This window comes from Schistocerca americana, chromosome 9 (genome assembly GCF_021461395.2).
Source record: "Schistocerca americana isolate TAMUIC-IGC-003095 chromosome 9, iqSchAmer2.1, whole genome shotgun sequence".
Classification (NCBI taxonomy): domain Eukaryota; kingdom Metazoa; phylum Arthropoda; class Insecta; order Orthoptera; family Acrididae; genus Schistocerca; species Schistocerca americana.
In genome coordinates, this window is record NC_060127.1 from 173575000 (window position 1) to 173719178 (window position 144179).

The 144179-nt window shown below is 41.6% G+C and overlaps 1 protein-coding gene across 1 annotated transcript; it reads left to right on the forward strand.

Annotated features, from left to right (window-relative positions):
• The first annotated feature begins 3608 nt into the window (after positions 1 to 3608).
• On the forward strand, positions 3609 to 100507 carry LOC124551325 (NPC intracellular cholesterol transporter 2 homolog a-like). Its single transcript, XM_047126336.1, has 4 exons — positions 3609 to 3736; positions 33075 to 33188; positions 64002 to 64177; positions 100275 to 100507. The coding sequence occupies exons 1-4, from the start codon at positions 3655 to 3657 to the stop codon at positions 100356 to 100358; spliced, it is 456 nt and encodes a 151-aa protein (XP_046982292.1). The 5' UTR covers positions 3609 to 3654; the 3' UTR covers positions 100359 to 100507.
• The last annotated feature ends 43672 nt before the right edge of the window (positions 100508 to 144179 follow it).

Sequence of the window (144179 nt, forward strand, 5' to 3'; positions counted from 1 at the left end):
ATGATGTCTCCAAGTAATGAACTACGTTTCTTGTATTACCACTACGATTTTTACCCTCCACACTTACCTCAAATACTAAATTGGTGATCGCTTCATACCTAAGAATGTGTCTTATCAACCGGTCCCTCGTTTTAGTCAAGTTGTGGCATAAATTCCTTGTCTACTCCACTCTATTTAGTAACTCCTAGTTATTTACACGGTCTACCCGTACAGTCTTCAATATTCTTCTGTAGCAAAAGATTTCAAAAGCTTCTGTTCTCGTCTTGTCTAAACTGTTTGTCGTCCATGTTTCACTTCCACACATGGCTACACTCAAGATAAATAATTTCAGAAAAAACTTTCTAACGCTTGAATCTATATTCGATGTTAGCAAATTTCTGTTCTTCAGAAACGCTTTTCTTGACATTGCCAATGCACGAAAAAGTGGTTCAAATGGCTTTGAGCACTATGGGACTTAACTTCTGAGGACATCAGTCTCCTAGAACTTAGAACTACTTAAACCTAACTAACCTAAGGACACCACACACATCCATGCCCGAGGCAGGATTCGAACCTGCAACCGTAGCGGTCGCGCGGTACCAGGTTGCAGCGCCTAGAACCGCTCGGTCACTCCGGCCGGCTGCCATGATATATTTTGAATTTTCTGTACGTCGGGCATCAGCAGTTATTTTGCTGCCCAAATAGCAAAACTCATCTACGGGGTCTTCAAAGTCTCTCCGCAGTGCCGTATGATTGTTAGCCGCGCGTGCCGTATGCTTGTTCGCCTGTCTGGGTTACTTCCCTATAAGTGGACTCTCCCAACATTCCAGCGTCAGTAGTATCTTTGGTGTGGTTCGTTACGTGTTGACGTGAATGTTTAAGTTTAGTTCCTTTGTTCGTTTGTTTCGTTTTTGTCACTGTTAAAATACTAACCATTGAAGAACGTGTTTTTAGTCGAACTAGTGTTCAAGACTGGCCGGAAATACACAGTTTCAGTTCGTCAAATATTTAATTCAGTTTTCCCGGAGACAACACTCCCACATCACGATACTGTGCCAGATCTGATTAACAAATTTCGAAGAACGGGTACAGTGACAGATGCACCGAGACGTGATCGTCCTAGCGTTTTGTCCGAGGATAAACAACTCGATATTTCCGATAAAATGTCCATGAGTCCGAACAAGTCAGTAAGAAATCGATGTTAGTGTCGGAAAGGCCCACACAGCTTTAAGGAAAAAATTTGAACTTTTCCCATAAAAGTGACAGTCGTGCAAGAGCTGAAAAATTCTGATCATGACAAGAGACTGCATTATTGTCAATGGTTCAAAAATTTCGTTCAACAAAATGGAAGGGATATTCTTAATGAGATGCTTTTCACTGATGAGGCGTGGTTTCATTTATCCGGGTACATGAACTCGCAAAATTGTCGTATGTGGATTACTGCAAATCCACTGTGTATTCATGAGGAACCTCATCAGTCTGAGAAAATAGGAGTTTGGATTGCATTTTCTAGACGTCGGATTGTGGGTCCCATATTTTTCAATGAAACAATAATCGCACAACGATACTGCAGAGATATTCTGAACCAATTCATAGGAGAACTTCTGTTAAGTGAAATACTGAACGGTTATTTTCAACAAGATGGTGAAACCGCGCATTCAGCTCGCTTCTCAATGTCATTGCTTGCTGATGTTTTTGGTGATCGCATAATTTCACAGGTACTTTGGCTTCCACGATCGCCTGACCTAACACCACCTCACGTTTTCTTCTAGGGTGCAGCGAAAGCAACTGTCTATAAAAACCGTGCAAAATCAGTCGGTGAACTGAAAACTGCAATATCCACTTTCACTGCTTCTGTTAAGAAGAAATGTTACAACTTGTGTTTGGGAACATGATTAGACGAATTCAATTGTGTATTCAACAACAGGGGCGACACTTTCTATGTTTAATGTGAAAATTTGCAAGTAAAATTGAATATTCATTAAATTAATAACTTGTATTTCACTTGTTTTATTTCGGTATATTCAGTGCGGCATAAGGCACGCGGATAACAATCATACGGCACTGCGGAGAGACTTTTTGAACACCCCGTACTGTATACACTTCTGACGTCTTCAGCATGGGGGCGATCTGTAGTATTATGTCTACTTAATAAATTTCCAGCTGCCAAGATTTATAAAATCATTTATTCATGTACCTGACCGGTTTGGAAAATTCTCTGTTACCATCTGCGAAAGATAGAACCGAAAAATGCTGGGATACAGCAACTAACATAACAGGACACACACGTAATTATGTCCAAGATTGCAATACATGGAACGGGAACATATCTATGTTTTCATCATTACACAATCTTCTTCTTCATTAAAGTGATCCTACACAAAAACAAAAAAAATATATTCATTGTTCACTCGTCTATTACTTTTCGTGTTTCGTTTCCTAATACCTCTCGTTTCCTAACGCCCGCAGCATCACCTGATTTAAATTGAATACAGTATGTTATCCTTGTTTTGCTTTTGTTGATGTTCACCTTATACCCACTGTCCATTCCGTTCAGGTGCTCTTCCAGGTCGCTTGCTGTCTGTGCCATAGTTAGAATGTAATTAGCAAACCTCAAAGTTTTTATTTATTTTCCGTGAACTTTAATTTCTTCTCCTTAATCTTCTATGGTTTCCTTTACTGCTTGCTCAATGTACGGATTGAATAAGATCGGGGCCGGCCGCAGTGGCCGTGCGGTTCTAGGCGCTACAATTTGGAACCGAGCGACCGCTACGGTCGAAGGTTCGAATCCTGCCTCGGGCATGGATGTGTGTGATGTCCTTAGGTTAGTTAGGTTTAATTAGTTCTAAGTTCTAGGGGACTGATGACCTCAGAAGTTAAGTCGCATAATGCTCAGAGCCATTTGAATCATTTTGAATAACATCGGGTATAGGCTACAACCCTGTCTCACTCCCTTCTCAATCATGCTTCCTTTCATGCCCCTCTTCTCTTATAACTGCGTCTGGTTTCTGTACAACTTATGAACACCTGTAGTCTTTCGCTACCTGTATTGTACCCTATCTACCTTCAGAATATCAGAGTCTTTCAGCAAACACTGTCAAGAGCTTTCTCTAAATCTACAAATGCCACAAACCTAAGTTTGCCGTTTTTTAAACTACCTTCTAAGAGACTTCGTAAGGCCAGTATTGCCTAGCGTGTTCCTGCATTCCTTGATCATCCCCATGTCGGCTACTCCCAGTTTTTTTCATTTTTCGGTAAAGAAATTGTGTTAGTATTTTGCAACTATGACTTATTAAACTGATGGTTTAGTAACATTCAGAGCTGTCAGCACCTGCTTTCTTTGAAACTGGAATCATTACAATCTTCAGGAAGTCTGACGGTATTGGAATTGCTATGGTTAACGAAATAAAAATATGTAAATTTTTTTTTTTTTTTTTTTTTTTCTTCTTCTTCGTGACATTTCACGGTTGGCCTGCGACTAGCGAACGCATGTGGAGAGTTTTCCAGACTTGCTGTGGCACGTCTGCCTGTCAGCATCACGCCAGAGACAATGCAGTACGTGACCTCCTTCGGAACCTGCAACGCACGCGCTACTCTCTCAGCAGACAAGTAGGCGACTAGTTAGTTCGTGCCCGCTGTCCGCTCTGCTCCGTTTAGAAGCTCCGGCGCAGCAGCATGCGGATATCCACGATTGCAGCCTTCACCGTCCACATCCTGCTCTGTGCCTCTCCTGCTCTCGCCAAGATATCCTTCTGCGGTAACTATTACCTTATCATTATCGTCATCACCTATACATTTGGTTCAATCCGAGCCTTCAGAATCACGAGTGACATTTTCAGCATTCACTCTGCTTGTGTTATGTTTATCCTTCATCTCCTATTACTCCGAAAGCCACCTTGCGGTGTGTGGCTGAGGGTACTTTGTACACCACTGTCATTTCCTCACTTTCCTGTCCCATTCGCGAGTTGTTCGCTCTCGGTTAAGTATCCGTGTCAGCTCGAACTCCTCTAGTTTTACACTCGTGGTCTTTTCGCGAGTTATACGCAGGAGGAAGCAATATATTGGCTGACTCTTCTAAGAGCGTGAGCTCTCGGAACGTTAACAGTAAGCAGCATCTGCACCTCTAGGTGGCTGAAGCTCTCCGTGATGCTTTCGCGCTCTCTAAATCAGCCTGTAACAAAACGTGCTGCTCTTCTTTGGATCTTCTCTATGCCCTCTACCGATCCTATCTGATAAGGATCCCAGACTGACGAGCAATATTCGAGTATTTTGTGAACGAGGGTTTTGTAAGCTACTTCTTCTCTGGGTGGACTATACTTCCTGAGGACTCTTCCAGTAACACTCAGTGTGGCAAATGCGATTAATTTTACGTGATCGTTCCACTTTGCGTCTTGCACTCCTAGATATTTCATGGATGTACCTGCTTCCAGTTATTGTCCTGCAATCGCATAATCTTTATATATACGCAGTACTTTCTTTATTTAGGGTTGAATAACAGACACAATCTGTTCTCTTCTACTGATTTTTGTTTATTTCAAACTAGTTTTCGGCTTATTGGGCCATCTTCAGAAAACAACTGTCTAGCGTCTGAAAGTGAGCCTAATTCTAAGTTAACTGAACATTGGAAGCGAAAATACAATCCACTTCCATAGAGTGTCGTGCATGAAACGAGGTTCTTCGCGTTGAAATTACAATTCTTTCAATGGACAATATTACGAACAATAAATAATTAAACTACACAATATTACAGATTAAATGGTTGTAATGCTAAAATCTGTGAGTTCTTGGCAGTGGTTGAGAAACTTTTAAACTGGCCACTCTTCATTTATGTCGTGCAACAAAAATGTTTTTTAACGTTCTACATTAAACTTTTGGCAACGTACAATATTATAAACATTAATTAAAATGCGCAACCTTACGTACAGTATTACATGTTGTAAGTTTTTGATGTCATGATCTGTGAGGCCGTGAAAACTCTGAGTGAGCGTTAATGACTTACGTTGTGCAACAAACATGTGTTACATTGAAAATTATATTGTATGCAGTTGTCAATATTAAACTCAGTACGTGATTAAAATACACAGTATAACAGTACTGCAAGTTATACTGTTGAAGTGTGTGGGGCAAGCGAGGTAAAGAATCGAAAACTGTACTGTATTTTAATTTTGTGCGGGAATATGTGTCATTATGGCGGTTTGAGGGGATGTGGCTGTTGACTACATCACTTGAAGCTTAAAAGTGGGGATGTGTTCAGCTGTAATTAATCATTTAAAACCAGCTGAGGATTTTTAGCTAAATGTTTATTTACCTCAAGTGCTTCAAACAGGCGTAGTTTTCTTTCTTTGTCGGCTATATGTAGTAGTTCCGTGTAGACTTAGTACCTATGTCCTTCCTTCAACAGATATTCGACGAAGGTAGAGTTTGACATGTAATGTCCAGCTGCGTTCCTGTTCATTCAGAGTAGTTGTCATAGCCCCAATATACGTGGCTGTGGTCGGTAGAGCCTATATACGAGCCGGCCGCAGTGGCCGAGCGGTTCTAGACGCTACAGTCTGGAACTGAGCGCCCGCTATGTCGCAGGTTCGAATCCTGCCTCGGGCATGGATGTGTTGATGTCCTTAGGTTAGTTAGGTTTAATTAGTTCTAAGTTCTAGGTGACTGATCACCTCAGAAGTTAAGTCGCATAGTGCTCAGAGCCATTTGAACCATTTTGAGCCTATATAAGACAACAAGTGTCTGGCGCAGTTGTTAGATCGCTTATTGCTGCTACAACGGCAGATTACCAAGATTTAAGTGAGTCTGAACGTGGTGTTATAGTCGGCGCACGAGCAATGAGACACAGCATCTCGGAGGCAGTGATGAAGTGGGGATTTTCCCGTACCACCATTTCACGAGTGTACCGTGAATATCAGGAATCCGGTAAGACATCAAATCTCGGACATCGCTGCGGCCGGAAAAAGATCCTGCAAGAGCGAAACCAACGACAACTGAAGAGAATCGTTCAACGTGACAGAAGTGCAACCCTTCCGCAAATTGCTGCATATTTCAATGCTGGGTCATCAACAAGTGTCAGCGAGAGAACAATTCAATGAAACATTATCGATATGGGCTTTCGGAGCCGAAGACCCACTCATGTACCCTTGAAGACTGCACGACACAAAGCTTTACGCCTCGCCTGGGCCCGTCAACACCGACATTGGACTGTTCAAGACTAGAAACACGTTCGCTGGTCAGACGAGTCTCGTTTCAAATTGTATCGAGCGGATGGACGTGTACGGGTATGGAGACAACCTCATGAATCCATCGAACTTCTATGTCAGCAGGGTATTGTTCAAGCTGGTGGAGGCTCTGTACTGGTTTGGGGCGTGAACAGTTGAAGTGATGTGGGACCCGTGATAAGTCTGGATACGACTCATACAGGTGACATGTACGTAAGCATCCTGTCCGGTCACTTGCATCCATTCAAGTCCATTGTGCATTCCGACGAACTTGGGCAATTCCAGCCTGACAATGCGACATCCCACACGTCCTGAATTGCTTTAGATTGGCTGCAGGAACACTCTTCTGAGTTTAAACTCTTCCGCTGGGCACGAAACTCCCCAGATATGAACATTATTGAGCATATGTGGAATGCATTGCAACGTGCTGTTCACAAGAGATCTGCATCCCCTCGCACTCCTTTGGATTTATGGACAGTCCTGCAGGATTCATAGTGTCAGTTCTCTCCAGCACTACTTCAGACATTAGTCGAGTCCACGCCACGTCGTGCTGCGGCACTTCTGAGTGCTCGCGGGGGGCCATGCACGATACTGGGCCGGTGTACCAGCTTCTTTGGCGTCACTGTTACCAAATAAATCAGTTTTGTTTTTGTTGTTGAATAGTATATGAGCTGTAGTGCAACTTACAAAAAATGAAGTTCTGTAACTGCAGGATTTGAGGGTGATGGGCAATTAGGATTTGAGGGTTATGGCAATTTGTGGTTCAAATGACTCTGAGCAATATGGCACTTAAAGTCTAAGGTCATCAGTCCCCTATAACTTAGAACTACTTAAACCTAACCAACCTAAGGACATCACACACAACCATGCCCGAGGCAGGATTCGAACCTGCTACCGTAGCGGTCGCGCGGTTCCAGACTGTAGCGCCTAGAACCGCTCGACCACCTCGGCCGGCGCAGTTTGTGGGATAGCTTTCCTAAATATGGAATAGTACACCAGTTGGTTTTATATATGACTGTTGCTGCAGAGGGGCATATACATAGGGCAACATTTTTCCATTTCCCTGTATCAATCGTCGATCCACTGCAGGTCTTCCTGCATTTCGCTATAATTTTCTTGCTTTCCCACTTCTCTGTATACCTCTACATCATACGCGAAAAGCCTCGTGCCACTGTCTACATTATCCACCAGTCTTTTATATGTATTGTGAAACTAGATGGTCCTACAGCACCTTTGTGTTACATTATGTTTGAAGATTTTTGTCCGTTGAGAATGACATGCTATGTTCCGTTTGCTAAAAACTCTTCAGTCTTATATTCCGAATGCTCGTATTTTGATCATTTAGCGGCAGTGCGGAATTGTACCGAACGACTTCTACAATCAGTTCATCATAAGAATAAACGTGATGCAAACATTGCACTATGTATTCTTCCGCGTTTGCTGGTACCTCATTGGATTTCCGTTTCACGTGGCACTGCAGCCAAGCAGTCTCGAGTACTGTCAAGTACGATAGTAAGAGTACATTTTGTATTGTGCGTTACGCTCAAATAGACTCAGCGATAATACGAGACAACAGCTTTACCGGCGCATTTAACTTGGACAGCACTGGCCGGTCAGCTGGTACAGCTAAGCAACACATTATAGATTTTAGCTAACGTACTGCTGTAATTAAAAACAAGAAGATGAAAATTCCTGACTTAACCACAGGGTAATTTTTCTGCATAAGCTGTGTGTAACGTAAGAGAGTATTGAAGGATTTCACCGTATAGTTAAATATTGAAGCCATTGAAGGTGTTACTTACTGTCAGTCGTCTGGTAATCTCTTAGCTCCTTCCTTATCCGAATCCGAGAAATACATTTCAGTTACTGGAAGTGTCACCTACTACGTTGATGGCGAGCCTATCAACAACAGAATTCAAGAAGCCAACCAGGCGCAGCATCTTCTATTTTTTTATGACGAGCCGTTGTATATCCCGCTAGCGTTAGGCAGTGACGTGTGAAAAAGCTGCGTGCGTTATTTCCAGTACGTCTGGCAGCTTTACAGCTTCTTACTTCTCGGACCAAACCCCGCAGCTCCAGATCAGTTCTGTTGGGTTCATATTGTAATGGTACAGTAGCAAACGTAAAAAAAGTAGCGTTTGTATGATGTGCCCGATGCTGTGAAAATGATTGTTTTTCATGTTTCTACGATACTCATCTACCTCTGTGGTATAAAACGATGGACATAGTCCACATAAAGAGGATATGATTTTTCATTTTTGCCTTAAACAATTAAATTGTTATGTTTTCTTAATTTAAACAATTTTTATGAACAGTCTTTCAAAAAAGATAAATAGTTAATAATTTGTATTTGAAATCAAAACAGGAATTTCGTGTCCAATATAAAATTAGAAACAAGAAGACGTGCATTATTCACAAAAAATGATGAGTTTTACAAATACGAGATATAGGTATCTGGAATTGAACGAGGAAAAAAAAAATGATACTGGGGAGATTTGAACCAACGCACGAATAACCGCACATCCAGTTACGCTACCGATTGCACTAAATGTCCAGTGTTGGTTTGTTTATCAACTGCAGTATATACACTACTGGCCATTAAAATTGCTACACCAAGAAGAAATGCAGATGATAAACGGGTATTCATTGGACAAATATATTATAGTAGAACTGACATGTGATTACATTTTCGCGCAGTCTGGGTGCATAGATCCTGAGAAATCAGTACCCAGAACAACCACCTCTGGCCGTAATAACGGCCTTGACACGCCTGGGCATTGAGTCAAACAGAGCTTGGATGGCGTGTACAGGTACAGCTACCCATGCAGCTTCAGCATGATACCACAGTTCATCAAGAGTAGTGACTAGCGTATTGTGACGAGCCAGTTCCTCGGCCACCATCGACCAGACGTTTTCAATTGGTGAGAGATCTGGAGAATGTGCTGGCCAAGGCAGCAGTGGAACATTTTCTGTATCCAGAAAGGCCCGTACAGAACCTGCAACATGCGGTCGTGCATTATCCTACTGCAATGCAGGGTTTCGCAGGGATCGAATGAAGGGTAGAGCCACGGGTCGTAACACATCTGAAATGTAACGTCCACTGTTCAAAGTGCCGTCAATGTGAACAAGAGGTGACCGAGACGTGTAACCAATGGTACGCCATACCATCATGCCCGGTAATACGCCAGTATTGCGATGACGAATACGCGCTTCCAATGTGCGTTCACCGCGAAGTCGCCAAACACGGATGTGGCCATCATGATTCTGTAAACAGAACCTGGATTCATCCAAGAAAATGACGTTTTGCCATTCGTGCACCCAGATTCTTCGTTGAGTACACCATCGCAGGCGCTCCTGTCAGTGATGCAGCGTCAAGGGTAACCGCAGCCACGGTCTCCGAGCTGATAGTCCATGCTGTAGTAAACGTCGTCGAACTGTTCGTGCAGATGGTTATTGTCTTGCAAACGTCATCAACTGTTGACTTAGGGATCGAGACGTGGCTGCACGACCCGTTACAGCCACGCGGATAAGATGCCTGTCATCTCGACTGCTAGTGATACGAGGCCGTTGGGATCCAGCACGGCGCTCCGTATTACCCTCCTGAACCCACCGATTCCATATTCTGCTAACAGTCATTGGATCTCGACCAACGCGAGCAGCAATGTCGCGATATGATTAACCGCAATCGCGATAGGCTACAATCCGACCTTTATCAAAGTCGGAAACGCGATGGTACGCATTTCTCCTCCTTACACGGGGCATCACAACAACGTTTCACGAGGCAACGCCGGTGGATTGCTATTTGTGTATGAGAAATCGATTGGAAACTTTCCTCATGTCAGCACGTTGTAGGTGTCGCCACCGGCGCCAGCCTTGTGTGAATGCTCTGAAAAGCTAATCATTTGCATGTCACAGCATCTTCTTCCTGTCGGTTAAATTTCGCGTTTGTAGCACGTCATCTTTGTGGTGTAGCAATTTTAATGGCCAGTAGTGTACAACGCTGGGAAACTTCAGAGCCGATTATCTCTGTAAATTTATGAAAAACGTTAAGAACAGCCCATTTCTCGGCACTTTTTAACCGATTAACACGTGAGTGTTTCACTGCGGAACAGAAAGCAGCCTCGGCCTTTTTCATACTGCACGTTAACAGCGCGACAATCAGAGCGCAACGCTGCAGAGTCGGTGACTGTACACGATTTTCGAAATAAAATCATTGTAGCTAAAGCGTGAATAAGAAAAACTTTGATGTCTGTTAACACCTTTGAATATCTTAAAATTTCATTTAACGTAACTTTGTAATAAGCTATCTATTACGTAAGTAGGACCTACTTCCAAGAGCGTAACACCACAAGTGTACGAGTGCTACGGCTTCTGACCAATCATCACGTTTGTGTCTGTTTACATGAGGTTTATTCTTATGATAAACAGATTACAGAAGTCAAGGAACACGGATCAACTTCGACGTCGGTATCTACCACGTTTTGGGTGTTGTGGGCGAAGAAGTGAGCTGGATTTCATTCGATCCTCGTTTTCGGAATCCATATTCTTCATCTACATCTGCGTACGTCATCTACAACCACCTTAAGGTACGTGTCTGAGGATACGCTGTACCACTACCTCGCATTTCCTTTCCTGTTCCGCTCGCAAAGAGAGAGAGGGAAAACTATTGTCTATATGCCTCCGTACAAGCTCTAATTTCTCGTATATCTCCGTGGTCCTTACGCTAAATGTAATTGTCGGTAGCAGAGTCGTTCTGCAGTCAGCTTCAAATGCCAGTTCCCTAAATTTTCTCAGTAGTGTTCCTTGAAAAGAACGTCGTTTTCCCTCCAGTGATTCCCTTTTGAGTTCTCGAAGCATCTCCTTAATACTTGTGTGCTGATCGAACCTACTGGTGGCAAATCTAGGAGCCCTCCTCTGAACCGTTCTGATGTCTTCCTTCAGTCCGATCTGGTGCTGATTCCAAAACTCGAACAGTACTCAAGAACGGGTCACACTAGTGTTATATTCGCGGTCTGCTTTACAGATGAACCGCACTTTACTAAAACTCTCCCACTAAACCGAATTCGACCATTCACCTTCCCTGCTGCACTCTTTACATCTTCATTCCACTTCATATTGTTTTGCAACGTTACGCCTCGATGCATAATCGACGTGACTGAGTAAAGCAGCACATTACAGATTTGTCTTTTCCTACTCGTCTGCATTATCCTATATTTGCCTGCTTTAGCCTCCAGGTATGTTATAATACGTGAGGATAAAACATGGTTCGTCGACCCTTAAAAACATTAACCACTTGTAACTTGACTCCACTTCCAATTGCTTGAAAAGCTTTGTTGTTACAGCGACCTGCAGTCAGCTGTTGCTTGAAAGAGAGTAATTTATTTCGTACAATCAACATATAATCTTACAGTTGTCCCACACGATCCGGTCGCCTTTCCTCTGTTATACGACTTAACATATACGCAGTAATTAATCTCTATCTATATTAGTTAGATATTTATATGTTCCATAAATCATTTGAACTATTCTTTTATATGAAATGATGGGGAGCGAGTCATTTTAAAGGACACGTAAACATGATTTGTGTTAACATTAATGAAAAAATTATTTTTTTAGTCTTACTCATACAGCGCCACTTGAAAAACCAAATTTTTCTTTACTGGCTACCAGTTTTTAACAGGAAATTCGTCCATACAATAGAAGGAGTTGTCAAGGAGAAACAATTTTGGGATAGATTCAAAATTTGCTTCCGTATCCGTCGGACATTTTATCTTATTGAGCAAATGATCAAAGATATTTGTTGCTGAATATTAACTCCTTTCTGAGCCAGTGACTGCTTTAATATGGGTAGTAAGGGTCACTTTTCCCTCTAGTGATGGATGTGTGGATCTTACTGTTATTCTCAAACTGTGACATAATTTATGACGAATTTCGTTAGAAAATATATGTATTTTGACGACACAATTAAATTGCATAGTTCCTTGAAAAAGAACACGCACGACGTCCCTGGGGTGAACGCCACATATTATTCTTTCTGCTCACTTTTGTGCAATCACGCCGGCCACAGTGGCCGAGCGGTTCTAGGCGCTTCAGTCCGGAACCGCGCTGCTACTACGGTCGCAGGTTCGAATCCTGCCTCGGGCATGGATGTGTGTGATGTCCTTAGGTTAGTTAGGTTTAAGTAGTTCTAAGTTCTAGGGGACTGATGACCTCAGCTGTTAAGTCCCATAGTGCTCAGAGCCATTTTTTGTGCAATCAATATTTTTTTCTGAGTGGTGCGTTACCCCAGAAAATTATCCCATACTGAGTTCCAAGACTAGCAATTGTACGTGGAGCAAAAGTAGCTGAACTTAATTGTTTAAGAAGATCGGTAACATGCTTCTTCCTACGCCACTTTTCGTCAACAGGTATACCTCAAAATTCGGAGCATTCTAAGCTGTTTACTGGCTCTTGCTGAGATATTGGTATGTTGAAAGGTGGCTACACTGAGTCACAGCGCCAGAGATTACGCCAAAGATTATTATTCCGCCGCCTCCACTGGGCAATAGTAGTTCAGAGGATGTCGAGGAGAGTTGTTGTCCTGTTGGGCGAGAGAGTAGACGCTGTTCGGTTGATGTAATGTATAGATGGAAGAAGTTGCAATTGTCAGAATATATTTGAGAAAGGAGATGGGCTTTTGATTTATGATGCTGGTGTAATGGAATATTTTCGTCAATATATAATGAGGAAAAAGGTATTACAGTTTTCTTTAATGACAATCCCTCTTGCTCACAGGTACAGTCAACAAAGCATCTGGCTCGTGTTCATTTATTAGACTTGTAATTCTGGTTTCTATGTGCAATTATAGTATTTCTGGTTTTTCAATTAGTTCATTGAAACGGTATTTAAAATATTTTGTCGTATTGAGAAAGAACCGAGCCAGATACATGTGCGTTGAGTCACACTACCACACACAGAACAGTTACATTTGTGCTTTGTTGTTTCGTAGCTTTTATAGTTGCAGGGGACTTAATTAATCAATTGTGTTAATGGTAATTCCTTGTCATTCTTTATTTTTATTTTATGCAGTCAGATTGTGTGCTAATACTAGTCAGGGCCAACCGGTTACGAGACTTCGTGACGAGTCACACAGCTAATTAAATTATTGCATTTATTCATTAATATTAGTCCTTTTTAATTAAGCCCCCATGCAATGTCTCTGTTTGTTGAACAGAACTGAATGTAGTACTTATCTCAAAATTAAGGGAGAATCCGTTTTCTAAGAACCGTTTGACAATTCTTTTAAAAAAACATTAGCGATTTCTTCTGGTGCTTTGTCTCTAATGGCTTTTGTTATACTACTAGTATCGTCAGCAAAAAGTATCAATTCTGCTTGTTTAATGTTAAGTCGGGTATAGGATTTCTTTTGCAATTTCTCTCAAGAGTTACTAAAATTTTTTACTCTTCCAGCATTGTTTGAATTATTCAACCATAATTTCCATTCTATTTGTTAAGAGTGATTCAAACCTGTTGTGTCTAAAGCCATTAATTCCGCTACTTGAGTTAAGAGAGAGTAGTCTGATTTACACAATACAACGTCTTGCAAAGATTACAAAAATACCACTCACGATTTTTTATTATTTAAAAACTGTAGTATTCATCTTGTTATAAATCCAGTAATCGTTCGCAATAATTTTTTCACCTGATAATTAATGTCGGTCAGCTTTGATCATCTTCAGACCTAAAAATTAACATACAAAGGTAGTTTGATGTTCAATGTAGACAAATTAAATAATACACAAAATCAGAAATTGTTACTAGCAAACATGAGAGCATTTCCGTACCTTAGTGAAGCCAGTGCATTATACAAGTCGTGTCATTGTGTATACAGATGGTATAGTCGCGTTAATCAACCATACAAGCTTCGTCATAAAATCTAATCATTTTTCTATGTACCATGAATAGTACTGCGTCAGACATGTTGACACGAAGCACAGCGCCGCGCAGCGACGAAAGACGTGTTTGCACTAAAGCAAACCTATCATACAGAATGTAGCGCAAATAAATCTCAAAGAGCAGATTAATGTGTTTCTATGACACAGAATAAAAGAATCTGCATTACAATATTACTTAGCGTCATTATATAGTGCAATGTATCTTGAAACAAAATCTGCAGCTTGTTAATGAAGCAGACCATAAAAGCCCTTCCTCCAACCCACACACCGCACTCATGCAATCCATCTGCTAAACTTCATCCTACAAACCTTATCTCAACCGTATGTGTAGAAACGTAGTGCCATTCAGCGCTAGTGTCCCACAGGATTTACTCATGAGCTATAGTTAATACAAACTGTAAAACCGGATTTGATTGAAATAACAACACTATGTTATAAAAACCATGCAATACAGTTGTACAGTGCACACTAATCATTAAAGCAACAAATGCAGATTCTTTGAAAGACAACAAATAAAAACTATACGGGATATAGTGAAGACAGGTGAGGCCAAAAAGGAAGAGCAACAAATAGCTCTGAAAATAAATGAGACTTTGGTAACAAGTGCATGTAGTGTTGCAAACCTCTGAAACAAGTACTTCATTTCTGTTACTGACAGCTTGGGGTTATCAGGTTCGGTGAACAGTGCAAAGGAGTACCTGAGACCAGTCCTTAAAAATAACGTCAGTAAAATGGAAATAACACTCACGTCTCCCAAAGAAGTAGCATCCATCATAAAATCCTTAAACTCTAAGCATTCCAGCGGGTATGATAACATGTCAACGAAGTTAATCAAAGAGTGCTCATGCGAGTTGAGTTCTGTCTTGTCGCGAAATTGAAGTAGATGCTTCCTGTGAGTTAGCATGGGCAGAGGTCATTGTTGGCAACCGGAACTAAATAATAATAGAATCCTTTTACCGATCTCCCAGTTCAGATGATACAGTTGCTGAAAGGTTCAAAGAAAACTTCAGTTTGATTTCAAATACGTACCAGACTCATACAATAATAGTTGGTGGTGACTTTAATTTACTCTCGATATGTTCGCGAAAATACATGTTTAATTCCGGAGGTACGCATAAAATATCATCCGAAATTGTGCTAAACGCATTCTCTGAAAATTATTTCGAACCCACGCGAATAGTAAACGGTTGTGAAAACACACTTGACCTCTTAGCAACAAATAGTCCTGAGTTAATAACGAGCATCAAAACCGATACAGGGATTAGTGAACACAGGGTTGTCGAAGCGAGATTGAATATTGTAATCCCAGATCCTCGAAAAATATGCGAAAAATATACCTATTCCAAAAAGCAGATAAAAATTCACTTGGCGCCTTCCTGAGAGACAATCTACACTCATTACAAATTAATAATATAAGTGTAAACCAGATGTGGCTTAAATTCAAAGAAATAGTGTCGGCAGCAGTTGAGAGATTTATACCAAATAAATTAACAAACGACGGAGCTGATCATCCTTGATACACAAAACGGGTTAGAACACTGTTGCAGAAACAACGAAACAAACATGCCAAATTTAAACATACGCAAAATCCCCAAGATTGACGATCTTTTACAGAAGCTCGAAATTACACGCCGACTTCAATGCGAGATGCTTATAACAGTTTCCACAACGAAACGTTGTCTCGAAACCTGGTAGAAAATCGAAAGAAATTCTGGTCGTATGTGAAGTATGTCAGCGGCAAGAAACAATCAATGCCTTCTCTGCGCGATAGCAATGGAGATACTATCGCAGACAGTGCTGCCAAAGCAGAGTTACTAAACACAGCATTCCGACATGTCTTCACAAAAGAAGACGAAGTAAATATTCCACAATTCGATTCAAGAACAGCTGCCAAAATTAATAACGTAGAAGTAAATATCCTCGGAGTAGTGAAGCAACTTAAATGACTTAATAAAAGCAAATCTTCTGGTCCAGACTGTACACCAATTAGGTTCCTTTGAGAGTATGCTGATGCAATAGCTCCATATTAAAAAATCATATAAAACCGTTCGCTCGATGAAAGTTCCGTACCCAAAGATTGGCAAGTTGCACAGGTCACACCAATATTCAAGAAAGGAAGTAGGAGTAATCCACTAAATTACAGGCCCATATCTTTAACGTCAATATGCAGCAGGATTTTAGAACATATATTGTGTTCGAACCTTATGAATTACCTCGAAGAAAACGGTCTATTGACACACTGTCAACATGGGTTTAGAAAACATCGTTCCTGTGAAACACAACCAGCTCTTTATTCACATGAATTTTTGAGTGCTATTGACAAGGGATTTCAGATCGATTCCGTATTCTTGGATTTCCGGAAGGCTTTTGACACTGTACCACACAAGCGGCGTGTAGTGAAATTGCGTGCTTATGAAATATCGTCTCAGTTATGTGACTGGATTTGTGATTTCCTGTCAGAGAGGTCACAGTTCACAGTAATTGACTTAAAGTCATCGAGTAAAACAGAAGTGATTTCTGGGTTCCCCAAGGTAGTATTATAGGCCCTTTGCTGTTCCTTATCTATATAAACGATTTGGGAGACAATCTGAGCAGCCGTCTTAGGTGTTTGCAGATGACGTTGTCGTTTATCGACTAATAAAGTCATCAGAAGACCAAAACAAATTGCAAAACGATTTAGAAAAGATATCTGAATGGTACGAAAATTAGCAGTTGACCCTAAATAGCGAAAAGTGTGAGGTCATCCACATGAGTGCTAAAAGGAACTCGTTAAACTTCGGTTACACGATAAATTAGTCTAATCTAAAAGCCGTAAATTCAACTAAATACCCAGGTATTGCAATTACGAACAACTTAAATTGGAAGGAACACATAGAAAATGTTGTGGGGAAGGCTAACCAAAGACTGCATTTTATTGGCAGCACACTTAGAAAATGTAACAGACCTACTAAGGAGACTGCCTACACTACGCTTGTCCGTCGTCTTTTAGAATACTGCTGCGGGGTATGGGACATTAGAATAGATAAGACTGAAGGAGTACACCGAAAAAGTTCGAAGAAAGGCAGCACGTTTTGTATTATCGCGAAATATGGGAGAGAGTGTCACAGAAATGATACTGGATTTAGGCTGGAAATCATTAAAAGAAATGCGTTTTTCATTGCGACGGAATCTTCTCACAAAATTCCAATCACCAACTAACTCCTCCGAATGCGAAAATATTTTGTTGACATTGACCTACATAGGGAGGAACAATCATTACGATAAAATAAGGGAAATCAGAGCTCGTACGGAAAGATATAGGTGTTCATTCTTTCGCGCGCTATACGAGATTGGAATAATAGAGAATTGTGAAGCTGGTTCGATGAACCCTCTGCCAGGCACTTAAATGTGATTTACAGAGTATCCATGTAGATGTAAATCTAATGACTGCCCTTAAAATATTAGTGTTTTTTGTAGTATACAACTTATATCGGATCTCGACTTTTTCTTGCATTTATATATATTTCCGCCTCCTTCTCACTTGAGATTCTAATATCCTTAGTTATTCATGGCTTACTTGCTTTTTAAAAGATCTTCTTAATAACTTTTTAGGGAGGCAACTTACAAATACTAACAAAACATTTAGTGTGGAATAGATTCAATTCTTTCTGTGTATACCTCATCTCACACCATCTCTTTTTAACTTACTCTTAAAACATTGTACCTCATTAAGAAGGCTCGCTGTTTTGTATGACCCTGCCTTTGGGATGTAAGGTGCTATTGTTTGTTTCAATTAATTGTGTATCATGATCAGATAGTCAAATAACAATGGCGTACACATTAACTGTTCCAGTCTGAGCAGTATCTATAAAAATGTTATCAGAGTCCTTATCTTGGTACACCAGATGTGGAAACCTAAATACTGAAATTATTCTGAAACTCCCAGACAATGATTCTAGTTCATTCTTTCTGCCCGTATCTTTAAAGATATCTACACTGAAGTCTCCACAAGTTACTGTTTCTTCTTGTCTGACGGGTAGTACAATAATACACCTCCATTTCTCATAAGTAGCTGAAAGTTTCCTGGCGGGAATCTGTAGCCTGTTACAATTACCAGAGAAATGTTCTCGTAATATCTCACAAGCACATGCTTCTAGATTGTAATCAACACAAAAATTATTTCTCTCAATATTTTTGACTTCATGTTCAGCTTTTACATACGGCACAATTCTTCATGTTAACTCTACACGAAAATGATGCTACTGTGTAATCTCTCCTATTTATTTTCCCCATCTCTGTCACCAGTTAGTGTTCAGAGAGGCACACCACATCTATGGGTTCGGGTTTTTCCACATCCTGTAAGCGTAGATGAAGAATCTGTGTCTTGTTTTCAACCTCCTAATGTTCTGGTGAAGTAAATTAAGTCTACTTTTCTGAAAACTTTTACACTGGGGAAGTAGCATTAAAAGGGATTCATATCTCAAGATGTTTTGATTTAAATATCTTTGAAGCGGCCATATAAGTCGAAAAGCGTGTTTCCTTCACAATCGTATCGACGCCCAGAAGATACTGACCTTTCTTGTGATACGGTAGGAGCATTTTTCGTTCTGGTTTCCAACTATTTCTGTACCATACTTCATCATCAGTCTGCCATAGCTTGGCAACCGATACAGATTTGATTCGGGCGACGACTGATCCGTTTTTTATTGTCTTTCGGACCAAGTTGCTTATATCGTGTAAGTGGATAAAGCTTTCGCAAAACAGGACGACGATTGATTACCTTAATTTGTCTACCTTCTTAAAATAAATTTGAACCGATTCGCAGAAGTTTGAAACATGTAAATACTGCACGGGAAAAAATCACAAAAAACGTGTTTTTTGAACGTAAAATAAAAAAAACGACGTTTTAAAAAGCACGTCCTCAATTTTATCGTAGGAACGCATTTTTTCACCTATTTTAATCAGTGTAAACCGTCTCGGCGCATTCAGTTTGTGTAAGAACGAATTTTACGAATTACATTTTAGCTCGACTTTAAACAATCGTATGTAGATAATGGATAAAGATTACTGGATAAAAAATGTTTCAGTTTGAGCTTATCCATTTATCTACCATAGCGCAAAGTTTGAGGCAGTTCGTACAAATTAAAAGTACAGAAATGGCGCGCATCAGAAACCGCCCAGAAAAACGTGTTTTTAGCACGTATTTGTAACTAAAATCGGAACGGTGCATATACCAATGGATCCGTTAGCTGACCATTAATTTCAGCCCAGTTAACATCTTTTGCAAAAGGGGTTAATCAATTCGCACAATTTTCCTGGGCAGCAACTCCGGTGGTTCGTCGTTCAAACCTTGCTTAATGTACTGTAACATAGCTATAGTAAGAAAGATGTTCGGACGGCTGTGCGAATGACTACTGATCCGTGGTAAACTGAAAACTTTTCATTCCATGTCCCCAGCTCAAGTAGGAAGCACCGAGACCCTCCACACGGCGATTGGGCGCGCGGCGCAGTCAAACATTTTTCTTCACTGTTTCAGCCTTTAACGATTAGTATCAAACATGGGCCTTAACTTGAAAAAGAAGTTTCTGAGAATGCTCGTGTGCAGCACAGTTTTGTGTGGTAGTGAATCATGGATTGCAGGAAAACCGGAAAAGAAGAAATGGTTCAAATGGCTCTGAGCACTATGGGACTTAACAGCTGTGGTCATCAGTCCCCTAGAACTTAGAACTACTTAAACCTAACTAACCTAAGGACATCACACACATGCATGCCCGAAGCAGGATTCGAACCTGCGACCGTAGCGGTCTCGCAGTTCCAGACTGTAGCGCCTAGAACCGCACGGCCACTCCGACCGGCGAGTGTAATTTGGCGCTGTTCAAAACAGAAAGAGAAGCATTTCCGAGAATAGATCAAAATCAACGATTCTGCAATGCTCTTTTCGCAGGAGTATCAATGTGGAGCTCCGGATGACGCAAGGTTGGAAGTACAGAGGACTCTGAACCAGGCAAAGAAGAGGGCACGAGAGGAAAATACGTCTATTTCCAAAATCTGTTCAGAGGAGCTAGGTAGCTTGCATAATCGAGGGTACGACTTTGTGTCAGAAATGCCAGAGCAACGAACAACGAAGGGAACGTTGTACAAGCAAAGAGCAAAGTCGCAGAGAAGTCAAAGGGATCCAGAGACAAGAGAAGAGATTGAACTTGAAACAGAGCTATTAACTATGAATGATGGCAACAGTTTCCTATTAAGCGACGATAAATTCAGAGACAGGATAATAGTTTTTTGTGAAAGAGCAAGGAGAGAGGCTCTAAGAAGTAAACGAGACATTTCTATGGATGGTACGTTCAAGTGCAGCAGCAAACAGTTTTCACAGATATATACAATTCATGCAGATTTTGGAAGTAACAAAAATGAGACTAATATCTACCTAGTTGCATTTTCATTGTTACCAAATAAAAGGAAAGAGACATATCTGACTTTTCAGAAATGTGCTGGAAAATGTTCCAGAATGGAACCCTGCAAGTTTGACTGCAGATTTTGAGTCAGCAGCGATTCATGTGTTACCAACTTCCTCAGTGCATGTATCTTATTTCCACATAAGAAAGTCTCTGGAGGAAAGTACAGGATCTTGGGACACACGCGAATACAAAGAAACTGAAGAAGAGAGACAACAAATTCGCATGCGTGCTGCGCTGGCGTTTCTACGGCCTGAAGATGTATGTGATGGCTGGCTGGAGATACATTCACAGGCACCGGATGTTCCTAGACTTTCTAACTTTCTCGACTATTTTGTAGAGAGATGGTTGGAAATTGAAGCTGCTACAGACGGCTCAATCGAACAACTAACTCCGTAATAATATATTAATGATATGCTTTCCAAACCAAATCCTAAAATTAGTGATGTAATTACTTGCATGAAAACGGAAGCAGAAAATTAAACGTGCCCGTTAATGATAACAGAGCTGAGTATGGAAGGTAAAAGAAAGAAAACGGTGTACATGAAACTGGATGAAAGGCAGGAGAAAATATTGAAAAGGCAGACACAAGCGATACCAAAGGTAATGCCTGTTCGTAAGAGCCAAAAACATATTTCACTGTCAATTTCAAAATTACAGAAGACGTTGTATATGAAACATACATCAACTCGAATCGGGAGGGAGTAAGGACGGCATCAAGGATGAGAAGAAGCATCGTTATTTATGTAAGGAGCTACTGTGCTAACAAGTTTTTTTTATAAAACAATGAAATACCGATAACTTACATGCATGTACAATTGCCATTAAATGCCGTTGCTCAACGAAATTAAAATACAGGGGGGTATAAATTAGTTATGCATAACTAAACTGTAATTGTGAAAATGGTACATAACTTACAGAAATGATTGATACCGCATTGAATGCAGCGTATCTTCAAGTTTTATTCCCGCAGCACTGTTAGTTCCCGACGTTCCTGGTAGGTGGCCTGCGCGAATGAGTTACTCCGACATTCATCATGGAGTCGTATAATGGTGCAGAGCGTGCGCATGTTGTTTGTGATATCGTGCCCGCCTCGATCAGCTGATTGAACCCCAATGGACTTCTGTGTATGGGATTGCTTTAAAGACAGTGACTGTTCCTCACTTCTGGGAAACGTCGATGATCTGCGACAACGTTATAACGCAAGCAGCTGCCACAACACTTCAATACTTGCTTCGTAGGATTTGGCAGGAAATTGATTGGAGACGGGACATTTGTCATGTTGCAGGAGGTTGCCGCATTGAACAAAGTAAAACTTGATGAAATGCTGCATCCATTGCTGTATCAAACAGTCCTGTGCGTTATTTACCTTTCCACAAAGGTTAATTTTGTATATCTATTTGGTAAATACACTGTACAACATGTAAATTTCGAGATGTTTAGAAAATTATTTATAAAGAACTGAACAGTAATGGAAAAGATAATGTTTAACAAGCCTTATGGTACAAAACAACCAAGTGTAGGGAAATTTATGTGTATTTGTGCAACTTAATAAACATGCTAACATTACAAATAATATCAGGTTCAGCTGAGCTCGGAAAACCACATGACATGTCATCTACATCTGCATCATACTTTGCAAGCCACGTATGGTGTGTGGCGGAGGGTACTTTTGGTCTACTAACTGAGCCTTCCAACTCTATTCCACTCGCGAATAGCGCTGGGAACAATGATTGTCGGTAAGCCTCTCTATTGGCTCTAATTGCTCGAATTTCCTTCTCGTTGTCATTACACGAGAGGTATACGGCGGAAAGTAATATGTTGTTTGACACTTCCCGAAATTTCAATAGCAAATATATCTGTGACGCACAACGCCTCTCTTGTAACGTCTGCCGATGGAGTTTGCTGAGCATCTCTATAACGTTCTTATGCCGACTAAACGATCCCGTGACGAAACGCGCCGCTCTTCTTTGGATCTTCTCTATCTGTTCTATCAGTCCTACCTGTTAGGAATCCCAGACAGATGAAAGATACTGAAGAATGGGTCGAACGAGCGTCTTATAAGCCACTTCCTTCCTGGACGAGTTACATCCCCTTAATATTCTTCCTATGAATCTGAGTTTGGCATTAGCTTTCCCACTATATGTTTTATGTGTTCATTCGCTCCGGCTAGTTACGCCTAGATATTTTACGGCAGACTCTGTCTCCAGCAGTTTGTCATCATTAGTGTAGCTGTACAGTGATAGATTTATTTTCCTATTTATGCGCAATATGTTACATTTATTTACGTTCAGCGTCAGCTACCACAGCGTGCACCATTCATCAATTCTCTGGAGGCCATTCTGCATTTGTTATAGACAACCGCACCATCTCGAACAGGCTTAGAGAGCATCCGATGCTTTACACTACAGCATTGTAAACAATAAAGGACCTGTCAAGCTCGCTTGGGTACTCCGGAAATTACCTTTACGTCTGTCGATTTTGTTCCGTTAAGAACGACGTGTTCAGTTCTGTCTGCAAGAAGTCTTGAATCCAGTCGCAAACCTGCTCCGATACGCGATAAAGTCGTATTTTTTCACTAAATGGCAGTGCGGGACGGTGTCAAATGCTGTCCTGAAGTCAAGGAACTCGGCATCAATCTGGGCACCATCTTCTACGGCGCTGTGGATCTCATGGATCAACAGAGCGAGTCGAGTTTCGCAGGATCTCTGTTTGCGGTACCCATGTGGCTTTTTATAAAGGAGATTTTTCTTCTCCAGGAACGTCACAATTCTTGCGAATAAAATGTTTTCCATAATTCTACAACATATTGACGTCAACGACATATGTCTATAATTGTGTGCATCTGTGCACGGCCCTACTTAAAAACGGGAGTGACCTGCGTTTTCTTCCAGTCGCTAGGTACCCTTCATTGCTCAAGCAATCTACCATAAGTTTTTGTTAGAATGAGAGCAACACTGCCTCACATAATCTTTGAAGAATCTTCTAGGTATCTCATCTGGTCCTGATGATTTCATAAGTAACAGAAGAAGACCAAAGAATTGGAGGATGATTCAGCGTAACTGAATGTGTTCCAAACCACGTAGGAAGGGCAGGAACCGTGAGGACGAGCTGACCGATATCTGAACATGTACACTAAAGAGCCAAAAAAACTGGTACATCTCCCTAATATCTTGTAGGTCCCCCGCGAACACGCAGAAGTGCCGCAACATGACGTGGATGGACTCCGGTACGGTCTGAAATAGTGCTGGAGGGAACTGACACCATGAATCCTGCAGGGCTGTCCATAAATCCGTAAGCGTACGAGGAAGTAGAGATCTCTTCTGAACAGAACGTTGCAACGCATCCCAGATATGATCAATAATTTTCATGTCTGGGGAGCTTGGTCACCAGCAGAAGTCTTTAAACTCAGAAGAGTATTCCTGTAGCCACTCCGTAGTAATTATGGACGTATAGGGTGTCGCATTGTCTGCTGGAATTGTCCAAGTCCGTAGGAATGCACAATGGACATGAATGGATGCAGAGGATCAGACAAGATGGTTACGTACGTGTCGCCTGTCAGAGTAGTATCTGGATGTATCACGGGTCCCATATCACTCCAATTGCATACGCTCCACAAAATTAAAAAGCCTACACCAGCTTGAACAGTCCCCTGCTGACATGCATGATCCATGGACTCATGAGGTTGTCTCCATACCCGCTCGATACAATTTGAAGTGAGACTTCGTCCGACCGGGCAACATGTTTCCAATCGTCAACAGTCCAATTTCAGTTGTGACGCGCCCAGGCTAGGAGTAAAGCTTCGTGTCGTGCAGTCATCAAGGGTAAACGAGTGGACCTTCGGCTCCGAGAGCCCATATCGATGATGTTCCGTTGAATGGTTCACACGCTGACACTTGTTGATTGACGAGCATTGAAATCTGCAGCAATTTGAGGAAGGGTTGCTCTTCAGTCACGTTGAAGGATTCTCTTCAGTCGTCGTTGGTCCCGTTCTTGCAGATCTTTTTCCGGCTGCTGCGGTGTCGGTGATTTCGTGTTTTACCGGATTCCTGATATTCACGGTACACGCGTGAAATTGTACAGGAAAATCCCCACTTCATCGCTACCTTGGAGATGCTGTGTCCCATCGCTCGTGCGCCGACTATATCACCACGTTCAAACTCACTTAAATCCTAATAACCTGGCACTACAACAGCACTAACCGCGCCAGACACTTGTTGTCTTACTCAGGGTGTTACAAAAAGGTACGGCCAAACTTTCAGGAAAGATTTCTCACACACAAAGAAAGCAAAAATGTTAATGTGGACATGTGTCCTGAAACGCTTACTTTCCATGTTAGAGCTCATTTTATTACTTCTCTTCAAATCACATTAATCACGGAATGGAAACACACAGCAACAGAACCTACCAGCGTGACTTAAAACACTTTGTTACAGGAAATGTTCAAAATGTCCTCCGTTACCGAGGATACATGCATCCACCCTCTGTCGCATGGAATCCCTGATGCGCTGATGCAGCCCTGGAGAATGGAGTATTGTATCACAGCCGTCCACAATACGAGCACGAAGAGTCTCTACATTTGGTACCGGGGTTGCGTAGACAAGAGCTTTCAAATGCCCCCATAAATGAAAGTCAAGAGGGTTGAGGTCAGGAGAGCGTGTAGGCCATGGAATTGTTCCGCCTCTACCAATCCATCGGTCACCGAATCTGTTGTTGAGAAGCGTACGAACACTTCGACTGAAATCTGCAGGAGCTCCATCGTGCATGAACCACATGTTGTGTCGTACTTGTAAAGGCACATGTTCTAGCAGTACAGGTAGAGTATCCCGTATGAAATCATGATAACGTACTCCATTGAACGTAGGTGGAAGAACATGGGGCCCAATCAAGACATCACCAACAATGCCTGCCCAAACGTTCACACAAAATCTGTGTTGATGACGTGATTGCACAATTGCGTGCGGATTCTCGTCAGCCCACACATGTTGAGTGTGAAAATTTACAATTTGATCACGTTGGAATAAAGCCTCATCCGTGAAGAGAACATTTGCACTGAAATGAGGATTGACACATTGTTGGATGAACCATTCGCAGAAGTGTACCCGTGGAGGCCAATCAGCTGCTGATAGTGCCTGCACACGCTGTACATGGTACGGAAATAACTGGTTCTCCCGTAGCACTCTCCATACAGTGACGTGGTCAACGTTACCTTGTACAGCAGCAACTTCTCTGACGCTGACGTTAGGGTTATCGTCAACTGCACGAAGAATTGCCTCGTCCATTGCAGGTATCCTCGTCGTTCTAGGTCTTCCCCAGTCGCGAGTCATAGGCTGGAATTTTCCGTGCTCCGTTAAGAGGCCGATCAATCGCTTCGAACGTCTTCCTGTCGGGACACCCTCGTTCTGGAAATCTGTCTCGATACAAACGTACCGCGCCACGGCTATTGCCCCGTGCTAATCCATACATCAAATGCGCATCTGCCAACTCCGCATTAGTAAACATTGCACTGACTGCAAAACCACGTTCGTGATGAACTCTAACCTGTTGATGCTACGTACTGAAGTGCTTGATGCTAGTACTGTAGAACAATGAGTCGCTTGTCAACACAGGCACTGAAGTCAACATTACTTTCCTTCAATTGTGCCAACTGGCGGTGAATCGAGGAAGTACAGTACATACTGACGAAACTAAAATGAGCTCTAACATGGAAATTAAGCGTTTTCGGACACATGTCCACATAACATCTTTTCTTTATTTGTGTGTGAGGAATGTTTCCTGAAATTTTGGCCCTACCTTTTTGTAACACCCTGTATAGGCGTTGCCGACCGCAGCGCCGTATCCTGTCTGTTTACATATCTCTGTAATTGAATACACAATCCTCAAAAATGGCTCAAATGGCTCTAAGTACTATTGGACTTAACATCTGGGACTTAGAACTACTTAAACCTAACTAACCTAAGGACATCACACACATCCATGCCCGAGGCAGGATTCGAACCTGCGACCGCAGCAGCAGCAGCGCGGTTCCCGACTAAGGCGCATAGAACTGCTCGGCCACAGCGTCCGGCAAATACTATTGCCTATACCAGTTTCTTTGGCGCTTCAGTATATGTATACTATTATTTAAAATAGTTGTCACTTGACAGGCAATGGGCTACAGGGCTCCTGCCACCAATAAACCGATGGCAGCCGGCGCTGTCGGCTGCCACTGGGTTGCCACTTCGCTCTGCTGAGCTGACCAAGGCACTGTGCCAGCCAGTCCTTAGCGAGCCGTTGTAGACGTGCGGGTGAGAGATTTGAGTGACTTGTAGCTTCGCGTGTTTACGATGTCTGATGAAAGCAGTCGCAAGAGAGGGAGGCCGAGGCTGCACACTCCTCGGAAACCTCCAGAACGTGGCGGACGTGGCGTCGTTATACGCAGTCAGGCGCGTGAATACGTGTGTTCCTTAAGGGAGAGAGAGAGGGATGCAGGAGGGCCTCTCGTTCCTTTGGATGAGGTGGCGGAGCGAACTGCAGCTGCTCTGCAAGTTAACGAACGATCAGTAATAAGAATCTGCAAGGAGAAATTCACGAAAGAAGGCTCAAGTGAATCATCTAAATTGGAGACACCTGGGAAAAAGAGGCGACTAGAGAAGAGGGTCACAAAACTTGGCTCTTTTCAGGAAGATGCCATTCGTCGTCAAATATACGCATTTTATTCCAGGAAGTAGTATCCAACACTCAAAAAACTACATGCTACCCTCACAGCGGCTGACCTGTTCCAGGGTAGTAAATCGTCTTTGTTACGACCCGCGAAAATGTTAGGATTCCGCTATAAATCCCTCTCTGGCAGAAAGTTACTAATAGAACGCTAAGATATTGCAGCCTCGCGATGCCGCTTTCTTAGAGAATTAGTGGTGACAAATTTTGATGATATCGTTTGGCTTGATGAAACGTGGGTGAATGCAGTACACAGTTTAAAAAAAGGCTGGACAGACGGTAGCGGTAGTATGGCAGCTCCGATCGGCAGAGGAAAAAGTATAATTGTAGCACATGCAGTAAATTCAAAAGGTTTCATTCCAAAATTGTCTGCTCCTATTCAGTTCAAATAAGACCTGCGACTACCACGAAGAGATGAGCCACAATACTTTCGTGAAATGGTCTGAAGACTGTCTGCTCCAGAACTTAACAAAAAACTCTATCATTGTTATGGATAACGCTCCTTAACACTCAGTAATACAAGATAAATCACCCACAAAGGCAACGAGGAAAAACGACTTTGTTAGCTGGTTACAGAAACATAAGGTACAGTTCGACAGTGATTTGACAAGCGCAGAATTATTAGAACTTGTATCGCAACACAAGCCGAAGAACCCGATTTACATTGTGGATGAAGTGGCAAAAAAATACGGGCATAAAGTGCTCAGATTGCCTCCTTACCATTGCCATTTCAACGCAATAGAGCAGATTTGGGCTCAGGTTAAACGGCATATTGCTGTGAAATTCACATTAACCGAAGTGGAACGTCTTTTGAAAGAGGCAGTTGAAATTGTGACATCGGATGACTGGCAAAAGGTAGTGCATCACGTGACACAGGACGCACGGGACAATGAAGGTATCTTACAACAAAGGGTCGAAGACTTGATTATATCTGTCAATACGAGCAGCGACACGGATAGTTCCACTGAAAAATGGGTTCAAATGGCTCTGAGCACTATGGGACTCAACTTCTGAGGTCATTAGCCCCCTAGAACTTAGAACTACTTAAACCTAACTAACCTAAGGACATCACACACATCCATGCCCGAGGCAGGATTCGAACCTGCGACCGTAGCGGTCTCGCTAGTTTCACTGACTGACTGACTGAATTAAACGGTGTTTTCGCATTGTCTGATTAGTGTGTAGTGTACTTTCTGCCATTAAATATTGTGTTTGTGAATTTATTTTGATTAATTCTTATTCTTGTTTTGAGACTAACAAGGGAACCTCCCCATCGCACCCCCCTCAGATTTAGTTATAAGCTGGCACAGTGGATAGCCCTTGAAAAACTGAACACTGATCAATCGAGGAAACAGGAAGAAGTCGTGTGGAACTATGAAAAACAAGCAAAATATACAAACTGAGTAGTTGATGTGGAACATAATTAACATCAAGGACCGCGTGAGCTAAGGAGCGCAGTGGTCCCGTGGTTAGCGTGAGCAAGTGCTGAACGAAAAGTCCTTGGTTCAAGTCTTCCCTCGAGTGAAAAATTTTAATTTTTTATTTTCAGTTTATGTGACAAACTCTTAAGTTTTCATCACTTTCTTGGGAGTGATTATCACATCCACAAGAAAGCCTAAATCGGGCAAGGTAGGAGAATGTTTTTACCCATTCGCCAAGTGTACAAGTTAGGTGGGTCGACAACATATTCCTGTCACGTGACGCACATACGCACAAGCCGTCACCAGTGTCGTATGGAATATATCAGACTTGTTTTCCTGTGGAGGAATCGGTTGACCTATGACCTTGCGATCAAATGTTTTCGGTTCCCATTGGAGAGGCACGTCCTTTCGTCTACTAATCGCACGGTTTTGCGATGCAGTCGCAAAACACAGACACTAAACTTATTACAGTGAACAGAGACGTCAATGAACGAACGGACAGATCATAACTTTGCGAAAATAAAGATAGTAAACTTTTCACTCTAGAGAAGATTTGAACCAAGAACCTCTCGTTCCGCAGTTGCTCACGCTAACCATGGGACCACGGGGCTCTTGAGCTCGTACAATCCTTGATGTTGGATATCTTGCGCATGGACTACTCAGTTTGTATATTTTGCTTATTATTTCATAGTTCCACACTACTTCTTCCTGTTTTCTCGATCGATCTGTGTTCAGTTTTTCAAGGCCTATCCACTGTGCCAGCTTATAACTAAATCTGAGGGGGGTGCGATGGGGAGGTTCCCTTGTAAGAAATACTGTTTGGCCAGCTCTCGGTCATCTCCTTACGGTAAGTTAGACTGAATTTTAATTCTATTTCATTTTGTATATACACCAAGATGATATTCAATGTGTGTAATAGTTTTCGAAATTTGAAATCTAAAGAAGAAAACTTTTCCGGCCGCGAAAATTTCTCATACTGCAATAGTTAATGTAACAGCGGCCATAATTAAAATTAAGAAAACATATTTGATATGCTTATAGAAACCACTGAGACCGATACTGTTTGTAAATTTAAAAATATTTATATGATATTTACAGGAGATAGAGATTTTAAACGTCATACTTGTTTCGAGTTCAGTACTGATAAGGTTGCTTAAAAACGCTGTTTTCAGAAATTTATATACAGGAAACGTAATGCACTACGGAAACTTTTAAGGATTCTTTGCCGAGTGCATTATTTTTGTAATGAATGGAAAAAAAAATATTTTGCTGTGACAGTAATAACGTGATAAGTTAGACGCTGTTTGCGAAATCGAGAATTTAAATGGTTTCAAACGAATTAACTTAACTCTTGTCCTAATTAAAATTAAGAGCAGATATTTGACAGATTGAGAGACATTGCAGAGATATACATCATATGTGGGTTTGAAATTTTTTGCTTACTTTTTGTAGAAGATACAGGCTTTAAAACGATTTTCTATCGCCGGGGGATAGAAACAGGGAAGGATGTAAGTTACGATCCCGAGTATTGCACACTACAGTCATTCGCCCTGTTGGGCACTCGTTTGCGAGTAATTGACGAAAAAAGTCGTAATTTTGTGTAATACTGGACAGCGCTAAAAAGTTGCGATTGTGGCGTGGTGTAATAGGTAGGATAGCATCTTCGCTTGTAGGAGATTGTGGGTTCGAATTTTTTCAGGTGTAGTATGTTCTTTTATTTTTAAATGTTCGTCGAAGTGACTTCGATTATCATTTTTATTCACTTAACTGATTTGTATGTAATCTTTTAATTCCATTCTTTTCCACATAATTTTAATCGTAGTATCAACTTCTTCATTTGCTCCCATTTTCCCTCCTATCATTCTTTCTGCACTTCAAATCTTTGTTCGTGTGTTTTTAATTAATTTTATGTACTAATTTCGATTTAATTTCTTTTAGCACCGTATTTTTTCATCCACATTATTGCGTTCATTATATCTATTTCTCATTTGATTGAATTTCGCTTTACTTATAAACCCGTCTTTAATTTGAATTTTCATCTGCGTTATTTTGTCCATGGTGAAATAGGTATTTAGGGCATGTTTTAAATGTTTGTGTATCGATAATCGTGCAAAAAAATTGCACCCCTTGTAACAAAAATAACCAGTGCGCAAATATAAATATATTGTTTCACCTTATGTTTTTAACTGATAGATAGAAATTATCAAATATTTGAATATTGGAAACGAAGTCCCATGCTACTTGACAGAGCGTAGGGGAACGATGCGGGAAACCCGCACCGCCGTACCAGGCAAGGTCCTAATGGAGGTGGTTTGCCGTTGCCTTCCTCCGAGCCAGTGTGCGATTTGCAGGGGGGGATTGAGGGGATTTCCCCCCCTCCGGATCAGACCATCCCCTCCACTGGTTTTAGTTTATACATCCCAACCTGGAATGTTTATTTCCCATGCACTGGAGTAAAACTTTACATATAATTTAAATTTGTGGAGCCGAGCACTGAAAGTTTTTAATACAGTCTTACTATTAATACTATTATTATGCTCGGTTATTAATTTTGAAGAAGTGTTATGTAGTAGGTAAGCATTTCAAAACATTTAGAACTAAATGACAAGACGATGCACGCCACATTTCCGTAGCGTGCCACAATGTTTGCAAGACGTCTCTCCAGCGTAAACGAGGCTTTCTAAGCCACGTCTGTATTGTATGGTGGATGTGATGTGTTGCGTACGAAACTAAAACCTGCAATCAGATCCAAACGGACGTGGAAAACTGTGAAGAGGTGTCATCCTTTAGCAAGATAACGCTCGCCCGCATTCTGCCAAACGGACAGCCGACGCAATAAAGGAGTTGAGATTCGAGGTGCTGGAACACCTACCACACAGTCCAGACCTGGCTCCAAGCGATTTTCACATGTTTGGACCCTTAACGGAAGCACTACAGGGGAGAAGATTTGACAGTGATGAAGACGTCATTGCTGCGGTGCAAAATTGGTTACAGATGCAACCGAAAAACGTATTTTCTGACGAAATAAAAAAACTCGTAAAACGTCGGGAAAACTGCATTGAAGTCCAGGGAGGTTACGTAGAAAAATAACGCATGTTTCAGTTTTCTATCATCAGAATAAGTACAGCTTTTCACAAATGTGCCTTTACTTTTTGAATTCCCCTCGTATACCTGTATGTGGATGATTTTGTAAATAAGCTTCACTTATAATGTACTTTTAAAGATATAACAAGGGATGGCTTTTCTGATAGTGCATACGCGTGAATAGTGAGTTTCGGAATTAACATCTATTTATAAATAACTGTTTAACCATGGGTAACGCCATGGTCAAAGCTAGTAACGTATATAATTTTATTAACCCCCTAAGACATCCCCCCCCCCCCCCCCCCCCCACTGGTAAAGCACAAATCGCACACTGCTCCGAGCGCAATGGGGATGAGTGACGATGATGAAGACGAACACAACAACACCCAGTCATCTCGAGGCAGTTGAAAATCCCCGATCCCGCCGGGAACCGAACCCGAGACCCCGCGCTCGGGATAAATTTATATCTACAAAAATTCCAATTAGACAAAAAAAATAAATGAAAAATTTGTTACGGTGATTAAAACGATTAGGCAAAGGAACAGCAATAAAAATTACATTTAAGCGAATTAATTGAATAGAAATAATGATCGAAATAATTTCGATAAAGTCCGCCTCCGTAGTGTAGCGGGAGCGTTACCGCCTACCACACAAGGAGCCCGGGTTCGATTCCCAGCAAGGGACTGGGTGTTGTGTGTCTTTCATTATCATTGACTCGCAAGTCGCCGACGTGGCGTCAACTAAAAAGGACTTACAATACGGCGGCCGAACTCCCCCGAATGGGGCCTCCCAGCCAACAATGCCATACGATCATTTCCATTTTCCATTTCGATAAAGACTTAAGGACCCTGACGAGATTCGAACCCACTATCTCCTGCATTTGAAAGTGTTCTCCTATCCATTACACAAGGTAACCACGCCACGTAATCCTAATTTTTCAACAATATTGAGCACCACGCAAATTTCCAAATTCTTTATTCGTCAATTAACTCGCAAAAGAGGACCCACCAGGATGAATGGCTGCAGTGTGTGATACCTGGGATCTTAACCTATGTACATCACCGTATAGATAGTTCCAGGAAGTCAATCGGACCGCTGTGGACCTCGTCTTCAGCAGAACCAAAAATACATAAAATTAAAAGTCGCCTCCCGCGCGATATGAAGTTGCAAATTAACTAATTGCAATTTTGTTTTTTCTTTCTTTTCATCGTTGCCACACCCTAACCCAACTTTTTTTATGGGTATTTTTGTACGAATCAGCAGTGTTAACCAGTCGTTTTCTTGTTGCTTGTTCCTCGTTTACAGATTCGGAAGTTGGCAAGTGCCTGCACGCGGCTGTGGAAAACTGTGATAGCGAGGCGGACCACTGCGTGCTGAAACGGGGCTCCAAAGCGACCATCACGATCGAATTCAGCCCCGGTAAGTAGGAGGACTGTTTATATTTTAGTAAATATCGGAAATCCGATATATCGATTTTTAAAAAACTATTACTGTCACCTCATTACATCTTAAGAAGTATCGATATATCGACATGTTGGGGGAGTGAATATCGACGTACCGGCCTATAAAGATATCGGCTGCACATTGTAAATATACTGCTGGTTTTAGAGCTGTATATTTATTTAAAGTACTGATTTATAATTAGTCTGTAAATCAACCGCTCAGTCCGGAACCGCGCGACTGCTACGGTCGCAGGTTCGAATCCTGCCTCGGGCATGGATGCGTGTGATGTCCAAAGGTTTGTTAGGTATAAGTAGTTCTAAGTTCTAGGGGACTGATGACCACAGATGTTAAGTCCCATAGTGCTCAGAGCCATTTTTTTGTAAATCAACAAGCTAGCGGCATGCCTGTTCCCCTTACAGCAAGAATTGGAAGAAAAACTACGCACGTTCACGCTTGGCGATAACCACTTAGCTAACAATGGTAACTCCATGCAAGTGTCACAACAAAGGGTGTCCGAAGGGTCCGTCGTTTGCTTCAGTCACATAACGGATTTGTCCGGAACACTTCGTGTCGACTTCCCTGTTTTCTCAGTTCTGCAAACGCCAGAGACCTAGCAGCTGTAGTGGCAAAATTGCGTGGTGACGCTAAACTTTGCAGTTTCTGTTGGTAGCGCCGGGCGCCGACTACGTCGCCATTTTCCCTCACACGCGTCCGCCCATCGCAGCGACAGACGCGTTTTTAGGCTTTTGTTCATCTTTTTTAGCAACTGTTATTCAAGAATGTCGATGTAAGGATATACGAGGGTTGTTATTTAAGTAAGGGCCGTTCGCGCGTATAGTCCCGTAGTTCGCGCGGACGCCGCAACAAGCCGCCGCGCCACTTGCCGGCATCCTTCCCGTTCACACTGATGCAAGTTGCAGCTCTGTAGCTGACGTGTACGCATCGCTGTGCTACTTTATTATGTTTACGATTATTGAATCGCCCGCCGTGTATGAGATACGGTCAGTGATACGTTTTTTGACCGCGAGAAGCCTATCAACTGCAGAAATTCATCGTCAGTTAACAGAAGTTTATGGCTTGAATGCAATGAGTGAAGGTAAAGTGCGTCAATGGGTTAGAGAGTTTAAAAATGGCCGTCAAAACGTCCATGACGAAGAGCGCTCAGGCCGGCCCTCTGTGATCACTGATGATTTGGTGGCTGCAGTCGAAACAAAGATTCGTGAGGACAGAAGATTCACAATTTCCACTCTTTCTTTGGAATTTCCACAAGTTTCGAGATCGGTTTTGTACTAAATTGTGTCTGAAAACCTAAACTTTAAGAAACTGTGTTCTCGGTGGGTACCCAGACTCCTCACAGAGGACCACAAGGGGAAGAGATTTGCCACCTCATTGGACTTTTTGATTCGTTACGAGGAAGAAGGGGATGACATGTTGAGTCAAATTGTCACAGGAGATGAAACATGGGTATCCCATATCACTCCCGAAAGCAAGCCACAATCGATGGAATGGCGACACACAACCTCACCCGTCAAGGTCAAAGACAAACAGACGCTGTCAAAGCGCAAGATTATGGAAACTGTGTTCTGGGACCGGCACGGTGTTTTGCTAGTGGACTTTATGCCACGAGGAACGACAATCAACTTAGATGCCTACTGTGCAACTCTAAAGAAGCTCCGCAGAGCAATTCAAAACAAAAGGCGCGGCATGCTGACAGAAGGAGTTTTGCTCCTGCACGATAACGCTAGGCCTCACACCTCTCAAAAGACTCGAGATTTGATTGATTTTTTTGGCTGGGAAGTTTTGGACCATGCACCATACAGCCCCGACCTTGCTCCTAGCGATTTTCACCTTTTCCGGTACCTGAAACACCATCTTGGCGGGCAGCGCTTCAATGACGACGATGAAGTGAAAGCGGCCGTGAACTCTTGGCTGTTGGAGCAGGCGGCCGAATTCTTTGAAGAGGGAATTAAAAACTTAGTTGTACGGTATGACAAGTGCTTAAATAAACAAGGCAATTATGTAGAAAAATAGGTAAAAGTGTGTAGAATCAGAAAATAAGTTTTTTTTAAAAAATATTTGTATCTTTTTTTTGAAAATAAAAGCGGCCCTTACTTCAACAACCCTCGTAGCACACTACTTGCGTTATAAACTTTTTTCGTCACGCAACTGGCGTTTTGTTTCTTCCAATCGGAAATGATGTTGTTCCATTCATACCGCCACCCTCCAGTACAATAGGAGTCCTTCTTTTGCGCCACAATACTAGCTTCGCACAGTCAAAGATAAAGCTGGATGTGATGAAAGCTCACACAGTGAAAGTAAAATTATGTTCTACTGCAATTTCAAAAGAACAACTTCAAATATTTTCCGAAAATTTTGAAAAGATATAATACAAAATAAAAATATCAGCACTGGATATTGCCTTTTTTATATCGATATATCGGTGGTAAAAGTGCTGCAGGCATATATCGACACTTACTGAAAAAATATCGATGTATCTGTGGTGTCACCGCCAGACACCACACTTGCTAGGTGGTAGTGCCCCCGTGTCGCCACTGTGTGATCGCAGACCGAGCGCCACCACAAGGCAGGTCTCGAGATACGGACTAGCACTCGCCCCAGTTGTACGGACGACTTTGCTAGAGATGCACACTGACGAAGCCTCGCTCATTTGCAGAGCAGATAGTTAGAATAGCCTTCAGCAAAGTCAATGGCTACGACCTAGCAAGGCGCCATTAGTAACATTGCATGTATCTAAAGAGTCTCACTTGTATCGCCACAATCTCCAGATGTACCAAAAGGATGGATTAAAGTTAAGTACTCCAGGAGCGACGTACTTTTCTTTATAGCATTCATTACGTATCTTGTTTCAGACCTCACGCCATCCTGCTTTAGCTTAGCGCGTGCCTTTCGGCTTCCTCTCATTGTGTCTAGGCTGTCTTGTCTAGACACAACAGTATCGATATATTATGAACAGCCCCTGTGATTAGTCCGCATGCAACGCTTATCTTTGTCGAGTGAACGAGGACCACAACTACAGCAAACATGATTATATTTTAGACTTGGTTGTTTTGTCAAGAGATGCTGCCCAAAAACACTCCTTGACGTTTAATGTTATTTTAATGTGATCTTGCTGATGTTAAGGAAGGAATATATTTTTGTTTGTATTGCACTTGCAGTTCAATAAAAATCACATGGGGGGCTAAGTATCTTGCTGAAAGTGTACGAGGTGCGGCTAGAAAAAAACCGGACTGATGCTGGAAAAAACATTTATTTACAATTATTTACAATTTCATGTTATCTCCTTCAATGTACTCTCCTCCTCGGTCTCTACACCGCTCCATACGAATTTTCCACTGTTCATAGCAATGCTGCAGATCATTTTCGGTAAGTCCATACATTACTTCCGTCGCTTTTTCTTTTACTGCTTCAACAGTCTCAAATCTAGTTCCTTTCAAAGCTGACTTGACTTTAGGGAAAAGAAAAAAGTCACAGGGGGCCAAATCAGGTGAGGAGGGTGGATGATCTAAGATGGGAATGTTGTGTTTTGCCAAAAACGTCTTCACTGACAACGCACTGTGAGCTGGGGCATTGTCTTGGTGAAGGATCCATGACTTTTTTCTCCACAAATCGTTCCGTTTTCTCCGTACTCGCTCACGTAGGGTAGCCAGGACGCTAATGTAGTAATGCTGATTCACTGTTTGTCCCTCTGGTACCCAATCAATGTGCACAATCCCTTTGATGTAAAAAAAAAACAATCATCATTGCCTTGAATTTCGATTTTGACATTCGTGCTTTTTTTTGTCGTGGAGAACCAGGAGTTTTCCAATGCATCGATTGGCGTTTAGTTTCGGGATCGTAAGTAAAAAACCACGATTCATCGCAAGTAATAACATTTTGTAAGAAGGTGGGATCACTTTCAATGTTTTCCAGGATGTCAGAACAAATCATTCTTCGGCGTTCCTTCTGTTCAATTGTGAGACACTTTGGAACCATTTCTGAACACACTTTGTTCATGTTGAAACTTTCATGAAGAATCTGCCTAACACTTTCCTTGTCAACTCCTGTTAACTCAGACACTGCTCTGATTGTTAAACGGCGATCTTGTCGAACAAGTTTACCGATTTTTTCAATGTTTGCATCAGTTTTTGTTGACAATGGTCTGCCAGTGCGAGTGTCATCACTGGTGTCTTCGCGGCTATCTTTAAATCGTTTAAACCACTCAAACACTTGTGTTCGCGATAAACAATCATCGCCGTACACTTGTTGTAACATTACAAACGTTTCACTTGCAGATTTTCCTAGTTTGAAACAAAATTTGATGTTAACACGCTGTTCTTTCTGTACACTCAATATTTTCCGACGCACAGACAAAACGTCAACTACTTAAAACAGACGCCACGGGCAGACTGAGTGCAGGAGGCAGATGAAACTCGAGCAGTAGGCGGAGCGAGAGTCACGTGACAGGCCACGCGACTTTCAGCCTTATTGCATTCGTTTTATTGTTTCACCAGTACTAGTCCGGTTTTTTTCTAGCCACACCTCGTACACTATGAGAATCGACATAGTAAAACAATTTTCAGGTTTTTAATTTCGAACAGCAACCAGCCACATGTATCTTCCTGGGGACGAAACGCATAAAAAATAGAAACTTTACCTATTTTTAAATGCAAAACTTCTTGTTTATTTTATTGCACAAAACCAGTACCATCTGCAAAGCGAAGCTCTAGGAGAGTAAGGAAACCTGTAAGAGTCATCTGGAGATGGGTTTGTAATCAACAAGAAACCGCTAATGGTTTGATTTAAATAAAAATTTTTAAAATCGTACTTGTGACACGTTGCTGTAATTATAAATCACAGATGAGGTGTAGTCATAGAATTTTAATTATCACTAATATTAGTGATTAATGAAAACCACCTAAGGTGTAATATTGTAGAGTGAACCAAAAAAATTGCGACAAACTTCGAGGGAAGATACAAGACGAATTAGACAAAATTTCCAGTTGGTGTGATGAATGGCAGCTAGCCCGAAGTGATAGTTAATGCGGATGAATAGGCAGAACAAACCTGTAATGTTCGAATACAGTATTGCTGGTGTCCTGCTTGACACAGTCAGGTCGTTTGAATATCTGGGCGTAACGATGCAAAGCGATATCAGGTGGGACGAGCATGTCCGAACTGTGGTAGACATGGCAAAAGTCCGACTTCGATTTTTAGGAGAATTTTAGGAAAGAGTGGTACACCTGTAAGGGAAACCGCATATAGGACGATGGTGGGACCTATTCTTGAGTACTGCTCGAGTGTTTGGGATCCGTATGAGGTCGGATTGCAGAAAGACATCGAAGCGGTTCAGAAGCGAGCGGTTAGATATGTTACCGGTAGATTCTAACAAGACGTAAGTGTTACGGAGATGCTTCGGGAACTGAAGTGGGAATCCCTGGAGGAAAGGCGACGTTCTTTTCGAGAGACACTACTGAGAAAATTTAGAGAACCGGAATTTGAAGCTGACTGCTGAACGATTGTAGTGCTGCCAACATACATCGCGCATAAGGTCCACGATGATAAGAGAAATTAGTGCTCGTATGGAGGCGTACAGACAGTCGTTTTTCCCTCGCTCTGTTTGCGAGTGGAACAGGAAGGGAAATTACAAGTAGCGGTAGAGCGTACCCTCCGCCACGCACTGTACGCTGGCTTGCGGAGTATCCGTGTAGATGTAGATGTTGTAGAGGGCGTGTTGAGAAACAAGTTGAAGATAGGAAGCTGTGCCGTCACCCAGCGACGATACAGAACGTCGAAGCTATAGGCGCTGGAACCTACCACTACGCCATCCATTCGGCAGCAAACGTGCCTTTGTACACTGGCAGCCCATAGACGGACTGACTGACACGATCGCAAAGATGGAGCTGGCTGCTATAGAGGCAGGCCTTGTCTCTTATTAACGTGATACCTGTGCCCTTGGTGCATCTCGGTTTTAGACCTGGGTTTCCATCTGAAGTTTATTTTTCTTCTGTATACTGTAATACACTGGAGATTACAGAGCGTTCCAGGAGAAAAAATAAACTGTGAATAGAAAGAAACCTGTGTGTGAAACCAGCATCCATCAAGGAAACATCGTATCGCATTAAAAGGAGACAAGGCCTTACTATGCAGCAGATAGCTCCGTCTTCTCCATCTTCGGGCGTGGTAATCAGTCGTCATCATTTAACATACAACATTGCGAGGCCTATGAAGTCACGTTTGCTGCCTAAGGGCGGCCTAGCGGTAGGAGCAGGTGCGTATAACTTCGACGTTCTGTAGCTTCGTTGACGTTTCTGGACACGGGTTCCTATCTTCGATTTGTTTCTCAAGACACTCGTAAGTATGTCGCAAAATTTCTACGACACCCTGTATATTTATTATGTTTCGACCAGTTTCGTTCGTCATCAGGTCGCTGAGTTGCGCCATTATCATGAGATAATCGGTCTGGTAGTCGTATGTAACAATCGAGATAAAAATTACGGAAACAACAAGGCATGCTCTGTACATCCTGACAACCAGACCATTTAAAGGCTGATACTTTCTTTCACAACTTGGCAGCCTGATGATGTTCTAAGAACGGAATCAGTTGTAGCACAATAAATGTGTAATAATGCAAGTGTGATGAGGTTTGGTTCGTGGGGCGCTCAACTGCGCGGTCATCAGCGCCCATACAAAGTCCCAAGTTTTACACAGTCCAATTTTTTTCGCAGTCCAATCTATCCACTGTCGCGAATGATGATGATGATGATGATGATGATGATGATGATGGGATGATGATGATGATGATGATGATGGGATGATGGGATGATGATGATGATGATGATGAAATGAGGACAACAACACAAATATCCAGTCCCCAGGCAGAGAAAATCCCCAACCCAGCCGGGAATCGAACCCGGTACCCCGTGATCCAGAGGAAACAACGCTAGCCGCTAGACCACGAGCTGCGGGCATGGTGCAGGCGTGGTGGTTTTCATTAATCATTGATATTAGTGGCAATCAGCTATGGTGTTCAACATGATCAAGATTCCATTTGGGAAGAGATGAGGTTCTGGCGAAATACAGCTGTGGGGACAGATCGTGAGTGGTGATTTGACCTCGGTTGGTAGACCACTTGCCCGCAAAAGGCAATGGTCCTCGGTTCAAGTCCTGGTCCAGCACAAAATTTGATCTGTTAGGAAGTTTGGTGATTAATCTTAATCTTGAAAAAGTCAAGCTGCGACGCTGAAACTTAGTGAGGCAGAAGTCTGCATTTTGGCTGTTTAGGAACCGTTCCACCTCGAAAATCGCCTCGCATCTTTCTGTAATTGTCTGCCACGCAATGCTTTTATTCATCTGAGGAAAATGTTACTGTGTTGCATGTCAGGAGAATTCGGAGGGTGAGGCCAGATTTGACAGCCCAAAGAAGCACCATGTGTGATTACCTCCTAACACCCTATCCAACCGAATCAGTGCATATATCCAGTCCAGAGAGGGATATTGATAAGTCGGCCCATATTGCCAAGTTCTTTGTGAAATTACTCGATGTTGTAATCACTGAAATAACATCACATGCCTTCTCGAGCAGTGAACTTTCATTTCGTTTCCTCCTCGCATCTGAGTGGTTCGCTTTTTTTCTGTCACACACTGAAATTATAGCACTCTGCAATGCAAATGAAACGTATAGAACGCCTGATAGTGGTAAATGAGGTGTATGCCCTGGCATGTAATGTATGAATGTATATGTAGATGTGCACATCCCATCAAAGGTTTGGAATAACATAGAGTTTACTACAATAACTTCTTATAGTACACCCATTTAGATTTTTACAATGCTTTATTAACAAAATTAACATAATTCCTTCTGAAAACAAGAACGATTTTGGCTGGTTATAAAAAATCATTACAAAACAGAGTAGGCTATCTTCTAAGTGTACATCCTGAAAACAAAAAATCTTTATCTCTCGATGATGATTATGTCTTTAGTAGTCAGTATGTCCTCCCAGTACACGGCATGCTCTGGACTAGACTGTCAAGTTTATCTTGGAATGAGGTACCACTCCTCAACGGCATCTCCAGTGAGGTCCTGAAGATTATCAGTTGGATTCGGACGGCGTGCAATGGCCACCTTCAACAGGTCCCATGCATGCTCAGTTGCATTTATGGCTGTGGACTGTACTGGCCAATGCATTCGCTTGATGATGCAACTCTGAAGATGCCAAGACACTGTTAGAGTACAGTGCCGTCTCGCATTGTCATCGACTAGGATGAAATTGTCACCGACTTCACGTCTTAAAGCCTTACAATCTTTTGTAGGACCTATTGGAGGTATCAGGGACCAGTCAAATTGCCGTAGACGGGAATTAGAGGGGTCTCCTGTCCCACCATTTTTGCCGCACTGAACATTACACTTCGACCTGCAAAAGGATGGTTTTTCTCGACGTATTGGCGTTCCTGGTGCCGTCAAGCGCTTCTCAAAATCGTAACACGTCCAGTGTCCGATCGCCAAACATTCATCGTCTCGTCAGCAAACATGGCATTACTCCAATCTGTATTGGTCCAGTGTTGATGTGCAAGAGCTCAGGGCCTTCGACTGGGTCGGTTCCATTGCTTCAGTGCAGAATTTCGCATTGGTCTTCTGGAATGAAGACCACCCTGATGCAATCTTCTATGCATTGTTTGGTCTGAGATGCGAATCCCTGTTGCCCGGGAGAAATCATATCCAATATTTCTGGCACGTGATGTCGGATGTCTGCGAGCCAGTAATTGGAGGAAACGATCGTGCATTGGTGTTGTCATACGAGGTCTATCTATCTCTCCGTACTTTCTCCACATCTTAGACACTCCACTTCTTGCTATGTATGACCTGCTGAAAGTAAAGCCACTATCCTGACTCTATGAAAGTGTTGCACGCTTCCACATGACATGTTACTGCAGTGCTGAACACAAACTGAATGAAGTTGTTGTTGATACCAGGCTGTTAGCGACGTGCCACTGCGGTAGCGGTATGTTTACATGAATGGGAAACGGTCATAAAGCAAGCCAGTAGCAAACACCCTCCAGTGTATGGACTCTAACTGGATAACGCGTGAAGCGCCTAGATCAGTGAGACTTCTAGTATCGTAGACTACATTTTACGACACTATTCTAAACTTCTGATAAGCAGTGTATATGTAGATGTATATGGCAGTTCTTTGCTGGATTCCAAGAGATTAGAAAACACCGTAACGACGTCCTAATGGGAGGTGGGTAGACGAAATTACAGATCACAGATGCGTACTGCTGAAGAAAACCGGAAGAGGACTGTAACCGAAGTGGATATCAAATTTCTGAGGATGGTAATAACAAAGAAGATTAATTACGGAATGTACTGTATCGAAATAGGATCAAAAAAAAAAAAGGGCAGTGGCAAATGTCGTTTGCATGGCAAAGCAAAGTGTATTCTATTATTATCCTAGGTCCAGAAGCACGCAGCTGTGTAAGCTGATAGGGAGCCGTGGACGGTATTTGATATCGACCAGGGAGTCAGCTGCCCAAATAGAATCGGTCAACAAGACAGGTTCTAAATTCGGAGTGCGGACGTTGCTGTGTGTGCATGATATCAGGGAGAAGGTGCTCAAGGTTCATTTGGTGAAGCAATGACCTCGACACTGTTCTGGAAACAGGCATTTCTTTCTACGAGGACAGGTAGAAGTTTTTCATAAAAGTGTTAAATATTGTCGCGATGTGTGCTGCATGTAATGTTGAGTAGCAACTAGTGCCATTGGCTGACGTGCTGTGTTCCTCATATATGTTTTTTTTATTTATCATTTCTATAAGTTTCTCGATATTTCTTATGTTTTTAATGTGTGCAGATTCTGGAATATTCGATGTCTGTATTAATATCAGCACTCTCCATCCAGCAGGCAGTTCTGTTCTGCCTGTACGTTAGATCCATCATAAACGTGGTTTCGGTGCTAATCATTGCACTTCATTGGCTACCCTGCTTTCTGATTTGGACTTGATTTTGGTTCCGAAGTTACAATGTCATCGGTTTGCAGAAAGACTACATACTCGTTCTCAATATGACCTTCACTGAGTCCAATTAATTTCGCCCGGAGACATCACATCTTTCCCTCGGAAAATCAAATTGTTTCGCAACTCTGAATAGTTTGCGTTTAGGTAATAGGAAACCTTCTCATTTATCAGTGAAAGAAATGTGAGGATCTGCTAAGTGAAGCTGAGTTTGACTTTATGAAATGAAAATGGCATCAGAGAGGTGGTTATAGCGTTACCTTGATAATGGTGCCGAGGCTTCAGAGAAATCGAACACTTTCGTAGGAATTGTTGCCGTACCAAAGCGTTCGTCCGTCTAAAGTGATTTAAGATGTGCTGGACTGGGACTCGAATACGGAACCTTTGCAATTCTCGTGCACCTGTTCTACCGACTGAGTTACCGAGGTACTGCTCATGACCCGCCCACACAGTTACACTTCCACCACTCCAAAACTCGCAGAAGTTCTTCATACCTTGCGGGATGAGCACTACTTAACACTTTAAGTGAATAGACTTTAAGTGTGAAGACCATTCGTCATAAATGCTGTTATTGCTTTATTTACCGCAAACAATTGATTGTACTTGTATTAATATATTCGCAATAAGTACGGTTTTTATGTTCCTAAGCTGGTAAGCTTGAGATACCAGTGAACAAGTGAGTATTGGTATGAATGGTCACCGATACTCTTTAAGGCATTCGTCTTCAGAACTGCTTTTGTGTTCAAATAGCACTTGTGACTTATGGATTTGCGTTTCTGAAGTCTTTTGATACAAGCGACATATAAGTTCACAGTAAAATTAGCGACATTATAAAGTACAAAATCAATACTGGAGTCTCTTGTAAGCATATATGTAGGTAGTATTATTTCGCGCCGTACATGTATGCAAATAGACTGGCTGAATTCAGCTCCAGGTTATAGCCAGTCTTACTGATTGTGTGCTGTGAAATTCTTCTTGCAGGTAATATTGTTTCACAAATTATCCCTAAAATATAAGTCACTGAGATAATACAAATTTATTTTCGCTGATAATGCACATGTAGGAAGATTAATGAAAATAAGCAACATGTCAAAAACATTTGCGCAGTTTCAACAGTCAAAAGTAGGATCAGCAACCCTTTTATTTCAAGAGACGTTTATCAGAAATCTGTCACGTTTGCAGTACGTATATTTTGGTGGCTAGTTTCGAAACTACTGGTTCAGTCTCACTATACAATTCATAATCCAGCTGAAGCTGATTCTCACTTGTATAATGATCATATGTACATTGTGACATGTATCTACCGTCATTGTGTGATGCATGTATTGCAAATTTGATGGTTACCATTAAGATCAGATACTTTTACTACAGCCTTAGTAGGTCAGGTTTGACAATTAATCACTCGGTGCGAAATCACATGTACTGTAACTATGACGAATTTGCTATAAACTCTTCATGACGGAAAACAGTTTATGCACACACTTGAATGTAATAGGCATATTATTTCCTCGTTTTTGGTTGGTTTTTATAGTTGGTGGGATCATTATGAAATATTCTTTTTAGATCTGTAGCTATGACTTAATTGGAGTGGCATAGTTCATTGGCGGGTGAAGTTCTGGTTGATCGTGTAACGAACTGCTTGGAAGAGGTTACAGAGAAGCACGCAGAAGACTGAAAATTTAGAGGAGACTGTGAAGTACATGATGTAGTTACTACTTCTACAGTTCAAACACTACTATAATAATTGGTGGTGGTCTGGGTAACACACTATCAAGTTGACCAGTAGGTGGAAAATACTATAGATGCAGCGGCTAGGCATGACTGTGTGTCTGTGCATTTGATTAAAGTGTTGAAACTAATTGTTGTACTGAAGTGACTGCAAATGTTGGGCTCTGAGCGCTATGGGACTTAACATCTGAGGTCATCAGTCCCCTAGAAGTTAGAACTACTTAAACCTAACTAACCTAAGGACATCACCCACATCCATGCCCAAGGCAGTATTCGAACCTGCGACCATAGCAGCCACGCGGTTCCTGAATGAAGCGTCTAGAACCGCTCGGCCACCACTGCCGGCCTGCGAATGTTGATTTACTATATATGCGTGGTATAAAGTTGGTTGTGAACTCCGTTCTTTCGGGGAATTGTATTGTCACTTCTTTCTATATACAGAGTAGCCTGTCCAATGACACAGGCCTACCTTTAAGATCAGCCACACTTCGCCCCCAATAAATTTTAAGCTAGGATTCTTAATTACATATTCGTTCTAGTGGCTGAGTGCAAATAACGCATCTGCTATTGTATTTCAGAAGAGTTTAGGCGTATGCCACTAGCACGTGCAAAAAATGCCAGCTACTCCAAAACCAATTTACTGTGCTTGTCATCGATATTACTACACGTGGGAATTGGTGAAAAGTTATTACTCGTCAGCGCTTACGTTATCCCTGATAGCAAAGGTGAACTGACCAAACTTTGTGCCCAGTCATTTTAAAATGACATCCAAACACGACCTCTAACAGCACGCTACTAAGCAAATCAGCAATCCAGTAACTCTTACGTGAATTTTATACACGTAATGTCACGCTTACTGTGACGTTATCAATTAAAATATTTACTATTTCCACCTCTTTGAGTAACTTCACGATTCGAGATAACTACTGCTGCAGCTGGTTATTTATCTAAAAAAAATGCCATCGGTCGGTAAGATGATCTACAGCGGAGCGCGTCAAATTACTACGAAAAACTTAAGAGTACATCAACACACGTATTAAATATTTACCGTAGCTGCTATTAATCTTACTTACGTTAAGTACCGACTTAACAAAATATCTCAAACATTAAATGCCAACTTGTCAGTTTTTACGAGAGTTCCGATTGTAACAGTAACAGCTCTAATTTTATCATAAACCAGCGATAGCACGGATGTAAAAAAAAAAAAAAAAAAAAAAAAAAAAAAAAAAAAAAAAAAAAAAAAATGGAGATGGTGCAATATTGCAATATACTTACGCTGTACATTGTTTTGAAGCCAGTGTGAGCGGGGCTTGCCGCCATCTTAAATAGGGCAAAACATTAGCAGACTACTGTTTGCGATTGCTTCTTGTTCTTTATTTCTGTCAAGTGCACGCATCAGCTGTTTTAAATACCGAAAATTACAGAGCTTACGTGCATAACACGGTGTAAGAAACGAAATTTTGAACGTTTTTCTGTTCTTCAATCTGTATTTGCTGGGGTAATACGACACATTTGGCCTCGTTAAAGTCGCTTGTTTTTTGTTGAAATGTCTCGAATAACCTAGAAGAGAAGGATGTGATATCAAAAGCATGCTTTGGTAATGTATTTTTTTTTTCAATTTTACTATGTTCGTATCGATAGCAAATGAAGCAGGAACATCGAAACCATTGCTTGTTTGCTTACTGTTACTGATTATTGTTCGTTATAATTTCAGATTTCAACTCGTAAGCACACATTTGATGTTCACGATTGCAAAAAAACTTACCTACGTGTTCTCTGTTAGCACATAAGCGTGTGCAATGAGAAAAGAAACAAGGCATGCTATCAAATCTTGTGCATATCAACAAAGAGAACGCTTACTGAAATGTCAAAGAAACAAAACTGCACAGGGGTATACCTCCATGCAGAATAGAGTTCTTGTTTTATTACATTGTCAGTGCAATAGTCTAACTGTAGTTTACACATCTTCTCACTTTGAAACCTTACTTATGATGCATCATCATTCAGTGTTTGTCCACTATAGTAATTTACAACGTTAAAAAAAGAAAAATATAATTTTTAAACATCTTCCAGCGTTGTGGAATGCTGTAAATGTAGTTAAGGGAATGGTCTCAAACGCTTAAGATTCTATAAAATGGGTATTTTGCTTTAACATGTATGTAAACATATTTTTAAAGTAATGATAGCCTAACCTATGTAACATGTAGGCCTACCTTTCCAACAGTATCCTATTTGCTTCTTTTCGCGGAATATTCTTCGCCAGTAACTCCTGCCAGTTTTTCAGGAATGACCAGAGATAGCAGAACTGGTATGCTATTTTCTCTAAAACTGACATAGTGAGACCGTGGCTGTGTACAATTAACGTAAGCTGATTCTTACAAAGAAGAAGACAACCAGCCACTATTATAGTGGCTGATTGCTATCTTGTTCTTTGTAAGAACTGGTATGTCTGTCTACTTTCATCATCTGCTTGATTTTACATTTGAATTTCATTTTGAGGTTTTCAGGCGCATACCACGCTTCGTGACATACCAATAGTAAGTTAGTTAATTAGTTAGTTTCATGTTCCATGTATCATTTGCATGATATATCGTAATGATGTGGAAGAATCATTATACACTGAAGCGCCAAAGAAACTGGTACAGGCATGCATATTCAAATAGAAAGATATGTAAATAGGCATACATGACGCTGCGGTGAGCAACGCCTATATAAGACAGCAAATGTCTGGCGCAGTTGTTAGATCGGTTACTGCTGCTACAATCTCAAGTTATGAAGATTTAAGTGAGTCTGAACGTGGTGTTATAGTGGCCACAAGAGCGATGGGACACAGCATCTCCAAGGTAGCGATGAAGTGGGATTTTTCCATACGACCATTTCACGACTGTACCGTGAATATCAGGAATGCGGCAAAACATCAGATCTGCTGCGGCCGGAAAAAGATCCTGCAAGAACGGGACCAACGACGACTGAAGAGAATCGTTCAACATGACTGAAGAGCAACCCTTTCTCAAATTGCTGAATATTTCAATGCTCGTCAATCAACAAGTGTCAGCGTGTGAACCATTCAACGGAACATGATCGGTATGGGATTTCGGAGCCGAAGGCCCACTCGTGTACCCTTGATGACTGCACGACACAAGGCTTTACGCCTCGTCTGGGCCCGTCAACATCGACATTGGACTGTTGATGACTGCAAACATTTTGCTTGGTCGGACGAGTCTCGTTTCAAATTGTATCGAGCGGATGGACGTGTACGGGTATGGAGACAACCTCATGAATCCATAGACCCTGAACGTCAGCAGGGAACTGTTGAAGCTGGTGCAGGCTCTGTAATCGTGTGGGACATGTGCAGTTAGACTGATATGGACCCCTGATACTCCTAGATACGACTCTGACACGTGACATGTTCGTAAGCATCCTGTCTGATCACCTGCATCCATTCATGTCCATTGTGCATTGCGACGAACTAGAGCAATTCCAATAGGACAATGCGACACCGCACACATCCATAATTGCTACAGAGTGGCTCCAGGAACCCTCTTCAGAGTTACAACACTTCCGCTGGACACCAAACTTCCCAGACATAATCATTACTGAGCATATCTGAGATGCCTTGCAACGTGCTGTTCAGAAGAGAACCCCGCCGCCTCGTACCCTTACGGATTTATGGACAGCCCTGGAAGACTCATGGTGTCAGTTTCCTCTAGCACTACTTCAGACAGTAGTGGAGTCCATGCCACGTCGTGCTGCGGCATTTCTGTATGCTCGCGAGAGCCCTACACGATATTGGGCAAGTGTACCAGTTTCTTTGGCTCTTCAGCGTATATTCTCCTTCACTATTGACAACAGTCTGCCAACGCTGGGGTAACTTTACGATGCCGCGACTTTAGAAATCACATGGTTCGAGGCGAGATAATCGTCGCGATATGTTCAGAGCACATTCTCATCTGGCAAGGATGTTCCTTGGAGGCTGTTCGATAAGAGAGCGGAAAAGGTAAAATCCGAGGGCGCAACATCAGGTGAACAAGTGCGTATGGCATGACTTCCCAACTCACCCCTGTACAGGGTTATTATAAATGATTGAAGCGATTTCACAGCTCTACAATAACTTTATTATTTGAGATATTTTCACAATGCTTTGCACACACACACAAAAACTCAAAAAGTTTTTTAGGCATTCACAAATGTTCGATATGTACCCCTTTAGTCATTCGGCAGACATCAAGCCGATAATAAAGTTGCTCCCACACTCGGCGCAGCATGTCCCCATCAATGAGTTCGAAAGCATCGTTGATGCGAGCTCGCAGTTCTGGCACGCTTCTTGGTAGAGGAGGTTTAAACACTGAATCTTTCACATCACTATGCGTGAAACTTGCCCGCACGCGTTCAACCGTTTCTTCCCTCACTGCAGGCCGTCCCATTGATTTCCCCTTACAGAGGCATCCAGAAGCTTTAAACTGCGCATACCATCGCCGAATGGAGTTAGCAGTTGGTGGATCTTTGTGGAACTTCGTCCTGAAGTGTCGTTGCATTGTTATGACTGACGGATGTGAGTGCATTTCAAGCACGACATACGCTTTCTCGGCTCCTGTCGCCATTTTGTCTCACTGCGCTCTCGAGCGCTCTGGCGGCAGAAACATGAAGTGTGGCTTCAGCCGAACAAAACTTTATGAGTTTTTCTACGTATCTGTAGTGTGTCGTGACCATATGTCAATGAATGTAGCTACAGTGAATTTATGAAATCGCTTCAATCATTTGTAATAGCCCTGTATAGCGTTTTTGTCTGCCCAGCACAATGCGGACGGGAGTTATCGTGGAGTAGTATCACCTCACGCAGTCTTCCTGCTAATTGTTCTTGGACTGCGTCTGCAAGACATCTCAGTTGTTGACAATGAAAGTCAGCAGCGATGGTTGCACCTCGGGCAGGCAATTCGTAGGACAGCACACCGTCTCTCTTCCCCGAGGTGCATTACATTATCTTTTGGCTGCGTACAGGTCTTTGTACAGAGAGTTGCTCCTTTTTCTGGGCTCATCTATTCCTTTCTTTACCTTATGTTAGCACAAAGACACCATTTCTCGTCAACAGTAGGGATGCAGGATAGTAATGGTAGGTAGTTTTCATGAGCCAGTTGATGACTAGCAAGCAGAGGTGCACGTATAATCAATCACTGAGTTTCGTGATTTTGGCTTAGAGCCATCTGCTTTTTGAACCTTCGCCATTGCATGCAAATGCCGCACAATGGTGGGATGATCACAGTTCATCACATTTGACATTTCTCGAGTACACTGACGTGTATTAATGCTTTTAAATGATCTTCATCGAACTCCGAAGGTCTTGGGTGAACGTTGTGAGTCAATAATGTCAAGACGACCCTCCTTAAACCGAGAAAACCATTTTCTTGCCTTTCTCTATCCAATGGCATTATCCTCACACACCGTGCAAGTGTTTCCAGCTGCCTCCGCTGCTGTCACCCCTCTATTGAACTCAAACAGAATGTCGGAAGTGTTCAGATTTCTTCACTTGTCACTCCATTTTCTAGTGTACACACACCGAGCGAGGTGGCGCAGTGGTTAGCACACTGGACTCGCATTCGGGAGGACGACGGTTCAATCTCGTCTCCGGCCATCCTGATTTAGGTTTTCCGTGATTTCCCTAAATCGTTTCAGGTAAATGCCGGGATGGAACCTTTGAAAGGGCACGGCCGATTTCCTTTCGCATACTTCCCTAACCCGAGCTTGTGCTCCGTCTCTAATGACCTCGTTGTCGACAGCTCCACTATTTCCGAATGACAAAATGACCATATGTCAAGTCAAATAGCAACACTAAACTACAAATAAAAAAGACAATGGATAAATAAACCCACAGCAATCGGAATACCGACATGCAAAACAAAAGCTATACGAACTTACACTATATGATCAAAAGTATCCGGACACCTGGCTGAAAACGACTTAAAAGTTCGTGGCGCCCTCCATCGGCAATTCTGAAATTCAGTATGGTGTTGGCCCATCCTTAGCCAAGATGACAGCTTCCACTCTCGCAGGCATACGTTCAGTCAGGTCTTGGAATGATTCTTGGGGATTACAGCCTATTCTTCACGGAGTACTGCACTGAGGAGAGGTATCGATGTCGATAGGTGAGGCCTGGCACAAAGTCGGCGTTCCAAAACATCCCGAAGGTGTTCTAGAGAATTCAGGTGAGGACTCTGTGCAGACTAGTCCATTACAGAGAAGTTGTTGCCACGTAGCCACTCCTCCACAGGCCGTGCATTATGACAGGTGCTCGATCGTGTCGAAAGGTGCAATCGCCATCCACGAATTGCTCTTCAACAGTGGGAAGCAAGAAGGTGCTTAAAACATCAATGCAGGCCTGTTCTGTGATAGCGCCACGCAAAACAACAATGGTTGCAAGCTCCCTCCATGAAAAACACGACTACACCATAACACCACATCCTCCGAATTTTACTGTTCACACTACACACGCTGGTAGATCACGTTGACCGGTCATTCGTCATACACACACCCTGCCATCGGCTCGCCACATTGTGTACCGTCATTCGTCGTTCCCTACGACGTTGTCCCAGTGTTCAGTCGTCCAATGTTTACGTTCCTTACACCAAGCGAGGCGTCGTTTGACATTTACTGGCGTGATGTGTGGCGTATGAGCAGTTCATCGACCATGAAATTCAAGCTTTCTCACCTCCCGCCAAACTGTCGTAGTACTTGCAGTGTATTCAGTTGCAGTTTGGAATTTCTGTGTGTTGGTCTGGACAGATGTGTGCCTGTTACACATTACGACCCTCTTCAACTGTTGGCGGTTTTGTCAGTCAACAGACGAGGTCGGCGTGTACGCTTTTGCGCTGTAGGTGACACTTCATATTTCCACTTTATTGTTGTTCTTCTTGTTGTTGTTGTAGTCTTCAGTCCTGAGACTGGTTTGATGCAGCTCTCCATGCTACCCTATCCTGTGCAAGCTTCTTCATCTCCCAGTACCTACTGCAACCTACATCCTTCTGAATCTGCTTAGTGTATTCATCTCTTGGTCTCCCTCTGCGATTTTTACCCTCCACGCTGCCCTCCGATGCTAAATTTGTGATCCCTTGATGCCTCAGAACATGTCCTACTAACCGGTCCCTTCTTCTTGTCAAGTTGTGCCACAAACTCCTCTTCTCCCCAATTCTATTCAATACTCCATCATTAGTTACGTGATCTACCCATCTAATCTCCAGCATTCTTCTGTAGCACCACATTTCGAAAGCTTCTATTCTCTTCTTGTCTAAACTATTTATCGTCCATGTTTCACTTCCATACATGGCTACACTCCATACAAATACTTTCAGAAATTACTTCCTGACACTTAAATCAATACTCGATGTTAACAAATTTCTCTTCTCAGAAACAATTTCCTTGCCATTGGTAGTCTACATTTTATATCCTCTCTACTTCGACAATATCAGTTATTTTGCTCCCCAAATAGCAAAACTCCTTTACTACTTTAAGTGTCTCATTTCCTAATCTAATTCCCTCAGAATCACCCGACTTAATTAGACTACATTCCATTATCTTCGTTTTGCTTTTGTTGATGTTCATCTTATATCCTCCTCTCAAGACACCGTCCATTCCGCTCAACTGCTCTTCCAAGTCCTTTGCTGTCTCTGATAGAATTACAATGTCATCGGCGAACCTCAAAGTTAGTATTTCTTCTCCATGGATTTTAATACCTACTCCGAATTTTTCTTTTGTTTCCTTTACTGCTTGCTCCATATACAGATTGAATAACATCGGGAATAGGCTACAATCCTGTCTCACTCCCTTACCAACCACTGCTTCCCTTTCATGCCCCTCGACTCTTATAACTGCCATCGGGTTTCTGTACAAATTGTAAATAGCCTTTCGCTCCCTGTATTTTACCCCTGGCACCTTTAGAATCTGAAAGAGAGTATTCCAGTCAACATTGTCAAAAGCTTTCTCTAAGTCTACAAATGCTAGAAACTTAGGTTTGCCTATCCTTAAATCGTTCTTCTAAGATAAGTCGTAGGGTCAGTATTGCCTCACGTGTTCCAATATTTCTACGGAATCCAAACTTATCTTCCCCGAGGTCGGCTTCTACCAGTTTTTCCATTCGTCTGTAAAGAATTTGTGTTAGTATTTTGCAGCTGTGACTTATTAAACTGATAGCTCGGTAATTTTCACATCTGTCAACACCTGCTTTCTTTGGGATTGGAATTGGAATTGTTTTTTTATCACATCGGAATGGGATGTTTAGAAGTGTGGAAATTTCGCGTACAGACGTATGGCACAAGTGACACCCAATCACCTGACCACGTTCGAAATCCGTTAGTTCCGTAGAGCGCCCAATTCTACTCTGTCACGATGTCTAGTGACTACTGAGGTCGCTGATATGGAGTACCTGACAGCAGGCGGCAGGATACTTTTTTAATCACAAAGTGTATGAGCCAACCTAATATTTGGCAACGAACAGCACCTGAGCAGCGTCCTCTACACGTTGCAAGCATCAGTTGTGGCCAGAACGGTGTTCTGTGTAGTTGTGAGTGCATCATGTCGGAGCTAAGAGAGTTCCAACGTGGAACATGTTGGCGCACTTGTGGTGGGTGTTTACACAACCATGGGAGACGAACAAGTTTTCGGTGTTTCAAGGGGCGCTGCGTCCCCTTATCGAAGATTTACACCGCAAACAGCGAAAGCAGGAAAATGTTATCCACCAAGTCACGACGCAGTCGAAAGTGTGTGTTAGGTCGTCGTGACGGAGGTCGTTAATGAGGACTGTAACGAAAAATAAAAGGACGACAGCTCCAAAGTCACTGCAGAACTGAATGTCGCACTCGCGGACCCTGCCAAAACATCTCGAAGAGAGCTCCAGAAGTTGGGAATTGCAGCGGCCAAAGCTACAAAACCTAGACTATGGAATAATAGAATAAAGGCACTTGGTTGGACGAATCTTATTTCACACTGTTTACATCTTCTGGCCGAGTTTACATCCCAATAGTGAAACATTGCGAGGATTATGTGATTATTTGGGCGGCCATATCGTGTTACTCCATGTCGCCATGGTTAATCTCCAAGGCTGCATTATTGTCAAGGATTATGTGGCCATTTTGGAAGATCAGATCCCTCGCATGGTACTATGGGCGTTCAGTAAGTAATTCACTACTGGCCGTTAAAATTGCTATACCAAGAACAAATGCAGATGATTAGCGGGTATTCATTGGACAAATATATTATACTAGAACTGACATGTGATTACATTTTCACGCAATTTCGGTGCATAGATCCTGATAAATCAGTACCCAGAACAACCATATCTGGCCGTAATAACGGCTTTGATACGCCTGGGCATTGAGTCAAACAGAGCTTGGATGGCGTGTACAGGTGCAGCTGACCATCCAGCTTCAACACGATACCACAGTTCAAGAGTGGAGACTGGCGTATTGTGAAGACCCAGTTGTTCGGCCACGATTGACCAGACGTTTTAAATTAGTGAGAGATCTGGAGAATGTGCTGTCCAGGGCAGTAGTCGAACTTTTTCTGTATCCAGAAAGGCCCGTTCAGGACCTGCCACATGCGGTCGTGCATTATCCTGCTTAAATCTAGGGTTTCGCAGGGATAGAGTGAAGGGTCATTCATCCGAAAAATGACGTTTTGCCATTCGTCGACCCAGGTTCGTCGTTAAGTGCACCATCGCAGGCGCTCCTGTCTGTGATGCAGCGTCGAGGGTAACCGTAGCTCTGATCTCCGAGCTGATAGTCCATGCTGCTGCAAACGTCGTCGAACTGTTCGTGCAGATGGTTGTCGTCTTGCAAACGTCCCCATCTGTTGACTGAGGGATCAAGACGTGGCTGCACGATCCGTTACAGCCATGCGGATAAGATGCCTGTCATCTCGACTGCTAGTGATACGAGGCCGTTGGGATGCACCACGGCGTTCCGTATTACCCTCCTGAACCCACCGATTCCATATTCAGCTAACAGTCATTGGATCTCGACCAACGCGAGCATCAATGTCGCGATACGATAAACCGCAATCGCGATAGGCTACAATCCTACCTTTATCAAAGTCGGAGACGTTATGGTACGCATTTCTCCTCCTTACACGAGGCATCACAACAACGTTTCACCAGGCACCGCCGGTCAACTGCTGTTTGTGTATGAGAAATCGGTTGGAAACTTTCCTCATGTCAGCACGTTGTAGGTGTCGCCACCGGCGCCAACCTTGCGTGAATGCTCTGAAAAGCATCTGCTTCCTGTCGATTCAATTTCGCGTCTGTAGCACGTCATCTTCGTGGTGTAGCAGTTTTAATGGCCAGTAGTGTACAAAACTTATTTCTGAAAGCAAGTTGGGTAATCAGGACTCCAACAGACCTAATTATTCCCCATTCTTCTGGCTACAGAACCCTGATTTTCGACATGATATCAGTTCAATGCGGCGATCTTATGCCACCTTACTGAGAGGGCTTGTATGCCCGCATGGTACCACTCTACTAGTCGACGCTGGAACCTCATAATGCTCAAGAAATTCCGCACAGGTTGTCGCTCGTCGCTCTTTATGATCTTCTGTTAGTCTGCGATGGTCCCAGTGGGCACTCACCTTTGTGTACCCCAACTGCTGGACGATGGTGGTTGTGGTGCTATGACGATGATGATGTTTGGGGTTTTGGGGCGCTCAACTACTCGGTTATCAGCGCACATACAAATTCCCAACCTTTACTCAGTCCAATCTCGCCACTTTCATGGATGGTGATGAAATGATGAGGACGACACAAATACATCTACATCTACATACATACTCCGCAATCCACCATACGGTGCGTGGCGGAGGGTACCTCGTACCACAACTAGCATCTTCACTCCCTGTTCCACTCCCAAACAGAACGAGGGAAAAATGACTGCCTATATGCCTCTGTACGAGCCCTAATCTCTCTTATCTTATCTTTGTGTTCTTTCCGCGAAATGTAAGTTGGCGGCAGTAAAATTGTACTGCAGGCAGCCTCAAATGCTGGTTCTCTAAATTTCCTCAGTAGCGATTCACGAAAAGAACGGCTCCTTTCCTCCAGAGACTCCCACCCGAGTTCCTGAAGCATTTCCGTAACACTCGCATGATGATCAAACATACCAGTAACAAATCTAGCAGCCCGCCTCTGAATTGCTTCTATGTCCTCCCACAATCCGACCTGATAGGGATCCCAAACGTTCGAGCAGTACTCAAGAATAGGTCGTATTAGTGTTTTATAAGTGGTCTGCTTTACAGATGGACCACATCTTCCCAAAATTCTACCAATGAACCGAAGATGACTATCCGCCTTCCCCAGAACTGTCATTACATGCTTGTCCCACTTCATATCGCTCTGTGGTGTTACGCCCAAATATTTAATCGACGTGACTGTGTCAAGCGCTACACTACTAATGGAGTATTCAAACATTACGGGATTCTTTTTCCTATTCATCTGCATTAATTTACATTTATCTGTATTTAGAGTTAGCTGCCATTCTTTACACCAATCACAAAACCTGTCCAAGTTATCTTGTATCATCTTACAGTCACTCGACGACGACACCTTCCCGTACACCACAGCATCATCAGCAAACAGCCGCACATTGCTATCCACCCTATCCAAAAGATCATTTATGTAAATAGAAAACAACAGCGGACCTACCACACTTCCCTGGTGCACTCCAGATTATACCCTCACCTCCGATGAACACTCACCATCGAGGACAACGTACTGGGTTCAATTACTTAAGAAGTCTTCAAGCCACTCACGTATTTGGGAACCAATCCCATATGCTCGTACCTTAGTTAGGAGTCTGCAGTGGGGCACCGAGTCAAACGCTTTCCGGAAGTCAAGGAATATGGCATCCATCTTTTTGTTTTTTTTTCTTTTTTTTCGAGACTCGAACTCGGGACCTTTGCTTTTCGCGGGCAAGTGCGCTACCAACTTTTTTAGGGGTCAATTAGTCCGAGGCCTGGCCACGGTGCCGCCCTCATACCCGTCATCACTCACATTGATTGTAAAGGAACATTGATTTTTTTAAATTTTTTTATTTATTTATTTTATTTATTTATTTATTTATTTATTATTCCTTTTTTTTGTTTTGAAAAAGCATCAATATGGGATTGGAGCCAGCTCATTCGGTTGATACATAAACGGGTGAAGGTTTTAGAGCTCGAACTGCTATCCAATACCTGTTCTATTGAATGCAATATGAAGCATATTACCGTACTTGCGACGGTGATCCGCGTACTTTCTAATTTTAGTATATTCCGTTTCCATGTGTAACTGAAACTCGCTGTAATCTTCGCCCGTCAGCCGATTGAAGACATGACTTGTATATTGGCCCAACAGCCACATGACGGCATTATTTTTAGTTGGCGGAAAATATTTAACGTCTGGTCTGTGCAGTAAGTTCGTGTCGATGTTATTTTCCGAAGTCCTAGTTATAAGGGCGACTTTTTGACGAACCCATTGCCAATTGCGCATGCGGTGACTGCAAGTATATCTGTGGGGAACAGTATCCACTTGGTGACAATCTGGACAATGGGCTGTGTCGCTTAGCCCAATCGCATGCAGGCGCTCATTTGTGCTAATAATGTTGTTAACCGTTTTGTACCATGTCGACCTGACCAAGGACGGAAGTACACTGCTGCTGATGTTCGCCCACAGGACATTCCAATTGACTCCAGTGTGCTTTTGTTCGATTTTGTTCTTGCCCTCATATTGTTTCCTGTGCTCCAGAATGTCCTTGGCAGTTAAGGGTCGATGTTGGGGAAGGACCTCGCTCAAGTAGCTCTTTTCCAGATAATATGTGCGGATGTGGGAGAGCTGGTAGTCGATCGTCTGCACATTGATCGGCGGTTCTACGCTTTTCGGCGCGACTGCCTCAAACAACTTTGCCGTAAGGGTGTCAGAGTAGTTTTGGATTAAGGATGTCATCCGTTTAATGTACAAAGCCATTGCTTTGGCGTTCAGATCGGTCAGACCCATACCGCCATGCAGAGGGTCGAGGGTCACAGTCTTCACGTCAACTCGAAATATTTCCCCCCGCCACAGAAAATTGGTCAACTTGCTCATTATCTGTTTGGCTATGACAGTAGGGATTGGAAAGACCTGTGCCACATAATATGCTCGCGACAGGATACATGTATTTATAAATTTAACCCTCTGAATTTGGTCCATACTGCGATAAACGTTATCTATTAAAGCACCCTTGACTTTGAACGAGACATCCCGCCAATTTGCCATTATCATTCTTTGTGGAGGGACCGTCAGTATCGTCCCAAGAGATTTGTGTGCCGTAACATGGGTAGCCCATTCTAGGCCGACATCGTCAAGTCCCCTTATACGTAGAAATTTGCTTTTAGTTTCATTCATTTTTGCGCCAGAAGCGGAACAATAGCTTCTGAGGTCTGCCTCCAGTTGAATCACGTCATCCCTGTTCCTCACGACGATGCCGACATCATCAGCATATGCCCCAACTGCAGTTTTCTTCCCGGCGATCGTTATGCCCGTCATGTGCTCTTGTACTAGCCGCAGCAATGGTTCTAGTGAGATGACAAAGAGCAACATGGAAAGGGGGCTTCCTTGGGGGACACCCCTTGCGATGGTAATTGGTCTTGTGAGCTGGCAGTTGACGGAGATCGTGGCGGCCAGACCAGTGATCATATTGCGCACGACAGCGATGGAGTCATGCCCGAAGCCCATCCTCCGCATCGTTTCGAAGAGGTATTTATGGCTGACACTATCAAATGCTTTATAAAAGTCGACAAAAAGGAGGCCGCAATTAATGGTGCTGGCAGACAACAGAGCGACGATATCTCTATATTGTGCTGAAGTCTGAAATATTGATCGCCTATAAGCACAAGTTTGCTGTTGCCCAATTATGTTTGCGGTCAACGGCATCATTCGATTGTTGAAAGCTCTCGCGATAATCTTATAATCTGAATTAAGAAGAGAAATCGGCCGGAAGTTGTTAATCTTTTTACATCCCTTATTTTTAGGAATCAACACGATTTTACATTCTTTAAGTTCTAATGGTACAAACTTTCCCCGCAGTACGTCGTTAACGGCTTGTGTCAACTTATCACCTATGATACTCCAATATCGTTGATAAAATTCAACCGGAAGGCCATCAGGGCCCGGCGATTTACTTTTAGGGGAGCCACGAATTATTTCAAGAACTTCATCCGGACTAAAAGCTGAAAATAAGCTAGCGTTGTCGTCGGCAGTAATTGTGGAGGTTGTAAACGCAAATAACTCATCCAAAACGTCCTCTTGCGTTGCTTCTGCCTCATACAGGGCACTGTAATACCTGTGGATTTCTCTGATTATCTCGTTTTGCACAGTGAGGACAGTACCGTTTTCTAATTTAAGTTCGTCCATGAATATCCGTCGTCGGTTCTTGCGATGTTTAATCAGATGATATAACGCAGCCGTTTCGTCCTCGCTAACAGATCTGGCTTTTGACTTAAGTTTAAGACCCTCCAGTTGTTTTCTCTTTAAGCTTAATAATGTCGCTTTAATTTTCTTGATGTCGGACAAGCGCCTGTCTGAGCCATCTGCCTGATCATACAAATCCCTTAAGACCATGTAGTAAAATTCCATTGTACGGTGAACTGCCCGAGATCTCTCTATACTATGAGATATAATTACTTTCCGTAATTTGGGCTTCGCCTTGCGGGTCCACCACTCCAAAACACTCGGAAAGTTGTGTACAGAGCGCAAGCAAAATTCCCATCTGATACCCTTCATCCATGGTTCGCAAGATATCATGTGAAAAAAGGGCCCAGTCATGTTGCGACAGGTGAAAAATCCCTAACCCCGCCGGGAATCGAACCCGGGATCCCATGTTCAGAAAGCGAGAACGCGACCACGAGACCACGTCGTGCTATGTATAGGGCGCCAGCAATAGTGGACGAGTGTGTCAGCACTACGACAGCGACGTCCACTTGAGCAGCGAGGTGATTGGTTGTGATCCGTTCGTCACCTCGAATGAGTGTGTCCTCACGTTCCAACACTGCAGAAGTGACAGCTGTGTGCTGCCGGCTGGCACGTGGGAGATCAGACAGGTTTGCACGACATCGTTGCGATGATGACAGACACCTCGCCCAACGAGTCGCCGTGCTTTTGTCCACTGCCAGGTCTCCGTAGACGTTCTGCAAGTGCCTATGAACATTGACGATGCTCTGGTTTTCCACAAAAAGAAAATAACAGCTCTCTGCTTGGAATCCACCTCCGTTACAATACCATTTTGTAGGTTACATACAGCGTCGCCATCGGAACTTCATAATACTACAGGGGCTGCAGCAGAAATATTTCACGACGGCGCACAACGGATTTCGCATTTTTTTTAGCAGAAATTGGCCGAGAAAAAAGTGTTTCATTAGTTATTGAACGTCCCTCGTACAGTGTTTGTTCTCCGGTGGTGATGCTGTGTTCGGAGACGAAAGCTCTCATCGTCCAGAACTGGTTTTCTAACCACGAGGGTCAATCGCCACATCTTCTCTGGCCGCCACACACAGCAGATCCGAGAGGTATTCAGTCTTTGGGGCCTATTTTGGAGAGAAGGGTGCGCGATCGCCACCCACCTCTACATCTACATCTACATTTATACTCCGCAAACCACCCAACGGTGTGTGGCGGAGGGCACTTAACGTGCCACTGCCATTACCTCCCTTTCCTGTTCCAGTAGCGTATGGTTCGCGGGAAGAACGACTGCCTGAAAGCCTCCGAGCGCGCTCGAATCTCTCTAATTTTACATTCGTGATCTCCTCGGGAGGTATAAGTACGGGGAAGCAATATATTCGATACCTCATCCAGAATCGCACCCTCTCGAAACCTGGACAGCAAGCTACACCGCGATGCAGAGCGCCTCTCTTGCAGAGTCTGCCACTTGAGTTTGCTAAACATCTCCATAACGCTATCATGGTTACCAAATAACCCTGTGACGAAATGCGCCGCTCTTCTTTGGATCTTCTCTATCTGCTCCGTCAACCCGATCTGGTACGGATCCCACACTGATGAGCAATACTCATGTGTAGGTCGAATGAGTGTTTTGTAAGCCACCTCCTTTGCTGATGGACTACATTTTCTAAGGACTCTCCCAAATAACCTCAACCTGGTACCCGCCTTACCAGCAATTAGTTTTATATGATCATTCCACTTCAAATCGTTCCGCACGCATACTCCCAGATATTTTACAGAAGTAACTGCTACCAGTGTTTGTTTCGCTATCATATAATCGTACAATAAAGGATCCTTCTTTCTATGTATTCGCAATACATTACATTTGTCTATGTTAAGGGTCAGTTGCCACTCCCTGTACCAAGTGCCTATCCCCTGCAGATCTTCCTGCATTTCGCTACAATTTTCTTATGCTGCAACTTCTCTGTATACTACAGCATCATCCGCGAAAAGCCACATGGAACTTCCGACACTATCTACTAGTTCATTTATATATATTGTGAAAAGCAATGGTCCCATAACACTCCCCTGTGGCACGCCAGAGGTTACTTTAACGTCTGTAGACGTCTCTCCATTGAGAACAACATGCTGTGTTCTGTTTGCTAAAAACTCTTCAATCCAGCCACACAGCTGGTCTGATATTCCGTACCTGAAATTGCTACTATTTTGCGGCAAGAATGGAATAAAATTCGTTTGAAAACCATACCGGACCTGTATTTATTCTTTCAGAAATGACTGGAACCTGTTTCGAATGCCGACGGCTTTTCTTACATCGTGTAAGACGTGGTGGTACGCTGTGTTTTTGGTGTTTCTATGAGGTGTGATTGGAAAGTTTTAAGAATGGGCTTGTAATAGTACAAACGGTGGTACTTACATGTTACTGTAATGCGTCTCCTTCAAAATAGTTCCCTTCTCACTGAACACACCGACTCCAACGGTGTTTCCACTTTTGGAAACATTCCTGGAAATTTTTTTCCTGGAGTGTGTTAAGTGGGGTAGGACATCAAACTGGCCGACTTGGAGCAGGAGAGTCACCACAGGACATTTTAATTTCCACTGTCTATACCTTTACAAATAAATTCATAAAACTTTGTCAGCATGACCAGGAAGGGCTCATGATTCACGCTCATAGCAGTGGAAGTTCAAAAATATAACAATTTTTTTTTTACATGTGAAATGTCATCATTATTTCACTTACTATTGGCTGCATTCGTTGCTATAGGTACACTTTTCTTCAGAAGTAAGGGAGATTCTTCGATGGATTTTGCACAGCATACAAACCATACTTACAGGTATATGAAACTCTAGAATTTTCCAATTTATTAAAAACTGTGCTAAAAATTGAGATAATTAACCATTAAATTTGTGTTTTTTCTAAACATGAAGTTTAAAATGTAACAGCTCATTCATTTTTTCATTAATTAAATAAATTCTAGAGTTGCATACACCTGTAAGTATTGTTTGTATGCTGTGCAAAATTCATCGAAGAATCTGTCTTACTTGTGAATTAAAGTGTACCTATAGCAACAAATGCAGCCAATAGTAAGTGAAAAAATGATGTAATTTCACACGCAAAAAGTTTATTTTATTATACTTTTGAACTTACATTGTTATGAGTTTGAATCCTGAATCCTTCCTGATCATGTTGACAAAGTTTTATGAATTCATATGTAAAAGTATAGACGGTGGAAATTAAAATATCGTGTGGTGCCTCTCCTGCTCCAAGTCGGTCCGTTTGACGTCCTACCCCTCTTAAGGACGCTCTCCGTATTTTCCTGGATATCTTCCATCGAGTCAATTCGCTTCCCATTCATTGAAAATTTCAGTTTAGAAAACAGGTAGAAGTCATTAGGGGCAAAATCAGGGGAATGCGGCGGTTGTCGAAGCACAGCAATTTTGAATTTGCTCAAAAATTCAACGATGGAGAAGGCACGAGCGTTGTCATGGTGTAGCACCCAATTCCTGTCTCTCCACAATGCTGACCTTTTCTTCCGCACCTTTTCGCACAGACGCTCAAGGACTCATTTGTAATATTCCTGGTTAATTGTCTGTCCTCGAGGGGTAAATTCATGATGCACAACACCGGTAGAAAAAAAAAAAAAATCACCAACACTGTCTTCACCTTCGACCGACTTTGCCGTGCTTTGCTCGGTCGTGGTGAACCTCGAGTCTTCCACTGCGGAGTCTGAACTTTTGTTTGGAGAGAGCAGCGCAACTCGCGGAAACAGCATCTTCACTGCCGGAACCAGAAAAAGAAAATTGCTGGCCACTAGACGTCGCGGGTCAGCGGCCAAAGAGCAGCAGAAGATGCTGTGACCGGGTTGTTGCGTCGAACCTCCAACATTCAAATAAATAAAAAATTTTAATTTTCCATCGTAATGACGTCACAGAAGTTTTTAGTTCATGTTGTATTTTGTTTAGTTCTGTTTTGTCGAGTCTGATGTTCACATCTGTAAGTAGCATATACGAAGACAATAAAACAGTGTATGCTCTAAAGCTTAAATACGTACTCGAGAATTATTTATGAAGAGTTATATTGAGGAAGAATTATTACTGAATTTTTCCAAGATATTAATTTTCAGAAGAGTTGGATTTCGATTTTTGAATCTTAAAGGTTTTACAGTCTGACTTTAATATGAGAAAAATAAGATGACTTGCAAGAATATAATTTCCAAGAAGAAACAAACGACATCTAAATTTCAAAAGTTTGCGCAAACCAGTTGGACTGAGTGACGTAATTTTGCACAAACGACTCAACTGAGGGTGTTTTAATTACAGTTTCGTTCAAGAATCTTTTATAGTGAACTTTAAAAGAATTTAAATAATTTTTTTGAAGTGTTTTGTAAGCGACATAGGTGACAAACTCAGCGCATGGTCATATTTCAAACAGAAATCATTGAGTCATACGCGTCGTAACACTACAGTAGTTGAAAATGAAGTATGTACGTCTTTGGTGGGATGAAAACGTCTTTGAGTGCTTATGATTTTTTTTAGGCTAGCTGCCCTTTTTATAAATGACTTCGTTGCACATAGTCTTAGCAATATCCAGCAATATTTCTGTCTCTTCGTTCCAGACCATCAAGTCTCCATTGTGAAGCCTCTGGTGTTCGGCGTGGTGGGGAAATTTCCCATTCCATTTCCACTGGCTCACAAGAACGCCTGCGGCAGTTCTGGGCTCGAGTGTCCACTTGCAGCGGGGCATCGCTACAACTACACTGACGCTGTTTCCGTTAAAAGGATGTACCCAAGGGTAAACAACAAGGGCATAATTTCAACAGTCGGATGTCCTTAAAGTTTTATTCTGTATACAGAACCAACTATCAGAAGGGAAAATTAGCGCTTTTCACAGATGATACAAGCGTCATTGTCGATCTGGTCAAAGAATCATCCACAGAGAAAATAAATTATGCTTTTGATAGAGTTATGAAATGGTTTTTGCACAAACAGACCACCTTTAAATACAGATAATCCAATTTTGAGCTGTCAAAAATACCGCACTTACTATGAAGATGAAGATGAAATGGGAGATAAGACACTGCGTGAAGAGTTTGACAGAGCACTGAAAGACCTAAGTCGAAACAAGGCCGATGGAGTAGACAACATTCCATTAGAACTACTGACAGCCTTGGGAGAACCAGTCCTGACAAAACTCTACCATCTGGTGAGCAAGATGTATGAGACAGGCGAAATACCCTCAGACTTCAAGAAGAATCTAATAATTCCAATCCCAAAGAAAGCAGGTGTTGACAGATGTGAAAATTACCGAACTATCAGTTTAAGAAGTCAGAGCTGCAAAATACTAACGCGAATTTTTTACAGACGAATGGAAAAGCTGGTAGAAGTCGACCTCGTGGAGGATCAGTTTGGATTCCGTAGATATGTTGAAACATGAGAGGCAATACTGACCCTACGACTTATCTTAGAAGAAAGATTAAGGATAGGCAAACCTACATTTCTAGCATTTGTAGACTTAGAGAAAGCTTTTGACAATGTTGACTGGAATACTCTCTTTCAAATTCTGAAGTTGGCAGGGGTAAAACACAGGGAGCGAAAGGCTATTTACAATTTGTACAGAAAGGAGTTGGCAGTTATTAGAGTCGAGGTACATGAAAGGGAAGCAGTGGTTGGGAAGGGAGTGAGACAGGGTTGTAGCCTCTCCCCGATGTTATTCAATCTGTATATTGAGCAAGCAGTAAAGGAAACAAAAGACCAATTCGGAGTAGGTATTAAAATCCATGGAGAAGAAATAAAAACTTTGAGGTTTGCCGATGACATTGTAATTCTGTCAGAGACAGCAAAGGACCCGGAAGAGCAGCTGAACGGAATGGACAGTCTCTTGAAAAGAGGGTATAAGATGAACATCAACAAAAGCAAAACGAGGATAATGGAAAAAATGGCTCTGAGCACTATGGGACTCAACTGCTGTGGTCATCAGTCCCCTAGAACTTAGAACTACTTAAACCTAACTAACCTAAGGACATCACACACATCCATGCCCGAGGCAGGATTCGAACCTGCGACCGTAGCAGTCGCACGGTTCCGGACTGCGCGCCTAGAACCGCGAGACCACCGCGGCCGGCGAGGATAATGGAATGTAGTCTAATTAAGTCGGGTGATGCTGAGGGAATTAGATTCGGAAATGAGACGCTTAAAGTAGTAAAGGAGTTTTGCTATTTGGGGAGCAAAATAACTAATGATGGTCGAAGTAGAGAGGATATAAAATCTAGACTGCCAATGGCAAGGAAAGCGTTTCTGAAGAAGAGAAATTTGTTAACATCGAGTATTGATTTAGGTGTCAGGAAGTCGTTTCTGAAAGTATTTGTATGGAGTGTAGCCGTGAAACATGGACGATAAATAGTTTAGACAAGAAGAGAATAGAAGCTTTCGAAATGTGGTGCTATAGAAGAATGCTGAAGATTAGAGGGGTAGATCACACAACTAATGAGGAGGTATTGAATAGAATTGGGGAGAAGAGGAGTTTGTGGCACAACTTGACTAGAAGAAGGGATCGGTTGGTAGGACATGTTCTGAGGCATCAAGGGATCACCAATTTAGTACTATAGGGCAGCGTGGAGAGTAAAAATCGTAGAGGGAGACCAAGAGATGAATACACTAAGCAGATTCAAAAGGATGTAGGTTGCAGTAGGTACTGGGAGATAAAGAAGCTTGCACAGGATAGAGTAGCATGGAGAGCTGCATCAAACCAGTCTCAGGACTGAAGACCACAACAACAACAACTATGAATTTGGTTTACCGGATAAAAATAATAAACGGGGAAAAGTTTGAAGTTCTTGAGTCGGCTTATGGATCAAAATTTACTTTGGAAAAATGATACAGTGAGGTGACAAAAGTCTTGGGGTACCTCCTAATATCGTGTCGGATGTCCTGGCGTAGTGAAGAAACTTGATTTGCAAGGTCCCAACAAGTCGATGACAGTCCCCTGCAGAAATATTGAGCCATGCTGCCTCTACAGCCTTTCATAGTCGCGAAAGTGTTGCCGGTGCGGAATTTTGTGCACGAACTGACCTCTCGATTGTGTTCCATGAACGTTCGATCACCCATGGTGCAGAATAGTGTCTTTCATTAGTAATCAAAATGTCCTTGATCCCGGGTTCGAACTCTACCACCGCTTAAATTTTGAATTAAAGTCGTCAGTAATGGCGACCGAAGACTCCTGGCATAAGAGGTCACCATCATTCAGCCAACGGCCATGTCAAAAGAGGGTGGAAGAGCTGATAGAGGTTGAGGGCACTCTCTTACCCTTGGGATGGGAAACGGCAACTGATGGCAGAAGAATCAGCAATGGTCAACGGCATGAGGATCCAGATGGCAATGGAACCTACTGCGTTAAAGACGCATAATATGTGTCCACAGGACATGTGGGCTGGAATTGAAAAAGTGTCATGATGATCTCTCTGTTGGCGAAAGATTCGGGAGTAGTCCTCCATTCGGATCTCCAGGAGATGACCGCCAGGTGGAAGGCGACCATAAGAAATAGAGTTCGTAACCAACTAAAGGATAATGTTCTACGATTCGGGGCGTGGCATATCAGAAGTTTGAACGTGGTAAGGAGGCTAGAAAATCTGAAAAGGGAAGTGGTATGGCCCATTCTTGATATACTGGGGGTCAGTGAAGTGAAACTGAAAGAAGCTATGTATTTCTGATCAGAAGAGTATAGAGAGAATGGTATAACGGGACTAAGTTTAATTATGAGTAGGAAGGTATTATTGTGAATGGTTCAGTGATAGGGTTGTAATCGTCAGAATCGATAGCAAACCAACACCGACAACGACAGTTCATGCCGACTTCGTAAGCCGATGATGAAAATATGTGAGGATACTGAACGAGTAATTCAGTACATAAGTGAAGATAAATATCTAATAGTCATGGGGAATTGGAATGCGATTGCAAGGGAAGGAGTAGAAGAAAGGGCTGTGGGAGAGTAGGCTGAAGTTTAAGAGATTAGTTTGGAAGAACAAATACGCAAGTAAGTAGGATACAGATGTACTAAGGAGTGAAGAGGTACGTTTGAAGTTCTCTGAGGCTATAGATAATGTAATAATGAATGGCTCAGTAGGCAGGACAGTTGAAGAAGAACAGACATCTCTAAAAACGGCAATAACAGAAGTCGAAAGGAAAAACGTAAGTACAAAGAAGGAACCTGTGAAGAAACCATGGATTACAGAACAAATACTCCAGTTGACCGATGAAAGAAGGAAATACAAAAACGTTCAGGGAAATTCAGGAATATAGAAATACGAGTCACATAGGAATGAAATAAAGAGGAAGTGCGAGGAAGCTAACGCGAAATAGCTGCATGAGAAAAGTGAAGAAGTCTGAAAAGAAATTACTGTCGGAAAGACTGACTCTACACGTAGAAAAGTCGAAACAACATTCGGGGAAATCAAAAGCAAAGGCGGTAACATTAAGAGTGCAACGGGAATTCCACTGTTAAATGCAGAGGAGAGAGCGGATACGTGGAAAGAGGGCATTGAAGGCCTTTATGAGGGAGAAGATTTGTCTGATGTGATAGAAGGAGAAACAGGAGTCGTTACAGAACAGATAGGGGACCCAGTATTAGAATGAGATTTTAAATGGGCTTTGGAGAATTTAAGATCGAATAAGACAGAAGGGATAGACAGCACTCCGTCAGGATTTCTAAGATCATTGGAGGAAGTGGCAACAAAACGATCATTCACTTTGGTATGTAGAATGTACGAGACCAGCTGTTTACCATCTCACAAGTGCGAGAATTATCGCACCATCAGCTTAACAGCTCATGTATCCAAGATACTGTTAAGATAAATATCCAGAAGGATGGACAAGAAAGCTGAGGATGTGCCAGACGACGATCAGCTTGGCTTTACAAAAGGTAAAGGCACGAGAGAGGCAGTTCTGACGTTGCGGTTGATACTGGGGCAAGACTAAAGAAAAATTAAGATAAATTCATAGGATTTATGGGCCTCGAGAAAGGGTCCGACAATATCAAATTGTGCAAGATATTCGAAATTCTGAAAAAATAGGGGTAAGATAAATGGTAACACGCGTAACATGCAATATGTACAAGAGCCAAGATGGAACAATACAAGTGAAAGATTTAAAAGAGTTTAAGAGAGGATGTTGTCTTTCACTCCTTCTGGTCAGTCTGTACATGGAAGAAGCAATGACAGAAATAAAAGGAAAGATTCAAGAGTGGGACTGAAATCTAAGGTGAAAGGATATCAATGATAATATTCGCTGATGACATTGCTATCCACAGTTAAAGTGAAGAAGGATTACAGGAATTTTTGAATGGAATGAACAGTGTAATGAGTAAAGAATACGAATTGAGAGTAAATCTTAGAAAGACGAAGGTACTGAGAAACAGCAGAAATGAGATCAGTGAGAAACTTGATCAGGATTGGTGATCACGAAGTAGATGGTTCAAATGGCTCTGAGCACTATGGGACTTAACATCTTAGGTCATCAGTCCCCTAAAACTTAGAACTACTTAAACCTAGCTAATCTAAGGACATCACACACATCCATGCCCGAGGCAGGATTCGAACCTGCAACCGTAGCAAACCCGCGGTTCCGGACTGCAGCGCCTACAACCCCACGGCCACCGCGGCCGGCACGAAGTAGATGAAGTTAAGGAATTCTACTACCTAGGAAGCAAAATAAACAATGACGGATGGAGCAAGAGGGCCATAAAAGCAGATTATCCCTGGTAAAAAGGGCATTTCTGACTAAAAGATGTCCACTAGTATCAAACATGGGCCTTAATCTGAGAACCCATGACCTTTGGTCCCTTCAACCCCCACGAAACCCGGCCTTAATTTGAGGAAGAAGTTTCTAAGAATGTACGTCTGGAGTATAGCACTGAATGGTAGTGAAACATGGACTGTGGGAAAACCGGAACAGAAAAGAATCTAAGCATCTTAGGTGTTGCGCTATAGAAGACCGATAAGATAAGGAATGAGGAGATTCTCCGGAGAACTGAGGAGGAAAGGAAATTTTGGCAAACACTGACATGAAAAATGGACAGGATGATAGGACACGTGTAAAGACATCAGGCAATGACTTCCAAGGTACTAGAGGGAGCTGTAGAGGGTAAAAACTGTATAGGAAGACAGAGACAGGAATATACCCAGCAAATAATTGAGGAATTGCAAGTGCTGTTCTGAAATGAATAAGATGGCGCAGAAGAGGAATTCGTGGCGGGTCGCAACAAAACAGTCAGAAGACTGACGATTCAAAAAAATAAAGGAATAAATCAATAAATACATAAAACAAAACAAATGTTCTATGGGATTCACACTAGGTGATCTACAGGATGTTACGAAAAGGTACGGCCAAACTTTCAGGAAACATTCCTCACACACAAAGAAAGAAAATATGTTATGTGGACATGTGTCCGGAAACGCTTACTTTCCATGTTAGAGCTCATTTTATTACTTCTCTTCAAATCAGATTAATCATGGAATGGAAACACACAGCAACAGAACCTACCAGCGTGACTTCAAACACTTTGTTACAGGAAATGTTCAAAATGTCCTCCGTTAGCGAGGATACATGCATCCACCTTCCGTCGCATGGAATCCCTGATGCGCTGATGCAGCCCTGGAGAATGGCGTATTGTATCACAGCCGTCCACAATACGAGCACGAAGAGTCTCTACATTTGGTACCAGGATTCCGTAGACAAGAGCTTTCAAATGCCCCCATAAATGAAAGTCGAGAGCGTTGAGGTCAGGAGAGCGTGGAGGCCATGGAATTGGTACGCCACTACCAATCCATCGGTCACCAAATCTGTTGTTGAGAAGCGTACGAACATTTCGACTGAAATGTGCGGGAGCTCCATCGTGCATGAACCACGTGTCGTACTTGTAAAGGCACGTGTTCTAGCAGCACAGGTAGAGTATCCCGTATGAAATCATGATAACGTGCTCCATTGAGCGTAGGTGGAAGCTTACATGGGTCCCAATCAAGACATCACCAGCAATGCCTACCCAAACGTTCACATAAAATCTGTGTTGATGACGTGATTGCACAATTGCGTGCGGATTCTCGTCAGCCCACGCATGTTGATTGTGAAAATTTACAATTTGATCACGTTAGAATGAAGCCTCATCCGTAAAGAGAACATTTGCACTGACATGAGGATTGACACATTGTTGGATGAACCGTTGGCAGAAGTGTACCCGTGGAGGCCAATCAGCTGCTGATAGTGCCTGCACACGTTGTACATGGTACGGAAACAACTGGTTCTCCCGTAGCACTCTCCATACAGTGACGTGGTCAACGTTACCTTGTACAGCAGCAACTTCTCTGACGCTGACATTAGGGTTATCGTCAACTGCACGAAGAATTCCCTCGTCCATTGCAGGTGTCCTCGTCGTTCTAGGTCTTCCCCAGTCACGATTCATAGGCTGGAATGTTCCGTGCTCCCTTAAGACGCTGATCAATAGCTTCGAACGTCTTCCTGTCGGGACACCTTCGTTCTGGAAATCTGTCTCGATACAAACGTACCGCGCCACGGCTATTGCACCACGCTAATCCATACATCAAATGGGCATCTGCCAACTCCGCATTTGTAAACATTGCACTGACTGCAAAACCACGTTCGTGATGAACACTAACCTGTTGATGCTACGTACTGATGTGCTTGATGCTAGTACTGTAGAACAATGAGTCGCATGTCAACACAAGCACCGAAGTCAACATTACGTTCCTTCCATTGGGTGAATCGAGGAAGTACAGTACAGTACATACTGACGAAACTAAAACGAGCTCTAACATGAAAATTAAGCGTTTCCGGAGACATGTCCACATAACATCTTTTCTGTATTTGTGTGTGAGGAATGTTTCCTGAAAGTTTGGCCGTACCTTTTTGTAACACCCTGTATGTGGCCAAATTATTTGCTAGAACTGTCCAGAGAGTTCTTCAAACCAATTGTGAATAATTGTCTCCGTGACATGGCGCATTGTCATCCATAAAAATTCCATCGTTGTTTGGAAACATGAAGTCCATAAATGCTAAAAGTGATTTCTAAGTAGCCGAATGTAACAATTTCTAGTCAATGATCAGTTTAGCTGGATCAGAGGACCCAGTGGATTCTGTGTAGACACAATCTACACCATTATGAGCCACAACCAGCTTCCACAGTGCCTTGTTGCCAACTAAGGTCCAAGACTTCGTGGGGTCTGCGCCACACTCCACCCTACCATCGACTCTTACCAATTCTTCCACGCAGCGTGGTCACGAGCCCGGGAGAGCCGCTGCAGGCGATGTCGTGCTGTTAGAAGAGGCACTCGCGTCGATCATCTGCTGTCGTAGCTCATTAACGTTAACTTTCGTCGCACTGTCTAACGGATGCGTTCGTCGTATGTTCCGCACTGATTTCACGCAAACGCCACTGCTCTCGGTCATTAAACGAAGGTCGTCGGTCACTGCATTGTCCGTGGTGAGAGGTAAAGGCTGAAATTTGCCGTTCTCGGCACTCTCTTGACACTGTGGAACTCGGAATACTGAGTTGCTTAACGATTTCCGCAACAGAATGGTCCATACGTCTAGCACCAACTACCACTACACGTTAAAAGTCTTAATTCCCGTCGTGTGGCCATAACCACGTCGGAGCCATCTTTCAAATGAATCACATAGTACAAATAACAGCTCTGCCAATGCACTGTCTTTTTATACGAGGTGCATTCAAGTTCTAAGGCCTCCGATTTTTTTTTTTTTTTCTAATTAACTACTCACCCGAAATCGATGAAACTGGCGTTACTTCTCGACGTAATTGCCCTGCAGACGTACACATTTTTCACAACGCTGACGCCATGATTCCATGGCAGTAGCGAAGAATTCTTTAGGAATCTGTTTTGACCACTGGAAAATCGCTGAGGCAATAGCAGCACGGCTGGTGAATGTGTGGCCACGGAGAGCGTCTTTCACTGTTGGAAAAAGCCAAAAGTCACTAGGAGCCAGGTCAGGTGAGTAGGGAGCATGAGGAATCACTTCAAAGTTGTTATCACGAAGAAACTGTTGCATAACGTTAGCTCGATGTGCGGGTGCGTTGTCTTGGTGAAACAGCACATGCGCAGCCCTTCCCGGACGTTTTTGTTGCAGTGCAGGAAGGAATTTGTTCTTCAAAACATTTTTGTAGGATGCACCTGTTACCGTAGTGCCGTTTGGAACGCAATGGGTAAGGATTACGCCCTCGCTGTCCCAGAACAGGGACACCGTCATTTTTACAGCACTGGCGGTTACCCGAAATTTTTTTGGTGGCGGTGAATCTGTGTGCTTCCATTGAGCTGACTGGCGCTTTGTTTCTGGATTGAAAAATGGCATCCACGTCTCATCCATTGTCACAAGCGACGAAAAGAAAGTCCCATTTGTGCTGTCGTTGCGCGTCAACATTCCTTGGCAACATGCCACACGGGCAGCCCTGTGGTCATCCGTCAGCATTCGTGGCACCCACCTGGATGACACTTTTCGCATTTTCAGGTCGTCATGCAGGATTGTGTGCACACAGAACCCACAGAAATGCCAACTCTGGAGGCGATCTGTTCAACAGTCATTCGGCGATCCCCCAAAACAATTCTCTCCACTTTCTCGAGCGTGTCGTCAGACCGGCTTGTGCGAGCCTGAGGTTGTTTCGGTTTGTTGTCACACGATGTTCTGCCTTCATTAAATTGTCGCACCCAAGAACGCACTTTCGACACATCCATAACTCCATCACCACATGTCCCCTTCAACTTTCGATGAATTTAAATTGGTTTCACACCACGCAAATTCAGAAAACGTATGATTGCACGCTGCTCAAGTAAGGAAAACGTCGCCATTTTAAGTATTTAAAACAGTTCTCATTCTCGCCGCTGGCGGTAAAATTCCATCTGCCGTATGGTGCTGCCATCTCTGGGACGTATTGACAATGAATGCGGCCTCATTTTAAAACAATGCGCATGTTTCTATCTCTTTGCAGTCCAGAGAAAAAAAATCGGAGGCCTTATAACTTGAATGCACCTCGTACATGTAGGTAGCAGTGTTGATTCTAAGTCTGCGTGGCAAATTGACATGTTGTGTAATTGGTAGAAGTATGAAACCGGAATTTAGTTGCAATAATTACACCTCTGTTGTTTGAAACTGATAAACAATATTTTATTAAAAATAATCTCCATTGCTAGTTATACATTTCTCCGACTTCTACAACAGGCTATGAATGCCACGCAAAAGCGAACCAATCAGCGAGCCATTTTTGTACATTTTCATACGAACATAAACGTTGTTCAGCGAGAGCGTGTCCCAGTGATGCAAATAGATGACAATCATACGGAGCCAAGTCTGGAGAATAAGCCACGTTCCCTAATGTTTCTCAACTGAACGCCTCAATCGTTTTCCTGACCCGTTTTGCTGTGTGTAATGGGGCGTTGTTATGGAGAAATATGACATTGTGTTGCTTTTTCCATATTCCGCTCGTTTTTCATACAATGCTCGATTTAAATCGATCATTTCCTATTGGTAGTGATCAGTGTTAACGGTTTGACCAGTTTTTAGCAGCTCATAATAGGTGACACCCATCTGATCCCACCAAACACAAAACGTTGTCTTCTTTGCAAAGTGATTTGGATTCACCCATGACTCTAAAAATATATCCATTTTTCGTCAACTGTCACTATTCCATGGAGAAACGACTTTGTTTTGTATCTGGCGAACAGCATTTCACAATAATGATCTTTCGATTTGCTTGCTGTCTTTCATTCAGTTCATGCAGAACCCATTTTACCACTTTTTACACCTTTGTCATAGTTTTCAATCAAAGAGAAACGTCTTTCTGCGTGACTTTCAATTGTTCCACGAGTTCCTGTTGAGTCTGAGTATCATCTTCATCCAATAAAGCCTGCAATTCGTTGTCTTCGAAATTTTTCGGTTGTTTCCCATGTCAATATCACCATTTTTGAATTTTTTGAACCACTCGTAACACTGTGTTTTCAAAATAGCATGTTCGCCGAAAGCTTCGACAAGCATTTGATGCAATTCTGTCGCAGTTTTCTTCAAATGATAACAGAAACCAATGCTGTTCGCAAGTCGTAGTCCGTAGGCACAAAACTCGACATGTTTATGGGTTTGAAACAGATGCTGATGTATAGTCGTAGTTTGTAGGCACAAAACTCGAAATGTTTATGGGTTTGAAACAGATGGTGATGTATGGAACTAGGGGTTACAAGGTATTGACGTTTGTCATCAGCCATTAAAGGAAGCAGATGGCGCTGCTGACACGGTCTCACGGGTCCAATACAGACGGCTAGAACAATGTATAGGGAAATACTGGTTTCGTACTTGCTACAGACGCGAAATTTAATCGACAGGAAGAAGATGCTGTGATATGCAAATGATTAGCTTTTCAGAGCATTCACACAAGTTTGGCGCCAGTGGCGACACCTACAACATGCTGACATGAGGAAATTTTCCAACTGATTTGTCATACACAAACAGCAGTTGACTGGCGTTGCCTGGGGAAACGTTGTTGTGATGCCTCGTGTAAGGAGGAGAAATGCGTACAATAACATTTCCGACATTGGTAAATGGCGTATTGTAGCCTATCGCGATTGCGGTTTATTGTATTGCGACACTGCTGCTCGCAATGTTCTAGATCCAATGACTGTTAGCAGAATATGGAATCGGTGGGCTCAGGAGGGTAATACGGAACGCCACGCTGGATCCAAACGGCCTCGTATCACTAGCAGTCGAGATGACAGGCGCCACGTCTTGATCCCTGAGTCAACAGATGGGGACGTTTGCAAGACAATAACCATCTGCACGAGCAGTTTGCCGACGTTTGCAGCAGCATGGACTATCAGCTCGGAGACCATGGCTGCGGCTGCCCTTGATGCTGTATCACAGACAGGAGCACCTGCGATGGTGTACTCAACGACGAACCTGGGTGCACGAGTGGCAAAATGTCATTTTTTCGGATGAATCCAGGTTCTGTTTACAGCACCACGATGGTCGCACCCGTGTTTGGTGACATCGAGGTGAATGCACATTGAAAGCATTTATTCGTCATCGCCATACTGCCTTATCATCTGGCGTGATGGTATGGGGAGCCATTGGTTACATGTCTCGGTCACCTGTTCGCATTGACGGCCCTTTGAACAGTGGACGTTACATTTCACATGTGTTGTGACCCGTGGCTCTACCCTTCATACGATCCCTGCGAAACCCTACATTTTAGCAGGATAATGCGCGACCGCATGTTGCAGGTCCTGTACTGGGCTTTCTGGATACAGAAAATGTTCGACTGCTACCCTGGTCAGCACATTCTCCAGATCTCTCACCAATTGAAAACGTCTGATCAATGGTGGTCGAGCAACTGGCTCATCACAATACGCTAGTCACTACTCTTGATGAACTGTGGTATCGTATTAAAGCTGCATGGGCAGCTGTACCTGTACACGCCATCCAAGCTCTGACTCAATGCCCAGGCATATCAAGGCCGTTATTATGGCCAGAGGTGGTTGTTCTGGGTACTGATTTCTCAGGACCTATGCACCCAAATTGAATGAAAATGTAATCACATGTCAGTTCTAGTATAATATATTTGTCCAATGAATACCCGTTTATCATCTGCATTTCTTCTTGGTGTAGCAATTTTAATGGCCAGTAGTGTATATACACTACTGGATAAGAAAGTGAGGCACATGGAAGGGGATGATGAAAAGAAATGAAACTTTGCAAGTTGAGAGGATATGCAATGTTATTTCAGTGATTAGAAACTCAAGTCAAATTTACAAAACAAAAATTTGTTGGCATGCACTGATTCGATTGGGAAGGGTGCCACAAAGTCAGGGTATCCTCTCCTAAGGCAAACTAGCCCACAACTGTTGTAATTCTTCCTTGACATCCTAGATACTGGCAATGGATGGAGTTGACGTATGGTCCCTCACACATTCTTCAAGGGACAGACATCGTAATGTTGCTACCTGTGGGAGTACCTCAATAAAATGCAGATATTTCAGAGACATGTGTCATCTGTGGACATGTATTGTCCTGTTGCAAAAGGCACCAAGATACTGTCACATGAGAGTTAACGTATGAGAACTCAAGATGTCCATGCAAGGGTGCCCATATGAATGCTTGTATGGGAGGAGGTGAGCAAGACCTGGGGCTATGAAGTATTGCCAATAATTTGGAAAATGAATGGTGACCTGTAAGTAGGCATAAAAAAGTTCCAATTCTGATGCTGTTAAAAACCTACATAATACCAACCTTTAGATCTTTTTCTTGAAATAAAAATACCTAACTATGCTATATTTTTTCCTTTCCATAAGAGCTGGGGGGGGGGGGGGGGGGGAGGGGGGATAAGAGAGGGAGCCGACTCATGCCCTGGGTGTGAGTGTCCTTGCATCCATGACATACTATTATGCCCTTGAGTGCCATCAGTTACTACCAGCTATGACGTGAAGTCATACTTAATGGCTCCCCACTCCATGGCACCAGGAGTTACACTGCTGTGACCCTTTGAAGCATTGGAAGTGTGGGACTTCTCCCCAGGTCGCCACCATACTCATTAATGTTGATCTTCCAAAGTGGTGCAGAACTGCTACTCGTCACAAAAATACAATGTGATGTCATTCAACAGCAATCCATGCTTCCCAGACTGCTCCATACTCAGCCACTTTTGGGTTGCAGTGTTAAGTGCAGCCTACGCCTGGGTCGATAATTCCCTAGTCTAGCCAGAGCTCATATTTGACACACAATGCCGCAGGGAGTCTATTACTTACTCTCAAATGGGTGGTGCAGATATACTCCACAAATCTGGGAATTGCACAACTTGACCACACATCTAGTGTAGACCCACAATGAGGCCCCTTTAAAACTTGTCGTGTGCCAATAACACTGTCTCAAACAAGTATGTGTCATCTCCATGTCCTTCATAGTGACCATTCAACATCTTATGGTGTTCATGCCCTTTGTATACCCAACCGGGCCTGGGAATAACACTAAAGATGTGCAACATTAACGCACTCTGGTGGCTGTTCCACTTGTTAAAAATTATTATTAAAAATCACTGCAGCTCTCACCATTTAAATACCAGCTGATGGTCTGTGCATGTACAAAGCTACACTGGTATCTGACAATGTCTTCTGGAGGAGGAGGAGGAAATTAGTGTTTAACGTCCCGTCAACGATGAGGTCGTTAGAGATTGAGCACAAGCTCGGATTAGGGAAGGATTGAGAAGGAAATCAGCCATGCCCTTTCAAAGGAAAGGAACCATCCCGGCTTTTGCCTGAAATGATTTAGGGAAATCATGGAAAACCTAAATCGGGATGGCTGGAGGCGGATTTGAACCATCGTCCCTCTGGATGCGAGTCCAGTGTGTTAACTACTGCGCCACCCCACTTGGTATGTCATCTGGGTACTTCACACTTTATGTCAGCTAGTATACTGTTCTCACTAGCCCACTCTGCGGTCTCCACATGACCATTCGCAACCATCCATTTAGTCAGTAGAGAGTACATCTCTCTCTCTCTCTCTCTCTCTCTCTCTCTCTCTCTCTCTCTCTCTCTCTCTCTTTCTTTCTCTCTCTCTCTCTCTCTCTCTCTCTCTATCTCTGTGTGTGTGTGTGTGTGTGTGTGTGTGTGTGTGTGTGTTGTGTGTGTGTGTGTGTGTGTGTGTGTGTGTGTGTGTGTGTGTGTGTGTGTGTGTGTGTGTCTTGTCTGTCCCAATGAATGCCTATTCAGCCAAAAACTTACCTGTTGGACAGTCTCTTTGTTGTGCCTATCTGCGACCTAGCGTCTTTGCTATATGGTAAACAGCAATCTTTTCTGTTCATAATATTGTCATTATTCCATCCTGGATTTTCCATTATTTGAATGAGACAATCTGCATTTGGGTCACATTTCCTTGACTCTTGTTGAGAAAGGCTTGCAATATATTGCTGCATCCATTTTCAGTAAGCTCCCACAAGAATTCAAAAATCTTAGCAGTAATTCATGCGCTTTCAAATTGAAACTGAAGAGTTTCCTCACGGGTCACTCCTTCTAATGTGTCGAGCAGTTCCTTGAAAAATTAAGCTGATAATTATGTTATATCAATATAATGGAAGGAAACATTCCACGTGGGAAAAATTATATATAAAAACAAAGATGAGGTGACTTACCGAACAAAAGCGCTGGCAGGTCGATAGACACACAAACAAACACAAACATACACACAAAATTCAAGCTTTCGCAACAAACTGTTGCCTCATCAGGAAAGAGGGAAGGAGAGGGGAAGACGAAAGGAAGTGGGTTTTAAGGGAGAGGGTAAGGAGTCACTCCAATCCCGGGAGCGGAAAGACTTACCTTAGGGGGAAAAAAGGACAGGTATACACTCGCACACACGCACATATCCATCCACACATACAGACACAAGCAGACATATTTAAATATGTCTGCTTGTGTCTGTATGTGTGGATGGATATGTGCGTGTGTGCGAGTGTATACCTGTCCTTTTTTCCCCCTAAGGTAAGTCTTTCCGCTCCCGGGATTGGAGTGACTCCTTACCCTCTCCCTTAAAACCCACTTCCTTTCGTCTTCCCCTCTCCTTCCCTCTTTCCTGATGAGGCAACAGTTTGTTGCGAAAGCTTGAATTTTGTGTGTATGTTTGTGTTTGTTTGTGTGTCTATCGACCTGCCAGCGCTTTTGTTCGGTAAGTCACCTCATCTTTGTTTTTAATTATGTTATATTATTGATTTCCTTTAGATGAACTTATTGCTTTTTCGGTTCATAAACATTTTATTTTATCTGTTATTGCTTTTCTGTTGTAATTTCATGTACCAAAGCGCTCCATGACCTTGTAGATTTGCTCCTCAATTTGGTCTTACGGAACTAGATGTGTAAAATAAATTTTTTTTTTTAAAAAAAATACATTGATCTATGACAAAGGCAGCTAGAAACGGAAGCCTGTTTGCCACCACAACATTGCTTTATGCTTGTCACACTTGGCAAGGAATCTGCAACTCAGATAAAGCTGCTTCCTCCCCAGGTTTATCATATAGCTGCTGTTTATCAACTTATTGGAGTCTCGTACAGACTGTGCCCACGGATATCTACTTTTGGTATGTGTAACAAAAACATTACCAAAAGGATAGATTGACACTCACCATAAAGAAGAGATGTTGAGTTGCAGACAGGCACAACAAAAATACTGCTATATATTTTAGGTTTTAGCCATAAGGTCTTCTTCTGAAACAGAAATCACATACACTCACTCAAGCACAAGTCACACACATATGACGACTGTCCTGGCCACTGTGGTTGGCCATAGCAGCAAGAGACAGTCATCAAGTGTGTGTGAGTGTGTGCATTCTTCTGAAGAAGACCTCTTGACTGAAAGCTAAAATATATAGCAATCTTTTCATTGTGTCTGTCTTGAACTCATCATCTCCTCTATGTGGTGAGTAGCAACCTGTCCTTTTCATAATGTTGTTCTTATTCTGTCTTGGTACCTGTAAGTCATTTTCATTTATTTGGAACTTGAGTCTGCAATCTTCGTAGAGGAGGCAGTGAGTGACAGACAGGTGCAATGAAAAAGACTTCTAAAATATGAACTGTTGTTAGTAAATTGTTGTTATGCCATCCTGGACTTTACATTGTTTAATATGAGCCTATGTACACTGCTTGACAGCTGCTAAGTAACAGAGTCATTGTTGGACAGGAATAATTTCAGGCAATGATGGGCGACATGAAACACAGTACATACATAACAGTTGTAGAGTGGTATATTTGTAATGAAAACTGATACAGATTTCACCACATGAAAGTAGGATAACAGTCATAAGTAACATTCATGTTAGACACAGGTCAGATTCCCAAAATAAAGATCAATATTGGACTCTCAATAAGGAATATGCCTTTCTTGGGCACTAATGCACATTTTGCACATGTCATTCATGCTGACTGCCAAATTGTTGTGGTGCTCTTGAGGAGTGTTTACCCACTCCTCAGGCAGTTTTCAGTTATTGCACAGTTTGGGGAGGGAGGGTGTTCATTGGGAAACATGTCTGACAAGAGCATCCCAGGCATCCTCTATACAATTTAGGGCCAGTGAGTGTGCAGGGCATTCTATACATCCAGTATATTCATTTTTCAGTATGTCTGCACCTCTGTGGTCCTGTGTGGGTGGCATTTTCATCCATAAAGTGACAGATATGATCCATTAGAAACTCCCTGTAATACTAGTGTTCTGTAATGGTACCTCATGCAATAATATGCTGTGGTGTTTAGCCATTGTGTGTAATACCTGGCTACATCATAATGCCTCTGCCATACCGATGATGTTCATGAACATTTTGTGATGTGCAATGTGTTTCCCTCAGTTTCTGCACTAACTGCTGGCCAGAATAACTTGCCACAGTGTTACAGATTTCATCAGAGAACATCACTTTGCACTACTGTTGCTGGCCTCAGCCAACATGCCCCAACACTAATGAACTCTTTCTCAATGATGGTGCGATTGAAAATGGATGCACTTAACAGGTTTCTGAGCATAGAAGCCATACTGATTTAATTGCCATAAAATAGTTCTGTCAGAGATGTGTGTACCAGTAGCAGTTGCAACATATGCAGTGATCTGCCTACAAGTGAGATGTCCATGCCACTGCGGCTATGTATCAACCATTTTGTGGTCTGGTCGACCATCTACAACCACCAGCATGCTTTTGCATAGCATTTCAAACTTCAGTGGCCTTTTTTTTACCGTGAGATGACACTTTCAAATAAGCACATTACTGTGACACTTTGACCAGCTTCAAGGCATGTTTCCACACCACACAGAATGTCGCAACAATCAGTTTTGTGACACCCTTCAACAAAAAAAAACCATACTGCATGAGCTGTTGAATGCATACAGAGCATTCATAGACAGACTTCACTTAACATGTCCCACCCTCTACATTTCCTTTTACCATCATTGTGGTTCTGTAACACTTGTCTGTTCTTCTACAGCAGTGGCAGTTGTTCCTTAGGAAGTGTCAAGCAGTGTAATATTAAGAGATTAGTTTCTGAAAGTATTTGTATGGTGTGTAGCTATGTATGGAAGTGAAATGTGGACGATAAATAGTTTAGACAAGAAGAGAATCTAAGCTATCGAAGTGTGGTGCTACAGAAGAATACTGAAGATTAGATGGGTAGATCACATATCTAATGAGAGGTGTTGAATAGAATTGGAGAGAAACGAAATTTGTGGCACAACTTGACTAGAAGAAGGGATTGGTTGGTAGAGCATATTCTGAAGCATCAAGGAATCACCAATTTAGTGTTGGAGGGCAGCGTGGAGGGAGACCAAGAGATGAATACACTAAATAGATTCAGAAGGATGTAGGTTGCAGTAGGTACTGGAGATCAAGAAGCTTGCACAGGACAGAGTAGCCTGAAGAGCTGCATCCAACCAGTCTCCGGACTGAAGACCACAACAACAACAACAACAACAACAACAAAAGCTATTAGTGGTGAACCAATAGTGATCTTGTTCCATTATTCACCTGGTTATATGTGGTATGGATGTTTTTGCGTCCTTTTTCAGTATGCTATTGTTGCATCCAAAGTTCTTAGTTTTTGAAGAGTTCTCTAATGCCCCAGGCAGTTTATTTATGTAGATCAAGAACAGGAGTAGCCCAAGCATACAACCTTGCAGAATACTATATTCAATGTTTCCCCATTCCGAATTTTGCCTGCTACTTCCTTTATAATTTATTATGTGATCGTGTGTTCTCTACTCTTAAGATAAGACTATGTCAAACTGATGGGACTGCCACCATTCAGCAGTGTTACACTGTCATTGCTGTACTCCTGCATATTAGTTGTGTTTTGATATATCTTTCAAGTATTCATTCACTCATTCATTCATTGTGTTTTGTAGTTCCTATCAAGATGAGGAGCTTTATGGATGTGGGACAAATGAAGGTGTAATAGAAATATTAAAAAAGGTAGGAAGATTTTTCTGTTTAGCAAAAGTGACAAAAAGCAGATTTCAGAGTACCTGATGGCTCAACACAAAAGTTTTGTCTCAAGTACAGATAGTGTTGAGGATCAGTGGACAAAGTTCAAAACCATCGTACAATATGCGTTAGATGAGTATGTGCCAAGCAAGACCGTAAGAGATGGAAAAGAGCCACTGTGGTACAACAACCGAGTTAGAGAACTGCTGCAGAAGCAAAGGGAACTTCAAAGCAAACATAAACATAGCCAAAGCCTTGCAGACAAACAAAAATTACGCGAAGCGAAATGTAGTGTGAGGAGGATTATGCGAGAGACGTTCAATGAATTCGAAAGTAAAGTTCTATGTACTGACCTGGCAGAAAATCCTAAGAAATTTTGGTCTTATGTCAAAGCGGTAGGTGGATCAAAACAAAATGTCCAGACACTCTGTGACCAAAATGATACTGAAACAGAGGATGACAGACTAAAGGCCGAAATACTAAATGTCTTTTTCCAAAGCTGTTTCACAGAGGAAGACTGCACTGTAGTTCCTTGTCTAGATTGTCACACAGATGACAAAATTTTAGATATCAAAATAGATGACAGAGGGATAGAGAAACAATTAAAATTGTTCGAAAGAGGAAAGGCCGCTAGACCTGATGGGATACCAGTTCATTTTACACAGAGTACGTGAAGGAACTTGCCCCCCTTCTTGCAGCGGTGTACCGTAGGTCTCTAGAAGAGCATAGCGTTCCAAAGGATTGGAAAATGGCACAGGTCATCCCCGTTTTCAGGAAGGGATGTTGAACAGATGTGTAGAACTGTAGACCTATATCTTTAATGTTGATCAGTTGTAGACTTTTGGAACACATATTATGTTAGAGTATAATGACTTTTCTGGAGACTAGAAATCTACTCTGTAGGAATCAGCATGGGTTTCAAAAAAGACGGTCGTGTGAAACCCAACTCGCACTATTCATCCACGAGACTCAGAGGGCCATAGACACAGGTTCCCAGATAGATGCTGTGTTTCTTGACTTCTGCAAGGCATTCAATACAGTTCCCCACAGTCGTTTAATGAACAAAGTAAGAGCATATGAACTATCAGACCAATTGTGTGATTGGATTGAAGAGTTCCTAGATAACAGAACACAGCATGTCATTCTCAATGTAGAGAAGTCTTCCGAAGTAATGGTGATTTCACCGTGTGCCGCAGGGGAGTGTCGTAGGACCGTTGCTATTCACAATATACATAAATGACCTTGTGGATGACATCGGAAGTTCACTGAGGCTTTTTGCGGATGATGCTGTGGTATATCGAGAGGTTGTAACAATGGAAAATTGTACTGAAATGCAGGAGGATCTGCAGAAACTTGACGCATGGTGCAGGGAATGGAAGTTGACTCTCAATGTAGACAAGTGTAATGTGCTGTGAACACATAGAAAGAAAGATCCCTTATCATTTAGCTACAATATAGCAGGTCAGCAACTGGAAGCAGTTAATTCCATAAATTATCTGGGAGTACACATTAGGAGTGATTTAAAATGGAATGATTATATGAAGTTAATCGTTGGTAAAGCAGATGCCAGACTGAGATTCATTGGAAGAATGCTAAGGAAATGCAATCCAAAAACAAAGGAAGTAGGTTACAGTACGCTTGTTCGCCCACTGCTTAAATACTGCTTAGCAGTGTGGGATCCATACCAGATAGGGTTGATATAAGAGATAGAGAAGATCCAATGGAGAGCAGCACGCTTCGTTACAGGATCATTTAGTAATCACAAAAGCATTATGGAGATGATAGATAAACTCCAGTGGAAGACTCTGCAGGACAGATGCTCAGTAGCTCGGTACGGGCTTTTGTTGAAGTTTTGAGAACATACCTTCTCGCGAAGAGACCATGAGGATAAAATCAGAGAGATTAGAGCCCACGCAGAGGCATACCGACAATCCTTCTTTCCACGAACAATATGAGACTGGAATAGAAGGGAGAACTGATAGAGGTACTCAAGGTACCCTCCGCCACACACCGTCAGGTGGCTTGCAGAGTATGGATGTAGATGCAGAGTAGATGCAGATGTTTCAACAAAATCAGCCTGAACACTGTATTAACAATAACATGTCACTCTGCTGCTTGAAAGAAGGCATTGTCAGATATCAGTGTAACTATGAGCATGTACAGACCATCAGCTGGTATTTAAATGGTGAGAGCTGTAATGCTTTCTGGCAAGTAGAATAATCACCAGAGTGCATTAATGTTGCACATCTTTAGCGTTGTTCCCAGGCTTGAGTTATCACTGTGAAGGACATGGATAGAACACCACTAGATGTTGAGTGATCACTGTGAAGGACACGGATGTGCCACATACTTGTCGGAGACTGTGTTATCAGCACAGGAAAGAAGTGGGTCTCCACTTAGCTGGCTGTTCAAATTATGCAATACCCAGATTTGTGGGGCATATCTGCACCTGCCATCTGAGAATAAGTAATGGACTCTCTGCACCATTGCTGAAATATCAGCAGCAGCTAGACTAGGGGATTATCAACCCAGGCATAAACTGTGGTTAAACTGCAGTGCAAAAGTGGTGGAGTATGGAGTGGTAGCATGAGTAGGAAGTACAAATTGCTGTTGAATGACATGACATTGCTTTTCTGTGATGAATAGCAGTTCTACACCACCTCAGATGATCAACATTGAGTATGGTGGCAACCTGGACAGATGTCCCACTGTAGAGGCACAGAAGTGTTGTTAGGAGCAATCGGGTATGACATCAGATAGTAGCTGGTAGTGACTGACAGTACGCAAGAGCATAACAGTACCAGTATGTTACAGACACAAGGGCATCCCCCCACCCGTCCTGTTCTTAGAAAAATTTTAAAATATATATATATATATATATATATATATATATATATATATATATATATATATATATATATATATATATATATATATATATATATATATATATATCATACATAAGTGTTTCTCTTCCGAGAAATAGATTTCAAGTTGGTATTATGTAGGTTTTTAACATGGTCAGAACTGGAACTTTGTTATGGCACTTACAAGGCAACCACCATTCATATTCTAAAATATTAACAGTACTTCACACCCCCAGGTCTTGCTTCCCTCCTCCTCTGACAAAACAAGCTGGAATATATTTACTTCCCCTCTTGTTTTGCCATCTGCCTTCTTAATATTCATTTTTTCACTTTTAACTAATTATCATTAACATACATGAGTATAATCTGCATTTTCATAACAGAGAAAGGTTGGCCCTCAGTTTTAAAGAATATAACACCAGATATAATTTTGTGCTTAGTTTTATGTATGTAATGGATTTTCCAGTTTATTTTGACTATTCCTAGTTAGTATCTTTCATTATAGGGTGAAACCAGTAATTGTTTCGTAACTTAAATTCTATTGTTGACTTATAAACAAATATAAATTCTATAATAATTATAAACGTTTGGTAGACAAAACACTAGCATTCTTTAAGTACCGGTATTTATTTGGATCTATTCAGAAACATGTTAGCAAAGCAAGCCCTTAATTAATTTGAAAGTAATTAACAGTTTTGTCAAAAGTAGTGTTTGCATAACTATACATTATATGTTGATTTTATGATTTAAACAAATAATTCAGCCTAACCTTTGTAATAGAAGAAACTGTTAAGAAGGACCAATTTTTTGATGTATTCAGTTAATTTAATGAGTTAAGTTTTAATTGTAGTTTCTGTACATTTAACTTCGAACAATGTGTTGTTTCAGTACCTATTATTGCTTCAACTTAACTGTGAAATAAGTGTGACACTATTAGGCCATGTGTTAAAACAATGACAGTGTCTGCTCCATATGTACCTTTCTATTCTTCAAGAACTGTGGACTTTGTGGTTAGGTTTTCACTACTTGTAGATTTTCAACAGTAAACTACTGTAGCAGTGTGTTGAGGTTTTCCTGCAAACTGTTAATGAGGCTTATGGAAAGTTAAAACAACAGCGCACTGGCCAAATATAACTGTGCATTATTGAGGGAGGGGGGTTGTGAACAGTGAAAGTAAACTACTGTGAAATGCAACTGTGCACCTGTCGGTTGTTGTTGTTGTTGTTGTTGTGGTCTTCAGTCCTGAGACTGGTTTGATGCAGCTCTCCATGCTACTCTATCCTGTGCAAGCTTCTTCATCTCCCAGTACCTACTGCAGCCTACATCCTTCTGAATCTGCCTAGTGTATTCATCTCTTGGTCTCCCTCTACGATTTTTGCCCTCCACGCTGCCCTCCAATGCTAAATTTGTGATCCCTTGATGCCTCAAAACATGTCCTACCAACCGATCCCTTCTTCTAGTCAAGTTGTGCCACAAACTTCTCTTCTCCCCAATCCTATTCAATACCTCCTCATTAGTTACGTGATCTACCCACCTTATCTTCAGCATTCTTCTGTAGCACCACATTTCGAAAGCTTCTATTCTCTTCTTGTCCAAACTGGTTATCGTCCATGTTTCACTTCCATACATGGCTACACTCCATACAAATACTTTCAGAAACGCCTTCCTGACACTCAAATCTATACTCGATGTTAACAAATTTCTCTTCTTCAGAAACGATTTCCTTGCCATTGCCAGTCTACATTTTATATCCTCTCTACTTCGACCATCATCAGTTATTTTGCTCCACAAATAGCAAAACTCCTTTACTACTTTAATTGTCTCATTTCCTAATCTAGTCCCCTCAACATCACCCGATTTAATTCGACTACATTCCATTATCCTCGTTTTGCTTTTGTTGATGTTCGTCTTATACCCTCCTTTCAAGACACTGTCCATTCCGTTCAACTGCTGTTCCAAGTCCTTTGCTGTCTCTGACAGAATTACAATGTCATCGGCGAACCTCAAAGTTTTTACTTCTTCTCCATGAATTTTAATACCTACTCTGAATTTTTCTTTTCTTTCCTTTCTGCTTGCTCAAAATACAGATTGAATAACATCAGGGAGAGGCTACAACCCTGTCTCACTCCCTTCCCAACCACTGCTTCCCTTTTATGCCCCTCGACTCTTATAACTGCCATCTGGTTTCTGTACAAATTGTAAATAGCCTTTTGCTCCCTGTATTTTACCCCTGCCACCTTTAGAATTTGAAAGAGAGTATTCCAGTCAACATTGTCAAACGCTTTCTCTAAGTGTACAAAGGCTAGAAACGTATATTTGCCTATCCTTAATCTTTCTTCTAAGATAAGTCGTAAGGTCAGTATTGCCTCACGTGTTCCAATATTTCTATGGAATCCAAACTTATCTTCCCCGAGGTCGGCTTCTACCAGTTTTTCCATTCGTCTGTAAAGAATTCGTGTTAGTATTTTGCAGCTGTGACTTATTAAACTGATAGTTCGGTAATTTTCACATCTGTCAACACCTGCTTTCTTTGGGATTGGAATTATTATATTCTTCTTGAAGTCTGTGGGTATTTCGCCTGTCTCATACATCTTGCTCACCAGATGGTAGAGTTTTGCCATGACTGGCTCTCCCAAGGCCATCAGTAGTTCTAATGGAATGTTGTCTACTCCCAGAGCCTTGTTTCGACTCAGGTCTTTCAGTACTCTGTCAAACTCTTCATTCAGTATCTTATCTCCCATTTCATCTTCATCTTATTTAAAACAGTCAGTATTGTATTTCCATACCCCATTTTTGAGCAAGAATCGCAATGCGTTACATCGACACTGAGGACAAAAAAATGAAGAAATAAAGAGGGCAAACCATCACACTCCCTATAAAGATTCATACGTACACCATTGTGTAGACATCTTGTGCCTTTGTGTGTTACTTCTCATGTGACAGTATCTTGGTGCCTTTTGAAACAGGACAATGCTTGTCCACAGATGGCACATGTCTGTGTGAAATGTCTGCATGACATTGAGGTATTCCCATCCGCAGCAAGATCCCCAGGTCTCTCGCTTCCTAAGCACAAGGTCCTGGGTTTGATTACGGTGGGCTCAGGGACGTTCATCTGCCTCAAGATGACTGGGTGTTTGTGGTGTCCTCAGCGTTTCGTCATCATTTGTGAAAGAGGCGTGATCAGGCTGAGCAGAGGATGGTAATTAGTACGGACTCTGATAACCGAGCAGTTGAGCACCCCACAAATCAAAAATCATCATCACAATCCCCAGGTCTGCCCCTGACGAAACAGGTGAGGGATCATCTCAGATGTCAACTCCATCCATTGCCAGTATTTAGGATGTCAAGGAAGAATTACAACAGTTGTGAGTTAGATTGCCTGAGGAGAGGATACAACAACTTTGTGGCACTGTTCCCAACTGAAACAGTGTGTGCTTCCAACCCAGAGATGCTGTTACATCCTTCCCAATCAAATCAGTGCATGCATCCAGGGGTGCAATGTCATACTGATAAGTGGGCTCATATGCCAAGTTCTGTGTAAATTTGGGTTTCTAATCACTTAAGTAATGTCACATACCCTCTCAAACCATGAAATGTTCTATTGTTTCACCTGGGTTTTTCACTTTTTTTGTAAGGCAATGAATATAGATTCACATTCTTTGTTAGTCATTCAGCATTATGACATGCAATAAACTTCATCAGTTCACTTAACCCATTAATTTTATAAAATTCATCTTTACATATTTAAGTTGATATTGGACATATCTAAAAATTCTTCTAATGAATTGAATGTGTTAATACACAATAAGTTGTGTAACTTTTCCTTAAATACTTTGATTGGCATGCTGGAGGCATGTTTAGATAATTTGTTATATATTTTAACTGCTATATACTTACAACTGTTGTTAGGTTTTGCTAATCTGTTTTGTGGCAAGAGTACTGGCCAGGGTGGCCGAGCGGCTCTAGGCGCTACTGTCTGGAACTGCACGACCGCTACAGTAGCAGGTTCGAATCCTGCCTCGGGCATGGATGTGTGTGATGTCCTTACGTTAGTTAGGTCTAAGTAGTTCTAAGTTCTAAGGGACTGATGACCTCAGCTGTTAAGTCCCATAGTGCTCAGAGCCTATTTATTTATTTATTTATTTTTATTTTTTTTATTTTTTTGGCAAGATTAATGAAGTTTGATTTCTTACACATAAATTTGATAGTTCAGCAAGTATACAGTTAACACTATCAAGAATATACAGATTAATAACTGTTAATATTCTGTATTTAATGAATAATGGCTTACAATCTGTCCTATTATATGCCTTACCCACTTCTCTGATTGCTTTCTTCTGAATCACCAGAATTTTACTTGTTTTTTCCCAATTCCCCAGAGTATTAAAAAAAGCATTAAAAAAGTCTTGCAAGAAAGTAAAACACACTGTTCTTACAAATAGTCAAATCTCACACAGTACATCAGTCAGATATATAACTCTTGATAGCCTTACAACTATGCGTTCAACATGAGAGTTCCATGTTAGCTTATTGCAAAGTATAATACCTTAAAATGTTGTTTTTTGTTTTTCTATTTTTACAGTATTTGACAGACTGAACCACATATTCTCTGTCTTTTTCTCATTTAATTGTAGACCATTTGCATTTTCTTTTGCCAAATTCATAATACTAACAGGGTTATCAAAGATACATTTTACAGACAGAAATGCTGTATAATCTGCATGCTTATACGTCTTTACATCTGTTTCCTGCTAAGTGGTTTGTATGTACAAGGAATAGAAGTGGTCCTAATTTAGTTCCCTGTGGTAGTCTGTGTCGAACCTCAACTGTATTTGACAGATGACTTCCTGAACTCACCTCTTGCTTCCTATTATTAAGGTATGATTTGACAAGTTTTAAACTTTTGTCACATGTTCCATAGTACTCAAATTTAGGGAGCAAAACAGAGTAGTCAATACAGTCAAAGGCCTCGCTCAAATCACATTAGGTGTTAGGTTATGTGTATGTGAGCTTGCCCTTGAATGCTGCTAAAATGTCTTTCACTAAGAGTTCTATGAAATCTATAGACGACTTTTCTTTTCTGTAATCAAAATGTGATGTACCTAACATATCATTTAGGTCTAGGTACTCATACAACTGCTGTAACATTATGCCTTCAAGGACTTTGGCTAGTACTGGAATTAGTGAAATTGGCCTGTAGTTTGCTTGACTTACATCTGTAAATATTGAGGCCATTTACAGTAAATTGCTACTTTCCATGCAGTTTTAGAATAAACGCAGCTACATGTAGTCAACTGAAATTTTCAGAGTTGGACTTAAATATTTGAATAATTATATCATAATGAAAATTTAAACAAAAAATTTATTAAAATATGAAACAGAACTATTGATGATCAGTAGTTACCTTCAAGAGTGGAAATATTAAGTACAGCTGACAGACACATATAAAAGTAGAAGTACACAACCTATCCTACCCTCCTTCTTTGGGAGCAGTGGGGGCAGGGGATATGTTGGGGAAGAAATTGTAGATAACTCAGATCTCAGGGATGAGTGGGACCCGGCTGTAGAGAGCACAGGGCTAAACTGCCTGCTCCCGGTAGCTGAGTGGTCAGTGCGACAGAATGTCAGTCCTAAGGGCCTGGGATCAATTCCCAGCTGGGTCGGAGATTTTCTCCACCCAGGGACTGGGTGTTGTGTTGTCCTAATCATCATCATTTCATCCCCATCAATGTGCATGTCGCCGAAGTGGCGTCAAATCGAAAGACTTGCACCCGATGAATGGTCTACCCGACAGGAGGCCCTAGTCACATGACATTTACTGGGGTAAATTGAGATATAGGGAGATGTCAGAGAGACTAGAATGTCAGACACATCTCTGACCTGCTCTCTCTGATGGCTCCCTCTTATCTGTCTCTACTCTTGTCTTCACTACAGATTCAAAATATCTCTGACCTTGTTCTGTTTTTTACACCTATTTCCCAACAACATTGACCAGTTCTGACAATAGGTGGAAATCTTGTGGAGCACTATCTCCAGTCCTGGTGGCACGGCACCTTTATGATTGTCATTGTGCACTAGAGAATTTATTTAGAGTTGACAACCTTACATCTTGCAGACGTATCTCCAGGAGCCTAAGTATTCACTTTTAATAACTTTACTTATGTCTTGACCATACCTTTTTTCATCAACCTTACGTATTTCGACTTTGTCATTTTCAAAGACTTTGCTATGTCAGGACAAGTGCTCAAGAATGTTGACATGATAAAATGTAATGTTTTTATATGAATGACATAGCAATGCCTTTGAAAATAATGGAAATTCAAAGTGCATAAGGTTGATGAGAAATAAAAATTTGGTCAAGACATAAGTAAAGTTATTAAAAGTGCATTCAGATGGCCACATCATCTCATAGCACTTTCATGCAAACTGCGGCCTAAGTACTCTTACCCTTATCATCTAATACATGTATTCTTTAACGGTATTTTGGCTAACAATAAGAGCAAATTTTATATGAACTCAGCCACACGCATCCCACAGTACTAGGAGTAGAAAGAATGTCCAGGGTCCTACTCTAAGGTTCAGAACTGAATTATGTAATCTGCCACAGAAGTCTTTTATCAGCTTGCCAGCAGGAATCAGTCAGGAAATTGGAAAAACCTAGATAATCTAAACCAACTAAAAGAGCAGCTTATTAGCTACTGCTATAATTTATCAGAAGATGTGGATTTTGAAACATATATTCCATTGAACTCCTTTTCAACAGCCTTTACCTTTCCCAGTACACAGACAGTTGATAGTGTTTTACTCCAGTTAGTAAAGTTACAGTAGTGGTTAAAGTCTTGATAAGTATGTTCCAGATGAAGTAATAAAAGACAGCAAAGACCCAAAATGGTTTCATTGTACCATCTGTACAATGGTACAGAAATGGATATTATTACACTCTTGCTACAAAAGAGATGCAGGGATATTTACAGAGAAAAGTTAATAGCACCTCCCGCATGTTTAAGAATGGTCATATGTGAAGCTCATAATAACTTTCACAGTCAAATCCTGGTGGAAAATTTATCAGAAAATTCTAATGTGTTCTGGTCATATTTAAAACCAACACACTTACAATAAGAAATATTTTTAAGAGAAACATTATTTTATATACATTTCTGAGATAATGCTACACAAATATATATTACATCTTGGTTCAAGCAGTATTTATTTGCATTTTTTAACCAGTAGTTGGTAGCAATTTTATCAACGTAGGTTACTGATCTGCTGTTTGGTCTAGTGCTTTCATAAAAGTTTAACTTGAAACCAAATTTCTGATTTTAGTTGAAAAACTTTGTGGAATCACTGCTTTAAAATAACATATTTATGTTGAAGTCTGTTGAAATCACAACTTTTTTTCTTTCTGTCTTTGTGAAGTTTTTTAAGAAGACATTGGAATTTAGCCTAGAACCCCTTCATTATAGCACATCCAGGAATTCTACAAATTGCTAGAATCACTGTATTCAGATCACTTAACTCTATAGAGCAACTCTCAAACACATGTTCTTCAATTAAATGACTACAATTTTCTCTTCCTTTATAACTTACTTAAGTTCCAATAAGAATGCAGGAGCCACTACAAGATTTGTTCCTCCCACAAAAACTGCTAGCTACCTTAGAAATAGTAATACTATTTAAAACTTGTATACAATCTTCTGGTAATTGGTTTCATTTTGACAGATTATTTTAATATTTACATATTCTGAAAGCACAATTTTAAGTTCACCAATTGTAGCATAATTCCTCAGGCTTTCCCAGCAATATGTTGACATGCTGAGTAAGTGGATCTTTTTCACATGATATTTCAACAGCAAGTCACACCACTGAAATATCATGCAAGAACAGTGTGAAGAAATGGCAAGAGAAGCTGATTATTCAACAATTAATTTTAGAGTATTCAAGTTTTGGTAGCTCTGCTGATAAACCATTGATATTCTAGTGCATAAACAGAGAATTTTTTTTGTTTCACTATGATTTCATATTTGTCCTGTCCCTGGTATCTATGCTTTTTATTTTTCCTTTGTCACCTTCATCAGAATGTATCAGGTTTCTTTGTTTTTTAGGATTTTTACCCACATCTACAAACATTTTACTGAAGTTCGTAGAGCCTACTGAATGTACATCTTATAACTGAAAAAAGCAGACAGAGTGCAAAAATATTAATTTTCTTATTTAAAAATTTATTTATGAATGAATGAGACATATTAATATTGGTATCCTGGCCACTGAAAAACAATTAAGGCTGGTTAAAGTGAACAAGGCACCAGGCCTTAAGTGGATTCCAGCTAGCTTTTGCATTGAATATGCTCCTTTCACTTTCTGGGGTCATAATATGACAAACCTAAAAATCACCTTCACAAAACAAATACGAGCTGTTAGAATAAATTCCACCAGTCCAAGGCTAACACCCTCCAAGCAGCTATTTCAGCAGCTAAATATTCTACATTTATCGTGCCTCCACAGATAAAAAAAGGTAACTAACATAAAAAGGTGCACTGAAAATTTCAAAACAATTCAGATCTTGATTCATATAATACAAGAATGGGCAATGATATTCGTGTAAAAAGAGTAAACAAGCTATTGCACATAAACAAACAAACGTTCAAAGTACAAAATTGAATAAAAATCTTCCAGTGCATAAAAAATAAATGAAAAAATTTACTACATTTGAGGAACAAATGTTCAAGTTTTTAATGACCAACTACTATTACAGTGTAAACAAATACCTTCAACAAACTAGTAGCAAGTAATTATATTCATGTACTGTGTTGATACTATATGCCATACTCAATATCAATAGCATTTTTAGTCAAATGTTTGCTATGATCCATAGTAGTACTTTAAACTGAAGTATCACAACTATTATGTGTTTTTATTTAAATCTTAACAAAGTGATCAATGAAAAAATATCTTTTATATAATTCATCAAAATTGTGTGTACAGTTTTAATGTAAGATTGTGTAGGTGTATTGGCACCCTTGTATTTGTAGGATACTGTACATCCTTATATTTGTTTGTGTGTATTTTAATTTTTTTATATACTACATAATTTCTGGCAAAATCCCTGCAGTGTAAAGTGTCACCAACTGAATAAGCTATTACTGCTACTGCTAATAATAATAATAATAATAATAACAAAAAGTGGGGGGACTAGAACTTTCCCAGCAGGGCAATCACTTTTCGTTTTTTGGGAGTTGGTGACGAAAGAGACACTCACACTGAGCTTTACTATTTGCACTAGGATCAATATGATGCAGGCCCGTTTCATCAGCAGCGATTACTTTGAAAGAAACTTTGGATCCTCTTTTAACATCAGCCTCAACTTTATGCAGACCTGCATGTGAATGTCTTTTTATTTGTGAATCAGTGGTCTTGGCACCCTCCACACAGAAACATGTCTCATGTGTACATTTTCGGTCACCGACACATGGGTGACACCCAGTGAAATTTTCAGTATTTCAGAAAGTATTCAGAAGGACATTCATTAATCCTGTCTCAGAATGACAGCAGCTGTGTTGATGTTTCATTCCACAAGAGCAGTAACTGGAACACCAAGACCCCTTCATTTGAAACTGATTGCCTCCTCCCTTTAAAGAATTCAAACCATTTTCAAGCTGTGCAGTATGTAATGACAGACTATCCATAGGTGTCCTGCAACTTTGCATTGGCCTAAGTTGAAGATCCATTGAGGTGAAAGGAGAATTTCAAAGCTGTACAGTGTTCATCATGTGATCACCTCCCCTGTTGCAGTAGACAATATGGAAAGTCTCAGCTAGTGTGCTTCTCAGAGGAAGGTACCAAGAATGCCAATGGTGAAACTAGTACTGTGTGTTTGTTACACATTAAGCTAACAGAATATTATTTATGATCATTCTTAATTGAATACCCTCATACAATTTCACAAGCCTAAATAGATTGTTTTCCTTAGGATGCGGGTTTACACACATTGCATGTTATTGAAGTTTATGGAAGTTACACAATTAAAATAAAATTACTAATCTTAAATTTTTGTAGATAGAGACCCTGATGTCTTAACCGATGTCTATCATCCTGTTATTTCTTCTTGTCAGTGTTTTCCATATATTCTTTTCCTTGCCAAGCTTCCAGAAAACCACCTCATTTCTTACCTTATCAGTCCATCTAATTTTCAACATTCTTCTGTAAGCACTGCATATCAGATGCTTCAATTCTCTTCTGTTCTCATTTCTCTACAGCCCATGTTTCACTACCATACAATGCTGTGCTCCAAACATATATTCTCAGAAATTTCTTCCTCAAATTAAGGCATGTGTTTGATACCAGTAGACTTTTCTTGGCCAGGAATGGCCTTTTTGCCAGTGCAGGTTGCTTTTGGTGTCCTCCTTGGTCCATCCATCATGGGTTATTTTGTTACTTAGGTATCACAATACTTGACTTACTTGAATAATGATAACAAAATCAGCAGCTGTATTTGAATCCATGTTGTTTATTCTTTTTAACACATGCTACCACTTTGGACATCAAGTGGTGTTTTCTTCAGGCCCCAAGTGTAACTTGGCATCCACAACCCTTTTCATGTGCAATGAACAGGATCATATGCAGAGGGCAAAAATTAACTGGATTCTGTCATTTCCATGACAATATTCCTTGACTTCATCTGCTTCATGATCCCCTACTCTGATGTAAAGTTTCTCACTGTACTCATTTCTGCTACTTATTGTTAGTTTCATATTTCCTCAGTTTACTCCCAGTCCATTTTCTGTACTCATTAGACAGTTCATTCCATTCAACATACCATGTAATTCTTCTTCACTTTCACTGAGGAGAGCAGTGACATTAATGAATCTTATCACTGATACGCTTTCGCTCTGACTTTTAATTTCATTCCTCACCTGTTAAAGTAAATAAATCAGAACTGTCTTTCATCTCCTCTCCTATGGTGGTGCTTGGTTCTGTGTTGTGAATTTCTTTTGTTCCTAAGAGTTTCTTTTGTTTTCCATGTTTTTACTCTTTGAAGTTTTTGTTGTTGATGTGAGTCAACTTTTAGATATTAAAGGAAGAAGAACACTATTCCTAAAAGTGTTGTGTTCTTTCTATAGAATTATGTCTTAAGTTCATCCACATGACCCTCCCTTTTATTTTGTTTACTACCTCTTCAGTGTATAGATTGAACAGTAGGGGCAAAAGATTACTTTGTTCTTGGTCTTCCAATCTTATTTTTCCCTCTAAATTGTTGTATCCATCTTTCCCTATTTTACTCCTATTTTTTTCAGAATTTTGAACATCTTGCACCATTTGGCATTGTTGAACACTTTTCTCAGGTCAACAAATCCTATGAATGTGTCTTGATTTAACTTTAGTCTTGATCCATTATCAAGCATCAGAACTGCCTCTTGGGTGCCACTACCTTTCATAAAAACCAAATTGATTGTCATTTAATGGATCCTCAATTCTCTTTTCCAATCTTCTGTATATTATTTTTCTCAGTAACTTGAATTCCCAAGTCTGATGGTATACAAGGTGTGGCTAGAAAAAAACCGGACTAGTACTGGTGAAACAATAAAATGAATGCAATAAGGCTGAAAGTCGCGTGGCCTGTCACGTGACTCTCGTTCCGCCTACTGCTCGAGTTTCATCTGTCTCCTGCACTCAGTCTGCCCGTGGCGTCTGTTTTAAGTAATTGACGTTTTGTCTGTGCGTCGGAAAATGTTGAGTGTACAGAAAGAACAGCGTGTTAACATCAAATTTTGTTTCAAACTAGGAAAATCTGCAAGTGAAACGTTTGTAATGTTACAACAAGTGTACGGCGATGATTGTTTATCGCGAACACAAGTGTTTGAGTGGTTTAAACGATTTAAAGATGGCCGCGAAGACACCGGTGATGACACTCGTACTGGCAGACCATTGTCAGCAAAAACTGATGCAAACATTGAAAAAATCGGTAAACTTGTTCACAAACAGTGAATCAGCATTACTACATTAGCGTCCTGGCTACCCTACGTGAGCGAGTACGGAGAAAACGGAACGATTTGTGGAGAAAAAAGTCATGGATCCTTCACCAAGACAATGCCCCAGCTCACAGTGCGTTGTCAGTGAAGACGTTTTTGGCAAAACACAACATTCCCATCTTAGATCATCCAACCTACTCACCTGATTTGCCCCCCTGTGACTTTTTTTCTTTTCCCTAAAGTCATGTCAGCTTTGAAAGGAACTAGATTTGAGACTGTTGAAGCAGTAAAAGAAAAAGCGACGGAAGTAATGTATGGACTTACCGAAAATGATCTGCAGCATTGCTATGAACAGTGGAAAACTCGTATGGAGCGGTGTAGAGACCGAGGAGGAGAGTACATTGAAGGAGATAACATGAAATTGTAAATAATTGTAAATAAATGTTTTTTCCAGCATCAGTCCGGTTTTTTTCTAGCCGCACCTCGTAGTTTCAGTCTTGTATGTTCTACACACCAATGTGAATAGTGGTTTTTTGACACTTCCCCCAATGATTTTAGAAATTCTAATAGAATATCATCTGTCCCTTCTTTCTTATTTGGTCTTAAGCCTTCCAAAGGTCTTTAAAATTCTGATGCTACCACTGGATCCCCTATCTCTTCTGTATTGACTCTTGATTCTTCTTCCATCACATCATCGAACAAGCCCTCCCCCTCACTGAGGTTTTCAATGCGCTTTTTCCACCTATCCACTCTCTCCTCTGCATTTAACAGTGGAACTCCTAGTGCACTCTTAATGTTATCACCCTTGTTTTTAATCTCACAGAAGACCATTTTGACTTTTATATATGCTGAGTTAGTTCTTTGGACAATCATTTCTTTTCTGATTTCGTCACATTTTTCATGTGGCCATTTACCTTAGCTTCCCTGTACTTCCTATTTATTTGATTCCTAAGTGATCTGTAGTTCTATATTCCTGAATTTCCCTGAACATTTTCATACTTCCTTCTTTCGCTAACCAACTGAAGTATTTCTTCTGTTAGGCAAAGTTTTTTCGCCATTACCTTCCTTGTACTTACATTTTTGTTTCCAACTTCTGTGATTGCCCTTTCTAGAGATGCCCATTCCTCTTCAACTGAACTGCATACTGAGCTATTCATTATCACAGTATCTGTAGCCTCAGATAACTTGAAGTGTACCTCTTCACCCCTTAGTACTTCCATATCCCACTTCTTTGCACATTTATTCTTTCTGACTCATCTCTTAAGCTTCAGCCTGCTTTCATCAATACTAAATCATGAGCTGAGCCTATATATGTTCCTGGGCATGTCTTAACAATACAATACTTGATTTTGGAATCTCTATCTGACCTAAATGGAAGCTTCCTGTACCTCCCAGCCTTTTTCCTAGTATATTTTCTCCTCTTGTAATTCAAGAATAGAGTATTACCTATTAATATCTGAAATTTATTTCAGAACTCAATAAGTTTTTCTCCTCTCACATTCCTATTACCAAGCCCATATTCTCCTGTAACCCCTTCTCTGCTCCTTTCCCTACAACTGCTTTCCAATCTTCCATGACTGTCAGATTTTCATCTCCCTTTATGCACTGAATTACCCTTTCAATATCCTCATATACTTTCTCCATCTCTTCATCTTCTGTTTGCAGTTTCGATATGTATACCTGAACTATTGTTTTCAGCATTGGTTTGTTGTTGATTCTAATGAGAACAACCCTATCACTGAATCAATCACAGTAACTCACTCTCTGCCATACTTTCCTATTCATAACAAGTCCTACTTCCATTATGTCATCTTCTGCTGCTATTGATATTACCCTACACTCATATGACCAAAAATCCTTGTCTTCTTTCCATTTCACTTCACTGGTCCCCACTATACATAGACTGAGCCTTAGCATTTTCTTTTTCAGATTTTCTACTTTCCCTGCCATGTTCAAACTTTTGACATTCCATACTTCACACTCTGACTCAGATCTCTACACACATTCCATTTTATACAGGTTTCTGGGTTGCTGCAAATACTCATTTTAGGACAAGGTTTTCCCTTGCAGATAGTAATAAACTATATTTTATTCCTTTTTAATATGTGCACTGTTCTCAACTCAACTACCACTGCAGAATTCATAACTCAAAGTTCTTCTGGGACTGACTTGAAATTGATTACTATTTCAAACACTTGTGCAACATGATAGCCAGCAGTTAAAGGAACTAACAGATACATTAACATGTTATGCAACATTTACATGCACTTTACATAACGTCACACTTACAAGAAGAAATATTTTTCATTGGATCAATGTTTAGTAATCAGTTTTAAAAGTTACGAATTTTCATTTTTGCAATTCATATCTCGACTAATATTGTATCAATAAAAGATCCTTCCACTTATAATTTATTAATTCCTTAAATTATTGAACAAACATGACAATTTGTCATTATAAATCATTGCAAATTATTACAATAACCCAAAAATGTCCAAAACCAATATTTTCCCCAAAAATAGAAGTTTATAGTTTGTAACAAGGATGTTTGTTCCATAACAATTCCTGATTTTAATTTTGCAAAAAATGGACAACTCTATTGTTCCCATACATGCTAGCAAAGGTGTCTAAAATTTGCTTTCCAAAAATAATAATTTGCATTTCACTAACATATTTTGGAAAATGATTTATTTGATTGTTATGTCTGTCCCTTTTTTTTTTAGAACAAGCTTTCTTAGCTTATGTAAGTCCCACTTGTTGCAATGTTAATCACAGAATATGATTATATCTATCAAAGGTATCTGTTGTGAGAACTATTTCATATAACCATTGTTACTTATATTCCCACATAACAAGCATGAGTTTCGAGAACAAAAATATCTAACATATGTTTGTATATGTAACTAGCTAAGTAGAACAATTACACAGCAAATTCTACTAACAATACCGAAAAAAGTAATTCCAGTTGCATGAAATACTGTCTCTAACCCTTTGTCATAATAGTTCAACAGCACTGATATCTAATCTATAATCTTTTCACATTTTTCATTGCAGATACCTGTTGTTGTGCTGTGGAAACTGCTGGATGGTAAAGGGAAGGTTATTTGTTGTGTAAAAATTCCATGTGAAATTCGCTGAAAAAACTCAAAACACACATCAAAGCATAGTCCAAAACCAGATAGTAATGAACCTTTTACCAAAAGCACTAGTACTCTCTGTCTGACAAGAATTTCTTCAAATGACATGTTTCAGTTTCCCATGAATAATAAATCAAAAACAGTTTTCAAGGCCAAAACAATGCATAAACCATTTTTGCAGTATTAAATTTTATAAAGTTATGTTTACAGCTTACTTTACTTTTATGAAGTTTCTAAATTTCAAACATATAATGACTTTTTTAATGTCTGCTGAAATTCTTTGTCTCAAATGAGCCATTACAAGAAGAACTGAAGTAAATCTTTGAAATTTAGTATATAGTTTGATTTAAAACAACTGAATCCTCATGAATTGACAACAGGCAGTTATACATAATTATCATGCATCATTGCTTCCTTTGTTATTTGATTTTATTATGCATTCCACTAAGCCCAAAAGCATCAGAACTGCTCAGATATTGAATGAGTAAGTATTTTTACATAAAATTTGCAGTTATGGAAACAGTAGGGTGCAGTATGACAGTCATAGTAGTACTCATAAACTAATGTTACATTGTAACACATGAAAATAAACAAGGTTCAATATAAAGCACGACCTTGGAAATAATATTTATACACACACTACAAGGCATTCATATTAGTAATATCTTAACAGTTGAAAATCAATTTAATATCGCTCACAAAACAATAATTTATATTTATGCTTGCACTAATGGGGCATCACAGATATACACTAAAACTACACAAATTTATGGTAAAAACTTCACCATTTTTGTAGAGTGTATTTTGCAAAAGGTACTCTTTCAATTTTCTTTTGATCTGGGTTGTTGAAGAATTGAAAACTTTCATGCCTGAGCATTTCTGCACAAAGGTGAAGTTAGTCTGGTTGCTACATAAGTCCTGTTTTAAGCCACAAAACCTAGACTATCAAATAACAGAAGAAAGGTTCTTGGTTGGACAAGTCTTATTTCACACTGTTTACATCTTCTGGCCAAGTTTACGTCCCAATAGTGAAATATGGTATTATTAATTCTCAGTTGAGCATCACTCATAATGCCCATAAACATTTATGTAATCACATAACAATGCATGAAAGTATCTTAAGCACCTCTTACACCCTCTTATCTGAAGAGGATGATGAATCATGCATAATGCAAAAGTTGTGGAATGAAATATTAACTCTAGATCTAGGATAGGGTAGCGTCAGTAGAATTTGCCGCTAGTGTACTCACCCAAGAACTTAGCAGAATCCACTTGCTGTATTTGTTGTCCATCATATTTATTAAATTTTATATTTATGTTCACTTTTTCTTCCTGTGCCATGTGAAGTTGCATGTAATGAATTCCTTCAACATTCAGACCATTGCAGCTGAATGAGTTGAGGACATCATCAAATACACACAAGCAGCTTGTAATGAAATTGCGTGCTTATGGGATATCATCTAAGTTATGTGACCCAAGTCATGATTTCCTGTCAGAGAGATCATAGTACTTGACAGAAAGTCATCGGATAAAACAGAAGAACTTTCTAGTGTTCCCCAAGGTAGAGTTATAGGCTTTCAGCTGTTCCTTATCTATATAACAATTTAGGAGACAACCTGAGTGGCTGTCTTAGGTTGTTTTCAGATGATGCTGTCATTCATCATGTGACATAGTCATTAGAATATCAACACAAACTGATTTAAAAAAGATATCTGTAGGATGCAAAAATTGGCAGTTGGCACTAAATAATGAAAAGAGTGAGGTCACCCACATGAGTGCCAAAAGGAATCAGTTAAACTTTGGTTACATGATAATTCAAATTTCGTGGCTGTAAATTCAACTAGATACCTAGAATTACAATTATGAACAACTTAAATTGGAAAGAACACATAAAAATGTTGTGGGGAAGGCAAACCAAAATCTACGTTTTATTGTCACAACACTTAGAAAATGCAACAGATCTACTAAAGAGACTGCCTACACTACATTTGTCCGTCCTCTTTTGGAGTACTGCTGTGTGGTCTTGAATCCTTACCAGATAGGACTAATGGCCTACATAGAGAAGGTTCAAAGGAGAGCAGCACATTTTGTATTATCGCAAAATAGAGGAGAGTGTGTCACTGAAATGATACAGGATTTGAGGTGGGCATCACTAAAACAAAGGCATTTTTTGTTGCTGCAAAATTTTGTCACAAAATTTCAATCACCAACTTTCTCCTGCAAATGCAAAAATATTTTGTTGATGCCAGCCTAAATAGGGAAAATGATCATCATAATGAAATAAGGGAAATCAGAGCTTGCATGGAAAGATATAGGTGTTTTTTTCTGTGTGCTGTTTGAGATTGGAATAATAGAGAAAAATTGTGAAGATGTTTTGATGAACCCTCCACCAGGCACTTAAATGTGATTTGTGGAGCATCCATGTAGATGTAGATATACGCTGCTAGCAGGAGTTTCTACTTTTGTATAATAACATCAGATACTAGCTATTCCTCCTCATTCTAGCTTCAACAAATAGTTTGTTTGGACATCTACATGTAAAATAAAGTACTAATACTGCAATGCATAATTAAATATAAGTATAAATATTTACATGCAGGTCTACATGTACTGTATGTGAATATTTTCACATTATTATAGAGCTATAAACATAAATACAACATGTAATAGAAAAAATGAGTGAATCAATACAAATACAATGCCTGCAAAAAAGAGAAGCACCCAGAATGGGAGGAGGAATTGAAATGACACTTCATGGGTTTAGAGGATATGTGATGTTATTCAATGATTAGAAATTTGGATCAAATTTACAAAGAACTTGGCAGTATGAGCCGACTGTGCTGTCACACCCTCCTGGCCTGTATTCATCCACAGATTTGGTGTCATAAAGTGGTTGTATCCTCTCCTGAGGCAAGCTGGCCCAAAACTGTTGTAACTGGCCCTTGATATCCTGGATACTGCCACTGCGATGAAGTCAACACACAAACTGGTCTCATACACATTCCACTGGGGACAGATCTAGAGATCCTTTTTTGCTACAGGAGTACTTCAACATCACTTGCACAGTTCATAGGGACTTCAGTGGGGCATTGAAGAGCATTGTCCTGTTAAAAAACGACATCAAGATATTGTCACATAAGAGGTAACACGTGAGGATGCAGGATGTCTGTAGTGTAGTGTTGTGCTGTTTATGATGGAAGTTCAACACTTATTACTGTAAATGATGTAGCAAACAGAGGAGCAAAGTTGCATTTCACAATTCTTTACTTTCACCATTCACAACCCCCCCCCCCCCCAATACTACACAGTTATCTGGCCAGTTAACTAGTGGCAAATTTTGATAATCCTCATTGACAGGCTGCAAACGAACATCAGCATACTGCTACAATAGTTTACTGGAGCATATCTAAGAGCAGTAAAAACCCAACCACACACTTCACAGTTCTTGCAGGATAATATGGTATATATTGAACAGACACTGTCACTGTTTTGACACATGGCCTAATTGCGTTACACTTATTACACTGTTAAGATGATGTATTGTTGTTGACCTAACCAACACAGGTTTCTCATTTGAAAATCAGCCATGGACTGACTGTATCGAGACAACAAATTGGGCCTTTATATATTATCACAATAATGGGTACTGTAACTATCCATTGTTCAATGTTTGTTACATTAATTACAATTAAAACATAACACATTCAATTAACTGAATATATAGAAAAATTCAGTATTTTTAACAGTTTCTTCTACTAAAAAGTTTAAGCCATATTATTTGTTCAAATGATGAAATTACCAGATATTGTTACACAAATAATACTTTTGTCAAAACTGGTAATTACTTTGGAACTTATTAAGGGCTGGCTTTGATAACAAGTCTTCAAAATAAATACTTAAAGAATTCCAGAGATTCGTCTTCCAAATGTTTATATTTAGTATAGAATTTATATTTGTTTATAAGACAACAATAAAATTTAAGTTACGAAACAATTACTGAATTCACCCTGTAACAAAAGATATTAACTAGGAATAGTCAAAATAAATTAGAAAATCAATTACATACATGAAACTAAGCACAAAATTAGATCTGGTGCTATATTCTCTAAAAGTGAGGACCAACCTTTCTCATTTATGAAAATGCTGATTATACTTACATATGTTAATGGTAATTGGTCAAAAATGAAAAAAATGATTTTAAGCAGGCACATGGCAAAACGAGAGAGGAAGTAACAAGATCCGAGCTTGATTCGTCATGTGTTCTATCACAAATTTTTGTGTGGTCATGCAGATATTAAACCAACAGCAGAATCTAAACATCAGTTATTTAGTACAAATGAGGAAATAGCATTATTTCAAATTAAAAGCTTTGGTGCAAATTTTAATAAATTACAGTTGTCTTGAGTAAGTGCGATTATTTTATAGAGATTGAACAATAGTTAATAATCAACAAAATTTCTAACATTTGCATAACTTAGTGTGTAGGCCAAGTTGTTCCACAACCCTGATGGTTTCTAAAGCTACTTATCTGTTATTGTGCCTCTTAACTCTCATGGATGTATTCATCTTCACCAATCTTCTTTAGTTCATTGATGTGTTTTTTCTGATGGTACTAATGACTTGACATCAGAACAGAATCAAGTTTGCTTGTATAGTTCATTTACATTTAATGAACTTTAAACAAGTTTATACAACAGTAGTTTTCCAACTAGGCATTGTGTTACTATGTAACCATTTACCTGTATGTTCATGTGTTGCATACGTCAGGCATTAGCTCATTTCAATTTCTTTGTCTGCATATGCTATCAGTATCTTAACAGATTTCCCTAGAAAATGAATCGGTGAACCATTTAGAAACTGAATCAGAATATATAAGGGCTGCTTAACCCACAGACCAGTTTGTTCTACATAGTTATTCTCTCATCTGTTACTTAAAAATAAACAGATTTAAAGCAAAATTGAAACTTTCAATGTTTAATTCAGGTTTTATTAAGAAATTGTTGATTTTTTAACATGAAACAGAGGGAAGTTGTAGTAAAATAATAAAAAGAAATACAGATTTATCACATAGTATTAGAAAATGCAATTTCCTCAAAAAAAGTAAAATTTAAAGAAACAAAAACATATCAAATATCCTTCCAATACTTGACCGAGCTTATACAAAATCTGTTTCTCCTATTCATAAACAACTTTTGCACTTATCAGTAATGAAAGGAAACTCTTGGCTTTGATGTTAATAATAAACTTTCTGTTGCCTACAAAATAACAATAATAATTATAGAGATTTTTTATGTTTGTGCTTGTAAACTATACTTGCATCAAAAGTTTATTTACTTATCTAGAATTTTTTGTGTGGAGTCATCAATATGATGGCTTTTTCAAGCATAAAGTACAGCTACAAACATTAAATACATTTAGATCTTAGCCTTACAGGTAGTAATTAAACAATAAATTGATGTTTGTCAAAATACATTACATCTTTTTGCAGCCAATTATTTTTATACATTATTTTACAGCTCTTAAACTTAACCATTTAAAACTCATTGCATGAATAGACACTTTTCAATTAAGAGTTCTTTTAGTTTTGATTTGAATTGCTTTTTATTACTGTTTCTCATGGTCTCTGGCAGTTTATTACACCATATCAGTTCATTAGTATATGGGCTCTGGTCCGTCAGTTTTAATCTTGTTGTTTATCGGTAGTAATTCTCTTTGGACCTGGTGTTGTGGTCATGTATATCACTACATTTAGTTACTTCAGTTTTCTGTGAGACAAAAAAAGTTGAGGGAATAGGATATAGTTGTAGGTAAACAACTAGAATTCTCTCATATACAGATTTATTAGCACTTCGCTTCTACACAGATACAAGTCCGGAGGCCAACTGCCATTCATGGCCAACATCCTCCCAAAGCCCTCTCCTCAAAGATAGCACACTTATACACTGAACAAATATCGATATTTATGGTGCTTTACGCCACATAGCCCCCCCTCCCCCACGCAGTATGGAGTACGTCCCTGTGAATGGGGTGGGGGTGAGAAGTTATGAAGGTAACGTACAATTTCTTCTGCATCAGGCGGAAGCGGTTGACTGGTAGGAGACGGGGGGGGTGAAACCCGGTACGTCGACAGCAAAGTCAGCAAGCGATGCTGGTGGCTGAAGATGACGTCCCGTCCTGGAGTGGAGGAGTAGCACTTCATCAGCCGGCAGGCAGAGAATCACCTTGCCAGAAGGCCTAACAAAGGCACGTAAATTGCCACATGCAGCACTTATGCTCAATTTAAAGCAGCACACCACAAGAGTTTCTGCACTTCCTCCCTCAACATTGTCACATGTGAGTACCACACACACCGCATCGCCATCTACGACAACAGATAATTTATGTATGTCATCAGGGTGTACATGTCTTGTGAATTCTTGGGTGGCACCTGTACAAGCAATGGTAGTGAGGCAGGGAGGTGTGGGAAAGCCATGGCTGGGGGAAGTATCTGCGAAGAGGGGAGTGGCAGGTGCACTGGACTGCGCAGGCGACAACCTCGGGCGATCAGCTGACGGACAAGGGAGCGTGACCGAAGGCAATGAGGAGCCAGCGTGGATTGAACAGCATGACAAAGAGCTGTCACATGAAGATGGTAACACAATGGTAGAATCTGAATGGTTGGCAGTTCGACTGCAAGGGCTGTGAGGAGTGAAACCTCGAAAAGATTGGCCACTCGAATTAGATGAACGCGGAGAAGAAGCAGTGCTCAGCAGAGAAGCACGCTGTGGAGAATCAATACCCGAATGTATGGTATGAGAAGATGCATGGCCGCTTGAAGCAGGAGTGGGATAAATAGGGTCAGAATCAGGGAGGTTCACCTGAGGCTCAATGAAAGCTGGTTTCAGTCGGTTGAGTGAGACCGTGGTTACAGAGTCTTTTATGAGGAGATCCATGTTATTCTCGGAGTGTTTGACGACCTTGTAAGGACCTGTGTAGGGCGACTGAAGTGGAGCTTTGATTGAGTCGTCTCTGAGAAACACATACTCACAAGAGTCTAGCGTGTGCAGTACGCACACGCACGGAGGTGTATGAGTAGCTGGAGGTGGGAGCTGAATTTTGCTGTAGTGCAAGCTCACTCACTTGAGAAGTGAAGGGATTTCAGAAGGCCATAGAAGTGGGGTGGGAGTGACTAATTCTCCAAGCAAAACCAGAGGTTGGCCATACACAAACTCGGCAACGGAACCTTTGAGGTCTTCCTTGAAAGTCGCACGAAGGCCAAGAAGCACGAAGGGCAGTGCTTCTGTCCATAGTGAGTCATGGCAATGCAAGGCAGCCATCACTCGACAAGCACACTGCTTTGCGGTTGGTATACGGAAGTATGAATTTTGACAATACCACACATTTTACATAAGTCGGAGAAAACTGAAGACTCGAATTGTCGTCCCTGGTCAGTGGTGAGGTAAACAGGTGAGCCAAATCTAGAGATCCACGTATCTAAGAATGCTCGACTTACTGTCTCAGAGGTAATGTTCGGAATAGGCACAGCCTCAGCCCACCGAGTCATCCTATCAATAGCTGTAAATAAGTAACGGAAACCCTCGGAGGGGGGCAAAGGGCCCACGAGGTCCACATGAACATGGTGAAACCGGCCTGGCAGTTGGGCAAAACAGCCAAGGGGTGGGGAAGTGTGCCTGGAAACTTTGTTCTGTTGACACAACACGCATGCCCTGGCCCAAGACTGACAGTCGTGGTGCATGTCTCTCCAGACAAACCATTCAGCTACCAGACGGGTGGAAGCTTTGGCACCAGGGTGTGCTAATGTGTGTAGTTTGTCAAAGACCTGGCGTTGAAGGGACTTAGGAATGAATGGCCACAACGTACCAATCGATTCATCACACCACACTAAGTCAGATATGCCAGGGAAAGTAAAGCGTACCGGTTGGAGAGGAGCTGTGGTCCAAAATTAACTGCATGGTATCGGGGTCTGCCGATTGCAACCGAGGTAGGTCCGTTAAGTCAATTAAGGTTGTGACAGCACCAACGTGTGAGAGAAAATTGGCAACCACATTGTCCGCTCCTCGGATGTAGCGAATGTCATTTGTAAATTGCAAGATGTAGTCAATGTGACAAAAGCATCGTGGGGGCGGATCAGCCGCAGGATTTTTTTATGGCAGGAACCAACAGCTTGTGATCAGTGAGCGCATAGAAATCTTGCCCTCAACATCAGTTCTGAATTGTATTATGGCCTCGTAAACTGCAAGTAATTCTCTGTCGAATGCTGAGTATTTCTTCTGCATGTTGTTCATTATGTCTGAGTCAGTACTGCGCCGACAGCATTGTCACTAGTGTCAGTAGTGATAAACATTGTGGTGTCTGCATGTGGGTGAGCAATAGTGGCACAGCAGGCCAACAGCTGTTTGAGTTCATTAAATGCCTTGTCCATGTCTGATGCCCATGTGACCTGGCAGGTGCCAGAAGTTTGTGGGCCAGCGAGAGCATCTGGGGGTGTGGCATCTCCCACTCCTGCCTTGAGTGGCCATCCATCTTCTCATACCATACATTTGGGTATTGATTCTCCACAGCGTGCTTCTCTACCAAGCACTGCTTCTTATCCGAATTCATCCAATTTGAGTGGCCAATCTTTTCGAGTTTCACTCCTCACAGCCCTCGCAGTTGAACTGCCAACAGGCTTGATCTTGTCCTGCGGTGGTGTCAGACCATCCGACGACACAACATAACTTAGGAATGTGACGGATGACTGGTGAAATTGAGTCTTTTTATTGTTCAGTTCAATACCAGCGGCTGCTAAAATATCTGTCACGGCTTGAACACGCTCCTCACTCTGTTCCAAAGTAGAAGCAAAAACCAATATGTCGTCCATGTATACAAAACAAAAATCTAGATGGGATAAAGTTTGATTGATGAAACGCGGCCATGTTTGTGGGGCGTTTTTCAACCCAAACAGCATAAATTTGTATTGAAACAGCCCGAAGGGAGTGGTTATGGCAGTCTTTTCAATATCCTCCGGAGCCATAGGAATCTGATGAAATGCATGCTTATAGTCCAAAACAGAGAAGTACTTTGCACCTGCGAGCGCATGATTGAAGTCTACAATGTGTGGGGCCAGGTATTTTTCAATGATGGTGCAGGCATTTAAATGCCTATAGTCTCCGACCATACGCCAAGTACCGTCTTTCTTTTGGTCAAACAGGATAGGACTAGCCCAGCAACTGGAAGAAGGTTCAATTATTCCCTTTTGTAATAGATCATCTAATTGTTCTTTTGCAATTTTCATAAATTCCGGCTTGAGGCGGCGTGGGCGTTGTGATATGGGCAGCCCATCGGTTAGATGTAACTGATGAACTGTGCCATTAGTGACTACTGCAATACGTGGTGCGACACGACAGTCATATGTCCATGAAGCGGAGCAGGCAGTGGCAGATGGGCAAAGCTGTGGCGCTGAGGGCACGGAAGTACAGGTGTGCCAACCACTCGTAGGCTGCGTAAAGGCCGCACGCGTGTTAACATGGGTGAGGTTGGTACACTGGTTCTTGGTAGCGGGCCGTGCTGCTACGAGCACTGTAGGCACAAGTTGGTGTGGCCGAACAGCAGATGGTCATAGTTCATTGCCATGAGCTTGGGAAGTTAATTGTCCATTCTGAACGCAAGGAACATGAACACTCGGGCGTACACTGTCATTACAAGAGGGGGTGCTGACACAGTTTACAGAGTTCACAACATTGCCGTTAATGTGCGTGGGCATGGGAACACCAGATTGGCACAGTCATCTGCTTGTAGTGTCGTGAGGTGTTGTTTGGAGGCCACCTCTTGGTGTATGTTGCACAGATGCAGCAGCATTTCCATACGTTCCGTCCGCAAATTCGAAGACTTGGCACACTCCACTAGCCACTTCTTTGTCCAAGATTGCAGCTCCAAGGATAAGTTTAAGCACTTCTTAGCACAGCACGCCTGTTTGGTGTTAGCCGAACTGTCACTCGGTGGAGTGAAAGGAATATGTTTGTTTAGTGGGGGGTAAAACAGTATTTTGCACAAAATCTAGTGACAACTGATAGTGCTTGAGGAAATCAATTCCGAGAACAGGTTCTTCAATTGTTGACACTAAAAACGTCCACTTCAGCCAGCACTTGGGCGAAAGTTTCACTGTATACAGAGTAGAACCCGAACACTGTAGGGTAGACAAGTTCACTGCATGAAGTACTGTTTTGTGTGGTTGCACTTTATTGGTTGCTAGGCGAACTGGCAGCAAAGAGATGTCTGCGCCAGTGTCTACCAGAAAACGTACACCTGATTTTAAATCGTGAACATAGACTCGACCACACTTACTGTTGTTATCCGAAACAGAATGCAACGTTGCATGGTGCCCATTGTTTACATCGCAGGAGGTGGCACCGCAGCCTACCTGCAGTTGGAGTTTTGGTAAGAACATGGTGACTGGCATTTGCGAGCTTGCTCCCCAAATCTTGCATGGAAGAAACAGTAAGGTTGGGTGGGCCTGTGCTCCTGTTGGTGGTTGCTAGGTGACGGAGTATGTGACCCAGAGTCTTCCACAGAGGCTGATGCACTGTCGTTGCGGGCAGTTGAAGGTGCAGGTAGGGCGGCTAGTTTAACAAACTTGTTATTAACAGCACCAGACAAGAACGTGGTGTCAGAAAGCTTCTTAGTGCAGTCACGTCCAGAACGCAGTGCACAGAGCTCACGTTGCCTGTCAGAGTATGCTTTGTTGGCGGCGCGGAAACGTTCATTTACTGGCGTATCTTCATATGCAGAGATTGCAGTCTGGACAGGCAGAGGCAGCTTTTCTGTCCAGATTTCTGCGAGCGTGTCATCAGGCATAACTTGCTCATCGACGAGAAGATGGATGCACCCCCACAGCTGGGACCGAGACCTGTCGCCGAGACGCTCTTCGTAGATGAGCTGTCGCACATTTTCTCTCCTGGTTTCCAAGACGCGCTCCACTATTGTCTGTTTTGCCATAGCACAATTCCCTGCTAGAGGGGGGGAGGGGGGTGCTTTGACCAGATTGTAAATTAAATCAACGCAATCATGAAGATGGTTCATGAGGCAGGCGAAGCGTGCGTCGTCGTCCAAAGCACAGACTTTGAATATTTGCTCAACCAGGTTAAACTAGAACTCCGGTTGAGCGGGTATGAAGCCTGGTAGTTTCAGCAGATTCGGCACTGCAGTCACTGTGGAGGTGCGCCTATTTCTTCGGACGGAAGTAGAGCATGCAGAAGATATCGAGTCCGAATTATTGGCGTCCCATAATGTAGGTATCGCGAAATTCACTTGAAGCCGTGGGTGGAGGGGGAAGGGGGGGGGGCTGAGAAGCAACGGACGCTCGAACAGTGTGAGGATCATAGTCAAAATGTGCATTCTCATTGACGTGGTAGCTCTGAGAGAAGCCACAAGTACTTAAGTACGCCAGTGAATGTCCATTATGCACACTGTATTCACTCAACTGTGAGTGGTGGGGCTGGTTGTAGATGTCCAGGTAATTACTGTCCAGCACAGAATTGTTGACTACATTAGAAGCAACACAAGGATCCCACACATGTCCACTAGGATGCACACTTGGTGTGATATTTGCTGTTTGGCGAGCATTGAGCACCTGTTGACTAGCCAGCGTGGAAGGATACATACGTGGCAGGAACTGATTCGAGTTTGGATTTACTACTGGATTTTCCAAAGTAGCAAAACTTCGCTCGATGCCATGAACTGTATTGAGTTGTGCGTTCAACACAGGAGTAGGAATGATCCGAACAACACTCTGTGGAGAACACGTGCAAAGGTCTAGGCTAACAAAGCCAGAGTCCGCCACCATGGGCGGTTGGAAGAAACTGGCGGCACTCGATGAATTCCACTGCATGTTCGGGCTGAAGGATTCCGATGAGTCTTGTGGCATGTCCACTATGACAGCAGGAGTGCTGGAGACATGTTGCTGAAATCTGGGCGGCAGTGAGTGCTGAAAGGCCATTGTCTGAAGCTGAACAACAGCCCTCGCAATCGCGAAGAAACCCGACGCGGTAGGCATGTAAATAACCTTCGGGCAGTAACTCGGACGCGTATTACACAAAAAACGGGGTCACCAGTGAGGGAATAGGATACAGTTGTACGTAAACAACTAGAATTCTCTCAGATACAGATTTATTAGCACTTCGCTTCTACACAGATACAAGTGCGGAGGCCAACTGCCGTTCGCGGCCAACATCCTTCCAAAGCCCTCTCCTCAAAGATAGCACACTTATACACTGAACAAATATCGATATTTATGGTGCTCTATGCCACAAAGTAATTAATTTGTAAAGAGACAAAGAGTATATGGTGAAGTACATGTATTGTCTGAAAACATCACGGCAAAAGTCTTTATAGCCTAGTCCATGGGGAGCGATGAGCACGCTGTTTGCAGCCTTTAAAAATCAAACCAACCAACCAACTTAGTCCATGTATAATCCTTAACCCTCTTTTTTGTAGTAATAGTACTCTGTTAAGGTGGATGTCCACAGCACAACACCATATTTCTATACAGTAGCTAAGGTGGAGATAGATTGTCCCATAATACACATTTTTAATCATTTGGGTGGGCACCATTTTGGACAGTTGGCTAAGCAGATACAACCCATTGCTGACTTTTTTACATACCGTATTAATGTGGCTAATCCACTGCAGGTTTGAGTCCAGATGGACCCCTAGAAATTTACACTCATTTGCTTCCTGTGCCACTATGCTGCATATGTCATTTAAGCATGAGTGATGTGAGCAGCCAGTTGTAAATATTAGCATCTATAATTCTAGTATACCATTACTTGCTGCAAATTTCAGTTCCTCACAATCTTTAACATGAAATAAAACTGAGGTGTCATCAGCATAATTTACAATGTGCGAGTTAATGGGGTATAAAACGTCATTAATATATACTAAAAACAGGAAAGGGCCAAGAATTGAGCCTTGAGGGACTCCCTGTGTCACTGTTTCACTTGTGGATTTAAAAGTTAAGATCTTATTGTCAATTTGATGTGTAAGTTTGGTATACTGTTTTGGATTCACCAGATAGTTGTATAGAAGTTTCTGTGATGCATCATTGATATTGTACGCACGCAGTTTTTTTAACAGAAGCTCATGGTTTACTGAGTCAAAAGCTTTGCTCACGTCAAGGAATATTTTGGGTCTGTGCATACCCCATTCTATATTGCTATATACTTCATGGAAGAAACTGGTGACAGCAGTGGCCGTGCTTAGGTCTTTCCTAAACCCATGCTGCAATCCAGTACGCATTTTTTCTCTTGAGAAAAATGTTGTGAGTTGTGATAGGGTAGCTGTTTCAAATATTTTATTGAAGGTAGGAGTTAGTGATATTGGTCAATAATTTGAAACTACTTCTTTACTTCCCTTCTTATGGATGGCTGAATTACACATATTTTTAATTGCACTGGTTACAGGAAAGTGCAGAAGTTACGTGATCAGCTAATGTTTATTGCTTATAAAATGCAATTTATATTTTGTAAGCATATAAAATGCACAATGAACTGAACCTGAATCAAGTGCAGTTCTAATTGTGTGCAAAGTAAACTAAACTCTATCCAAACAGACCTTCAAGGCCCAATGGTACCGATTAACCACCCTGTCATCCTCAGCCCACAGGCATCACTGGATGTGGGTAAGGAGGGGCATGTGGTCAGCACACCATTCTCCCAGCTGTTGTGAAGTTTTCATGACTGGAGACATTACTTTCCCACCCAATAGCTCCTCAATTGGCCTCACAAGGGCTGAGTGCACACCGCTTGCCAACAATGCTTGGCAGACCAGATGGTCACCTATTCAAGTGCTTGCCAAGCTCAACAGCACTTAACTTCAGTGATTTGATGGGCGCTAGTGTTACCACTGTGGCAAGATCATTGGCCCCAATTATGTACAAACCAAGTAAACTAAAACAACGATAGCTCTTTGGTTCCCAGTTTCTCTCACACATTCATTTACATGTCTTTATGTATCAGTGCTACCAATACTACCAGTAATCCTACAATTTACTACATTATTTATGTACTGTACTAAAACTACTGAGACATAGTTTTGTTAGATTGCAACTCTAATTCCAAGAATACTCTCTAAAGCCAAGGATAAAATGCACGTTAAGGCTAATAGTACTTGCAGGTACTTTCTTTCCTTTCCTGTCTTGGCTCACTCAACTTGCAATGATTTGCCCATCTCACATGTGACCCTTGAGCTGTGTCTGTTTTTTTTTGTCAGCAACAGTTCATTAGACACATTGTGGGAAATTGAATATCCCTGTATACTCAAACACAAAGTAAATGAATACATCATAAGCCACTCATTTTCTAATTTATCAGAATATCTGGACTTGAGTATGTAAATTACATGTAAGTCTAATGTTTTTATTAAACATATCTTGACTTTGCCAGTATTAGAGACCAGCAGCTAAGCAGTGTGAGACAAGGAATGGTGGTTTCCTCCAAGGTAGTTGTTTTTCTCCTTATACAAGGTGTTTCAGAGCTTGACAGCAAAACTGCAGGAATGGGTTCATCATATAAAAAGAAGAAAAAAAGGCTATGTGAATATGGGTCTTACTCAGTTATTTGAGCATGTTTCACTTATGCAGTGCATGTTGACAAGCACTGCCTGCAGGAGAAAATTTATGAAAATTATGATGCCATTTACAAGATTTACATGAGTAAATAAATTGTGAATCAATATGATATGGACCAGAATATCTTTCAGCACATGCAGATGAAGTACAGAGATTGCCATCTAATTACGCAGTTGTTGGCATATCTGTGGTTAGTAATTGCTGTGTGCAGTGTGCTCTGAAGTGACCGATATTACAAACTTTAAATGAATATGTAGTCATTAGCAGAGGTATGTATGGGGTTGTTTGTAATTGTCTGTGTCCATAGTTTGCAGTCTGGAAATGTACACCAACCAAGAGCTCATAACCATGCATTGGAGGCACATTGCTTGTGCCAGGAACACTACCCATTGCATGTATCACCAGACTGAAAAACATTTGAAGGAATTCAACACCACTTCTATGAACACAGGAGTTTTAGATGTCCACTGGGCAGTGGGAGTCAGCCAAGTCGTACAGCACTAGACGAAGAGGAAGATTTACTCAGTTCTATGGAGGAAAGTACTGGAATTGGCACAAGGCAGTTAGGCTTGCAGAGGAATGTGCCACATGCAACATTCTGGAGACATACTTTGTGAGACATGTTGAGTCCATACCATCTACAGTGTGTACAAGCCTCATCTCCTGTGGATTGTCCCCCAAGTGATATGTTACGATGCCCAACTTTGCAGCTTGTGTTTTATTCACTGATGAAGTGACATTGACAATGAATGCAAACCAGAATTTACATAACCAGCACCAGTGAGTGGACATAAATCCCTATGCAACTATACAATCATCTCACTAACAAAGGTCCTCCATTAACATCTTGACAGCCATTGTTGGCAACTGCTTGTTGGGACCCTACATCCTTCCAGAGAGACTGACTGGACAGAACTACACAGATTCCTTGCATACTGCATTGCCTCAGTACTTAGAAGATATGCCACATGCGTCCTGTTGACAACTGTATTTCATGTGTGATGGTACTCCTACATATTTCATCATGTATGCCCAGATGCACCTGAATGGAAATTTTTCTCAGTACTGGATAGGCAGACGTGTACCAATTGCTAGGCCACCCTGTTTGCCTGACTTAAGAACCTCGGACATTCACTTGTGGGATATGTAAGTTTAAAGTGTACTCGACTGCTGTTACAGATGGACCTACTCCTCATGCGTGCATTGTAGCTGCCTTTGAAATAGTATATATTACATCCAGTATTTTTGATTGTGTCCAGAAATCAATGAGGTGACAAATGGAGGCCTCTATTCAGACCAGAGGAGGCCACTTTGAACATTTCTTCTGATATGTAAACAGAATGTACCAGCTAGCATCACAAACATAAAGTGCAAATTGTAGGACCTGAAGCTCAAATAAATGATGCACTTCTGGAGCCATGTTGATGTAGCCCATGATGTTGATGTACTCCACAGTGTAGAGGTATCTGACCTAGCCGCCGCTGTGTGCAGAACTCACCGCGAGTGGGGCATGTCATCGGTTGATCATCGCTGTAGCTTGTGAGTACAACATAGCCACCCAGCTATGGAAGCTCAGATTAGGAAATTTGCATTGAAATTTTTGTTTCCATTTGGTTATGACAGGCCGAAAGTTTATGAAATCGATGATTGTTTCTTTGAAAAGACAGGTTTACAAGATGCTGATGTTCACGGGTTGTCATATGATTTCCTTGGTAATGCAGTGTATGTTAAAGTGCGAGATGTTGAAACATGTACCCGGATCATGACAAAAACAGGAAGTTTCACAAACTATCTTCATTCCAGTGGTGAATCTAGTTCAATCGCTATCAGCTACTCTGTTTTAGGGTTGTGATCTGTGTGCATATTCAACCACCCATTTGAACTGAAGTTCGATCTCATCAAACAAGCGTTAACTCCTTATGGAACGGTTTTACATATTACTGGTGATAAATGGATGGGCAATAAACATTTCAATGTTGACAATGTTGCGTGAAGTGTCAGAATTGATCTCCATAGGCACATCCCATCATATATTATGGTTCAAGGCTACAGAGCCTTAGTTCTTTATGAACGCCAACCGAGGACCTGCGTAGTACGCAGATCCATGGATCATCTTAAGGCAAGCTGTCCCCGGGTCAGATCTTTACACGTGGAAAACTAGGCACTCACTTCCATGGGCAATGTGCGACATCAACAGAAACTGTCGTATGCAGAGACCTTGTCAGCCTCGTCACAGGAAAGTGAGAATGGACAGGGCCCTTACATGTCACCTCAGGGAGAAAATGAAGGCTATCAGAATTCAACTGTATGTAGCATGCTGACAAAATGTTTGGATCAGGCCTCTCCAGGAGAGACTAATACCCAGACTTTAGATGGTAGCAAGACACCTGGACAAGAAATTACTATGCCTGTTAAACATCCCGAGGTACCACTAGTTTCCAATTCTGATGATGTTCCAGTGTCATCAGTAGGTGGTGGCATGCTAGTTGACGAGGACACAAACCCAAACAACCCAACGTTCAGTGACTGGTCTGCTCACCCAGTATCATGTAAGGACAATTCAAAAAAGTCATCTAAACAAACGAAATGGCCCCCTAGAATACAAAGTCAGCAAGAGAGACAGGAATTAGAAAGGAAAAGAATACACACAACAGATATCCAAAAGAAATTTCAGACAGAGGAAAACAGTGACTGATGCAATTAGGGCTATGGCTCCCATTCTGAATGAGGACATTGAGATGGAATTAGACAATCACGTGAATATAACCGTATTAGTATCTTCTGAGTCTCAGCCGGTTCTGAGCACACTTTGGTTGGAGGATACTGGGCAGTACTAAACAATAATATTCAGGCTTACAAGCTAGCTACAGTTAATGTCTCTGGGATAGGTTTGGTGGTGCAGTTATAATGTTTGAAAGATTATCTTTATGCTTCTGACATAGAGGTTGTCACAACTAAAGTAGCGGACATAACAGGTTATGAAGCCATAATTAACATCGGAAATAAAGGAGGAACAGTGGTCTTATTCAAAGAGGGTATCGTGTGTCGAGCTGAAGCTATTTTAGAGACTGGTTGGGGTGTAACTGTCCAACTTCATGACCTCATTTTAATTAACATATATGCATCATCTGGGACCAATGAAAGATGGCACAGAAGTAACTTTTATTGGAATGGGGTAGTTGAAATGTTTAAGAAGGCTGTTGCCATGCTTGCTGGAGATTTTAACTGTGTATTGCCCATGAACACCAGATGCCCAGTTTCAACACTTGTCAAGAGCCACAAATATTGGTGACTGAGTTAGAACTGCAAGGCACCTGGACTTACTCGAATCCCCACCATACCAGATACACAGTGTGCAGCAGAACTGACTAAGCAGTTTCTATCAATTACTGCTGGATCTGTGGTGGGGGTAGGCAGTTGCACATGGTCTGCTTTTGTTCAGTCATTGACCCCATTTCAGTAGCCAACATGGTCTGGACCAGTGCACATCACGGTTTGCCATTCACGCTTATTATCAAAACAACAGATCTGTGGTTGCTACACAATGAGCTTTTCAGCGACAGTTCAACATTCCACGCAACAATGCCGTTCCTAATGGAAACACGATTCGATCCTGGGTTCGGCAGTTGGAGGAAACTGGTAGCACACTAAGAATAGACACACATGGCTGACACTGATCCATCAGAATGCCAGAAAATGTGCAGCGGGTGAGAACAGCAGTTCAACAATCGCCGCAATGTTCTGCTCGACAACATGTTTTTGCATTGGGGATTTCAGACTGCAGTTTGAGAAGGATTCTGCAATGTAATCTGAAGTTCCATCCTTTCAAAATAATGATTGCTCAAGAGTTATGCCCAGCAGACTACACCAATCATCAAAATCTTTGTGAGCAAATGCTTGCTTGGATCCCTCTGAATGCAGCTTTCTTCAGCAGTGATGACGAGGCACATTTTCATCTCAGTGGGTGCGTGAATAAGCAAAACTTTCACTATTGGGCTGAAAATAACCCCAGAATTATTGATGAAAGACCACAACTTTCTTCTAAAGTGACAGTGTGGCGTGCCATATCACAATTTGGCGTGGTAGCTCCTTACTTTTTTGAGGAAGAAGGAGTGACCGTGACTGTGAATTCCACACGATATGTTTCAATGTCGCAAAATTTTCTGCAGCCCAGAATGGATGAGATTGTGTGGCATGCCATATCACAATTTGGCGTGGTAGCTCCTTACTTTTTTGAGGAAGAAGGAGTGACCGTGACTGTGAATTCCACACGATATGTTTCAATGTCGCAAAATTTTCTGCAGCCCAGAATGGATGAGATTGTTGAAGAACATGGACTGGGAGACTTTTGGATGCAACAGGATCGAGCTGCTGCTCACACATCTTGAACTTCACTTGATGTTTTATGAGAAATGTTTCCTGGGCGCCTCGTCTCTTTGAGGGGTGATGTCGGGTGGCCTGAGTGGTCACCAGATTTGAGCATTTCTGACTACTTTCTTTGGGGATATCTGGAGGAAAAGGTTTTCAAAAGCCACCCTCACACCCTACCGGAGCTAAAAGAGTGGATTACTGAGGAAGTGAATGCCGTACCCCGCGATATGTGTGCAAGAGCTGCTCAAAACTTCAGGAATCATCTACAACAATGTATTGATGCTAATGGCCACCACCTTGAGGACATTATTTTCAAAACCAAATGAATGTAAAATAGTATTTTGTACTAATTTAGAAAATAAGAACATTTTTTCTGCATACATCCAGATTTACTTTTTATTGCTCCTTAAAACTGCTTAGCCGGTTCTGTTGCTCTCTGTACTTATGTCCGTAGCACACCAGCAAGCAGGTTAGATGGTATCTATCCTACCAAAGAATTCATGCGCAATATTGATAATTGTGAAATTTGACCTATAAACTTCTCCAACCAATGTGCATACCATATTTCATTCAGGTATATCCGACAAAAAACCATTTGTGGCTGTGGGGTATGGCAACTTAACATCTCACTATTGCAGGATGCTGAACTCAAGCAACCTATTAGACAGACTTGGCACAAATGCTTACACTCCAAAATGAGGTATTGAGAGCAGATTATTTAGCGGACCAAATATTGCACAACCTGTACTTTGTAAATGCATTATACAGTATGCAAAAGCCCAAGCAAATTGGCGCAAACAAATGACAGAATATTACTTTTCCTGTTTGCAGGGCCTTTATGAACAACCAGATGTCCTTTCGGCTAACATACTCAAACTGAAATGCTTTAAGTGGAAAATAACTCCCCTAGCCCGGCAGCATCTGGATGGGGTGTGTACGTGAGCTCAAGGCAAGGATGTTCTTATGCAGGAACGTACGTCTCTATACCATGTAATAAGGGAGATGCATAGAGGGGAACAGAGAATAATAACTGTGCTAGTGGATGATCACAGAGGAGAGTACACTACTCAGACCACCATAAAACAATATGTGGTGAAGTATTATAGGAATCTCTACACTTGAACAAAAATAGGTAGACGGGACAATGAAGAACGTTTAGCAAATGTTACAACAGGAATATGTGAGGAGAATAATGCCAGTCTAATTGAACATATAACTCAGGATGAAATAAAAACCGTAATTGTATGTTGTATGTTAACCGGGGACCTAAAAATGGCGGAGAGACTCCATCCCCATTGGAGCCGCAGTGGTCCACAACCCCACGACGACTACTGCAGTCCACTTCACCTGTCCATCACCCCACACCGAACGCAGGGTTATTGCATGGTCCAGCCCCCGGTGGACCCACCAGGGAACATCTCACACCAAATGAGTGTAACCTCTATGTTTGTGTAGTGGAGTAATGGTGGTGTACGTGTACATGGAAAACTTGTTTGCGCAGCAATCGCCAACGTAATGTAACTGAGGCAGAATAAGGGGAACCAGCCCACGTTCGCCAAGGTAGATGGAAAACCGCTTGAAAACCATCCACAGACTGGCCGGTTCACCGGACCTTGACAAAAATCCGTCGAGTGGATTCGTGTCGGGGACCAGGCGCTCCTTCCCACCCGGAAAGCCGTGCGTTAGACCGCACGACCAACCATAATTAATGACACTCCGATGGGCTCCCAGTCAAATTTTATGTATGCGTGTGGGATGTAATAGGGAATGATCTCACAGATATATACAATGAGTTATTAACTAACCAGGCATTCCCTCCTGTATTTATGTAGAGAATAATTGTACTCATTCCCCCCCCCCTGCCTCGCCCCCTTGCCCCCCCCCCCCAAAAAAAAAAAAAAAAAAAAAAAAAAAAAAAAAAAAAAAAAAAAAAAAAAAAAAAAAAAAAAAAAACAGCAAAAGGATTCACCTTACTAAATGCTGACTAAGATTCTCACTTGCATCCTGAACAGAAGGATGAAGCCCCTCCTGCAAAATGTCATAGATCCTTACCAAACGAGTGCAATAAAGGGTAGATCAATGCTAGATACCTTATGTGAGTATGGAGGCGTCATAAACCTTATTTGGTTAAGTGACAATAGTCTTTCATTATTGTTTTTAGATTTAGATAATGCCTTTGATAGGATCAATCATGGCTTCTTATTCATCACCATGCAGAAAATGGGTATCAATGACCGCTTTATAACTGTCATACGTAAATGTACCAGTGGTGCTATTTCAAGGATTAAAATCAATGGTCAACTGACTGAAGCATTTCCAGTTCAACAATCAGTATATCAAGTACCGTCTATGACATTATATGTGATCATGGTGGAACCTTCGCTTTCACAATGCACTAAAAATTGAAAGGACTACAGGTCTTCAATATTAAGACAGTTTGTCGTGGGTACGTTGACAATATAAGTGTTGTAAATTCGAATAGTGAGGTTGATGTAGTGCAATGTTTGGTACACCAGTACGCACGGTCCTCTGGCACAAAACTGAATCTTAAAAAATTCCAAAATAATGAATCTTGGTTCTTACAGTAGCGCCATAGATGTGCACTGCTTGGATGTAACTGAAGAGAGACTCCAAATCGGATTGTGGTTAAGGGCGAATCCCAAGGTCATGGTTATGAACAACTGGGAGCTACAACTTAATATCATCAGAGCCTTGCAGAAGGACCATAACATGTGATCGTTAGACCAACTGCAGAAAGTTCAGTTTATAAATACATGTATACTTAGCAAAATACTTCATGTCACAGCAGTCTTACCAATACTGCAAATCACTGATCGAAGAATACTAGCAGCAGCATGTTGGTATGTGTGGAAACAAAATATCTTCAAGGTATCCTTCCACACAGAGACTTTATAGAAGTGCAGTGGGGGACTTGGAATTCAAGATGTTAAATCTATATGTGACACACTGTTTTCAACTCATGTTTTTAAACTAATACATGCCACTAAGACACGCATTATAAAGCTTCTGTCCCTCTCATTAGATCCTGGGGACAAGACCAATTCTGTTAATGTAGCATGTATAGATGCCACTCTAAATTATGTCTGAAAGTACTATGTTGATTGGAGCTATACAAGACTTCCACCAGCACAAACCAACACTAGAATCGTCCATGACTATATTTCCAGAAATCGTCTTCATGACCCGATTCAGATAAAATATCCTGCTAAAAACTGGATAGGCATTTGGAAAAATATCAAGAATAAAATTCTGCCAACTAGAGTAAGTGCCATATGGTATGATGTCATAAACGAAACCATACCCACAGCGGAACGATTATGGAAAATCAAATTGACACCATCTCCATATTGTGACAAATGTCAGCTTGTAGAAACTGTAGCACCCCAGTTGTTTGTATGTGGAAATAAAATTGGAATTTGGAACTGGACTGGGAAGAAATTAGCACTTATCAACAGAATCACAGAAAGTCAGATACTGATAAATGAAGCTTTGCAACCCAACTGGAAATGTTACCCATCCTCAAAGAATAACAGTTATTCCTGGCTTCTGGGACAGTTTGTGTTTTATGTGTTAACAATCAAAACTTCGAACTTAGAAGAGTGCATGTTTTATATTGCAGAGGAACATTTTAAGTTGAAGAAGAATCACAAATATAAGGAATGGTTTCACAATTTTTTATCTATTGCTTTATATGAGCTACAAACAGGAGGACAGTTTAATTGATTCAAAGCAGAATACTTATTCTTTCCTTTCCATTATTCCTGGCATCTTTTATTATGTTGGTTCTAAAATGAGAATTGTTCTAATTTGGCAAAACCCCTCTGGTTCTAAATTTCCTTTCATTTGTTGAAAAATATATGACTTCCTTACTGATATCATATGTCTCCAGTGCATTAAATTGTGTAAATGTTTTTGAATGAGTGTTTTTTATGGATTTCTCCATCACCTTTTTGGCGCTTATGGATTGTGGCCTACAAGGAACTCATGCTATTGGAAGTGGCAATCTGTTATATATTTTACCTTAGTTACTACTTCAGTTTTGTACTGCAGTTTACGGCATATATGGGAATACTTGGTAATAATGGAGTTACTCAGTGACAGGTAGGGGGGAGGCATTGTGGCCAGGCCTTGGACTTTGACCCCTGCCCTCTTTGCCTCCACCTGCCTGGAGCTGAAAGTCTTCATAAATCCAAAAAAAGCCAGATGTATCACAAAAATTGTGAGTGGGTGACAGGTATGGAGGCGGCATCGTGTCCAGGCCTCAGTATTCTTGACCTCTGCCCTCTTTGCCATCACCTGCCTGGCACGAACTCACATGCCATTGGAAGTGGCAATCTGTTATTTATTTTACCTTTATAACTATTTCAGTTTTGTTCTGCAGTTTAAGGCATCTATGAAAAGAAAAAAAAAGTTCTGCTTCAAGCACTGAGTGGGAAGGTTCTTGTTTATGTTATATTAAAGAAGAGAGGTAGAGTCTTTGACTAGTAAACAAAATGCCCTAGTTCCCAGATTTGGACCTCGCCACTGCTTAAATTTTGAATAAAAATCATCAGCAATGGCAGCCAAAGACTTCTCACATCAGAAATCATCCTCTTTTTGCCAATGGCCTTGTCAGAGAGGACAGAGCAGCAGACAGAGGTTGAGGGCACAATCTTGCCCTTGGGGCAGGGAAACTGCCCCTAAAAGGCAGAAGAATCAGTAATGTTCAGCAGTATGGGGCTGCAGAAGGCAATGGAAGCCACTGCATTAAAGACACACAATGTGTGGGCTGAAGTTTAAGAGACTAGCCAGGAAGAATCAATGTGCAAAGAAGTGGGATATGGAAATTTTAAGAAATGATGAGATACATGTGAAGTTGTGTGAGGCTATAGATAGTGATAATGAACAGCTTGATAGTTCAGTTGAAAAGAAATTTTATCAGTTATAAAAACCTTGAAAACAGGGTGCTCATGTGGAATTGATAGAATACCAGATTCAATTATTAAAAAATGCTGTCTAGCCTTAGCTGAACCCTTGACACACTTGTGCAACAGCTCACTGGCATCAGGAGCCTCCCCTTCATGCTTAAAAACAGCAAAACTGAAACCACTGCTCAAGACAGGAAGTCCAAAATGTGTTTAAAATTGTAGACCAATAGCCCTACTGTCTGCATTTTCAAAAATTGTAGAAAAAAAATTTTATAGGAGATTTTCTGATTTCCTAAATAAAAATAAAATTCTCTCTCCCTTACAGCATGGCTTCAGGAAAGGCTATTCAACTGAAAGTGCAGTATTGAATTTCTTAATGAAATCTATACTAAACTGGATGCGAGTAAATTTGTGATGGGCATATGTCTTGATTTATCTAAAGCTTTTGACGCCATTGACCATAATGCCCTACTGCAGAAGCTTGATCAATTAGGAATTAGAGGTATATCCAATGAGTGGATCAGGACATACCTATGTGGCCGCAAACAGGTTGTTGATGTGCAATATACTGACCATGGCAAAATCAGCTACTAGTATTCAGGATAAGAAAATGTGAAATATGGTTTCCCTCAAGGATCAGTATTAGGACCCATTCTGTTTCTCCTCTGTCAATGATCTTATGTACAACAAGTATTGCCAAACTACCCTCCAATTTGCAGATGATACAAGCTTCCTTATTAGTGGTAAAACAGAAGAAAAACTAAAAGACTCCGCTATCCAAACAATGAACAGTGTAGAATAGTGATTCAGCTATAACAAGCTAATTATAAACAAAGAAAAGACAGTATCACTGAACTTCTATAATGTAAAAAGGAAGACACCACCCAAACATACAAATAGAACTTAGCAACAGAGTTCTTTAAAGTGCTGACAGCACAAAATTTCTGGGACTCTGGCTAAAGAACAACACAAAATTGGAGGTACACATTGAATATTTGCAAAGAAAACTAAGCAAAACCTGCTACATGATAAGGATCTTAAAAAATTGGTGCAGTAAAGCCAGCCCGTTAAATGTATACTACTCCTATGTGCATTCTGTAATTAAATATGGCATAATCTTCTGGGGCAATACAACAACAAATATTAAACTTTTCAGAAAGCAAAAGAGAATATTGAGAATTACTGAAGGTGTAAACAGTACGAAATCATTAAGACCCATATTCAAAAAACTGTCAGTTCTTCCTCTTCTTGCATTTTTATCTACAAAACATCAGTTTTCATCAAACAATATATTGATAGACACCCAGATATCTTATTAAAAATTGTTCTTGTAAAATAAACGAATGTCTGTGCAATGTGATGTATAAATGTTAATGTACTACTGTAATTGCATCAATTGACTTGTCCTATATTATTTGTACACTGGTTGTATAATATGTAATCAACAGGACCAAATAAATAAATAAATAAAATAAAATAAAAAAAGATATACATGCATACAATACAAGGCAAAAATCTGACCTTCATATGAAACAAGTGAGAACATCATTGTGCCAAAAAGGCACACTACATACTGGGATAAAGATTTACAATAATCTGCCTAACCATATTGAATCAGCAGGTAAACTCTGTAGTTTTAAGGCTGAACTAAAGGCATATTTAATTGATCATTGCTTTTGCAGTCTGACAGAGTACCTAGAAGACAAGCAACAAAAATAAAGATGCATTATGAGTATTCTACTTTGTATGTTGCCTCTAATGTTTGTTGTATGCATGATTCTCTGCTAAATTACTTCAATATCTAGTCCTTAGGATTGCAATACAAACTGTATTTTATCTTGTAAATACCTAACCATGTCCAATATCCTTGTATATATTCTATACATGTAGGATTTGAAGGACTAAATAAATAAAACCTCTAAAAAAAGGCAACCACAGGAGTTGGATAGAAAAACATAGGTACATGGAAGGTACTGCATAGAAACCATGGTAACAGAAGAAATACTTCAGTTGATCAATGAAAGAAGGAAGTACAAAACTGTCCAGGAAAATTCAGGAGTACATAGATACAAGTAATTTATGAATAACATAAATATGAAGTGCACAGAAGCCAAGACAAAATGACAGCATGAAAAATGTGAAGAAATCAGGAAAAGAAATGATTGTTAGAAGGACAGACTCAGCATACAGAAAACTCAAAACAATCCTCAATGAAATTAAAGCAAGGGCAGTAATATTGAAAGTGCAATGGCAATTAGGTGGAAAGAGTAAAGTGAAGGCCTCTGTGAGGGGGAAGACTTGTCTGATGATATACAGAAAGAAGAAGCAGAAGTTGATAGGGAGGAGTGAGGGGATACAGTATTAGAATCAAAATTTAAAAGAGCTTTGTATAATCTAAGATCAAATAAGGCATAAGGAATAGATAAAATTCCATTAGAATTTCTAAAATCATTCAGGGAATTGGCAACGAAATGACTATTCACATTGGTGTGTAAAATGTATGAGACTGATGGTATACCATCAGACTCTCAACAAAAAAAAAAAAAAAAAAAAAATCATCCTCATAATACCACAGAAAGCAAAAGCCAACAAGTGTGAGAATTATCACACAATCAGCTTAACAGCTCATGCATCCAAGTTACTGACAAGAAAATTTGATAAGAAAATTGCAGATCTCTTAACTGATGATCAGTTTGGCTTTGGGAAAGGTAATGCTGATGTTTCAGTTGATAATGAAAGCAAGACTGAAAAACAAAAAGCATTTGACAATATGAAATGGTGTAAGTTGTTCAAAATTCTGAGAAAAATAGGAGTAAAAGAGGGAAATGTGGCTAACATACAATATGTACAACAACCAAGAGGGAGCAACAAGATATGAAGATCAAGAATGTAGTAGTTTATCACCCCTACTGTTCAATCTGTACATCACAGACACAATGATGGAAATAAAAGATAGGGTCAAGAGTGTTTGATTAAACTTCAAGGTGAGATAGGGTCAAGAGTGGGGTTAAACTTCAAGGTGAAATGATATCAATGAGCAATAGAAAACAATTTGTCTTGCTTAAAACAAACAGTGGGTCTTACAAATCTAAAGTTACTAATATCAAATATGGAGTGCCTCAAGGCTCTGTCTTGGGACCTCTTCTTTTCTTGATTTATGTTAATGATATACAGTATTGTTCTCCTAACTGTACAAAAATATTGTATGCAGATGACACATCAGTAGTGTGTAAACAAAAAGACTATGAGAGTCTGGAGGTACTGTGCAACAGTGTAACTAATGAAATAGTCAAGTATTTTAATGTAAGTGCTTCAAAGACTGCAATGATGGAATTTAACACAAGGGAACAAATCGAATTTGACATGAAATTATCAATAGGAAATGACATTGTAAAAAAGGAAAAATGGACAAAGTTCTTGGGAATTACAATCCAGGACAGCCTCAGATGGTACATGCATATTGATTCCTTAGCACGTAAGCTGTCGAAAAATGTGTTTGCTATAAATATGATTAGCAAATATTGTAAGGACATGTATGTACTAAAAACTGCTTATCATGCCCTATTCTCATCAAACTTAAACTATGCTGTAGAAATATGGGATGCAACAACTCAAGCCAACCTAAGTACATTATTATGGTTATAATAGAGGGAAACATTCCACGTAGGAAATATATATCTAAAAACAAAGATGATGTGACTTACCAAATGAAAGTGCTGGTGTGTCTGTCGACCTGCCAGCACTTTCATTTGGTAAGTCACATCATCTTTGTTTTTAGATATATAAGTACATTATTAGTACTACAGAAAAAAGTTATGAGAATTATTTGTTGTGCCAAACCTTGAGAATCATGCCAGAATCTGTTCCCAAAATTAGGTGTGCTTATCATCATAGGTGTATACATAATGAAAGTTATATTGCTTGTGAAAACAATAAATCCAAATTTCAACTGTGACCTGCACCAGTACGATACAAGGCAAAAGTTCAGATACCGTGTAAATAGCCACAGAATGGCTTTATATGAAAAAAATGCACTTCATGCTGGGCTGAAGCTAGCCAATACCCTACCAAAAAGTCTCACAACCTTTCCTACTAACAAATTAAAGACCAGCTAAAAAGAATTCTAATTGAAAACCCTTTTTATTCCCTGTACACATATACGGGGTGTAACTGAACTCCCTTTACAGACTTTGAGGACAGGTTCTTTGCATTAAAACAAGAAAAAAGTTCAGTAAACATGGGCTCTAGCATACATACCTTAAGATCTATGAGCACTCGTTCATCTTCACTACTCTGGAACATATCTCTTCTGCTGAACAAGTGCTTGTAGCTCATAAGGTACGCATTTTAGAGTCTCTTTCATGTTTGATGTTGATGCCAGGATTTTGTGACCCACAAATCCTTACATTATGGACGTTTACCATACCCAACAGATGAAACACTGATTTCTACAAAAAGGTGAGTCCTTTGAAAAAAGTATCCTCTATCATATCCTGGGGAAATGAAATGCAAAATTGATGCCTTTTGTTATGATTGTTGGGATCCAGCTGCTGCAGTAACTGCAATGTAAAATGCTTCATATGCAGGTGTCATTTCAGTACATGCCAAATTATGTGTTTTAAGGCTAACTCCCACCTGTGCATGTGGGAGTTACCTTTACAACACATTCTCCTCTCTCGAAGTTCTACTGGTGTCAGCCTATGGTAACTTACTGTCCTCACCTCCACCCACCAGTTTCCACCCCCTCTATCATATCACCTCCTCTATTTTCATGTCTCCTACCCTCACTGTGGGCTGCCCGTCTTTTCCCCTTCCCTGCTCCTCTCCTTTTCTGCTTCCCAGTTTTCCCCCATACCCCACCTCCAAACATTAAGTCTGGCAGTCTAGTCAGGCCACAATCTAGTACCTACAGACCCCACCAGACAGTGCTCTTCTCTCCTCCGACCTGTTCCCTGCTATTCCTCCCCTTTCCTCACCCCCCTTCAGAATGCTGTTCACGTGGCATTCCCATTCTGGTCAGAGATGCTGGCAGTAGTTGTCATGTGTTTATAAATTGTGCTTACTTGTGTGTGTGTGTGTGTGTGTGTGTGTGTGTGTGTGTGTGTGAATCTATATTTTTCCTAATATTGTTAATATGCCAACCTGGAAGATCCAAAGACTAATTTTACAGTAATGTTTTTATTTGTTCTGGAACTGCTAATATAAACTTTTCAAAAAATTTGCAGCAGAGCCTGCTTCCATATCAATGCATTGCAAAAGTGACACAACAGTTGATGGAGTGTCATTACAAGGATCAGGTACAGCCTCTTTGCCCATTTTAATAAAAAAGATTAACAGTCACTACACACACTACTACACACGAAGAATTCTGTATTCATAATGGGTACTTACTGCTGCAGTTACACAGCTAATGTTGGCAACATATGTAAACATTCCAGAGTGGAACAAAGTGAACCAGCTTTCACCAAACACAAAGGGACCAAGATAAAATGTGTAATCTGTATCTACAAGCACATCCAGTGTTTTTCTAGGTTGATGATGGATTGACATTGATTAAAGCATAATTTAGTGTAGAGATCTACTTTCACCTTCAAACTGAAAATCATTTATACATTTTCCACTATTTTTTTCCATCCACTCTAATTTGACAGACCAAGTGTTAGCCCTGACATCATTTCGAGTTTCTGGCTTCTTGAAGTGTTCCTCGGCTAGTAGCATCAATTAATTTTTTGCAAGTCCTCTGTTTTCATCTTCTTCTTGAGGACAAGTGTAGCTACTGATGGTTGTGTGGACTTTGGTAGCTGCAAGAGGGTGAAATGGTAATTTTTTTAACTAAAAGTAAAAAAATGTGTGTGCAATGTATTTATTTCCACTAGCCAAAATGGAAGAAGGCTGTGAGAATACAGTGACAGAATTTGAAAGGTGTTGAAATTTCATACAAATTTTACTAAACCTTTTACCAAAAATGTGTTAAATGATAAAAGAAGAATTGCCTCATGCTCATGAAGTTATTGACTGACTGATTTTGTTTGGTCCTATTTGATTACATTATGTACAGTGTGTGTACATGTTAACATAGGTCAAGTAAACTTAATCTAAGGTCTTAAAAGATTTAGCCTAAGAATTACAGTGTAAAACATCAAACTGGCAAATATGATAGTTGTGTTGCGTACATTTTTCTCTCAATTTAAGTTTAGTCCTTGAAGCTATTTACTCCCTTTAACTCAGGTGACTACAGGGTAGACAAACAAAATCATATGATGTTTGCAATATGTTCAGGTGATTACAGTGTATATAAATGGGTAATAAAAGTATTCCTCATTATTTACACATAAACTAATCTACATCATAAAGTAATGTCTCCATTAAATAATCCTTAAGAAGTTTCTGGAATCTGTTTTCACACCTACTGTTAAGTATACTCTTATAAACACATTTTGCCCAGTTGTACTCTTGAGTACTGAGAACCTTTCTCAACATCTCTCTGTGTGTGTGGTACAGTTCTTATATGGGTCTTATTTCTTGTACCATAAAAATGTACATTGCCATTTTTACTGTTAGACCTTATGCATTGGCTTTTATTAATGAAAGTATTGTTCTGTTTATGTACAGGGACAGAAACATCAATACTTTCACATTACTGAAGCCAGTTCTGCAAAAGTCTTTTTATTTTTATTTTTTCAAGATGCTCCTTCTTTTTGCAGTATAAAACTAAAAATACATTGAAACAGAAGAGTACCATGTTAGGGGTACATTTCAACAAAAACAGGATTAAAAAACTGTTGCAGGTACTGACTTTTGCAGTTTGCCCAATTTACTAATTGAATGACACAAGTGTATTTGACATCATGAGGCAGACATTGAAGATTGTGGCTATAAATATTCACCATCACAAACAAAGCAATTTTGAGAAGATTTTTGTTACAGCTGGAGCAATTCCATGACAAAACAAATACTTGCAATTCTAATAAGAACTTTTTATGTCATATCTTAAAATTCATTTTGTAAATATAAAACTTATCATCATCATCATCATCATCGTCTTGGACAGTTTCCAGCCCCTGGCCAGGTCTGTATGGAACATAGGCCTCTCCATCATCTTCTGTCTTTCCACCACCCCTTCACGTTCACCTTGGTCCAGTATTCTCCTTTCTTCTGAATGCATTCCTCTACTCGTTTCAGCCATCTGTTTCTCGGTCTTCCTCTTGGTCTTTTATCTTCCAATTTCATCTTGTGTATCCTCCTGGTATCCTCTCTTCCTCCATTCTCTTAACGCATCCATACCATCTCAGCCTTGATTTTTCTATCTCCTCCTGTAATGATTCCACCTTTATTAACTCTCTGATCCTCTCATTTCTTAACCTGTATATCTTTGTCACTCCAATACTGTTTCTCAAGAATGTCATCTCATTAGCTTGTACTTATAAATATAAAACTTATGATGATATTTAATATAAATAAAGATATCAAGGAAACATTACTTACCAGTAAGGTACATGATTTTCAATTTTACCAATACTGAGCTCTTCTTTTATTGATCCAACCAGTTCAAATGTTCAAATGTGTGTGAAATCGTATGGGACTTAACTGCTAAGGTCATCAGTCCCTAAGCTTACACACTGCTTAATCTTAATTATCCTAAGGACAAACATACACACCCATGCCCGAGGGAGCACTCGAACCTCCACCGGGACTAGCCACACAGTCCATGACTGCAGCACCTCAGACCACTCGGCTAATCCTGTGTGGCAATCCAACCAGTATAAGGAGACGTACCATTAATGTAATTGACATGATGTAGTGTGGTACGCCTTTATTGATACAGAGCACTATACAGCCAACCACATTACACCAGGTCCTAACCAAAATTGTCTTGCTTGTGCTGTTCTCAAAAATGGTTCAAATGGCTCTGAGCACTATGGGACTTAACATCTGTGGTCATCAGTCCCCTAGAACTTAGAACTACTTAAACCTAACTAACCTAAGGACATCACACACATCCATGCCCGAGACAGGATTCGAACCTGCGACCATAGCAGCCGCGCAGTTCCAGACTGAGCACCTAGAACCGCTAGACCACCGCGGCCTTCGCTGTTCTCACATACTTCACACTACCATGGAAACACTCCCAATAATGATGTTGTTACCGCCATGTCCTCATAGAGCCTACTCCCCCCCCCCCCCTCCCCCTCCCATGTGTGAAGCACTGGGTGAAGTGCCTTTAGTCATGGAAACCATGCAAAGATGTATGTGACCACCTGTGTCATGGCTGGCTATGAAGCAGAACCCAGCTGGAACATTTCTCAGTGTTTGTTGCCTGGTGGTGGTGGTGCAGAGATGGTGTGGCACCAAGTGAAAAGGAGGCCAATGGGGGCAGCTGAACCGGATGTGCTGGGTGTAGGTAGTGATCGTGGATGAACTGGTGGGTTCAGTGCCTCAGAGGGTGGTGGAATCAGAGTTAACGGCATAGCTTGAGGTACCAACTGAAGAGAACTGGTTATGGTGAGCATGCCATCTGCTGACAAACATGAGGATATAGCTGTTTAGTCAGCATGTAACTGTAATTGATAGACATGGGCAATCAGTGCATCAGGAGTGTCATGACAGGCATCTACTATGACGTTGTCGTCAATCACTTTGATGCTTATATCTCAAGGTTCAAAGTCATGGATGTCAAAAATAATGATTGCTGTGTCACAGGCCCATGAAGTGGCTAGCGGTGTGTTGATTGGAGAGTGGTCATCCTGGATGTTGCGTCAGGCATCAGAATTCATGGGGCATGGAATGACAAAATCACAAAAGAACCATGCCAGTTTGAGCCTGTGTGAGGAGTCAGTCATTGTGGTGTCCAGAGGATGAACTCCAGTGTGAGCATAAGAGATTCACCTTACAGGACTTCCAAAAGAGAAGCCCGTAATTCCTCCTTAAATGCAATGCAAGTGCTGACCAGCACCTATGCCAAGGCCTCCAGCTACAGTCTGCAATGGCACATGAGTGCCATCTTCAGAGTGCAATGCCACCTCTCCAAAAACCCATTACTTTGTGGATAGTATGCAGTTGTACAGTTGTGGGTAATGCTGCAGAGCTGGCAGAGTGCAGTGAACAAAGAAGATTTGAATTGTGTCGCTTGGTCTGTGGCAACTGTTTCTAGACAACTGAAACTAAATTCCTTGTATCGATGGAAACTCGAGCAGTGGATTCTGCTTTGATGTCTTTCAGAACCGTGGCTCTGACCAGCATGAGACTTAATCATTTATTGGTAGCAGATATTTGTAGCCTTCTGATTCAGGAAGAGGGCTGATGAGGTCAAAGTGCGCTAGCCAAACAGGTGTGCATGGTTTATCAAAACAACTGAGAGGAGGCTGGATATCGTAGTCAACATAGCTGCATTGGTACACCAAGCAAGCCTGTGACCAGATGCATCAGTCGTGTTTGGCTTTCAGCCAAATGAACTGTTCAGTTAAGTGCCACCAACTTGACATAGTTGAGGCAGAGTGAAATGATATTGAGGCACAAGTAGTAATTAGCAATAATGTTTCTGGTACAATGTAAATGACAGATGTCAGTTGTGTATTGCAGAATGAAGCCAAGGTGATTAAAGTGTTGAGGGCTCACATCCTTCGATGGGTGACATACTGCATCAGCGAGAGGTTTGTCATATGCATAGATCAGGACATGTCTGCCTTTTTATATCCTTGCAGAAATATCAAACTGCTTCATATACAACAAGTAACTCTTGACTGAATGTGGACAATTTTGACTGTGAAGCTGTGAGCTCTCTAGAGAATAGCCAGAATGGCTACATTTTGCCTGCCACAACTTGCTGTAGAACCACCCTGACAGCTGAGTTGTTTCAGTACCACAATCTGATCCATCCAACCCTCGTGCATATGGTGCCAGTTGCTTTCATGAGGCGGTCTTTGGCACAGTCAAATGCCGCTTACATGTCCAGAGTTCACACAATTTTCCTTTTTTCCTATGTATTCAGCTGGGTGAGGGTGTCAGTAAGGGCAGTCTGAGTTTCTGTCATGCGCGGCAGGTGACACTGGTAAAAGTTGATGATGCCAACAAAAATGTCACAGTTTGTGGTAAGTCTGTGACTGTGGTAACTGTTGGATGACATCTGTTCATTCCAATGTGGGTTTGATGCAATTTGTATTGAGGACACGTCCAAAAAAATCACTTCCTTTCTCCGCAGCTGAGATTTGGTTCAAATGGTTCAAATGGCTCTGAGCACTATCCTCATTTTGCTTTTGTTGATGTTCATCTTATATCCTCCTTTCAAGACACTATCTATTCTGTTCGACTGCTCTTCCAAGACCTTTGCTGTCTCTGACAGAATTACAATGTCATCGGTGAACCTCAATGTTTTTACTTCTTCTCCATGCATTTTAATACCTACTCCGAATTTTTCTTTTGTTTCCTTCACTGCTTGCTCAATATACAGATTGAATAACATCGAGGAGAGGCTACAACCCTGTCTCACTCCCTTCCCAACCACTGCTTCCCTTTCATACCCCTCGACTCTTATAACTGCCATCTGGTTTCTGTAAAAATTGTAAATAGCCTTTCACTCCCTGTATTTTACCCCTGCCACCTTCAGAATTTGAAAGAGAGTATTCCAGTCAACATTGTCAAAAGCTTTCTCTAAGTCTACAAATGCTAGAAACGTAGGTTTGCCTTTCCTTAATCTTTCTTCTAAGATAAGTCGTAGGGTCAGTATTGCCTCACATGTTCCAACATTTCTATGGAATCCAAACTGATCTTCCCTGAGGTCGGCTTCTACTAGTTTTTCCATTCATCTGTAAAGAATCCGTGTTAGTATTTTGCAGCCGTGACTTATTAAACTGATAGTTCGGTAATTTTCACATGTGTCAACACCTGCTTTCTTTGGGATTGGGATTATTATATTCTTCTTGAAGTCTGAGGGTATTTCGCCTGTCTCATACATCTTGCTCACCGGATGATAGAGTTCTGTCAGGACAGGCTCTCTCAAGGCTGTCAGTAGTTCTAATGGAATGTTGTCTGCTCCTGGGGCCTCGTTTCGACTCAGATCTTTCAGTGCTCTGTCAAACTCTTCACGCAGTATCATATCTAAGATATTGAATGTTAGGAATGGAGTAATTGTTGTGTATTGTTCAAGCACTGATAACTCTGTAATCACAGCAGAGTCTAATAGAACCATCCTTTTATAGCACTAGTTTGATGAGTGAGTACTAGAAGCTGCCCAAAGGGCAAACTATATCCAACTGTGACAGTTCATTGTCTGCCACTTTAGTTTCCTGTAGTAGAGCCAGAGCTAGGCAGCATTTTTTGTGCTGGACTGGTGCACCTTGGGTTATGAGAAAGTGAGGCATCGTACCACTGCAAACAGCACTTTGCTAAGCATTTGCTCACAATTTCAACAGGGTGAGACACATAGACAATGCAATGATTACCAAGGGAGAAAGCACCATACTAAACTGTGTGTGTTGCAGTTTGGCTGAAAGTGCCAGCAGTGTAGTTGCCTGAGATTGAAGTGAAGGGGTGTGGCCACTATAGTTAGGGGTGGTAAATGTAGAGGTAATGTCAGTTATAAGCAAGAGCACTCATTTGCATTGCATGCATGCAGCAATGCAGCGGATATGCCACAAATACATTGGTGCTGGCTTGTGTTTCCAGTGCAAATTATCTCCGATGTTTTACATGTTTCCAGGTAAACCATGAATATTAACATGATGGCATCCATGGTTGCAGTGCACCCTTTTAAGATGATAGAGCATGTTTCATGGTCATGGTTAGGAAGTATGAAGGAGCACAAAGTGGTGCGCACAGGACGAGGCAGAATCACATTAAAAGCCCTGGAATGAGATAATAAGTTTTGTGATGTAGAAGTGTAGTGTGCTCCAGATCCAGTGAGAAATGAAAATGTCAGAAGAATCAATTTCTACCGCAAGTTTGCTGATGTCAGTGACAAAGAAGATCCACAGGCACTGCAAACCTATGCTGAGTAGTAAAACACAGTGTTGTGTTCTATGCATGGAGACTTGAGAATAGCTGGCAGCATGGAGCTGTAACCTGGTTGTGTCAGGGAGCAGCAAAAAAAGTCCTTTGGTACTCCGCTGATGTCTGACCCTGTATCAGTGAGAAAGTATGCTGCCTTGTGGTTGAAAATGTAAAGTCTTCCATCTGACAGGTTGGACAGTGCAAAGAACATTTTTCCTATGTGGCATAGGCGAAGGTGACTTCACGTAACTGCAAGAGTCAGTTTGACTACAGCAGCCCACATTTGGAGCTTGGGAAGCCACAGGGAAGCAGAAGTTAGTTATAGCATCAGTGGACTGGGCACAATGCCAGAGAAATTGCGTCCTTGAGGCAATAGTTGCAGCTAGTGTGGTACTGTCAAGGAGGGCTTGGTGTCATGAGCAGCCTTCTGGATGGCATAGGTGTTGGAGGCAGTGACATCACTGTCATCTGTCATCAACTCAAGTCAGGGTGGCTCAGTGTGTGAGGCAGATGGCAGAGATCTAATGTTCTGCAGGGAGGTGGTGTCCTTGTAATTAAGATGCAGCCTATGTTGCAGCATGGTGAACGTCCTATCTGTGAGGCTGAGCTTCTTGTCTATTATCTCTGCTTCATGTGCAGCTGCAGCTGCAGCTGAAGCAGAAATCTGATGATCCAAAACATCCATTATGTGATGTCCAGCTTCACATTCATGTCAAGTAATGTTCATAGCCAGGGCCACAGCTGAGATGGTGTCTTATTGGCGAGTTGTTCATTGTAGATTGATTGTCAAAGTTCTCGTTCTGAGGTGTGAGATAAGTGTTGAAGCAAAGCAGATTTCACACTTACACCGAGTCCAATAGTAAGTCAGTCAATCATGGCCCTGGTTGTGGCAGACCATGACCTGATGTTGTGCAAGGAAGTAAGCTTAAAAGCAATCAGTTCAAATTTTAGCAATGTCCCTCAATTAAGGCACTGGGAACACTGGAGATGCACATCACTCAATGGAGTCCATGAAGTGCAGTTGTGTGAAGTGGTTGGTGTTAACAGGCACAATGCAAGATGGCTGCAACTCAGAACAGAATGAAAAGATCTGTCATTGTGGTTGTCACAATAGTCATGTGTCACCGATGAGGTAGGTTTCCCTAACCAGAATAAGGAGATGCGCCATTATGTAGCTGATACAGTATAATGTGATACACCTTCATTGATACAGAGAGCAGTATAGTACAACCATGTCACACCAAAATCTGAACCAAACTGTCTTGCTTGTGGGAACTCTCTGGTCAATGGTGTTGTTTGTGCTAGTGTCCCCACAGTCCTTGAACCATGATGATTTGTTAAAATACAATGAGGAAACAGTATAAGCAGCCATGGAAGAGCCCAAAAGCTTTGATTTTCTTGTTAAATTGTACTCCAAGTTGTACAGGTAGGAGGCGAGATACCGGCAGAAGTAAATCTGTGAGGACGGGGCATGAGTTGTGCTTGGGTAGCTCAATTGGTAGAGTACTTGCCCACGAAAGGCAAAGGTCCCGAGTTCGAGTCTTGGTCCGGCACACAGTTTTAATCTGCCAGGAAGTTTCAAGCTGTACATTGTGTGAATAATATTATTTGTTTTCTTCTTGTGTAATATTTTGATGAAAATGATGCAACACCTCTTCTTGGTTATGACCTGTGAATGTGGAACAGAGCAAGCATTTTTATTATGTCTTAGTAGAAGTATCCATCACAGTGAAAATATACTCATTTCACAATAGTAATTTTTGTTAAATTTGAAGTGAACAAATGCATGTGGAGCTCTTCACTAGGGGTCACAACTGCTGACCAATCAAAACGTTTGTTATGATTTTCTATTGGCCAACAGATTAGTGGTACCACATATGCAGACTTTTTTACTTTATGTTCAGTGTTATCAATGCATTCCAAAAGGAATTTGCAGCAGTTTTGTGTATTTTTGGGTCCGAATGGGTGCCATTTGTTGCAGAAATTCTGAACTAGTTTATCTCATCTAACATGTTTATTTATTTTGTGAAGTATGTGAGTCAACTGATATTGTTAGTGTGACCAGTAATTTTGGGCTGCCAATAAAACCAGTGATATACACTCCTGGAAATTGAAATAAGAACACCGTGAATTCATTGTCCCAGGAAGGAGAAACTTTATTGACACATTCCTGGGGTCAGATACATCACATGATCACACTGACAGAACCACAGGCACATAGACACAGGCAACAGAGCATGCACAATGTCGGCACTAGTACAGTGTATATCCACCTTTCGCAGCAATGCAGGCTGCTATTCTCCCATGGAGATGATCGTAAAGATGCTGGATGTAGTCCTGTGGAACGGCTTGCCATGCCATTTCCACCTGGCGCCTCAGTTGGACCAGCGCTCGTGCTGGACGTGCAGACCACGTGAGACGACGCTTCATCCAGTCCCAAACATGCTCAATGGGGGACAGATCCGGAGATCTTGCTGGCCAGGGTAGTTGACTTACACCTTCTAGAGCACGTTGGGTGGCACGGGATACATGCGGACGTGCATTGTCCTGTTGGAACAGCAAGTTCCCTTGCCGGTCTAGGAATGGTAGAACGATGGGTTCGATGACGGTTTGGATGTACCGTGCACTATTCAGTGTCCCCTCGACGATCACCAGTGGTGTACGGCCAGTGTAGGAGATCGCTCCCCACACCATGATGCCGGGTGTAGGTCCTGTGTGCCTCGATCGTATGCAGTCCTGATTGTGGCGCTCACCTGCACGGCGCCAAACACGCATACAACCATCATTGGCACCAAGGCAGAAGCGATTCTCATCACTGAAGACGACACGTCTCCATTCGTCCCTCCATTCACACCTGTCGCGACATCACTGGAGGCGGGCTGCACGATGTTGGGGCGTGAGCGGAAGACGGCCTAACGGTGTGCGGGACCGTAGCCCAGCTTCATGGAGACGGTTGCGAATGGTCCTCGCTGATACGCCAGGAGCAACAGTGTCCCTAATTTGCTGGGAAGTGGCGGTGCGGTCCCCTACGGCACTGCGTAGGATCCTACAGTCTTGGCGTGCATCCGTGCGTCGCTGCGGTCCGGTCCCAGGTCGACGGGCACGTGCACCTTCCGCCGACCACTGGCGACAACATCGATGTACTTGGGAGACCTCACGCCCCACGTGTTGAGCAATTCGGTGGTACGTCCACCCGGCCTCCTGCATGCCCACTATACGCCCTCGCTCAAAGTCCGTCAACTGCACATACGGTTCACGTCCACGCTGTCGCGGCATGCTACCAGTGTTAAAGACTGCGATGGAGCTCCGTATGCCATGGCAAACTGGCTGACACTGACGGCGGCGGTGCACAAATGCTGCGCAGCTAGCGCCATTCGACGGCCAACACCGCGGTTCCTGGTGTGTCCGCTGTGCCGTGCGTGTGATCATTGCTTGTACAGCTCTCTCACAGTGTCCGGAGCAAGTATGGTGGGTCTGACACACCGGTGTCAATGTGTTCTTTTTTCCATTTCCAGGAGTGTAGATGCATAGACATCTGTGAAGGGTGGCAACAGGGGGCACTTACCTTCTGCCCCTCTCACCTCCCTGGAGTCCACAGAACAGTGTTTTTATTCACATATTGAGTAGATAACCATCAATTCCCTGGTATACAATAAATTTCCAGTGTCACTCACAAAAATTAGTTCTTACAGCTTATTTCTTGAAAATAACTGATACAGTCATTACAAGTAGTTCTCAGTACATAAGTAACCTGTGGTCACGTGTGTGAGTTGTGTTTTCATGAGTGTGTGTGTGTGTGTGTGTGTGTGTGTGTGTGTGTGTGTGTGTGTGGTGTGTGGTGTGTGTGTGTGTGTGTGTGTGTGTGTGTGTGTGTGTGTGTGTGTGTGTGTATGTTCTCTAATTCTGATGAAAGCCTGTTTGGTCAAAAGCTTTGTTTGACAATGAGAACTTTTAACATTGCAGCGCATCAGCAATCATGAATGATTTAATGATTATAGAGAATCCACCTCGACTGCAAATAGAAACCGGATGTTGACCTAGGTTTCAGCGTTGATAACCACGCCTTCTTTGGAACACACTAAAGCTACATACTGCCTAAAGAGGCATGGTCCAACATTAATACACAACGCCCAAAAGGGCAAAAGACTCACATAAAATGTAAAATAAATGGTACATGTGTACCATATCAATAACTATACTTAGCTCAAACGTCAGAAGCGTGCTTCCTCACCCCAGCTAACGTTTGGTGGGCTGCGGGGTTTCAAGTAAACTGAGTTTTCAGGAGGGTCTGACTGAGATGACAGGGGGGTGTTGTAGTCCATGAAAGCAGGTTTGATCCTGTACAATGAAATAGTTTGAGGGAAATCTTTAACCATAATGGTGAAAGTTGTCTCGCCCTGCCAGAGTACTTTAAAGGAGCTAAGGTAGGGTGATTGCAGGGGTTGTCTGATGGAATCATCCCTGAGAACAACATGGGAGCAAGTGTTGAGTGTGGTTGGCACGTAAGTGTCTGGTGGGGAATGGCTGATAGGCAGGCGTAGCCGTGCATGTTTGAAGTGAGTGCATATGTGACTAATGAAATCTGGGGAGGGGAGAAAATCCTCAGGTGCTTGAGGCAGCATAAGTTCCCCTGGTAGGACTGGGTTCTCACCGAAAACAAATTCAGAGATGGTTCCCTGTAAGTCTGGTTTAAAGGTTGAATGGAGACTGAGTAACACCCATGGAAACACCTCAGACCAGAGGCAGTCGTGGCAACTGAGGGCAGTTTTGAGGGTGCGGTGCCACCGTTCAACTGACCCGTTGCTTTGCAGGTGGTAGGCTGTTGTATGATTTTTTTTAATGCTGCAGATGTTACATAAAAAGGTGAGAAGGGCAGACTTGAGCTGCCGACCTTGGTCGGTGGTGATGGCGGTCAGGCAACCGAACCTGGCCATCCATGAGGAGACGAAACCCTTGGCCACGGTTTCAGGAACAGCTTCCAGTGAGACATGCAGTCGATCGTGGAGAGAATATATCTGTGGCCCTCCGATGGTGGTAGTGGACCGATAAGGTTGATATGTACATGATGAAATCATCCTTGCGGAATGTCGAACTTGCCTAGTGGAGGTGTGGTGTGGCTGCCGATTATGTTGCGTTGACAGGGGACACAGCTGCGTGCACAGGTCTGACAGTCCCATTTAATATTTTTCCAAACAAAACGCTCGGATATGAGCCATGTAGTGGTGCGGATGCCAGGATGAGCGAGGCGTCGAAGGCTTGCCAGCGCAATGTGGGCAGGAGCAAGGCTGCAGGGTGCCGGTAGAAGAATTGCACCACATCTCGTCCAAAATGACGGGGAACTTGGCTTTAGTAAACACAAGAGATATTTGAGAATCCTTGAGGAGAGCTTGAGATTCTTTGTCGGAGGCCTGGAGAGCGACCAGGTTGGATAAGTCAATGATGAGTGAGACAGTATTGATGCATGAGAAAAAAATCAGCGCCAAAGTTTTCTGTGCCTTTGGTGTAGCAAACGTCTGTTGTAAATTGAGAGACTAAATCAAAGTGGCGGAAATGCTGAGGGGGTGAGTCCTTGTGAGGGTTGCAGAAAGCATCTGCCAGTTATTTGTTATCGGTGAGGAGGAAAAAAGAGCTGCCCTCGACATTGGGGCAAAAGTTTTTGACGGCTTCATAGACCACCAGAATTTCCTTATCAAAAGTGGAATATTTCTTCTGAGCAGTAGACAGTTTTTTCGAAAAGAAATGAAGGGCAGAAACTGTGTCGCCCTTGTGTTGCTTTAGTACTGCCCCCACTGCAATGTCACTGGCGTCCGTAGTGATGAACAGCTCGGCTGATGGGTTGGGACGGGCAAGTGCCATGGTGTGAGCTAAGGAAGTTTTTAGAGCCTTGAAGGCCTCCAGCATAGGTTCAGTCCAGTGAACTGGTTTAAGGCCTGAAGTCTGTTTGCCCGACAGCGAGTCTGTCAGTGGGGCCTACACGGCGGAGGCAGAAGGCAGATGCCGACGGTAGTAGTTTATTGTACCCAAGAAAGGTCGGAGTTCTTTGTAAGTAGCCGGAGGCGGCAGTGACATGATGGCCTGCACGTGGGATTTGGGAGATGTCTGTGGAGACGGTGTGACCCAAAAATGTAACAGAGGACTGTTGCAATTGGAATTTACCCTTGTTGACCTCGACGCCGGTTGAGTTGAAGGTCTGGAGGACCTCGTGTAAATGATTTTCGTGTTCCTCAGCCGAGTTGCTGAAAATGAGTATGTCATCCAGATATGCAAAGCAAAACTCGAACTTTCATAAGATTGAGTCGATGAAATGTTGCCATGTTTGTACGCATTTTTCAGGCCAAACAGCATGAAGTTGTATTGGAACAAACTGGGCGGTGTGATAATAGCTGTCTTTGGAATGTCTTCTGGTGCTATGGGAATCTCATGATAGGTACGTTTACAGTCAATCACACTGAAGATTGTGGTGCCTGATAACATATGAGTGAAATTGTTTATGTTCAGCATGGGGTAATTGTCCATGATGGCCGGCTGAAGTGGCTGAGTGGCTCTAGGCGCTTCAGTCTGGAACTGTGCTGCTGCTATGGTCGCAGGTTCGAATCCTGCCTCGGCCACGGATGTTTGTGATGTCCTTAGGTTAGTTAGGTTTAAGTAGTTCTAAGTTCTAGGGGACTGATGACCTCAGAAGATAAGTTCCATAGTGCTCAGAGCCATTTGAACCATTTATCCATGATGGTACAAGCGTTTAAGTGTAATCACTACACATTCCAAAAGAACTATTCTGTTTGGGGACGAGGTGAATTTGTGAAGACCAGTTGCTGTCCTAAGGTTGAAGAATACCTGCCTCCAAAAGTTCATTAATTTGCTGCCGGGCCACGCGCAACCTAATGGGGTTGAGGCGTCTAACCCTGTGCCTAATAGGAGGGCTGACAGTGGTAATTATCTTGTGTGTCATTCCGTCAGTGATGGAAGAAACTGAGAACTGCACACAAGACTGAGTAACATCCTGATGTGAAGTTTATGGATGAGTGAGGCTCGATGAGGCGTAACTGTTAGTGCGGGTGGGAAAAGGCAGCATGAAAGGGAGGAGGAGGAGGAGGAGATTAGTGTTTAACATCCCGTCGACAACGAGGTCATTAGAGATGGAGTGCAAGCTCGGCTGAGGGAAGGATGGGCAACGAAATCGACGATGCCCTTTCAAAGGAACCATCCTGGCATTTGCCTGAAGTGATTTAGGGAAATCACGGAAAACCTGAATCAGGATGGCCGGAGACGGGATTGAAACCATCGTCCTCCCGAATGCGAGTCCAGTGTGCTAACAACTGCGCCACCTCGCTCGGTGGCAGCATGAAAGTCACATGTCTGTTAGGTGAGTATGGCATGTGCTTGTTTAGAGAGGTCAGCTGGGTGTGCAGCATGGAGCAGGTCAGGACGTGCAGTGACTGTCTGTTGTCAGCCTTGCCTTGGGTAACCAGCACAGGCGAGAGAGGCGTTGACGTCGCATGGGGAACAGCGATGGCCACTGAGTCAACTGGTTGGCGCGTGAGAGAGGGAGAATGTTTATCAACACGTGGGTGGCTGGCTGCACAGTGAGAGTGGTCATATCGCGCATGTGACTGTCATTAGAAGCACTGTTTGAAACATATGGACCTGAACGTGGCGAGTGCGTTGGGGGTGCAGTGTCTACCAGACACGAATCGTCACACGCAATTAATAGTTTTGGACTAACCTGCTGAGTGTCCGAGCTGGTGTACACTGGAGAAACAAGGCTAGGAGGTGGCACTGTGGACTGCAGTTTCACCAGCGAGGTACGACTTGAAACGAGCTCTTTGTAAGTGTGTGCTATTCGTTGTTTCAGCTTGTCATTTTCCCAGTCAAGTTGTGCTGCCCAGTTGTATTCTGACAGCAGGTTAGTGATGCAAGTCACAATGTCGCCCGTGAG

Excerpts from the sequence above, each read along its gene's own strand:
- LOC124551325 (XM_047126336.1), top strand. The coding sequence starts at position 3,655 with ATGCGGATATCCACGATTGCAGCCTTCACCGTCCACATCCTGCTCTGT. Across the intron at positions 3,737-33,074 it reads CGCCAAGATATCCTTCTGCG|ATTCGGAAGTTGGCAAGTGC; the intron begins GTAACTATTACC and ends CCTCGTTTACAG. Across the intron at positions 64,178-100,274 it reads TTAAAAGGATGTACCCAAGG|ATACCTGTTGTTGTGCTGTG; the intron begins GTAAACAACAAG and ends TTTTCATTGCAG.